General features: G+C 45.3%; 5 protein-coding genes, 1 long non-coding RNA gene and 1 other non-coding gene across 7 annotated transcripts; all 7 read right to left on the bottom strand.

Annotated features, from left to right (window-relative positions):
• Positions 1-1,040: 1,040 nt before the first annotated feature.
• On the bottom strand, positions 1,041-12,371 carry Themis2 (thymocyte selection associated family member 2). Its single transcript, XM_048350623.1, has 6 exons — positions 12,240-12,371; positions 8,460-8,600; positions 6,663-7,073; positions 4,610-5,682; positions 1,969-2,131; positions 1,041-1,599 (listed from the first exon to the last, which is right to left on the bottom strand). The coding sequence occupies exons 1-6, from the start codon at positions 12,340-12,342 to the stop codon at positions 1,454-1,456; spliced, it is 2,037 nt and encodes a 678-aa protein (XP_048206580.1). The 5' UTR covers positions 12,343-12,371; the 3' UTR covers positions 1,041-1,453.
• Positions 12,372-28,441: 16,070 nt separating this feature from the next.
• On the bottom strand, positions 28,442-48,463 carry Ppp1r8 (protein phosphatase 1 regulatory subunit 8). The gene is made up of 7 exons (XM_048350624.1): positions 48,335-48,463; positions 45,318-45,378; positions 39,540-39,693; positions 37,636-37,856; positions 33,713-33,857; positions 32,206-32,270; positions 28,442-29,752 (listed from the first exon to the last, which is right to left on the bottom strand). The coding sequence occupies exons 1-7, from the start codon at positions 48,388-48,390 to the stop codon at positions 29,399-29,401; spliced, it is 1,056 nt and encodes a 351-aa protein (XP_048206581.1). The 5' UTR covers positions 48,391-48,463; the 3' UTR covers positions 28,442-29,398.
• On the bottom strand, positions 42,629-42,792 carry LOC125355819. Its single transcript, XR_007211748.1, has one exon. It is a non-coding gene; the product is annotated as a small Cajal body-specific RNA 1 (non-coding RNA).
• A 6,542-nt stretch (positions 48,464-55,005) lies between the features above and the next one.
• Stx12 (syntaxin 12) lies at positions 55,006-85,924 on the bottom strand. Its single transcript, XM_048350626.1, has 9 exons — positions 85,711-85,924; positions 70,073-70,142; positions 66,713-66,812; positions 64,850-64,987; positions 63,120-63,163; positions 60,701-60,806; positions 58,782-58,854; positions 57,431-57,513; positions 55,006-55,689 (listed from the first exon to the last, which is right to left on the bottom strand). Exons 1-9 carry the CDS (start codon positions 85,805-85,807, stop codon positions 55,597-55,599), a joined length of 804 nt encoding a protein of 267 aa, XP_048206583.1. The 5' UTR covers positions 85,808-85,924; the 3' UTR covers positions 55,006-55,596.
• A 2,393-nt stretch (positions 85,925-88,317) lies between these two features.
• On the bottom strand, positions 88,318-88,850 carry LOC125354797 (SRA stem-loop-interacting RNA-binding protein, mitochondrial-like). Its single transcript, XM_048350629.1, has 2 exons — positions 88,615-88,850; positions 88,318-88,396 (listed from the first exon to the last, which is right to left on the bottom strand). The coding sequence occupies exons 1-2, from the start codon at positions 88,848-88,850 to the stop codon at positions 88,357-88,359; spliced, it is 276 nt and encodes a 91-aa protein (XP_048206586.1). The 3' UTR covers positions 88,318-88,356.
• Positions 88,851-92,272: 3,422 nt separating this feature from the next.
• On the bottom strand, positions 92,273-119,660 carry Fam76a (family with sequence similarity 76 member A). Its single transcript, XM_048350625.1, has 9 exons — positions 119,455-119,660; positions 118,158-118,222; positions 113,985-114,039; positions 112,876-113,028; positions 109,294-109,451; positions 104,976-105,062; positions 99,759-99,894; positions 95,702-95,803; positions 92,273-94,491 (listed from the first exon to the last, which is right to left on the bottom strand). Exons 1-9 carry the CDS (start codon positions 119,533-119,535, stop codon positions 94,405-94,407), a joined length of 924 nt encoding a protein of 307 aa, XP_048206582.1. The 5' UTR covers positions 119,536-119,660; the 3' UTR covers positions 92,273-94,404.
• LOC125354798 lies at positions 111,219-111,578 on the bottom strand. The gene is made up of 2 exons (XR_007211545.1): positions 111,542-111,578; positions 111,219-111,310 (listed from the first exon to the last, which is right to left on the bottom strand). It is a non-coding gene; the product is annotated as an uncharacterized LOC125354798 (long non-coding RNA).
• Positions 119,661-125,786: the final 6,126 nt, after the last annotated feature.

Here is a 125,786-nt window from a genome sequence, read left to right as displayed (position 1 = left end):
TTCTTCCCGCTCAAGGCTAGCACTCTGCCACTTGAGCCACAGCGCCGCTTCGGGCCGTTTTCTGTATATGTGGTGCTGGGGAATCGAACCTAGGGCCTCGTGTATCCAAGGCAGGCACTCTTGCCACTAGGCTATATCCCCAGCCCCCAATCAGGGTCTTAATTAGGCTGAGTCAGCTTTGAAGCCTCCATTTTCACATTTATAAAGAGAAACGTTTTTTCCTCAGATTTGTGATAAAGATTAAAATGGTTACTACTCAGGAAGCTGAGATCTGTGTATCCTAGATCCAAGTCAGCCTGGGCAGGAAAGTCTTGAGACTCCAAAGTCGATGAGAATCTCCAATTAACGAACAGGAAGCTGAATATGGTGCTGTGGCTCAAAGTAATAGAATGCTAACCTTGACAAAAAAGCTCAGGAACATCACTCAGATCCTTACTTAGTTCAAGGCACGGGGTGGGGGGGGTGGGGGGCTGGCTTTGAGCTGAAATCTTCCATTCTTGGCTAGGATTGTAGTCTGAACCTTTATTGTTGTTGATCATGGGGCTTAGGCACTGTCCCTGAGCTCTTCACCTCAAGGCTAGTGCTCTGCCACTTTAAGCCACAGCTCCACTTCTGGTTTTCTGGTGGTTAATTAGAGATAAGAGCCTCATGGACTTTCCTGCCTGGGCTGGCTTTGAACCACTATCCTCAGACCTCAGCATTCTGAGTAGCTAGGATTATAGGCATGAACCACTGGTGCCTGACTTAGCCCTAATCTTTAAAATCAGGCCTTTTACCTCCATTAAGAATTTGGATTCTAGAATTGGTTCTAGAATTTGGTTCTAGAGCACAGGCAGAACTTAATGATACTCATACAGAAGCTCAAATGTCATTTTTATTCTGTGGCTCTACAATGAAATAATCTTGGATAGTCATTTACAACTTCAACAATCTTAGCACCTTCTGATGAAACCTGCCAGTTTCCTGCTGCTGTGGGTCTCACTAGGGTTAAATTGGCTCCCTGAGCTCCAACATTACCTTTTTTTATTGTTATTTTTGCAGACCTAAACCCCTGAGACTGCTCTTGAAGCCAAATAGACCCAGTTATTCATGCAAGCCCCATTTCTGTGCTAGGTGTTCCTGAGATGAAGAAACAGTCCTGGTCTCCCGCATGAAACCTGGGCTGAAACAGGAGGCAAGGCTGAGGCTTGTGATGAGATTGAGCCAGCTTCAAGGTTGGTGGCCTCGGACTCTATCCACCAAACAAATAGCTGCTACCGCCAGCTTGTCCTGGACACCTGTCTGAGGCTGAGGGGTGACCTGTAGAGCCCAAACAAAACAGCCCCAAGGGGTAGGAACCTAGAGCCTGAAGGAAGCTGGAGTAGTAACCATTTCTGTTCAGTCTCGCTCTGATTTCTGGGTGACTGCCCCAGGTGTGTAGAGCAGCAGCCGAGATGCATGGTTTCTCTGGCACCTAGAGAGTTTTCCGAAAGTGCTCAACTATTTCTTCATAGTCGTGGGCATCCACATCTAGAAAAGAGTCTTGGTCGGGCGTGGGCCCACTCTTGAAAGTACAGTGCCCGCGTGGCATGCTTGAGGCCTTGGGTGCCATCATTACCACTGAAATAAAAAACATCAAGGCCTGTGAGGCTCTTTGGTGTTGGGCAAATTCTTTCCCTTCTGTGGTTTCCACGTCTGTGTGGGATAGTGGGTAGCCTAGGTGCTCTAATGCCTTTGACAGTGCAGAAACAATTTGTTCTCTCAGCTCCCAGCCATCTCATGGTCCTGGGGTATGGACAGGAGAGTGTGCTGCAACTGAATCCACGCGGGGCTCTGGAGCCCATTGGCAGAGGCCCAGGGCCTTTCCTCCTGACCTGCCCCACAGGCTTAGCCCTCAAAGGGTCCATATGCAGGGCTGGCTATCAGAGGCTAAGAGCAGCAGAGGGGCAGGGTGGGAAGAGAGAACAAAGGTACATGGAAGGGGCTCACCTCTGTCCTGGGGAGAGGGCTTGGTGGTGCCAAGGTTCTTCGTGGAGGTGAAGGCATCAATCTTGCTGTATACACTTGATTTGTCATTGAAAGAGTCCCGCAAGCTCTTTGCCTTGGGTTTGAGCAGTGCTGGAGTCTGCTGGTTTTCCAAGATTTCCAAAGACTGGGGGAAAAAAGCAGAAATTGACAAAGTCCCAGGAAATGTCCACAGAAGCCATGAACTGTAATTCATTGATTCCCCGGGCGCACCTTTCCCAGGGAGTTTTCAGTACTCAAAGTGGTTTTCCTAAAGCATGTGAGGTATTTGGAAGAAGAATAAAGTGTCAGTCGGGGGCAGGGTGAAGATGAGGCTAAGGGCTGCCCACAGTGTCCTGGTGAATGCCTTTAAATCTTGCCAAGGATGGGGGGAAAGATAAAGGGATAAATAGAGAAAGTCACAGAAGCTAGGCACCAGTGGCTCATGCCTGTAGTCCTAGCTACTCAGGAAGCTGAAATCTGAGAATTGCAGTTGAAAGCCAGTTTGGATAGGAAAAGTCCATGGGACTTAACTCCAATTAACCAACAAAAAGCCCGAAGTAGAACTGTGGCTCAAGTGGTAGAGCACCAGCATTGAACAGAAAAGCTAAGGAACAGTGCCTAGGCTCTGAGTTCAAGTACCAGCACAAGGACAAAAACTTTAAAAAGGCAGGGCTGAGTGCTATGGCTTACACTGTAATCCCAACTATTTGGGAGCAGAGATAGGACTGCAGTTCAATCTAGCCCAGGCAAAAAGTGAGACCACTCCCCACCCCAGCCAACAGCTGGATGTAGTAGTATGTGATGCCAACTACATGGGAAGCATAAGTAGGCTCTTAAGACCTTACTCAAAAAATAATGAAAGCAAAAGGCCAGTAGTATGGTTCAAGTGGTAGAGTACCTGCCCTACCCCCGATTTCAAATCCTAGCATTGAAAAAGGAAAATATTACAGGTACCTGTAGTTCATGCCTGTAATCCTAGCTAGTCAGGAGGCTGAGCTCTGAAGATCATAGTTTGAAGCCAGCCCAAGCAGGAATGTCTGAGACTAATTTTTTCCCCCCAGTCCTGGGGCTTGAACTCAGGGCCTGGGCACTGGCCCTGAGCTTCTTTTGCTCAAGGCTAGCACTCTACCACTTGAGCCACAGCGCCACTTCTGGCTTTTTCTATATATGTGGTGCTAAGGAATCCAACCCAGGGCTTCATGTATACGAGGCAAGCACTCTACCACTAAGCCATATTCCCAGCCCATGTCTGAGACTCCAGTAGATTACAAAAAAAGTCAGAAGTGGCATTGTGGTTCAGGTGGTAGAGCACTAGCCTTGAGAAAAAAGCTCAGGGGCAGCACTCAGGCTGTTTCAAGCCCCAAGATCAGTATATACACACACATTCTCTCTTTCTGTCTCACGCACGCACATGTACACACACACATCACAAAGCCTTAAAATGAAGTGAAAGGAAGAGGACTTCTACTGAACTCCTGCCATGTGCCACGTGTGTCTGCTCATGGAATCCCACGTGCCCCAGTCCCCAGCAAATTCTAATTTACTAGTAGAGTGTTTTGTCCATTCTGCCATTGAGGGAGGATCGGCTCTGTCCACTGTGCTCTGGAGAGCTCAGCAACACTTCCAGTAAGCAGGGATGTGATGCAAACAACAAGGCACACCCAAGAGTAGCAGCAGTAATGGCCCAAAATTACCCGCGTGAAGTGCAGGCCGGGACAGGGGGCTCCCAAATCCTGTGCTATGTTCCTTTTTTTTTTTTTTTTTTTTTTGCCAGTCCTGGGCCTTGGACTCAGGGCCTGAGCACTGTCCCTGGCTTCCTTTTTGCTCAAAGCTAGCACTCTGCCACTTGAGCCACAGCGCCACTTCTGGCCATTTTCTGTATATGTGGTGCTGGGGAATCGAACCCAGGGCCTCATGTATACGAGGCAAGCTCTCTTGCCACTAGGCCATATCCCCAGCCCCCTGTGCTATGTTCTTCCCAGTGCCTCCCTGGCCTGTGTGCCCCCCACCACCACCACATGCCCTCCCAGGGCAGAGGCCACTCAAGACTCATCTGTTAACTTTCTTTACCATTCTACTGCCTGCACATCACTGAATGCAAGTCTCCAGGGGGCCCCCAACAGTGTGCTTGCTACACTTCACAAAGCACAGTTCCAGCCCTGCCACCTACCTGTGCAATTCAGCCAAACTCCTGTGGGTCCTTTGATTGTTAGTTGTGGAGCTTGGATTCAAGGCCTGAGCACTGTCCCTGGCTTCTTTTTGCTCAAGACTAGCTAGCACTGTGCCACTTGAGCCACAGCACCAGTTTTGGCCATTTTCTATGTATGTGGTGTTGGGGAATCGAACCCAGGGCTTCATGTATACGAGGCAAGTGCTCTTGCCACTAGGCCATATTCCCAGCCCAAGTTTGTGACTCTTATCTCCAATAAGCTACTCAAAAAAACCCTGAAGTGGTGCTGTGGCTCAATTGGTAGAGAGCTAGCCTTAAGCACAAAGAGGCTCAGGGACAGTGCCTGAGCCCTGAGTTCAAGCCCCATAACAAGCCCACACACATGCACACACACATACACAGAGCTATGCAGGGCCCCACGGTGAGCCTACGTGAGTTCCCCCAGCATCTTACCTTTACCCCTCTCTCCTTGCTGCTCTGTTTCTTCTGCTCACGGAGGCTCTGGCTTTTGGGGGGCCTGGGTGGTGGGGCTTGGCTCTTACTAGCTGGTAGCTTGCGAAGACTGTAGTAGAAGGCGTCCGTCAGCTCTTCCACTGTCGCCACGGGCAGAGGCCCGGCCGGCTGGCCTGGCTGCCCCTCGGCCTCCACCACAGTCAGGTCCAGCCACCGGGGCGGGATCTCAAAGCACAGGCCGGGCTGGGAGTCCAGCCCCACCACCACGAAGGGCTCTGCGATCTTCTCCTCCAGCCGCAGGCCCCCGAAGGAGACCAGAGGGTCATCCAAGTGCTTGGGGTCCTTGGCCATCACCTTGACCTCACAGGGCAGCGGGAACTGGGCAGTGAGATCTGTTAGGCCGTAGCGCCGGCCATCGTTCAGCTCCTCCACGAAGCCGCCCGGGAGGTAGAGAGGCAGCAGAATCTGCTCCTGGTCCTCCTCGGCCTCTTCATCCTCTGCCTCCTCGGCCTCTGCGGCCTGCTCGCCCAGCCGCTGGCACACCAGCACGTCAATGTCCTGGCCCTGGACCCCACACACCTGGCTACACCCCAACACTTCCAGCCGGTCGCCCACAGCCAGGGAGGCGATTTCGGGGTTCTCCTCTGCACCCTCACAGTCTTTTGTGGCCACCACGCGGAGGGGCTGGCCTGGCTGGAAAGCAGCCAGGAGGTCGTAGGCGGTGGGGAACTCGCGCGGCCGCCGCCGCAGCTTGCCCTGGTAGGCGCCGGACACCATGAAGTGTCTGGGCACCTTCCGGCCCTTGCTGGAGGCCAGGAGCCGCCAGGGCGTGGAGGATGGGCCATAGATGCAGAGCCGCTGGCCTTTCCTCAAGGAGCTCACCCAGGGGCTGAGGAAGACGGGGGGGCCCTCGGGAACCTCCAGGATCTCCGTGAGCAGGGGGAAGGGGCCTCCCTGGGTCAGGACCTCGCTGAGCAGCAGGGGTTTGATGAAGTGGATGTGCTGGGAGGAGGCTGTGATGTCTTCCACGTCCACTTCCAGGGTGGACGGGATCCTGACCATGGTCCTGCGCACTGTGGGGACAAAGTCAGCCTAGGGGCGCAGCCTACGCCACAGCACTGTACACCCCACCCCAGCTAGAGCAGAGCTTGGCGCACTGGCCTGGTTCCTCTTCCTATCATCTGTTCTTTCCCACCAACATTTTCTTTTTACTTTTTTCCTTTTTTTTTTTTTTTTGCCAGTCCTGGGGCTTGAACTCAGGGCCTGGGCGCTGTCCCTGAACCTCTCTGTGCTCAAGGCTAGCACTCTACCACTTGAGCCACTGCACCACTTCTGGCTTTTTCTGTTTATGTGGTGCTGAGGAATCGAACCCAGGGCTTCATGCATGCTAGGCAAGCACTCTACTGCTAAGCCACATTCCCAGCCCTAACATTTCCTTTTTGTTTGTGCCTGTACTAGGGCTTGAACTCAGGCCTCACACTCTTTGCAGCCACAGCTCCACTTCTGGCTTTATGGTGATAGATTGGAGAGAGTCTCACAGACTTTCCTGCCTAAGCTGTCTTCAAACCCCAATCTTGGATCTCAGCCTCTTGAGTAGCTAAGGTTACAGGCATGAGCCCTTTGTGCCTGGCTTCTTTGCCACTTTTTTTTTCTTTTTTTTCTTTTTTTTGCCAATCCTGGCTTTAACTCTGGGCCTGGGCATTGTCCCTGAGCTTTTGTGCCACAGCTCTGCTTCTGGCTTTTTGGGTTTAACTGGAGATGAGTCTCAGACTTTTCTGTTCAGGCTGGCTTTGAACTGTGATCCTTCAGATCTCAGCCTCCTCTCCGGGAGGATGACAGGCGCTTGGCTCTTTGCCCCTTCTGTCAAGCAGATAAACCTTGCTCATGTTCATGCCCTTTCCTTCCACACTGAAGTCCCACTGGACTGGGCGTCTACATTCTGTTACATTCATCAACCCCCCCTGCCCAAACCATGCACAGCGAGGGAGATGCCTTCCATCAGAGCAGCCCCCAGGGGTCCGGTCCCCACGCCCACCCCACCCCTGCCACTCACTGTGCATGATGGCCTGGATTTCATACTGGGGTTTCAGGATCAAGGAGGGCCAGGGTAGGCTGGCGCAGATCAGCCTGCTGTCCCTCAGAGCAGGGTCCTCCAGGATCTGGTGCAGGGTTTGGGGGGCTCCAGACTCCAATTTCCAGAAAGGCCCCTTCTGGGACAGAGGCAGGTGCAAGACCACCTGCTGTGGCCCCACGTTGTAGACACAGCGCGCACAGCGGGTCCTGAGGTGCACCTCCATGGCCTCCAGCATGAGCGGTCGGTCCTCAGCCGCCACCCCGTCCTCCATGACCATGCCGTGAGGCAACAGGAAGTAAACAGGCAGCTGCCAGGGGCTCTGAGCTGGGGCAGGGACCATCTCCTCCAGCGTCTTGTAGCTCCTGAGGCTGACGACAGGGCTGAAGAGGCCTGGAGGTAAGAGGGAGAGGGTGAGGGTGGGCAGGAAGCCCAGCCAGAACCCCCAGCCCTCCACAGACCGCAGGAGGAGAGGCAGGGCACAGAATGTGGGAGTGGACAAGGGACACGGGGCGGGGGGATGGGGGGATGAAGGACATGCTTCCCAGCAGACACACGGATGACCTCCACACTCCCCCCCCCCCCCATCTGCCTCTAATTCTGCCTCCAATCTCTATTGCTGCCAGGTACCCACGCAGGGCTCACGCCTGTGATCCTAGCTACTCAGGAGGCTGAAGTGTGAGGATTGAGGTATGAAGCCAGCCCAGGCAGACAAATCCAAGAGGTTCTTATCTCCAATTAACCACCAAAAAAGCATTGGTCTAGGGATCTGTGTGTGTAGCTCAGTGGGGGAGCTTACCCCTATCATGTGAAAAGCCCTGGGGTTTACCCCCACCAGTCCAACTATAAATGAAATCACAGGGGCTGGGGATATGGCCTAGTGGCAAGAGAGCTTGCCTCGTATACATGAGGCCCTGGGTTCAATTCCCCAGCACCACATATAGAGAAAATGGCCAGAAGTGGCGCTGTGGCTCAAGTGGCAGAGTGCTAGCCTTGAGCAAAAGGAAGCCAGGGGCAGTGCTCAGGCCCTGAGTTCAAGGCTCAGGACTGGCCAAATAAATAAATAAATAAATGAAATCACAGTGCTGATCTGTATTCTTCGAGTATGTCCATGAGGAAGGTGTGGTTGCATACATTTATACTTCCAGATACTTCAGAGGCAGAGACCAGGATCTTTTTTTTTTTTTTTTTGCCAGTCCTGGAGCTTGGACTCAGGGCCTGAGCACTGTCCCTGAGCTTCTTTTGCTCAAGAGGAGCACTCTACCACATGAGCCACGGCACCACTTCTGGCATTTTTTGTGTATGTGGTGCTGAGGAATTGAACACCAGGGCTTCATGCATGCTAGGCAAGCACTGTACCACTAAGCCACATTCCCAGCCCCCAGCTGGGTTTCTGAGACACCAATTCCCCCATGCCATTCCCTGGAGCTGAGGTCTTTTCCTCCCGCTCAAGAGCTACCTCCTCCAGGACGCCTTCCCGACCCCTGACAGGCACAGTCTCCCTAAAGGGGAGACTACTTGGGCCCTTGCCGTCCTCTCGCTGCCACTCTAGAAGCTGCTGGCTCATCCTGAGCTCCACAGCATCCCCAGGACACGTGGGTGTGAACTGGGGGTCAATGAATGACCATGTGAGCAGACAGACTGGCATCTGGACTGAGTACTGAAATAGCAGCAGGTGCATCCAGAAGATGATGGGGAGGGCATGGCCTTGGGCTACCCCACGGTGGCCTGCAGTGTACTAGGCGGGGGGGGGGGGAGGGGGACAGGTACCTGCTTTACCTGGGAAGGTGGGATCGAGGTCCATGGTCTCACCCGTGGCCGGGTTCTCACAGATCACCTTTTGGAGGTGAACCTGGGTAACCTTGATCAGGTCCCCCGTGGACAGGCAGCACTCACTCCCCGAGATCTCGTAGATGGAGCCTACAGAGACATGGACTCAGTTTATTCTTTTGGCAATGGACAAGCACTAAGTGTTCTGCTTGGTCACAGCTTGGTGTACACTGTCTTCCTGCTCTGTGCCCTGCCTGCAGCCATCAGCCTCCACGTAGCCCGGGACTTGCCTGCCTCTGCCATTCCCTCTCTGCCTCTTTCCCACCTCTGCCTCCTGAATGGAACTCACAGCCCTACTTGGGGCAGACCACGGGTGCACGTAGTACTCAGCTCCTTCATCACACAACTGGGAAATCAGGCTCAGAGAGGGGCAGTGGCTCCCTGCCGGTCACACAGGGCCGGGGGGAGGGGGGACGGGATGGGACTCCAGGCCCTTCACACTCCCTGCCTTCTCTTTCAGATGAGTTGTGTTGCTTTTCCACAAAGCACAGGAGGGAAAAGAGGGTGCCAGCATGGGGAGACCTCCTGTGTCTGGGCACCACTCCCAAACTCAGCAGCCACTTTCCTGGCTCACAGAGCTGAAGCTGCTCACAGAACATGGAAGGAGCACAGGGAAGATTCCTCAGCAGGGCTGGGAGTGTGGCTTAGTGGTAGAGTGCTTGCCTAGTATACATGAAGCCCTGGGTTTGATTCTTCAGCACCACATATATAGAAAACGGCCAGAGGTGGCGCTGTGGCTCAAGTGGCACAGTGCTAGCCTTGAGCAAAAGGAAGCCAGGGACAGTGCTCAGTCTTGAGTTCAAGCCACAGGACTGGCAAAAAAAAAAAAAAAGGCCCACCACAGAGCCATGATGGAGAACAGGAAGTTGAACATGGCCGGGGGAAGGGAGGAGAGTTGGGCGGGGCAGGGGGGGGGGTTTGCGGTCATCTGACCCCACCACAGAAAGAGTCTCAGTAAGTCCTCTTCCCCCCAGCCCTGAGAAAGTGATGGAAACCTCCTCTGGAGGATGCATACAGGTTCATAAAGCTACTGGTAACTGGGACTTGAACTCAGGCCTGAGAGCTGTTCCTTAGCTTTTTCTGCTCAAGACTGGTACTCTACCACTTGAGCCACAGCTCCATTTCTGGTTTCTTGGTGGTAAATTGGAGAGAAGAGTTTCATGAACTTTTCTTCCTGGGCTGACATCAAACTGCAATCCTCAGGTCTTGGCCTTCTGAGTAGCTAGGATTACAGGCGTGAGCCACCTATGCCCAGCTTATAGAGCACAGTTTTATTAAAAAGGGGTATGGAGGGCTGGGAATATGGCCTAGTGGCAAGAGTGCTTGCCTCGTATACATGAAGCCCTGGGTTTGATTCCCTAGCACCACATATATAGAAAACGGCCAGAAGGGGCGCTGTGGCTCAAGTGGCAGAGTGCTAGCCTTGAGTAAAAATGAAGCCAGCGACAGTGCTCAGGCCCTGAGTCCAAGGCCCGTGTGTGTGTGTGTGTGTGTGTGTGTGTGTGTGTGTGCATATATATATATAATTTCCCAGCTGTACGATGAAGTTGGGTGTTGCACACACTGGAGGCCTGTCCTGGGAGGCTGAGTGATGCTGGAAGTTCCATTCAGGAGGCAACCATGGGAAAGAGGCGGAGAAGGGAGTCACAGGGGTGTTTGTGTCCCAGGATCATAGGAGGCCGATAGCTACAGTACATGCAAAAAATACACACATACACACACACACAATTTTTTTTTTTTTTTTTTTGCTAGTCCTGGGCTTGGACTCAGGGCCTGAGCACTGTCCCTGGCTTCTTTTTGCTCAAGGCTGCACTCTGCCACTTGAGCCACTTCTGGCCGTTTTCTGTATATGTGGTGCTGGGGAATTGAACCCAGGGCCTCATGTATAGGAGGCAAGCATTCTTGCCACTAGGCCATATCCCCAGCCCCACACAAATCTTTTGTGTGTGGAACTTTATGTATCTACCCCCTGGGCCAAGTGCCATTAGGCATCCTTGGCTTTAAGACCATGACTGCTCTGGAGCAATGAGCAGTTTCCCTTTCTTGAAAATGCTACTTTGCAGTTTCTCTTTCCTAAAAATTATATTGCCTCAGAGAGTTTGTTTAGGTTTACTCAGGATGATTATGTAAGGCCAGGCACTGGAATCCTAGCTACTCAAGAGGATCATGGTTTGAAACCAGCCCAGGCAAGAAAGCCTGTGAGACTCTTATCTCCAATTAATTACCAACAAGGCTGGGAATGAAGTTGTAGTTCAAGTGTTAGAGCACTAGCCTTAAGAAAAAGAAAAAAAAAGAAAGAAAGAAAAACCCATCAGGAACAGCACCCAGGTCCTGAGTTCAAACCCTACCACTCGCACCCCTCTCCAAAAAAAAAAAAAAAAAGATGATTGTATAAGGCCAGGTATAATTATGCACCCATAATTCCAGCCTCTCTGGGCACTGACGCAGGAGGAGATTGCAAGTTTGAGGTCATCTGGAACAACTAAGCAAGACTATTAAAGTATTTTAAAGCAAAATCTAGGGGATACAGATTAGTGGTAGAGCACTTGCCTGGGCTGCAAAAAGACCTTAAATTCAATCCCTAACATAACAAAGAAAAAAAATGGGATCAAGCCATGGTGTCTGCCTCCAAAATGGGCACCTAACGATGAGGCCAACCATTCTGGAGCACCCCGTCCCCCACCTGCCTCTATTGTCTGATCCTACCCTTCCACATCACCCCATCTATACACCCACACCCTGTCAGGTTCCGCTCTAGTGACATCACTCCAACTTCTGGACTTCCCACCACCGCAGATCAGCCAAGGGGGGAAACTCAGGTATTGTGACAGACAGGCAAGGGACTCTGGGAAGACAGACGGCCTTGGTCCTTTGTGAGGGTGAGAGCAAGCCCATCCCAGATGCCTGCCCCAGGAAGCCCTAGAGGCAGTCAGAACTTGAGCCCAGACCCATCAGACTCCCAAATGGACCTAGAGAGAGGTGGGGAGGATGTGTGGCCCTCCTTGTGTCTCCAACTTGATCTAGTGCTCACTTCGCCCTCAGAAAACTTGCGCTGCAACCTTTGGTGGCAAGCAAGACTTCCTCTAGCCAGGAAGGAGGATAGGGCAGGAAAGGGCCAGCACCCCCTCCCGGTCTCTCAGTTCCCTTTCTCCTCCACCTCCACCTCTCACACCCATAACCCACACTTCCTCTCTGAAGAGCAATTCCTACCACAGGGCAGCCCTGGCCTCTTTCTGCGCAGCCTCCCCCGCCCTTCCCCTGCCGGCCCCAGCCCCCTGTGCTTTCCAGCACTAATGAGCCATCCCTGCTTGACCCAGGGAGACTTGGAGGGAAGCCACCGGGCCGGGAAGGCTTCAGGTGAAGTACTGCCCCCTGGGCCAGGGTGGGCGGGCTGGCTGTGGGAGGACCCAAGGCAGGCAGTGTGGGGAGGCGAGCGTGGACACAGCCCACAAGTAGGGACAGTTCAGCGCTAAAGCGCTCCCCCAACATGCTCCAGACCCGGGGTTCGATCCCCACCACTGCCAATCAATAATCAAGCAAAGGCAACAACCGCGAGCGCCTCGGAGCCGGGCACAGTGGGAGCCCCAATGCCCCCCGTGGTTCCACGCGGGCTGAGCTCTGTTCCGCCCACCTGCCCTGCAGAACTTAGGGCCCCTCCACCACCCGAGCGCGGAGAAGTTGACTGTGGCCTCCGTTTCCCACACAGCCAGGGGAGCCGGGCACACTTACCCTCGAAGTAGACTCCGGAGCAGACCCGCAGCACGCGTGGGAGCGACGCAGGATCCAGGTCCCGCACGAAGTCCTGCAGCGCCACCGGCTCCCTGGTGCCCATGGTGCCCGCCGCTGGGTGCGCACACAGCAAATGACCTGCCGGCTGGAGCCCCGGGTCCACGCAGAGGCAGCCCGAGGCCACGCCCACAAGACTGTCCATCACAAGCCACACCCCTCCGGGCCACGCCCACCTCCCTGCCAGAGCGGCTGGCGAGCAGCGGAGGCCACGCCCCCACATAGACCCCACCCGGAAGAGGCCACGCCCCTCCCTTTAGGCCACCCAGGTCAGACCCCACAGGATGGCCTAAAGCTTCTCCATTGCTTCCACACAGGCTGATGACACAAGTTGTCTGTTTTGTGACCTTAGCAATCACTTTGGCTTTCCCTTTTCCTTTTGGTTGGTTGTGGGGCTTGGACTTAGGCGCTGTCCTTGAGCTTTTTCTCTCAAGGCTAGCACTCTACTACTTTGAGCCACAGTGCCACTTCCGGTTGCCCTGGCTGGCTTTGAATTGTGATCCTCAGGTGTCAGCCTCCTGAATGGCTAGGATTACAGGTGTGAGCCATGGGTAAATCAGCTCGCTTTCATTTTCTGAGCCTTGTTGTCCTTGTGAGGAAAACAGAATCTTTCTCCAAACTGGTGGCTTTCTCCTGTAATCCCAGCTACTCAAGAGAAAGAAATTGCCAGGTACCATGGTGCCCAGGACCTGCTTTCAAGACCCAGAATACACACACACACACACACACACACACACACACACACACACACGGGCTGTCTAGCGGAGCCAGTGTCTCATGCTTGTCATACTACTACTTAGGAGGCTGAAATCTGAGGATTGTGGTTCAAAGCCAGCTTGTGCCGCAAAGTCTGTGAGACTTATCTCCAATTAACCACCCAAAAGCCAGAAGTGGAGCTGTGGCTCAAGTGATAGAGCACTAGCCTTGAGCAAAAAAACTCACAGACAGTACCCAGGCCCTGAATTCAAACACCAGGACTGGCACAAAAATGAAACACAAGGGCTGGGGATATGGCCTACTGGCAAGAGTGCTTGCCTCGTATACATGAAGCCCTGGGTTCGATTCCCCAGCACCACATATGTAGAAAACGGCCAGAAGGGGCGCTGTGGCTCAAGTGGCAGAGTGCTAGCCTTGAGCAAAAGGAAGCCAGGGACAGTGCTCAGGCCCTGAGTCCAAGGCCCAGGACTGGCCAAAAAAAACCCAGATTTTTTGTTTTGTGTTTCTTTTTTTTTTTTTTTTTTTTTTTGCCAGTCCTGGGCCTTGGACTCAGGGCCTGAGCACTGTCCCTGGCTTCCTTTTGCTCAAGGCTAGCACTCTGCCACTTGAGCCACAGCGCCACTTCTGGCCGTTTTCTGTATATGTGGTGCTGGGGAATCGAACCCAGGGCCTCATGTATACGAGGCAAGCTCTCTTGCCACTAGGCCATATCCCCAGCCCCAAAACAAAAAAAAAAATCTTAGCTACATATATCAGCTACATTTTTTAACTTCAAAGCTATCTTGGTTTGAGCAAAGTGGAGTGACAGCCAGAGAGCAGGCAGATCCCGACTTTCTGTCTTCCAAGTCCCTAGAAATTGTGCTTAGCCTCTAGATTCAAAATAGTTTCACTCCTGACTTCACAACAGGGAGTTCATAGGGATCTTACTATTTTGGAGCCTCAGTCCTCACATCTGTAAAATGGATATAAAACCAGAATCCAGGGGCTGGGAATATGGCCTAATGGTAAAGTGCTCACCTTGTATACATGAAGCCCAGGGCTCAATTCCTTAGCACCACATATATAGAAAAAAGCCAGAAGTGGCGCTGTGGCTCAAGTGGTAGAGTGCTAGCCTTGAGCAAAAAGAAGCCAGGGACAGTGCTCAGGCCCTGAGTCCAAGCCCCAGGACTGGCAAAAACAAACAAACAAAAAAACCCAAATAAACAAAATAAAACCAGAATCCACTTAGGGCTGTGAAAAGTAAGACATGGTATAAATGCATGGCAGGTGGGTGTGTCCTTGGTGAGTAGTTAAACACCACTAGCTAGTCTTCACTGTAGCAAGGAGGACTGTAGCAAGTGGAGGAGGACTCATACCTTCAAAGTCTGTGATGTTGGCTCGTCTCCCGGAGTTGTTTAGAAGACTGTTCTTGCTTTGAATCCTACTTTCTCTTTTGCAGTATGGCGCTTGAACTAGGGACTTGTGCTTGCTGGGCAAGTGTGCTACCACTTGAGCCACACCCTCAGCTCAGCACTCTCGACTCAAGGGGTTTCCCTGGAGTGCCGTGACTACAGGTGTGACCCACAGTGCTGGCTCCCACACACAGCATTGGGAATGCGGTTGGCATCTTCCTCAGAAAGCTACGGCATCCTTGTCACACAGCGCACTCGCTGGGACGAGACTATTCGTGGGATCCGTCCACGCCCGCCTCACTTGGGCTGAAATCCCTCTAAGCTGAGCAGCTTTCGCCTCCTTTTGCTCCTGAGGCAGAAGCCATAGCACCAATCCATGCAGAATGGTGACCAGGCTTCAATCATGTTCATCCCAGCACCAAGGCTACAAGGCCTGGTCTCCCTGACGAGGCCCTGCTCCATCTCCTGCTGAAGGGCGGCGGGAGACCCAGGACCAACTAGCACACACACAAGAAAAAAGAAAAGAAGGGGCTGGGGATATGGCCTAGTGGCAAGAGTGCTCGCCTCGTATACGTGAAGCCCTGGGTTCAATTCCCCAGCACCACATATACAGAAAATGGCCAGAAGTGGCGCTGTGGCTCAAGTGGCAGAGTGCTAGCCTTGAGCAAAAAGAAGCCAGGGACAGTGCTCAGGCCCTGAGTCCAAGCCCCAGGACTGGCAAAAAAAAAAAAAAAAAGAGAGAGAGAGAGAGAAAAGCAAAAGAAGGTCATGCTCTGGAGCGCAGGCTGGCCTCCAGCTGGGGATCCTCCTGCCTCGGCCTCCCAAGATGCCAGCACACCAGCTCCGTTCTTTATTTATATCAACATTAGCCAGCTACTAGTGGCTTGTGCTCTTGGTGACTGGCAGGCAGTGTGGTGGGTCAGTATGCAGGGCCGCAAATCCTGCAGGAGCAGGACTGGCAGAGCCAGCCAGACTGCCCAGGCAGGGGACAGACAGACCCTTTCCCAGGGCTGGGGGGAGGAGCAGGGCCCTAAGTCAAGTGAAATCAGAGACTTGGGGCCCAGGGAAGTGGGTAAAAGGACAGAGGGCTTTTCAAATATTTTCTTCCCTTTTTTTTTTTTTTCCTTCAGTGCTGGTCATCAAATCGAGGGCCTCATACGTGCTAGGCCAGTTCCCCAGGTCTGAGCTAAGTGCTCAGCCGCAGAGGGCTTTTGCCACCCGTGCTCTCCTGACTGAGGCTGGGCAGCAGCCTTCTGGCCTCGTTCGAGGATGGAGTCGCATAGCCCTGATGCTCACCAGGAAGGAAGTGGGCCTCCTGCGGGGAGATGGGTGGCCTTTGCCTCCTAACACCACAAAAATGATTTCAGCTTTTAGAGAAGCAGCTTGGGGTTAGCAGTTGTTGTCTCCTTTAATTTTTAAAAATTGTTATTATTGGCTGGGCACAGGTGGCTCATGCTTTTAATCCTAGCTACTCAGGAGGCTGATTTCTAAAGAATGTGGTTCAAAGCACCTGGGCAGGAGAATCTGTGAGCCTTTTATCATTAACCACCAATTAACCACCAGAAAACCAAAAGTGCCGCTGTGGCTAAAGGTGGTAGAGTGCTAGCCTTGAGCAAAGGGCTCAGGAACAGCACTCAGGCCCTGCGTTTAAGCCCCACAACTGACCAAAAAAAAGTCACTACCACTTTGAACCACAGCTCCACTTCAGTTTTTTGGTGGTTAACTGGAGATAAGAGTCTCATGGACTTTCCTGCCTAAGCTGGCTTTGAACCACAAACTGACAAAATAAAAGAAAAAACTATCCTTCTTTGGTCTCACTGTGTGTGTGAATGCCTAGAGTCTTTTGTAACTTATCATGTCCCCATGTATGTAAGATCTAGCTTCTACATATGAGAGAAGAAAACATGAGCTGTTTGTATCTCTGAGCTAGGCTTATCTCTCCCTTAGCATTTGTTCTAGGTCCGTCCATTTCCCTGCAATTGACAGAACCTTATTCTTTCTAATGAATGTGTAAAACTCCATTATCCATTATGTGTGTATATTACATTTTTTATCCATTCATCTTTTGTAGGGCATCTGCACTGTTTCCATAACGTAGTTATGTACAATGTACTGTACAATGTACAGTACAGCAATGAACACGGATGTGCACATGACTTTACAGTATCTTGACTTATGATGTTCTGGGCAGATGCCCAGGAATGGTAAGGCTGGGTCAAAGAGAAAATTTATGTTTAGTTTTTTTTTTTTTTTTTTTTTTTTTTTTTTTTGGCCAGTCCTGGGTCTTGGACTCAGGGCCTAAGCACTGTCCCTGGCTTCTTCCCGCTCAAGGCTAGCACTCTGCCACTTGAGCCACAGTGCCGCTTCTGGCCGTTTTCTGTATATGTGGTGCTGGGGAATCGAACCTAGGGCCTCGTGTATCCGAGGCAGGCACTCTTGCCACTAGGCTATATCCCCAGCCCACTTATGTTTAGTTTTTTGAGGAACCTCCAGACTGCTATCCAGAGTGGTTAAATTAATTTACATTCCCACCAAATGCAATAGTGTTCCTTCCTTTTTCTCCACATCCCTACCAGCATTTGTTCCTGTTCAAATTCACAATTTTGACTTACTGGGGTGAGATGGAATCTTAGAGTTGTTTTAATTTGCTTTGTGGCCAGGAATGATGAACATTTCTTCATGTGTTTCTTTGCCATTCTTACCTTTTCTTCTGAGAAGTCTCTCCTTAGCTCCTTTGCCCATTTAATGATTGGTTTTAGCTTTGGGAAGGGTTACTTTCTTATTTTGTTTTGTTTTGTTTTTGCCAGTCCTGGGCCTTGAACTCAGGGCCTGAGCACTGTCCCTGGCTTCTTTTTTTTTTTTTTTTTTTTTTTTTTTTTGCCAGTCCTGGGCCTTGGACTCAGGGCCTGAGCACTGTCCCTGGCTTCTTTTTTTTTTTTTTTTTTTTTTTTTTTGCCAGTCCTGGGCCTTGGACTCAGGGCCTGAGCACTGTCCCTGGCTTCTTTTTTTTTGCCAGTCCTGGGCCTTGGACTCAGGGCCTGAGCACTGTCCCTGGCTTCTTCCCGCTCAAGGCTAGCACTCTGCCGCTTGAGCCACAGCACCGCTTCTGGCCGTTTTCTGTATATGTGGTGCTGGGGAATCGAACCTAGGGCCTCGTGTATCCGAGGCAGGCACTCTTGCCACTAGGCCATATCCCCAGCCCCCTGGCTTCTTTTTGCTCAAGGCACTCTACCACCTGAGCCACAGTGCCACTTCTGGCTTTTTCTATATATGTGGTGCTGAGGAATTGAATCCAGGGCTTCATGTATACGAGGCAAGCACTCTTGCCTCAGCCCCAAGGGTCAGTTTCTTGAACAACTTGTTTATTTTGGATATTAGGTCAGATTTACTGCTGGTCTAAAATGTTACCTTTTGGCCAGCACTTGTTGTAGGGAGAGGAGAGCAGCAGGATCTTAAGTTCAAGGCCAGCCTGAGCTACATGGGAAGATTCTGTCTCAAAGTAATAACTTTAAAAATAGAATTACTATGTTTGCCAAAAGAGTTAATTGTGGAATCTCAGCCTGGGGCTGGTGACTCACTCCTGTTATCCTAACTACTCAGGAATCTAAAGTTCTGAGCATCATGGTTCCATGGTTCAAAGCCACCCAGACAGAAAAGTCCATGACACTCAATCTCCAGTTAACCAGCTAGATGGAAGGCACTGCGCAGTGATAGAGCAACAGCCAGAAGTGAGAAAGCTGAGCAAAAACGAAGCCTCGAGACAAGCTCTTATACCTGGGAAAAAAAAAAAAAAAGAGGCTCAAGAGATCTATTTGCATATTGGTTCATAGCAGATATTTGTGTATAACATTCACAACAGCCAAAAGAAGAAGCAACCACCTCCTCCTCCTCGTCCTCCTCCTCCGGTTGGGTGGGGCTGACAAGTCTGGAGGGGCCGATGGGGGTGGGGAGGATGGTTCCAGTGAAGTCTTCCACACTCAGGAATCCATGCCGATCTCTCCCTCCCCAGTTTCTCCTCCTCTCCCTGCCTGAGGAACATCTGTGGAAACCGTGGTCTTGGCATCCGTATCAGAGCCTGTTACCTTTATACTATCTCCTCAATGCCATCCCCACGGAGAGCCAGAAGGGTTTCCGCTCTGTTGGGGTCCACCTCACAGCCCTGGATACCACCGAGGACTACACTGCGGTGGGCAGCAGCACTGGCATGCTCTGTCTCTACCAGCGGCACCTCAACCAGGTGAAAGAGCCCCGCTTTGAGGGAAAGATGGTGTCTGTCACCATGGGGATGCTGCCGCCTGCTCTGAGGACCTGGGGCAACTGTTCAACTTGTGTCTTCCTTGCTAGGGAGAAGTAAACAGTTCAGAGATTTCACGTCACTGGCTTTCACAAGCATAGCATCATGGTTCTGGCTCGGAGCCCCAATAGAAGGAAGTTATTCTTGGAACATGGCCTATTCTTCTCTGGATCTAGATCAGGGGATCTGCAACTCCCACTTGGTGTTAGCAGAGCTGTCCTCCATTGTGCAGCTGGGTTCCGGCCAGAGGCGTTGCGCCTCTCTACCTTGCAGAGAAGTCTACTCTTCAAACAGAAGAAATGTCTGTCAAGCAGACTGGAACCCAACCAAGAAAAAGCATGGGGAAATCTGGTGCCTGTTTTATACCAGGGCTGTGGAAGCCAAGTGATCTAACCTTGTATGTGTCCTGGTTTTGACTCTGGCTGTGGGAGGCTGATGTCTGTGGCACCGTCCACGCCACGTTGATCCAAAGGATGTCTTTGCTGGAGGAATCACACCTTCCTCGGACAGAGGGAGCTGTGGCTCACCCAAGAAACATCCGGGGCTCATCGCACGTTTCTTTCAAGAAGGCTGGGTGTTGAGTGGGAATGAGTACAGTATCTATCACCATCAACCAGGCCACAATCACTGGTTTGGGCAGATCTGGTGATATTGTGTCTGTTTCCTGAGAGGATCTTATTGTGTAGCCCAAGATGGCTCATCATCCTCTGCTTTAGCTTCCAGAATGCTAGAATTACAGGTATGCACTACCATGCATAGTTTTTCTGTTTTTTCTTTTTTTCTTCTTCTTCTTTTTTTGGCCAGTACTGGGGCTTGGACTCAGGGCCTGAGCACCGTCCCTGGCTTCTTTTTGCTCAAGGCTAGCTAGCACTCTGCCACTTGAGCCACAGCGCCACTTCTGGTCTTTTCTATATATGTGGTGCTGAGGAATTGAACCCAGGGCTTCATGTATACGAGGCGAGCACTTTACCACTAGGCCATTTCTCCAGCCCCAGTTTTTCTGTTTTTTTTTTGCTTGCTTTGCAGTACTGGGGATTAAATCAAAGACTTGTGCATGCTGTTCTATCACTGATCTATCCCTAGCTCCAAGCCCACATTTATTTATTTATTTATTTATTTATTTATTTATTTATTTATTTATTTATATTTTTGCCAGTCCTTGGACTCAGGGCCTGAGCACTGTCCCTGGCTTCTTTTTGCTCAAGGCTAGCACTCTACCACTTGAGCCACAGCGCCACTTCTGGCCATTTTCTATATATGTGGTGCTGGGGAATCGAACCTAGGGCTTCATGTATGTGAGGCAAGCACTTTTGCTACTAGGTCATATTCCCAGCCAAGCTCACATTTTAATGAGCAAAGAATCTTTTTTTTTTTCTCTTTTTGTCAGTCATGGGGTTTGAACTCAGGGCCTGGGCACTGTCCCTGAGCTCTTTTGCTCAAGATTAGCACTCTGCCACTTTGAGCCACAGCTCCATGTCACAGCTCCACTTCCAGTTTTCTGGTGGTTAATTGGAGATAAGAGTCTCACGACTAGAACAAATCAGGTTGAGCAAGATAAGCTAAGATCAGAGAGACAAATGGTGCAAGGTCTCCCTGATATGCGGATGTTAGATTTAAAAGGCAACGAGATATGAAGAAGTAAACAGGACTCAAGATGCCCCTAGACAATGAGACCAAACAAAGACAGTCTTGGGAGAAAAGCACCAAATAGTACGACCCAAGCACCTCATCATGGGTACATAAAATAATATACAGACTGAAAAGAACCCCAAAGATAAGGAAACAAAGGACTTCTTCCCTGTCATTTTTAGATGACTCTGTACTCTATTTCGTAAGTGGTGTATACACGTGCACATCTGAGGGAAGCTGGGAGGAGGGCACAGAATGAGTGGAAATTGGGAGAAAAAGTGCAGCAGAGAGGCCCATCAGCCGGACTGGACATTGATGAAAGCGAACTAAGCAACCCACCAGCGGTGATGGGAAGGAGGGAATGAGAAAAAGGGAACGGCTGATACTAAGCAAAAGGAAATAAATGTACATATCACCTAATCTGGAAGAAGTAGTTTTATTGTTAATGTTCATGGAGTTAAACCTTTCTCTTATGCAAAACTTGAGATATTTGTATTTTTCTTTACTCATAAGCTTTGTAGATTAGAACGATGCTTATCATTGTGAAGGTTAAAATGTGTTTGTGACTCTAGCTAAGTATAACTATACCACAGTACTGTGAAATTATGTAGTTACTTAATGTCAATAAAGAAATCTTTGAAGACAGGCACCGGTGGCTCACACCTGTAATCCTAGCTATTCAGGAGGATGAGATCTGAGGATCACAGTTCAAAACCAGCCTGAGTAGGAAAGTCTGTGAGACTCTTATTTCCAATTAACCACCAGAAAACAGGAAGTGGTGCTGTAGCTCAAGTGGCAGAGTGCTAGCCTTGAGCTGAAGAGCTCAGAGACAGTGCCCAGGCCCCAGGACCAAGAAAAAAAGAAAGCAATCTTGGAGGGGGTGGGGAGGAGAAGCAACTCAAGTATCCAAATGTCCATCAATGGATGATTTGATCATTAGAATGTGTGTACAGGGCTGGGAATGTGGCTTAGTGGTAGAGTGCTTGCCTTGCATGCATGAAGTCCTGGGTTTGATTCTTCAGCACCACATAAGCAGAAAAGGCTGGAAGTGGCGCTGTGGCTCAACAGGGAGAGTGCTAGCCTTGAGCAAAAAGAAGCCAAGCCACCTTCCCAGCCCCTCAAGTGGCTTTTTCTCTGTGGCCAGCAGCCCCAGCCCCAGCTAGCACAAAGGGAAGGAGAGAGGACAGGGAGGAGGGAGTGGGAGGTGGGGATTGGCACTGAATGGGGTTTGGCCATTGACCTAAAAGGTGGTGGTGGATTTGAATGATTTGCCTGAGTCCAGGCAGGAGGAAGGGGCGGGGCTCAGCCCCTGCACAGGTGGAGAGGCCTGGGGGCAGGAGAAGGGGGGGGGGGAGATGGACCGTGGGGGGTGTGATTGTTGGGGTCTGGGTTAGGGTGCTCATCCTTCCCTTCTGCACATGGCTGTCTCCAGCCCTGGAGGAGTCTGAGGGTGGGGTGTGCAGCCCTGATGTCCGATGTCAGCCCCGATAATGGGGACTGCAGCCTTCATCCTGCACCTTTCCCACAGGAACAGCAGGTAAGAGTCCCAGGCCAGGGGGCCGTCTCCCCGCAGGGCAGGCCCTGTGCTGCCACGGGGCCACGGCAGTGGCCATGTGCCGTGCCCTAGTTCTGCCTCAGTGGCGAGGTATCAGGACACGAGGGCGCTTGCTGGGAGGGAGAGGTTGCTGAGGACAAGCCAGACCCAGATCCACCCCAGAGGGGAGAGAGAGGAGTCTTCCCTACAGTTGGCTCCCTGTCAGGACCCGCCTCCCCTCCCCCCAGACTCAGGCTGTGTCTTTCTTCAAGCCTGACCTTGAGCTCCAGGTGTGCACACATCTGCCCTGATGTGGAACAGCACCAAGTGCCTTGTACTCAGCACCTCCTGCAGGCCCCCTTCCTTCCCTGTGCTCCCCTCTGTGGGGAACGGCACCTCTGGATACGCCGCCCCCCCTCCAAGGCCAGGGCCTCCTCTCCCCCCCCTCCCCATTTCACTTCGCATGTCCCCTCCCCCCCGCCCCCGGCTCCCATGTTTCCCCCGCCCTGGCCCCATGTGTGAGAGGGTCTCGCACTGATGCCTGGGCCAGCATTGTGTAACAGGGCTCGTCAAATGTCACCATCTCAGAGTTTACTCTTAGCTTCTCTGACTCCATTTTGTTTTTGTGACTCCATCTTCAAGGACTGCACCCCCACCCGTGAGACTAGTTCCTTATAGTTTGACATTTAAAGATATATGTCGCCACTGTTCCGTTTCTGTTCTGGGTGACAACCGTAGTAACGGGTTGTGGAAACGTCATGGTGGTGGGTCATGTTGCTCTCGCTCATGCTGACTTCCAGCACTGTTTCAGCTTCTGTAACTTCACGCTTGGCTTGCATCTGCAGGAAAGAACCATGAGGGATTTCCCACCCCTGAGCCAATATGGAGGGGGTGGGGTCTGCTTTAAGAGAGGCCATGATGCCATACTTGGCATTGCACTTTTTTGTTGTTCTTGTTTTCTTTATTTGCCAGTCCTGGGCCCTGGACTGAGGGCCTGAGCACTGTCCCTGGCTTCTTTTTGCTCAAGGCTAGCACTCTATCTCTTGAGCCACAGCGCCACTTCTGGCTTTTTTCTATATATGTGGTGCTGAGGAATCGAACCCAGGGCTTCATGTATACGAGGTGAGCACTTTACCACTAGACCATATTCCCAGCCCTTTGGCACTGCACTTTTTGGGCACCCGACTGCCCAGTGTAGTCCTGGCTGGTAAGACTTTCTCTCACCGTTTGAAGCCAACCTGGGCAGGAAAGTCCGTGAGACTCTTATCTGCAATTAACAACCAGAAAACCAGAAGTGGTGCTGTGGCTCAAAGTGGTAAAGCACTAGGCTTGTGCACAAAAGCTTACCCAGGCTCCGGGTTCAAGCCCTATGACCTCCCTCAAAAGAACCAGCTAGGATTAAAGGGATGCACATCACGCTTGGCCACAGCCTTCTCAGCCCCCACCAAGTATCCTCTTCCCCTCAATTCCTCAAGCACCTCTCACTTCCCTAGGCAGAGTACACGCGCCTGGGAGACTCCTCCCAATTCTGGTGCCTCCATAGCCTCTGTTTACCCTTCAAGTCCCAGCCTTAGCCAGGCCTGGTGTGTGTGCTTGTCCCAGATATTCCGGGGCCCGAGGCTTGAACCCATCTCTACAAGGCTGCTCTTCTCCAGGGCAGCCTTGCTGCTGACCAGGCTGGTCAGCAGTTTCCCAGGCTCACTCATTTGCTTTGCAAGCATTCACTGAGCTGCCACCGCGGGCCAGACCCTGTCGCACCACTGTGAGTGTGTGTGTGGATTTCTTTTTTTTTTTTTTTTGCTGGTCCTGGGGCTTGAATTCAGGGCCTGGATGCTGTTCCTGAGTCTCTTGGTGCTCAATGCTCTACCACTTGCACCACAGTGCTACTTTGGGTTTTCCTGAGTAGTTTATTGGAGATAAGCGTCTCACGTGCTTTCCTACCCAGGCTGGCTTTGAACTGTGATCCTCAGATCTCAGTCTTCTGAGTACCTAGGCTTACAGGCATGCGCCACCGGCGCTCGACATGTGATTCCTTCCTTCCTTTTTCATTTTTTGGCCTGTCCTGGGGCTTGAACTCAAGGTCTGAGCACTGCCCCTGGCCCTCTTTTGCTCTACCACTTGAGCCACAGCCACTGTCTCTGGCTTCTTTTTGCTCAAGGCTAGCACTGTACCAATTGAGCCTCAGCGCCACTTCTGGTCTTTTCTGTATAGGTGGTGCTGAGGAATCGAACCCAGGGCTTCATGCATGCTAGGCAAGCTCTCTACCACTAGGCCAACCCCAACAGAATGGTCTTTAATTCAAGCCTCAGCCTTCTGAATACTGAGAATAACAACATGAACTACCATGCCTAGATTATTTTGACCACTTAATATACTAGGCAATAAAATGGACTAAGTCATTTCTCAGAGTGGAAATTGAGTCAAAATGGGGTATGAAGAAGACAGACTACAAACAAGACATCATAAGTAAATGCCACTCACAGGAGACAGAGACTGCCATAAGGGCAACAATAACAACAAATACAACAATAACAATAAAAGCCCCCAAGTCCTTAGCCTGTTACCCATGAAGACATGTTTTCATCTGTCTCCATCCTTTAGCTGTCTCAACAGTTTCATCATGAGACATTAGGTTAGGCCACATGGCCAGAATGTTTACAGACTAGAATAAAACCTAACTAAAATTCATGGAGTTTGAAAGAGATGCATATAAAATCTTCATACTGGGGCTGGGAATATGGCCTAGTGGCAAGAGTGCTTGCCTCATATACATGAAGCTCTGGGTTCGATTCCTCAGTACCACAAATACAGAAAAACGGCCAGAAGTGGCGCTGTGGCTCAAATGGCAGAGTGCTAGCCTTGAGCACAAAAGAAGCCAGGGATAGTGCTCAGGCCCTGAGTTTAAGGCACAGGACTGGCAAACACACACACACACACACACACACACAAAAACAAAACAAAACAAAACAAAAAACCAAAACAAACTTCATATCATAAGATGTCTTTAGTAAGCCCAGAATCAACTTCGATAGCCTGCAGAATGGATCTGCTATAAAAAAACCAAACAAATAAAAAAACAACAACAAAAAAGAAGTCTTGGGGCTGGGAATATGGCCTAGTGGTAGAGTGCTTGCCTTGTTTACATGAAGCCCTGAGTTCGATTCCTCAGCTCCACATACATAGAAAAAAGCCAGAAATGGCGCTGTTGCTCAAGTGGAATGTTCTAGCCTTGAGTAGAAAGAAGCTGGGAACAGTGCTTAGGCCCTGAGTTCAAGCCCCAGAACTGGCAAAAAAAAAAAAAAAAAAGTCTCAGGATTGAAACAACACTTGTCTAGTACTTTGTATAACCTTGAAGGCCATGTTTACTATAACAATGACGCTCATCCTGGTTTAATGGCTCACACCTATAATCCTAGGCAGAGATAGGAGAGTCATGTCACGTTCAAGGTCAGCTAAGGCAGAAAGTTTTTGAGATGGGATCTGGCTGGAGGCAGGAACTGTCCTGTGGTGCTCATGGCTGACACATCAGAGCCAGGTGCAAACCAAGTGCCGTGTCAACATTTGCCTGCTGTGATCTTAGTGCTTGTGATCTGATCCTCAAGTTCTCCATCTGTAGCATGGCATTATAGCCAACCTTTCTCGGGGTTGTTGGAGGAACTGAGGGGACTGTAACACAAGTGCCTTCCAGAGTGCTTAACTGTGGCTTTCTTTTTCTTTTTTGCTAGGCCTGGGGCTTGAACTCAGGGCCTGAGCACTGTCCCTGAGCTTCTTTCTGCTCAAGGCTTAAGGCTAGCACTCTACCTCTTGAGCCACAGCGCCACTTCCAGCTTTTTCTGTTTATGTGGTGCTGAGGAATCGAACCCAAGGCTTCATGCATGCTAGGCAAGCACTCTACCACTAAGCCACATTCCCAGGCCCTGTGGCTTTTTGTTGTTGTTGTTGCTCAAACTCAGGACCTGGCACTCTCCAAGCTGTTTTGGCTCAAAGCTATCCCTTTACCACTTTGAGCTAGTGCCACTTCCGGTTTGTTTGTTGTTTTTTTTTTTTTTTTGTAGTTAACTGGAGATAAAGTCTCATGGGTTTTCCTGCTAGGGCTGCTGGCTTTGAACCACAATCTTTGGATCTCAACCTCCTGAGTAGCTAGAATTACAGGTGTGAGACACAGGCTCCATAGCTGAGCAGATTCTTTTCCTTTCTTAACTTTTCCTGCCCTGTAGCCAGCCTAGGGGCCCTGGCTGGTTAGCACCACAGTTCCAAGGGTGGACACAGGGCCACCTGCTGGTGGACTCTGGAACTGCACCTCTGTGCCAGAATTGCATACTTCAGGGAGTAAGCAATGAATGGATTTGGCCCCTCTGAGAGAACTCTGTAGGCACCAAAGGGCCGTCCCAGCACTATTCCATCTTTAATTCCTTAGCACACAAGGAGGGTTTCACAGTGCCATTTCTACACATGTAAACAATGTACTCCCCCTCCCTTCTGTCTCCTTCCCCACTTCCCTTCCTTAGAACATCTCATTCCTCCCCCAGCCACAGGCTGCCTTCCTACCTCACCCTCCCTGCCTCTCACCTCCTGTCCTCTCCCCAGGAAAACTGGTCCACACTCCAGGCATCAGGTACTGTTTCCATGGAATCTTCCCATCACGGACTTGCTATCCTCACTTCACCCATCCCGACATTACAGAGCAGACGGTGTGTGCGTCTGTCCCCTGTGTAGGTGGGCCTGGTGTGAGCAGGGGAATCCCATCTCCAGATGCCTAACACAGTGATGCTCACTCCATGACAAGTGTATGAACTGAGTCCCCACAAACAAGATGCCAGGGGTCCCGACTGTGTCTCCTGTGTGACCCAGAATTCCATGACATGCCTATAACAAGAAGTGTATTTTCAGCCAGCAATCATCAAACAGCTGACCGTGAACAGGGATCCCCACGGGCACCAGCTGGTCTGTGGAGTAGGGTTTCCCAGGCTTCCCCACTTCCAGTCCCTCTTTGGTACGTGGCTCGTGTCCAGAATGGGACAAGCTGTGTCCCTACGGCTTCCCACATGGAGGGGCTGACCTCCGGCCATCCAGAGCTGGACAGGGGCAAGGAGCAAGGGGGCGGCTCCTCCTGTGCTGCTGCTCCTTTGGGTGCTCTTTTTTTTTTTGCCAGTCCTGGGCCTTGAACTCAGAGCCTGAGCACTGTCCCTGGCTTCTTTTTGCTCAAGGCTAGCACTCTGCCACTTGAGCCACAGCACCACTTCCGGCTTTTTCCATATATGTGGTGCTGGGGAATTGAACCCAGGGCTTCATGTATACAAGGCAAGCACTCTACCACTAGGCCATATTCCCAGCCCCTGGGTGCTCATCTTTGAGGGGCTTTAGAGGGTGCCAGGTAAGCCAAGTGCACATACATGCCTCCCTCACCCTAGATATGAAATGCAACCAGTCCTGCTGCCCTTGACAGGGTCCTTGCAGTCTGTTCCACGAAGGCCTAAGATGCCAGCACTCATTCAAATCTGCAATGAAAATTCTCAAGCCAAAAATGATGGCATAATTCCTCCCTGGGAAGGATGTATTTTATCTAAACTACAAATAACACCTTACGTGTACTGCCAGTAAGTTGTCTGCCTCTTTTAAACTTCAAAACTATAATAATAAATTAAAACAAAAACCCAGCTACATTGCCAGGCACCAGTGGCTCATGCCTGTACTCCTTGGTACTCAGTGGCTGAGGTCTGAGGACTTAGTTTTGCAATCAGCCCAGGCAAGAAAGTCTGCGACTCTTATCTCCAATTAACCACCAAAAAGCCAAGTGACAAAGGTAGCAGTGGTACTCATTAGACACTATGTTGAAAAGGAGAAAAACTTGTGGGTAGGATGGGAGAGAAAAACTGTGAGGGGTGACACAGTCCATAAAGGTACATTGCCTGACTTCTGTGTCTGTAAGCCCTCTGGAGATCACCTTTATATTAGACAGTGCCCAGGCCCCAAGTTCAAGCCCCAGCCAGGATCAACACTGCTTGAGCCACACCCTCAGCTCAGCACTCTCGACTCAAGGGGTTTCCCTGGAGTGCCATGACTACAGGTGCGACCAACAGTGCTGGCTCCCACACACAGCATTGGGAATGCGGTTGGCATCTTCCTCAGAAAGCTACGGCATCCTTGTCACACAGTGCACTTGCTGGGACGAGACTATTCGTGGGATCCGTCCACGCCCGCCTCACTTGGGCTGAAATCCCTCTAAGCTGAGCAGCTTTCGCCTCCTTTTGCTCCTGAGGCAGAAGCCATAGCACCAATCCATGCAGAATGGTGACCAGGCTTCAATCATATTTGCCCCAGCACCAAGGCTACAAGGCCTGGTCTCCCTGACAAGGCCCTGCTCCATCTCCTGCTGAAGGGCGGCGGGAGCCTCTCAGGGCTTTGCTGTGAGGCCTCAGCCTGTGGGTTACAGTCTTGAATTCATTTCCACACTTCTCAGGGGCCATCTTTATTTGTGGTAGTAAGATGGGGACAGAGACCCGCTCCCAAGGTCAAGCTTCTGACAAACGTTCCCAATAGTGGCAGTGATGGTGGCGAGGGACTTAACACCGCACCCAAATGACAAAAGTTACGTTTAATTTACAATGTAATAAAGGTTACAGGTAAAAAGCTACACATAAAGCGTGAAAAGGCCTATTAGACAAATGTACAAATCTCTGTACAAAGCTCCTCCCTCGTCTCCCGTGTTAACCAGCACTGTTCCTGAAGCTCTGGGCGAGCAGAGCTCTCAGCCCAGGGGGAAAGAGCCTCCAAACCAACAGCTAAAACGTCCTCTTACAAGAAACCAGTTCCTTACAAGTAAAATCTTTTCCTTTGAAATTTGATCTGCCCCAACCTGCCTTCTTCATAGCACTCAAAAAAGCAAAATAATGCCTCAGAGAGTAGAGGATAGTACTCTGGAATTAAATTAAAAAATTAGGCAAGTGGAGTGCTTCAGGTTGGACAAGAAAAACAGATAAAGATCAAACAATACTGTAGGTTAAAAAGCCTAAACCTGTGCCAGGGCACAGACGAAGGGAAATCAGAATGTTCTTACTCCAACAGAAAGGACAAGAGAGAAAAGCCTAACTATTGGACCGCAAAACCACCGACCCCAGAAAACACTGAGTTTAAACCTTAGCTTAACTGATCAACCTGAAATCCATGGAAGCTCCTTTGCTACCTGGGACTTGCGAGGCCTGTCACCTCCGGGGTCCGGACTCCACCGGAAGGCATGTGACTCCACCCAAGAACCACCCGAGGGAGAGGAGAGGAGAGGAGGGCTAGGAGACCCAGCCAGGGCAGTCTACTTAAAAGCACCCACGAAACCTCTGTCTACACTAAAGCGTTCTCAAGACAGGTGTTTGTGGGCCTGTCCAGCCCCACCCGCAGACTCCACATTACATGGTTCAGGACCCCAGGAGACATTCTCAAAGACGATACTGCACACATGGAAAATTTCCTCCCCAGTTCATTAGTTCCGTCCCCCTTCCACCCCGTTCCCACCCGATCCTCCCCTTCTCTGCAACCACCACGATCAAATCAGCAAGGAAGGGGTGGGCTTCTTGCCCGGCCACGCCTCTTTTGCATATTTTTTCTTCTTGGGTTCGTTTACGGCTTCCGGATTATAGACGGCAGGGTTTGGTGTGGGGTTCATGTTCACTGCGGATGGCACAACAGGAGTCAAGTCCACGTCAGGGGCGAGGTTCGGGTACGGCATGGGCAAGCCCCCGATGAGCGCCGTCCCGTGGATGCCGTGTGGCTGGGAGCCTGCTTCGCTGTGCGTGGGGGGCAAGCCCCCATAGAGTCCTCCGCTGAAGGCAAAGTTCTGCATGCGTCTGCTGCCCGACTCCTCCAGGCCCAGGGAGCCGTGGCCCTCCACCCGCTTCTTCTGTAGGTTTGGAGACAAGAGAGGGGAGTCAGGAGGTGAAGCATTACAGAAGTCCGGTTTCTACTCCAGACCTAGGAAAATGGCCTTCGGGCCTGTTCTGTTTGCAAGAGCCCACAACATGCTCCTGAAACCTTAGAGCTTAGCAGACCTCACAATAGTCACCCAGCACAATGGTTCTCAACCAGCACCTCACATCCGATACAATGCTTCATCTATCTAATTTAAATGATTAGCTTTTAGCCTAAGGTCACATATGTGCCTCTCTTAACGTAGCACATGTAGGAAATGGGTGTCATTTCTTTTCTTTTTTTGGGGGGGGTTTACAGAAAAAATGGTAATTCCATGTTAGTTGCTCATCTGCTTTTTTTTTTTGTCAGTATGGGGGCGTGAACGCAGGGCCGAGTGCTTGCTCAGCCACTGGCACCCAGTCCCACGTGCTCAGGCAGTACTGTAAATGTTACCGAGTGCAATCTCATTACCAATCACCCTGCACAAAGCCAGCTCCCTCCTTAGGTCTCTCCACACTGAAGCCCAACTCAATGCATGGGCCACAGGCCATCCACGTGCCACGAGTGAACCCCTCCTCTTGAACTCAACATTGGCAGCCCTCTGCTTCGGCCTTACAAACAAACGTCTGAGAAATACAGGGGTGTCATCACACCCACCTAAGTGCCTAATTTTAAACACTTAATCTGTAATGAAGGAAGTAGTTTACTGCTGGCTAGGGCTGAGTAGGGGAGGACTGGACCCAAAGGGACACAAAGTAACTTCTGGAGGTAATGGGGCTCCTCTATATCTTGACTAGGGCTGTGCTCACACTGGTGTATACCTGTGTCAAAACTAAGCTAGCCAGGCTCGTGTGGCTCATGCTGTGCAAGAGGCTGAGGCCTAGGATGCTGGCCAGGAGCCAGCCTGGGAAGAAGATCAGAGTCACTCTTAGCACCAATTAACCAGCAAAAAGTTAGATCCAGGGACTGGGAATATGGCCTAGTGGCAAGAGTGCTTGCCTCCTATACATGAAGCCCTAGGTTTGATTCCCCAGCACCACATATATAGAAAAGGCCAGAAGTAGAGCTGTGGCTCATGTGGCAGAGTGCTAGCCTTGAGCAAAAAGAAGCCAGGGACAGTGCTCAGGCCCTGAGTTCAAGGTCCAGGATTGGCAAAAAAAAGCTAGATGCAGAGATGGGGCTCAAGTGGTAGAGTGCAGCCTTGAATTAAAAAAAAGCCAAATGAGGGCTCAAGGCCACTGCTGGCACACGTGTTCATGCATGCATGCACGCACGCACACAAACACACACACACACACACACACACACACACAATCCCTAAACAAAAACCCCAAATTCAAAATATTTACATGCTCATGGTTTATTTTATGTACATCAATAGAACATTATAAAAGAAGAATAAAGAGAGATAAGAGCTCAAAGTGAAATGTGTCAGGAATATAATGGAGTCCTGCAGGAAAAAAATTGAGCTCTACTCCATATTTATTTACTCGTTTTATGGTATTAGGGACTGACCCTCATTGGAGCTATGCACCTCAGCCCTTCCTCCCTCCCTCCCCCTCCTTTCTTTTTTCTTTTGCCAGTCGTGGAGCTTGAACTCAGGGCCCGAGCACTGTCCCTGCTTCTTATTGCTCAAGGCTAGCACTCTACCACTTGAGCCACAGTGCCACTTCTGGCTTTTTCCATATATGTGGTGCTGAGGAATTGAACCCAGGGCTTCATGTATATGAGGCAAGCACTCTACCACTAGGCCATATTTCCAGCCCCCTCCTCTTTTTTTTTTTTTTGTGCTAATACTGGGGCTTGAACTCAGGGCCTGGGTGCTTTCCCTGAGTTGCTTTGTTCAAGGCTAGAGTTCTACCACAGTGAGCTATAGTGCTACTTCCAGTCTTCTTATGGTTACTTGGAGATAAGAGTCTCACAAACTTTCCTGCCCAGGATGGCTTTGAACCGTGATCCTCAGATCTCAGCCTCCTGAGGAGCTCTAGGATTACAGGTGTGAGCCACCAGCACCCAGCTTTCTTTTACTGTCTTACACTGCATCAAAGCTAATGAAAGAGCCTCTTGGCTCCAGAATCCTTTACGGTAAAATACAGATGACCAGGAACTTTGACATACGTTTAGACTGATACACATGAGTTCACACCCATGGATTAAATCAACTAAGAGCTGAAAATATTTGGGGGAAAATTTGTACTTTTCTTCATTAATTTAGTTTTTCACCTGCAACATTTCTGTAATACTACAGGATTCTCTACACCCAGAGGAAGGTAAGAGCGATTCCACAAAATGAAAAGTGGTAGAGGAGCACAGGATGTGTTTCAGAGCTCAGCACTCATTTAATATTTATGGGCACAGCAGTGCTGAAGCAAGTCACGGCCTTGCTACACAGGCTACCACTGAGTCCCCAGATTATGTAAAATACACTTAGAATGTGTTTCTTACCTTTACTGGGACTACTGCTGTTTGTACCATGTTCCGGAAGCGACCAACCGATGGGTCCACATCCTCTGCAGAAAGAGATAAGGGTATAGGTTGGGTTGGCACTCTACTGGGAGGGGTAAGGGTAGTGGACTCACTACAAACAAAACAATTACAATAACATATTTAAGGGGAAAAACACAGAGGCAGACACTGGTGGCTCACACCTGTAGTCCTAGCTATTTAGGTGAATAAGAACTTCAGATCTCAGCCTCCTGAGTAGCTTATAGGTATAAGCTTACCAGCACCTGACACACGAGACTCTTATCTCCAATTAACCACAAAAAGCTGGAAGTAGAGCTGTGGCTCAAGTGGTAGCATGCTAGCCTCAGGGACAGAACCCAGGCCTTGAGTTGAAGTCCCAGGACCAACACGAGAGACAGAGAGAGAGATAGAGAGAGGGAGACAAAGAAACAGCTAACTCTGGAAGTGTTTACTGTAAACAAAGCACTGTTCTATTTAAGAGCCATACCTCTATTTTTTTTTTTTCTTTCCAGTCTGGGGCTTGAACTCAGGGCCCGGGGACTGATCCTGAGCTATTTTTTTTGTTCAAGGCTAGAGCTCTACCACTTGAGCCACAGCACAACTTCTGGCCTTTTCTGTGTATGTGGTGCTGAGGAATCGAACCCGGGGCTTTATGCATGCTAGGCAAGCACTCTACCACTAGGCCACATTCACAGCCCATTTCTACTGCTTTTTGCTGGCTCTTTTGGTTCACTGGAGGTAAGAGTCTCAGGACATTTCTGCTCAGGCTGGCTTTGAACCACAATCCTCAGATCTCTGCCTTCTGAGGAGCTAGGATTATAGGTGTCAGTCACCAACACCAGGCATCCCTCATTACTTAGAGAAGGAACACATTCTACTTCATCCACTATCAGAAAGTGAAGTTATAGCGGTTAGAACAAAAGGACCTATTATCTTTCAGAGTAATCCTTTAGTTCTTCTAAATCTAAGCTAAGGATCTGCTAATGACTTCTTTTTCTTTGTAACTTGGTACCTTTGGCTCTACTTATGGCCCATTCCATCCTGACCACAGTAGCTGGGTTTCCCCCTCTCCCCTCACGCATGCCTCTCCAGTATCCCCCGCATGCAGAGGACTAGGTTCTACGGCTACAGCACCCTCCTTCTCCTCTCCCCATGCTGGACTGCACAAGACATCTGCGGGAATTCTGCTTCAAACACAGACTGGTGGGGTCATTGTCCCTGCCAGTCTTCTATTACACAATCTTTTATTTTTTTGCCAGTCCTGGGGCTTGAACTCTGGGCTTGAGCATTGTCCGTGAGAATCTTTTGCTCAATCAAGGCTAGTGCTCTACCACTTGAGCTGAGGTGCGGCTTCTTGCTTTTTTTGAGTAGTTTATTGGAGATAAGAGTCTCACGGATTTTTCTGCCCAGGCTGGTTTCAAACCATGATCCTCAGATCTCAGCCTCCTGAGTAGCTAGGATTATAAAGAAACTAGCGAGACCTCACCTGGGTTGATGATTTCATCATCCTCACTGAACGTCACTCGGGAGTTCTTCCTCTTCCTCTTTGGTCTCTGAATGTCGAGATTTCCCTCCTCAATGGTCAGGGTTGAAATCCGCTTGTTGTGGGCAGTGTTGAACTCTGTCAGGTTCTAGGCCAGAAAAAAACAATAGTATACAGTGAATTTCAAGGAGAAAACATCACTAAATTAGGGGCATAAAAGCATCTGTGGCTTTCTCTGACCTCCAAAGGCAACAAGACTCCCTCTGCTTTCAGAAAAGATGAGTAATGTCCTAAGACCACCAATACGTAATACTAGTCTCATATGAAAAGAATGAGAGCATCCTCCTCAACTGACTCATGGAGTGCTAGAGGTGCACAGGTCATTTGCACAGATACCCTTGAGTTCTCTGTTGTTTTTTTTTTTAGTGAAGGCTATCAAGTTTTCATGATGATTAAAGAAATGTAACCGTGGGGCTGAGAGTGTGGCTTAGTGGTTGAGGGCTTGTCTACCATGCATGAAGCCCTGGGTTCGATTCCTCAGCACCACATGCACAGAAAAAGCTGGAAGTGGCGCTGTGGCTCAAGTGGCAGAATGCTAGCCTTGAACAAAAGAAGCTCAGGGACAGTGCTCAAATCCCGATTTCAAGCCCTAGGAATGGGGGTAAAAAAAAAAAGGGAGTGGGGAAAAAAAGAAATGCGACTTAAAAGAAGAGCAAAAATTTATATTAGGTAAATGGAACCTTAAAGTAACCACTGTGAGATGAAAAAGGACAAAGGCTGGGCACTGGTGGCTCATGTCTATATTGCTAGCTACTCAGGAGGCTGAGATTAGAGGATTGTGCTTAGAAGCCAGCCTAGGCAGAAAGTCTGTGAGACTCTTGTCTCCAATAAACTATTTAGAGAAGGCCAGAAGTGGTGCTGTGGCTCAAGTGGCAGAGCACTAGCCTTGAGCCAAAAGAGGCTCAGAGGGGCTGGGGATATAGCCTAGTGGCAAGAGTGCCTGCCTCGGATACACGAGGCCCTAGGTTCGGTTCCCCAGCACCACATATACAGAAAACGGCCAGAAGCGGCGCTGTGGCTCAAATGGCAGAGTGCTAGCCTTGAGCGGGAAGAAGCCAGGGACAGTGCTCAGGCCCTGAGTCCAAGGCCCAGGACTGGCCAAAAAAAAAAAAAAAAAAAAGAGGCTCGGAAACAGCACCCAGGCTCTGAGTTCAAGCCCCAGGATTGGCAAAAAAAAAAAAAAAAAAAAAAAGACAACTGACTGCTTCTCTCTTTAAAATTCTTAAGGACATTGCGGCCAGTGCACCTAATTTTTGGCATTAATATTTTGTCACTGCCCTTCCTGTGTCTGCCCCAGTTCTATTCATAAGCACCTATCTATCTTGATAATTAACCTGGCCTTATGCTGCCTGTGTATCCCAAGCCACTGGACTTCTTCCAACCTGCAATGCAGTTTGAGATGTTCTAACATTTTTTTTTTTGCCAGTCCTGGGCCTTGGATTCAGGGCCTGAGCACTGTCCCTCGCTTCCTTTTGCTCAAGGTTAGCACTCTGCCACCTGAGCCACAGCGCCCCTTCTGGCCGTTTTCCATATATGTGGTTTTGGGGAATCGAACCGAGAGCTTCATGTGTAGTAGGCAAGCGCTCTTGCCACTAGGCCATATTCCCAGCCCTGTTCTAACATTTTTGAATGAAGACTCAGAGAACCTAACACAGAACTAAAAGACAAGTGGCCTGGAGGAGGAAAAAAAAGCAATATGATGGCCAAAAAGATAGGAGACTGCTTCAGAACAAAATGACTTTTAAATCATAAGGCTCCTTTTGAGCTTGGTGGTTAAGTTGCCTTGCCGTGGTATACAGGAACAGTAAAGGGAGGTTATGGATTCACTTGGCATTTGGTCTATCTGATCAAAGTCACATCAATACAGTGACAGACAAGGGTTTAGCAAGCACAGGTCCATGAGTTCAATCCCGAGAACTGAAAGAGAATTTTTTTTTTTTTTTTTTTTTTTGGCCAGTCCTGGGGCCTGGACTCAGGGCCTGAGAACTGTGCCTGGCTTCTTTTTGCTCAAGGCTAGCACTCTGCCACTTGAGTCACAGCACCACTTCTGGCCATTTTCTGTATATGTGGTGCTGGGGAATTGAACCCAGGGCCTCATGCGTACGAGGCGAGCACTCTTGCCACTAGGCCATATTCCCAGCCCCATGAAAGAGAAATTTTTTTAAAAGACCTTGAGGCTAGGAATGTGGCTTAGCGGTTGAGTACTTGCCTAGTAGGCATAAAGCCCTGGGTTAGATTCCCCAGCACCACATATACAGAAAAAGCCAAAAGTGGTGCTGTGGCTCAAGAGGTAGAATGCAAGCCTTGAGCAAAAAGAAGCCAGGGACAGTGCTCAGGCCCTGAGTCCAGGCCCCATGACTGGCCAAAAAAAAAAAAAAAAAGACCTTGTCAGGAGCCAGTGGCTCATGCCTGTAATCCTAGCTACTCAGGAGGCTGAGATCTGAGGATGGTGGTTAGAAGCCAGCCCAGGCAAAAGAGTCTGTGAGACTCTTATCTCCAATAAACTACTCAGAGAAAGTTGTAGTTGCTGTTGTGGCTCAAGCACTAGTCTTGAGCAAAAGAGATCAGAAATAGTGTCCAGGCTCTGAGTTCAAGCCCCACAACTGATGGAAAAAGGAAAGAAAGAAAGAAAGACCTTTAGCACTTTATAAACATAAATTTTGTAAGAAAAGTAAATAAAAAAAAATTTTTTTTTTATTCCAGGGCCAAAAGCAGTCTTGCTCTACATTAGACTCTTGGGAAGCTTGAAAAATGAAAGTATCAGTTTTGTTAGGTCAGTGCTGGGTCTTATTATTATTATTTATTTTTTTTGCTAGTCCTGGGGCTCAAACTCAGTGCCTGAGCACTGTCCTTGAACTTTTTTTGCTCAAGGCTAGCACGCTACCACTTGATCCACAGTATCACTTCCAGCATTTTCTGTTTATGAGGTGCTGAGGAATCGAACCCCAAACACTCTACTGCTAAGCTACAATCCCAGCCCCCAAGCCAGTGCTGTTTAAAAGAACCTTCTATGGTGACAGAAATGTAGTGGTCCCGGGGTATTGAATGTTAACTTATTCCAGGACTTATGGTAGGTATCAAAACCTACAAACGCTTAAAGTCCTTCAAATAAAATGCATATCTTAGGCATATCCTCCTATATTTTGTCATTTCCAAAAAACTATACTGTATTGCTGAGAGTAATGATGAAAAAAGAAGGCTGTACATGTTTTGTACATATAAGGTTTTCTCCCTCACTAAAATCTTCTATTTGTTTTTAGTTGAATCTGAATACAGAATCTATAGACATAGAGTCAACTGTATTCTCAAAATGGTATCCACAAGCTACATGTGACTGACGATTCAATACTTTAAAAACGTGCTTAGTGGGGCTGGGAATATGGCCTAGTGGTAGAGTGCTTGCCTCGTATACATGAAGCCTTAGGTTTGATTCCTCAGCACCACATATATAGAAAAAGCCAGAAGTAGTGCTGTGGCTCAAGTGGTAGAATGCTAGCCTTGGAACAAAAAGAAGCTGGACAGTGCTCAGGCCCTGAGTTCAAGGCCCAGGACTGGCAACAACAACAAAAAAAGTGCTTAGGGACTACCACATTGGACAACACAACTTTTAAGCTGTCACAAAGACATAAAAATGTAAGCCCAAGTTTTGGCTTCTAAAAGCCATTAAGAAGCCTAGGATCCCTAGGAGGGGCTCCAGCGTCAGGGAGACTCAGCCACAGTTAGAACGACACACTGACAAGGGCTTATCAATGGGCTTAAGAGAGGATAGTGCTGCTAAATCACTGAACTTTAAGCTACATAAAACAGCTAAATACCGCCAGAACCAGAGTCCCAAAGACAAAACAAAGAGATAGACATGGAATTACATCAAGCTCTGTTTCCTCTTCTGGAAGCCCCAGTAAGCCCTTGAGTTCATCGTCCTCTCCACCCATCTTCTCATCTCCTTTCACAGCCGATGGCAATGTCTGAGGCTTCTCTCGCAGCGTGTATGCTCTTGTGGATGCGCCAAATGAGACTGTGGAATCGATGGGGATTTGCTGAGGTTTGTGAGGTTCCAGCCGAATGTGACCTAAGAAAGTGCCATGTGCTGGGAATAATCCAATCAAATCAGAAATATAAGAGAAAAAAGAAAAAAAAGTTTGAGAAGGGATAGATTATCTTTGAGTCTTACACTGTTAACTCCTCCCAGAATCAAATCTGCTTTTTTTGTTCGTTTTTAAGTCATAAAAAAATGACACCCAAGATTGTGGTTGGAAAACAAATTTGTGTGTGTGTGTGTGTGTGTGTGTGTGTGTGTGTGTGTATGACAGTACTGAGGACTGAACCCAGAACCATGCTGTGCATGCTTGGCAAGAGATCTACCCTTGAACTATAATCCCAGCCCCTGGCTTTTGAAACAGTATGTTCACTATGCAGGTCAAGCTGGCCTTGGACTGGGTATGTAGCCCAGGATGGCATCAAACTTAAGATCATCCTGCCATCACTTCCCAAATACTAGGATTACTAATATGTGCAACTTTTTAAAGATGAAAATGGCACTGAAGCCTCTTTAGATTTCTTCCTTTCCCCTGCTCTGCTCACAGCTGGCACTGTACCACTTCAGCCATACCATGGGCCAGTTTTCAGTAATGGAGATAGAGTCTCTGGGACTTTTATGTCCGAGCCGGCCTCAAACCATGATTCATGGATTTCAGCCTCCAGAGTAGCTCAGATTAGAGGCAGGAGCCATAGGCACCCAGCTCTTCAGGGTATTTCTTATACATCCTCAGATTTGTTACTTCCTTCCCATAATAAACACCACTGCCTTTTCTCTGCAGTCAGACAGGTTTGGTCACATTCTGTGTCTAGAGGAATGGCTCCAACCCAGCAGAAGCCACGGACCCCAAGACAAGAAATGGACAAGACCACACTCTACCCTCTTTCAGCTCTAACCTTGAGTACCACGAAAATTGCTAGCCTTGTGGCAGCCATGCTTATGTGTTCCCAGGTCAAGAAAAGAACTTGACCAATACAGGCACAATGTCAAAGACAAAACAAGCCAAAATCCTATTAGAGATTCTGAATGTTTTTCATTTCGCATGTTATTAAATGGAAAGCAAAGACCAGAGAGGTACTTGAAAACTGGGCTTACCAGAGCGCGGATATAGACAGTTTGGTAAGGTAGTATGTCTGTGTGTGTAGTTGGGGAGGTAAGTACATCTGTGTGTGTAGTGGAGGTGGGGTAGACAGCAGCAGAAGTCATAAAGGCCCAGGAAACAGAATTTTTTACATTCTGAATTTATATATGGGCAAAACAGACAAACTTCATGAAACTAAAATTGATATAATTCCTAGTTACAGCAAAATGAAGCTGAGATAAAGAACTTACTATATATAAGTATTGTTGAAGCTTTCAGCATTGCTATTCTACTACATTAGAGAAACTAGTCATAGCTTCTGCTTCAAGTGGGCCTCAATCTTTTATGGTTCTAATCACACTGGAGCATTAATAATTCCTAGTTCCGGAATAGCATTTTTGTTCTCTATATCTACTGTGCCTCCTGTAGAATGGTGTTTCTCAAAATGTTCTTCTGTCATTAATATGGTCTGTCATCAACTATTCAAGGAAGAAAAGAAATCACAGAAATAGAGAAGGGCTGATTTAAACAAAATAAAATAAACTTTTCCTTGGATGAGCAATAGAACGTGTTTTCCAAACTACGAACCAAAAGAGCATTTTCATATTACTCATAGGGAAAACAGGCATGTGAAATGGGAGGGGGATACTTACTACTGTTGAGATCTATCAGGAAAACTCTCTTCAGATGCTTGTGGTAGACCAAGGCAGCGTGGACTCGAGAGCAAGACTGGTGGTCAATGGTAAAGTCACACAAATCAGGGTTTCTCCCAAATAAGTAATATTTCTTCTCATCAATAATCAGTTTCTAAATAAATATTAAATTAATTATTTAAGTCTTATTGCAACAGAGCTACCAAAAACTTGCAAGCAAATAAGTATATAATCTTTTTTTCTTTATTGTCAAAGTGTGATACAGAGGGGTTACAGATTCATTAGAAAGGCAGTGAGTACATTTCTTGTTCTACTTGTTACCTCCTCCCTCATTTCCCTGTATATAGTCTTAAGTAGATAAAACTTCTTGCCCTGGAGAACAAAAGGAATCCCAGCCTTTTCTATATATGTGGTACTGAGGAATCAAACCTAGGAATTCATGTATATGAGGCGAGCACTCTTGCCAGTAGGCCATATTCCCAGCCCCAGTTTAGGAGTTTTTGTAGTGAACAATGGTCCCATACTCTTTCCTATATTCATGTTCCTAGGCAATCTTTTCTTTTCATTTGTTGCACATTATTTCCTAAAAAGCCAGTACCTAGTATCTTCTCTTTGGGCAAAGAGAAAAGCATTTTGGTCCATTAGTTCACCTACTGGCTGAACATGAATCAATCATCTCTTCTCTTACAATGCCATCAATGTCTTGAATGAGTCTAGCCAGTGCTCTAGCTTCTCCTTTATGGCAGATTTTTTAGGTTGGGACTTTTATGGAAGGACTATTAATGCTAAGTATTTTAAACACAACCTAATCTGACTCCTCAAAACAATTTTGTGAAGCAAGTATTACATCCACTGTTAAAGAGATTAGAGAGATAAGCTGGACTCCAGTGGCTTACACTGGTGATCCTAACTACTTAGGAGGCTGAAATCTGAGGAATGTGGTTCAAAGCCAGCCAAGGCAGGCAAGTCTGTGAGACTCTTATCTTCAACTAACCACCAAAAGCTAGAAGTGGAGCTATAGCTCAAATAGTAGTTGCTAGCAAAAAAGCTCATGGACAGTGCCCAGGCCCTGAGTTTAAACCCCAAAACTGGCACAAAATTTAAAGAGGTTAAAGAGGTTACTGACTTGAACTGCTAATACTTCAACAATGTACCATGGGTCTGGAAAAACTCAAAGTGAAGAGCTCCACAATTATTTCAGTTGCCATTATTAGTGGTCTAGCAATCTAGTTTGGCCATTTAAGAATCCTCATTTGAATATGCTGCCCTTTTCCTTGAAAAGGAAGAAAATCTCTAGTTCGCATTTCATACTCTATACCTCCTACAACACTTAAGATGCCAGGGGTGGTGACACATACTCACTCATGAGGCTGAGCAGGAGGTATATGTTAAAGCCATGAATATTTTAAGGAGTAAGTACTGTAGGTCATAGCCTTAATTAGCCTGTGTATGTAGGTTACTTGGAGAGATCTGTGCAGCAGTGTCCATCTGCTAGGCGGCAGAGCTTCTTCCAGGGACATACTACTCCATATAAGATTACTCCACTATAAGATACTCCACTATAAGATTAAACAACAGCTTGACAGCGAAATCATATGGTCATCCTCTGTATGCTTTAAGCTACCTTAAGGTTTAGGTTAAAAAATAGGACATTACGAAGGGGTAACATTGATCAAGGTGCACTGTATTCACAAGCTGCTTTGTTAAATGGTAACTCTTTTATACAACTATTTAAAATAATAAAATTAAAAAGGATATGACATTACAAACATGATGTGGTGGCACATGTCTATAATCCCAGTACTCAGGAAACTGAGGTAGAAGGTTCATGAGTTCAAGACCAGCCTGGTAGCCAGGCACCAGTGGCTTGTACCTGTACTCATGCCTAGCTATTTAGGAGGCTAAGATCTGAGGATCACAGTTTGAAGCCAACCAGCAGACAAATTTAATAGCCTCTTATCTCCAATCAACCATCAAAAAGCTAGAAATGGGGGGTGGGTCCAGTGGTAGAATACCAGCATTAAACAGAAAAGGTACACAGGCACGCACACAAGCACACATAAACACGTATGTATACACACACACACACACACACACACACACACACACACACACACAGCGCCTGGGAAGCCTAGTAAGATCCTGTCTCCTACCTTCCAACAAAACAATCAAACAACAGCAAAAAGGACATTGTTTTATGATTAAATGAGAGCCCTGGAATGACAACACCTTATTCTCTCCAGGAAACATTTACTCATGCCGAATCTTACTGCATTTTTCATATTTGCACATATAATTATGTTTTCACAAACTTAAATGTGCTTACAACAGTTCTCACAAGGGGTCACAAGAATAAGACCACCAGGTTCTTGCGTTCTTAAATAACAAGAACCAAATGGGGGCTGGGGATATAGCCTAGTGGCAAGAGTGCCTGCCTCGGATACACGAGGCCCTAGGTTCGATTCCCCAGCACCACATATACAGAAAACGGCCAGAAGCGGTGCTGTGGCTCAAGTGGCAGAGTGCTAGCCTTGAGCGGGAAGAAGCCAGGGACAGTGCTCAGGCCCTGAGTCCAAGGCCCAGGACTGGCCAAAAAAAAAAAAAAAAAAAAAAAAAAAAAGAACCAAATGGCTCTAGGGTACCAAAGACATATCAGTGATTGAAAGACTTGGTTTTAGTGAGAAGAGAAAGGACTCACAAGTTAAAGGTACATATTCACTATTTAATTTTTTTTTTTTTTCCAGTCCTGGGCCTTGGACTCAGGGCCTGAGCACTGTCCCTGGCTTCTTTTTGCTCAAGGCTAGCACTCTGCCACTTAAGCCACAGCACCACCTCTGGCCATTTTCTATATATGTGGTCCTGAGGAATCGAACCCAGGACTTCATGTATATGAGGCAAGCACTCTTGCCACTAGCCCATATTCACTATTAAAGGCATTCCAGCTGCAGAAATGTTATATATGGGATTTTAGTGGAAAATAGCACATGTCAGAACTAAAAAGATGTGTTAAGGAGTGAATGAAGTAACACACTGGTTTTTCTATAATCATTAAAGCCATATCTTTTTAAGGGAGTAGCTATGTCTACTTAAGTTGTGCCTATGAGTTATAACTCAGAGTGTGCCTTTACACCCTGGGCTTAACAGACTCATGGCTTATTTTAATGTTGCACTTCTTCTACCCAGCTATCACCACATATCACAAGCCTTGGACACAAGGTTAGGATATAGATAGCTCGGTGAGTATCAAGTGCTGATGAAGTTTAAATCCTCAAAAAAATATAAACAGCTCTGGGCTAGGGATGCATCTCAGTAGTAGAGCACTTGCCTAGCATGCATGAGGCCCTGGGTTTGATCCTCAGCACAGCAAAACAAATGCATAAACAAACATGTAGCTCAGGCTTGTTCCTGTCAACAAAAGTATAGAAAAACTAAGGATTTTAACTTGACAATTGTGTGGTAACCCATCACATCTAAGAGTGCTGAAAGACAGAGAATGTTATTAGCAAATGGAAAAAGCTAAGTGAGAGCACAAGGCCCTGAATTCAAGCTCCAGTATTGGCAGGTGCATGCACGCCTGCATACGCACGCATACATACATACACACACACACACACACACGTACTGAATAAGTGTTTTGAAAATATAAATTATTTCACAAAGGGATATGATGTTATCATTAAAGTTAGGCCTGCTGCTTGTTTCTTCCTGTCACAAACATTTACTAAATTCTAGAAACAAAACAGATTTCTAAATGTCTTCAAGCTTTATGCTATTCTATACGACAACAAAAATCTTACAGTTGTGGAAGTATCTATAGTAACATTGGCTTTACAGATACTTTTAGTTAAATTATTTCCTTGAACAATATTGATATTTTTGAGTCTGAAAGAATCTGCTGGGTGCCAGGGGTTCACATCTGTAATCCTAGTTACTAAGGAAGCAGAAATCCACAGGCTTGCAGTGTGAAAACACCCAATGCAGAAATTTCGTAAGACTCCATCTCCAAATTAACCAGTGTGGTTCAAGTAGTAAAATACAAATACAACGAGTACATTGAGCAAGGTTGAGGCTGAGTTCAAAGCAGAGTAACAGTAAATTAAATCAAATTACTCATGACAAAGGAGCTCTGAATGACAAGCTGGATACATGTTGAATTAGTCAAAGAATTTGTTACAACTCATGTATGCCTTCATACTTTGCAACATACTGGCCATCACAACATTATAAATGTGACAATAATACATTTACAACGCATCCTTTGGATATCACTAAGGCTTAGCATATAACTCAGTAGTATAGTTCTTACCTAGAGTATGGGAAGCCCCAGGTTCAGTCTTCAACAACACATGCACACAAATTCACTAGCTTTTCAAGCTAGTAATCATAGAATTGCAATGATTTATTATGTACATCAAACAAAAACAACTGTCCTCAATAATGGGGACTTAAACCTAATTTTAGTGGAGTAACCAGTGGGTTTAATCTCCATTTTTTGGAAACTAACAATGAAGATATTAAAAAAAAACACACCAAAAAACGTGACTTAATCAAAACTCATGTTGTCTTGAAATTCAATATGGTATACACTCTTCTGCTAAACTTTTATTTATAGTACCCAACTCAACTCTAGTTACATTATTTTTTGTGTGTGATTCTCTCATTGGTTGTTTTTTCCCCAGTCCTGGGGCTTGAACTCAGGGCCTGGGCACTATCGCTAAGCACTCTAGCATGTGAGCTACAGGCGCCACTTCTGGCTTTTTTACTTTATGTGGTACTGAGGAATGGAACCCAGGGCTTCATGCATGTTAGGCAAGCACTCTACCACTAAGACACAATCCCAGCCCCATTGGTTTTTTGGATGAAGTTTTACTAGCATTTCATGTTCCTTTTTGAGCAAGTAGCTAAGTTTAACATACTTTTTTGGAGGAGCTAGACCTTAATCTCATAAAAACACTTTCAAATTTCACTCAATCTGTATCATTCATTTTCTTCTTCTTCTTCTTTTTTTGGCCAGTCCTGGGGCTTGGACTCAGGGCCTGAGCACTGTCCCTGGCTTCTTCTTGCTCAAGGCTAGCACTCTGCCACTTGAGCCACAGCGCCACTTCTGGCCATTTTCTGTATATGTGGTGCTGGGGAATTGAACCCAGGGCCTCATGTATACTAGGCAAGCACTCTTGCCACTAGGCCATATCCCCAGCCCTTCTTCTTCTTCTTCTTTTTTTTTTTTTTGCCAGTCCTGGGCCTTGGACTCAGCCTGAGTACTGTCCCTGGCTTCTTTTTGCTCAAGGCTAGCACTCTGCTACTTGAGCCACAGCGCCACTTCTGGCGGATTTCTGTACATGTGGTGCTGGGGAATTGAACCACAGCTTCATGTATACAAAGCAAGCACTCTTGCCACTAGGCCATATCCCCAGCCCTCATTTTCTTCTTCAGTTGTTGCATACCTGGTTCATTCCACACAATTCCATGTACTCAGACAGGAGGAATTCACCAAATTAGAGGGCTTCCAGTTTGACTAAAAAGGCCCATAGGCCCATGACCTGTTAAAACTCTTCATTTGGAAGGTGAGAGAAAGGAAAAAAAAAAAAAAGCTGAGTGTCTGTAGGATATGAGCTTTGTTTAAATGTGTTATATCATCATGAGCTTTTAATAGGAAAACTCAGGATGAACAAAGTAGCATTGCCAGAAAACAAAGCACAGGAGAGGAGGTGGAAGAGTGAGTCACTGGCAAAATCTTTAGAATGGGGGGTAAAAAAGGGGAGACATTTACTTCCATACCTCAATTAGCTTGTCTCCTTTGACTACATCCAGATGTAAGCCAGGTGGAGGTTTACCTGCCCTGCAAAAGAAGAGTGAAAAAAGCACTTTTAGGATGAGTTCATAACTGTTATTTACAATCTTTGTTTCATTCAATATCACTGGTCTTCTATCAGCCTATAATTAGTCCATGTTCAAGCAGAAACATCCATCTACCTCACTATTATAGTTCCTTTCTACATTGACACTTCCCAAATGAATCAACTGCTCTAAAAAGAGATTTCAGAATATCTGAATTTAGAGCAGCACTGAAGAGACCTTCTTTTTTTTTTTTTTGGTTGATCGTGGGGATTGAACTCTGGGCCTGGGCGCTGTCTCTTGAGCTCTTCAGCTCAAGGCTAGTGCTCTACCACTAGAGCCAAAGCACCACTTCCAGTTCTAGTGGTTAACTGGAGATAAGCATCTCATGGGCTTTCCTGCCAAGGCTAGCTTTGAACCATGACCCTCAGATCCAAGTCTCCAGAGTAGTTAGGATTACAGGTGTGAGCCACCAGCGTCCAGCTAAGAGACCTATATTTTAACACTTGATATTCACTTTGAAGATAAAACAGCATAGAGTCTAAATACTATAGCCGGGAAAGGCCCACCATTAGGAGTCTGCTATTACCTTAATATGATAGAAAGTCAGAGTAAGTTAGCTGTTTTGGGCTAATCAAGATTAGTCTCAGGGGCTGGGAATATGGCCTAGTGGCAAGAGTGCTTGCCTCATATACATGAAGCCCTGGGTTCGATTCCCCAGCACCACATATATAAAAATGGCCAGAAGTGGCGCTGTGGCTCAAGTGGTAGAGTACTAGCCTTGAGCAAAAAGAAGCCAGGGACAGTGCTCAGGCCCTGAGTCCAAGCCCCAGGACTGGCCAAAAAAAAAAAAAAAAAAAAAAGATTAGTCTCAGCTGGGTACTGAAGGTTCAGTCCTGTAATCCTAGCTACTTCTGGAGGCTGAGATTTGAGAATTATAGTTCAAAGCTTGCACAGGCAGGAAAAGTCCACAAGACTCTTAGACCCAATTAATCACCAAAAGCCAGAAGCAGAGTGTGGCTCAAGTGGTAAAATGCTATTGAATGAAAAAGCTAACGGATACTGACACAAAAAAAGAAAAACAAAAAAAAATCTCATTACAGAATAAGAAGATATTGATCTGAGCTCTGAGATCAAATCTGCATGTATAATTAGGGAATGAGGACAACTCAAACCCATGCCCATGAAACAAAATACCAAATAAATATAGAGCATGTTACCTTTTTTTTTGGGGGGGGGGTGACAGTCATGGGGCTTGGACTTCTGGGCACTGTACCTGAGCTTCTTTTGCTCAAGGCTAGTACACTACTGAAGCCATAGCTTCATTTCTGGCTTTTTCAGAGCAGTTGGAGATAAAGAGTCTCAAGTACTTTCCAGCCCAGGTTTGCTTCAAACTGTGATCCCTCATAATTCAACCTCCTGAGTAGTCAGGATTACAGGTATGAACCACAGGCATCTGGCTGGAAGCATATTACTCTAGACTAGTCATCTAGCAGTATAATTAGTAAAACTTCTTTTTGCAATTCACTAGACCATGTGTCAAAGCACTTAACACAATGCGTGGTAACTACCAGATCCTGAGGAAAAAAGTAGGTGATCCCAAGGAGTCTTCTAGTTATATTTAATATGCTGTCCCAAATTTAAAAACCAATGCAGCCAGAGACCAAACGGGCAGAGAAGTCGGAGGCTGAAGCAAATGGAGGTTACAAAAATGCAAACAAGCCGGGTGACAGTGGCTGACACCTGTAATCCTAGCTACTCAGGAGGCTGAGATCTGAGGATCGCGTTTCAAAGCCAGCCTGGGCAGCAAAGTCTGTGAGATTCTTACCTCTAATTGGCCCCGAGAAAACCGAAGTGGCTCTGTAGCTCAAGTATTACAGCACTAGCCTTAAGCTGAAGAGTTCAGGGACAGCACCCAGGACCCAGAGTTCATGCCCCACGACCAAAAAAAAAAAAAGGACACACATTCACTGGCTTCCTTTGCTCGTTTGAACAGAGCTCCTACATTTGCACAAGAGAAATGTATCTAATTGAAATGCAACATCATCTCAACAATGATGTTCAAACCTTTTTATGGCAGTAGTAAAGGACAGTGAATTGGACAAAAGCCCAGTTTTGTCTGGGAAATAGGAAAAGGAGTTACATCAAAAATGCATTTCGGAATTCCTACTATGTATCGCTTCAAGCCTAGGAGTTGCAGATACACAGATGCATGCACCTATCTGTGCCCTTGCAGAGTTCAACATGGTGTGTGGGGGGGACAAGTAACATGTTGATGATACATTGTAAGGAGCTACGGGAGAAAAAGCTCCAACTCGGATGTGTCTCGTTTGCAAAATAACTCCCATTTATTCATCTTCTACCTACTCAAAAGACTTAAATTAGTCCATCACGCCCAAGAACTTTCCAAGGACCGAAAAGATCTCATTCCAACAATTCCTGCAATCTTTTGTGCCAAGCTTCGTGCTGGGCAGTGAGAACAAGGGGTCATGTTGGCGCCATCCCCGTCCTCAGGGAGCTCCCAGTCGCGGGGGGAGGGGGTGGGGAACGGAGTGGCACCCCACGCGGGACGGGACGCAGCACGACACGAGGAGGGATGCAGGGTTCCGAGGCGGGCCGGGCCGTGGGGGGCCGGGAACAGCTGCATCAGAGCTCCAGGTACTCAGTCAGGAGTTGGGGGTTAAGTTGGAGGCCGAGGTTGGGGGGCACCCCGGCAAGAGGCTGGGCGCCCACAGGACTTTGGGCCTCCCCACACAACCCGCGATTCCGGAGTAGTTCTGGGCCCGGGCTCCAGGCGCCGGTTCCTCCACACGTCGCCCGGCCCCGCACGGGGGACAGTTTTCCCTCAGTCATTTCAGGGTCTTTGAGCCATACGTTTGGGCACGAAAGGAGAGAGACGCCCTTCTAGCCTAGGTTAGCTCCAGCCGGGCCACTCCGAGCCCGGCATCCGCGCCACTCACCAGGTCGGGCAGTCGAACAGCGGGAGGCTAGAGCCGGAGTTCGCGGCTGCCGCCATCTTGCGTCTCCCCCTCCCATTTGGCGGGCCCGAAGCACGCCGGGAAACTGGGAGACCGGGGAGGGAAGAGGTGGTATCCCAGCAGCCCGTGCGCAGCCACGCCCACAAGCGCGCGCGCGCACGCCCGTACGCCCGTACGCGGGGCGGTGCTTCTATTGGGGCGGATTTTGAAGTCTGCGCCGGCTGCCGGGCGTTAGTAAAGATTGGTTCTCCTCCGGAGGGATGTGGCCGAGGGAAAGCGGGAGAAACGACAGCCTCCCCCTACTTCCTCCTGCGGAAATGGCATCAACCCCCTAGGCTTGCCACTGACATCCTGTCAGCCATCGAGGAAAACAGGAGGGCAAACCTCGAGACGATCACTCAAGCTCATTGTTTCTCCTCTCCAGATCCGGGAAGCTAGAGAAACACTGTCCTTTTTGATGGAAGTCTGGGCCTCGAGGGCTTCCATAGATGAGCCAGGGACTCTATCCTAGGTGTAACCTGCTACGCTTATGGAAAGTATGTAGACAAGCTGGATCCGAGAGCAGATCTGATCGGAAGGCAGGAGCTCAAAACTTCACTATGCATAACTCAAATGGTTAGTCAAGTGTAGAGCATTGAGATTGCGCCGTTGCCCCAGGCCACCGGCTGGGTACCGGGAACACTCAGGGCACAGCCCCTAGTTGCAATGTCTACGGAGTGCTTACTTATCTAGGCAGTATGTTTTTCCTGGAGCTTGAAAACTCAGGGCTTGGGCACTGTCCCTCAGCAATTTTGCTCAAGGCTAGAACTCCACCACTTAAGCCACACAGCTTCACTTCAGGCTTCTGGGTGGCTAATTGGAGAAAAGAGTCGCAGACTTTCCTGCCTGCCCGAGTTGGCTTCAAACTGCGGTCCTCAGATCTCAGCCTCCAGGGTAGCTAGGATTACAGGCATGAGTCACTGGTGCCAAGGTTCCCTTTTTCACTTTTACAGAAAATTTGGGATGATCATCTGCAGATAACTACTGTTCAACCAGAAAGAGGCAGTTAAGGAATTTCATGGTATCTTTTCTGGATTCCTGGCTTCTAGTCTTCTAGATCTTAAATAGAAAAAAATCAACCTATTTGAAGTTTTTGCCCGGGGTGAAGTCTCCAAGCCTACAGATTAAACTACAAACATATTATCAACTAAAGTTTTAAAATTATTACCTTCTAGGTAGGTTGGAAAAATTACCCTTTCTTCTGGCTCATGCTCCCAACAGAAATCATCCTGTAAGAGTGGTAACTAATCAGATCAGTTATCAAAACAAATCCTTTTCAGCCTTGAGATGAAGATTAAGTTGAAGAAGAAAAATCCTAATTCTACCCTTGATTTCAAGAAAACAGAAACTATCTTATGACTCCTTCATTTGTGCCTAACAGGGTATGAAGGGATAAAACAGTTTCTAAAGTGTTTCAAATGCAACACAAAAGATTGAGACAACCTTATCTACAGACATTGTATTATGTGAGCCTTTAAGGTTCCATGCCCTTTTCTGGCATGACGTAGCACTGAAGCCATTTCTGGCTAAAAATGGCCTGTAAAACCTTATGTAAGTTTTGACTTCCAATCTCTTAACCTCTGTGTAATCCTGTACTATTATCTATATATCCCCAAATCTAAAAGCTATTTCTTACCCTTCTAGTTCCTTACTTCTTGGCCATGTTCCCCATTTCTAGCACAATTTATATTCACACCGGCTCTGGTGGATTGACACCTTCATACTTATCTAAGCTCCCATAAAGCAAAATGTTTTTTGTTTTGTTTTTGTTGCCAGTCCTAGGGCGTGGACTCAGGGCCTGAGCACTGTCCCTAGTTTGTCCCTCGTTTGCTCAAGGCTAGCACTTTTACCTCTTGAGCTACAGTGCCACTTCCGGGTTTTTTCTATATATGTGGTGCCGAGGAATCGAACTCAGGGCTTCATGTATACGAGGCACTCTTGCCACTAGGCCATATTCCCAGCCCTAAAGCAAAATGTTTTGTTTGGGGGATGGGGATATGGCCTAGTGGCAAGAGAGCTTGCCTCGTATACATGAGGCCCTGGGTTTGATTCCCCAGTACCACATATACAGAAAACGGCCAGAAGTGGCGCTGTGGCTCAAGTGGCAGAGTGCTAGCCTTGAGCAAAAGGAAGCCAGGGACAGTGCTCAGGCCCTGAGTCCAAGGCCCAGGACTGGCCGAAAAAAAAAAAAATGTTTTGTTTGGGTACCAATGATGTCAATATAGAGACGCAAACTGGAAGGCAGCAGTGTAAGCCCCAAGTTTACCTTTTTAGATGACCACTGTTGACTAGCTGCATTCAGATTTAGGTACCTCAACAGATAAGGCAGTTTTTAAAGTCTTTCACTTTTTTTTTGGGGGGGGTGGTGGTGGTGGAGGGAACTGGTCCTGGGGCTTGAACTAAGGACCTAGTGGCTGTCCCTGAGCCTCTTGTGTTCCAAGTTAGCACTCTTATCACTTGAGCCACAGCACCACTTTCAGTTTTTGAGTAGTTAATTGTAGATAACTGTAGTTAATTATAGATCTCACGGTGATCCTCAGACCTCACCCTCCTGAGTATCTAGGATTATAGGCATGAGCCACCAGTGCCCCACCTTTGATACATTTTCTTAGAATTAGGAGCATATCAATGTCCAAAATACTTTCTCACGACCTCTTTGTTATGCTTTATAAGTGATCAAATGGAGACAATGAAAAAACATTGTCAGGATAGTATAAAGCAGGAGGCTTCAATTAGCAGGGTGGTAAATGAGAAGTGCACAGGGTGTTGACAGGATGTTCAAGAAAATTTCTCCACTGATACATGGAGACAATGTATAGTATCTAGGGGTGGTTTTGAAATTAGATCACTTGAGACTAAATCCCAGCTTTATCACTTGAAATGTGACCATAGGCAGGTTATTTACTGTGTCTCAGCTTCCTGATCTAGTAAGCGGAAACAAACAAAAAAACCCACATTTCCTAGGTGGCTTTGTGGATATAAAATAATGTAAAAGACATTCAACATAAGCTGGGGAGAAAGCAGTTGACTGCCAACCCTGGGGATCTGGGTAGAGATAGGTGAGTTGATGGGCTGGGAATGTGGCTTAGTGGTAGAGTGCTTGCCTAGCATGCACGAGGCCCTCTGTGTTAGATTCATTAATACCACATAAACAGAAAAAGCTGGAAGTGGCTCTGTGGCTTACATGGTAGAGTGCTAGCATTGAGCTAAAGAAGCTCAGAGACAGTGCCCAGGCCCTGAGTTCAAGCCCTAGGACTGGCAAAAAAAAAAAAAAAAAAAAGAGGTGAGTGGAGCTTTTGTGTACACCTGGTTGCCAGAAGCAAATGTTCCATTCCCATGACTGAAGAGAGATTGTGAATAAAAAGATAGGCTAAATGGAAAAGGTGCAAAGGGTTTTACTTCACACAGACTAAACGGTAGTTTAATTTCATTTTTGCCTATTGCTACAAGGCAGTGAAGAGTGTGGCTTGAGAGCTAGATTGTACAATGAAGTGGGTAAAATCACCGATTTCCATTCTTTAGACACACACACACACACACACACACACACACACACAGCTCTGAGAACAACAATCTAGCATTTGGTAGGTTCTTGTTAAAAAACATTTTCAGATAGTGCTCAGAGTGACATTTCTTCTTTACCCTATATAATACCCTACACCTTTATTTCATTTGAAGAGAGAATGCTAGATTTCCTAGTACTCCTAGAACATTCTTAAAAAAAGAAGCGGGAGCAGAGATGAGAAAAGGAAAGGAATACAAAGGTAAATATACAATTTGCCTGTTCATATTAAACCATTTGCATCTTTACTCAGAGATGTTACAGCTACAAAAGAGCTATTGAGAAAAACTGACACCTGTTGGTTTACCCAAATACTTCCAGCAAATGAATGACAAGACTAGGATTCACCAAGTGTTTAGCACCTCAATCTAGTTTATCACCTCCAAATCAATGGTTTTCACCCATGGTTGTACATACCTAGAGTTGAGCTCTAGAACTTCAAATTACCTAGAACTTAAAAAAAATCCTTATTGCAAAAATATATTCTAAGGGCTGGGGATATAGCCTAGTGGCAAGAGTGCCTGCCTCGGATACACGAGGCCCTAGGTTCGATTCCCCAGCACCACATATACAGAAAACGGCCAGAAGCGGCGCTGTGGCTCAAGTGGCAGAGTGCTAGCCTTGAGCGGGAAGAAGCCAGGGACAGTGCTCAGGCCCTGAGTCCAAGGCCCAGGACTGGCAAAAAAAAAAAAAAAAAAAAAAAAAAAAAAAAATATATATATATATATATATATATATTCTAAAGTAAGTGAATCTTGAAGTGGGGGAAGGATCAAAGTTGAGGGCTTTTAAAAGTTCCTAATGGGCTGGGAATATGGCTAGTGGCAAGAGTGCTTGCCTTGTATATATGAAGCCCTGGGTTCAATTCCCCAGCACCACATATATAGAAAACAGCCACAAGTGGTGCTGTGGCTCAAGTGGCAAAGTGCTAGCCTTGAGCAAAAAGAAGCCAGGGACAGCTGAGTCCAAGGCCCAGGACTGGCAAAAAAAAAAAAAAAAGTTCCTAATGTAAAGTCATAGTTAAGAACCACCATCCCAAACCACAATGGCCCCATAGATATCCAGGCACAGATAAGGAGGGTTCTGGGAGTAGGTTTATTAGGGGACCATTTAGTAGGACCCCAGTGGCAATGGTCACAAGTTCTAGGCCAAGTTCATTTATTTTTTTCCCCATGACCACCCATACAATCACCACAGGCCAATCACTCAACATTATAACTATATCTTCTTATTTTACCCAAATTCAAATAGGTTTTCACAGGTTTTTTGTTTGTTCTTTTTAGGCCAGTCCTGGAGCCTGGGACTCAGAGCCTGAGCACTGTCTCTGGCTTCTCTTTGCTCAAGGTTAGTACTCTACCTTTTGAGCCATAGTGCCACTTCTGGCTTTTACTGTATATGTGGTATTGAGGAATCGAACCCAGGGCTTTGTGCATACTAGGCAAGCACTCTATTACTAAGCCACATTCCCAGGCCTTAAGTACTTTCTTTACTGGAATGTTTTACAAATGTATCCAAGTCCATCTGTAATTTGGAGCTAAAATGGGAGTGACCATAGAGCCATAGAAGTTATCTCTGAAGCTTTTGCTTGGTTCACTGGGCAACTCCAACCCTTCTGTCTAGTTTTTATTTATTTATTTGGTGCCAATCATAGGGCTTGAACTCAGGACCCAAGTGCTCTCTCAGAGCTTTTTTTGTTCAACGCTAGTGGTGGTTAATTGGAGATAAGGGTTTCACAGACTTTACTGTGCAGGATGGCTTTGAACCTCAGTCCTCAGGCTCCTGAGTAGCTAGGATTATAGGTGTGAGCTATCAGCACCTGGATCTATCCAGTTTTTCAAGGAAACCAATCTTTACCTGGTCTTCAGTCTTCTTGAAAGTCTGTTTTTTAAATTTCCTGACAATACCTACCTCATGAGGATGTTAGTCACAAAAAATTACTACAAAGGATTTTTAAATGTTTATTTGTGTTAAGGAAGTAGGATGGTGTAAAAGTGGAAAGAAACATATGCATTTGAGCCCTTGTCTCCCTACTGTTCACATTAGTATAGATAAGGAGATTAAGTAACGTGAAAAGGAGTGGGAAAATGAATGTAAATGTATCTGAAGGAGCTAGATCCTCTAAGTCACTAAAGGATGGGCTGAAATTGTTGGCCTAATTCACATCCATGTAAGAGCCTCAATCAATTATGTTCCCTTTAACTGTGCTAGCCCTTGAAAAAGGGAAGTGGACAACATTTATATTACAAGACATCAATCTTTTATTGAAACTTTGTCTAAAACTATGCACGGAGAGAGTAACTTCTTGTTCATAAATTAGGATAAATCTAACACCACTAAACCAGTATTATTTACAAAAATGAACCTTTCTTTGCTTTATCACCAGGTTCACAAAACTAAGTCTTAAACCCAAATGTGGTCTGACTTTTAAAATCTTCCTGCTTTCAATTGCCCAGCAACTCTTATAGGGTCAGGAGCAGCTTTCTTTAGGACTACTCAACCACACTTAATTCACCAGGAATGGTAGGGCCACAGCGAACAAGATGACAAAAAGACCAAATCATCCTAAACAACTCCTATTTGTCTTTCAAAAGCATGCTATGTCTAATTTTCTCGGTCTGCGCAGACAGGTGGGAGATGGACCTCATCAAGTATAGCAATGCTAATTCAATTAACCTCCTAAAAAAGGGAGCATATCCAGGTGCTGGTGGCTCATGCCTATAATCCTAGCTACTCAGGAGGCTGAGATCTGAGGATGGTATTTCAAAGCCAACCCAGGCAGAAAAGTCCGTGAGACTCTTATCTCCAATAAACTACTCAGAAAAAGCTGGAAGTGGTGCTGTGGCTCAAGTTATAGAGTGCTAGCCTTGAGCACAAAGAGGCTCAGGGATAGCACCCAGGCCCTGAGTTCAAGCACTAGGACCTGAAAAAAGGGGGAGAAGGGGCAGCAGGATGGTTTAGTGTGTACAAGGATGAACTGCTGTGGAAGACAATAGCAGATAATATAGTCAACTTTAAGCCCAGATTATAACACAAATCCCAGCAACTGGCCAGCTCAAATAGATAAGATACTACTCATTTAATCTGAATCACATGTTCAATTTTTGTTACTTTCCAGGAAATGTAGTGCCAAAATCTTCCAAACAGATAGAGAATGGATGTCTTCGAAATTTAAATTAATATATTAAATAATAAAAATTGCTGCATTATTTACAGTTTCTGACAGACTCCAATAATGCCAGATGCTAGAAACAAATGCATCTCAGTTGCTAGTAAAAAGGCAAATTTTATATACACATAAAAAGACAATATTATGAGACTGTAGTGTCACCTGTCAGAAATAATATCTAGAATGGAGTTTTCAGTAAACACTTGAGAGAAAGGGCAATCAGAATACAAGAGAAAGCAAAATTCACATAAGTTAATTCCTAATTTGAGAAATCAATAAAATGTATACATAAATTGATAAATACTGTCTTCCATAGGTCACTAATTCCAAGTACTAGTTAGTAGTTAGTTTCTAAGTAAATGATTACAGGACATTCTGGTATATGCGGTCTTCTTGGGATCCGTTTGTTCTGGTAAGCCTCCGGCAAGCACTTGCCCTGGATAGCAACTCAGCAGAAGGCTCAGAGGCAACCACACTTCATTTAGAAACTTGCCAGATAATAATAGCCAAGACTGTGATAATCACTGACAGGACAAGCACCAGGATACACATCTTCTTGCGAGATTTTTTCTGAGGAAAGAAATATGTAGAGAAGACACTTGGGAAACAAGTAAAATGTTTTGTATCTGAGACTTCAAGAGTGCTTCATGAATGTAGTTCCCTTTAATTCACAATTCACTCTTTCCATACACAAATCAACACACAGATACCTTCCTCAAAAATCTCAGTAGTTGGGCTGGGGATATAGCCTAGTGGCAAGAGTGCCTGCCTCGGATACATGAGGCCCTACGTTCGATTCCCCAGCACCACATATACAGAAAACGGCCAGAAGCGGCGCTGTGGCTCAAGTGGCAGAGTGCTAGCCTTGAGAGGAAAGAAGCCAGGGACAGTGCTCAGGCCCTGAGTCCAAGGCCCAGGACTGGCCAAAAAAAAAAAAAAATCTCAGTAGTTACCAGTGCTAGGGAGCAGGATGAGTTTGTCGTCGTCTTTTTCTTTTTTTTCCCCTGTCGGTAGTGGGGCTTGAACTCTGGGCCTGGATGCTGTCCCTGAGCTCTCTGGCAAAAAGCTAGTGCTCTACCAGATTGAGCTATAGCGCCATGCTCTACCAGCTTGAGCTACAGCACCACTTCCAGTTTTCTGGTGGTTAATTGGAGATAAGAGTCTCACAGGCTTTCCTACCTGGGTGGGCTTTGAACCTCGATCCTCAGATCTCATCCTCCTAATTAGCTAGGATTACAGGTGTGAGCCACCAGTGCCCAGCTAGGGTGAGTTTTAATTGTTCCCAAATGCAACTTGGGAAGTCAGTAGGCATTATTTGCAAAAAATTATTTGTGCATATGTTTTTATCTTACTTATTTAGTACCAGTACTGGGGCTTGAACTCAGGGCCTGGGTGCTATCCTTTAGCTTTTTCACTCACGGCTGGTGTCCTACCACTTGTGCCACACCTCTAGTTCCATCACACAGTTTTTAAAAGGAAGTACTGGGCTGGGAATGTGGCTTAGTGGTAGAGTGCTTGCCTCGCATGCATGAAGCCCTGGGTTCAACAGAAAAAGCCAGAAGTGGTGCTGTGGTTCAAGAGGTAGTGAGCAAAAGAAGCTCAGGGGCAGTGCCCAGGCCTTGAGTTGAAGCCCCAGGAATGGCAATAAATAAGCAAAAAAATTAATTAAGTACTATTATTAAACATAAATTTCCCTAAGAGCATTTTCAGGTAAATTTTGGCTATTGTAGGAATACTGAAAATTATTGATATCTTTAGGAGCATGGAAAAATGACCAAAATGTTATTTACTTCTAAGAAACCATGCAATGCCAAATTGAGGACCTCATTCACAATATCTGAGATAAACGCCTAGAAAAGACATAAACAAGAGTTTTAACTAATATGTAGAGGAATTTCACTTTATAGGCAGTCCCGTACTAACTGAGCATTGTTTATTTACATATGAATGGCTATCACAGTTGATTCTGTGGCCATCCTTTATGGCAATGATCAACATACTGTATCTGGAGCCCACGTTACCTGCACTTCTCAACCATCGTAATGGCTAGGCTCTAAGCCTCATACTAGGTTTGGGCATCATGTTAACTCATGGAGTTAGCTTTGCAGCCGAGTCTTCTACATAAGTATATTCAAGATTTGATGGTTTTTGTAGATCTAACTACAAAGGGAAATACTATAACTGGGACTATAAATTATGACTCCCTGTCTCCAGCTTAAGTCCAAGCAAGAGGTTAAACGCATTTGCAGTATACCCTGATGGCCCATGACATCTGTAGCCCAGAGGGACTTTGTTGGATACCAGCTTTTACCTGGTAGTAAGCAGCTTGTTGTAATTGGTCAGTGGCTCTTTCGACATGCACTTCTGAACTTTCCACATTGGCTTCTATGCTATCTGCAAGAAAGACAGTGAACAACTTTAGCACATGCAGATGTTCTAAGACTGTAAGCCGAACAGATTTCTGATGTTGTGGGTCCTGGCTTCACTATCACCACCAAAACTGTCTGCCATGAAACCAAAGACACTCCTTTGCTAAGAGAATAGCACTATTGTCTGGAGATAAAAACTGAGGCATTAAGGGGCAAGGGATGACTCAGCACATAATCCACCACCTATAAATGGTCCATATAAAAATATTTATTTACGAACATATATATACACATAGAATGAAGATTCATCACAGAGAAAACAGGGCAGAAAGGAAACAAGAGGCCAATTCGAGGGAAGAGTATGAGAGTTTCTTGTAGTATTATTTTTGCAACTCCTTATAAATAAGGTTATTTTCATATTAAAAGCTTTTGTTTTTGTTTTGTTTTATTTTGTTTTTTGCCAGTCCTGGGGCTTGAACTTAGGGGGCTTGAGCACTGTCCCTGGCTTTGTTTTTTGCTCAAAGCTAGCACTCTACCACTTGAGCCACAGCGCCACTTCTGGCTTTTTCTATATATGTGGTGCTGAGGAATTGAACCCAGGGTTTCATGTATACAAGGTGAGCACTTTACCACTAGGCCATATCCCCAGCCCCATATTAAAAGCTTTTTAAGGGCTGGGAATGTGGCTTAGCGGTTCGATTCATCAGTACCACATAAACAGAAAAAGCCAGAAGTGGTGCTGTGGCTCAAGTTGGCAGAGGGCTAGCCTTGAGCAAAAGGAAGCCAGGGACAGTGCTCAGGCCCTGAGTTCAAAGCCCTAGGACTGGCAAAAAAAAAAAGGAAGGAAGGAAAGAAGGAAGGAAGGAAGGAAGGAAGGAAGGAAGGAAGGAAGGAAGGAAGGAAGATAAATTTGGCCAGGTACTCATGTCTGTAATCCTAGCTACACAGGAGAAGATCTGAGGATCAAGGTTTGAAGCCAGCCTAGCAGACAAATCCAGGGAACTTGCATCTCCAATTAACCACCAAAAAGCTGGAAGTGGAGCTGCAGCTGAAGGGGCAGTGCTTCAGCACTGAGTGAAAAGAGGAGTGAAAGCTTGAGGCTCTGAGTTTAAGCCCTAGTACCAGCTTGCACGCATGCGTGCACACACACATTCTCACACTCACACACACTCCAATTTAATAACTTTTTAAATGGTACTTCTAAACTTGATGTCTATAGCAGATGTGTTGCTAACTTCTTTGCACACCAATACTATCGTTCACCTTGAGGTGAAAGAGATAAGTAATACTTACCAATCAGATCACCTTGGTCATGGATCATCATGGCCAAATCTTTAAATATCTGATTGACATCCAAAATATCAGCCTAAGAAAGACAAAAAAAACAAAACAAACAACCCAAAAAACGATTACCCAACCTTAAGCAACATGTTAGAAGTTTCCCATCTTCTACTAACCTAAAAGTTGGCTATTGACATAGCACATGGTTTTGAAGCCTTATAAAGCAAACTTTCTCTATAAACAGGAAGTGACCTGTTATTACTGACTTAATACTATAATGCAGAAGGCACCAAAGCTACCCATTCAGCAATATTAATTGGACATGCTACATGAGAACCAGTGAAGACCATCCACTCTCAGACCATCAGAGAAATTGTGGTGTGAGAGCAGTATGTGGAGCCTAAGCCTACCTGGCTCTTCCAGCCTCAGCCTAGGAGTGTGTCCCAATGACAGAAGGCTGGGCATCAGGAGCTCATGTTTGTAATCCTAGCTACTCAAGAGGCTATCTGGGGATTGTGGTTCAAAGTTAGTTGGGGCAGAAAAGTCTATGAAACTCTTCTGTCCAATAAACTACCCCCCACAAAGCCTAAAGTGGAGCTCTGGAAACTAGCTTTGAGCAAAAGAAGTTCAGGGACAGCATCTAGGCCCTGCATTCGAGCCTCAGGACTGGCACCAAAAAAAAAAACAACTTCAGAAACTTTGGACTAGAGATTGAAATGGCTTACACAGAAGTGTGCAATGGGGGAACATAAGGAAGACATATTCACAAGTAAGCTTCTTTTTTCCCCAGGACTGAGTGAGGAACTGTGTGAGGAGCTGCTCAACTTATCATTACTAGAAAAATACACTATAAAGAGCTTATTGTTTAGGTATGGCAACTCCAGGGTGAAAGGTCAACAGCCTGTTTGGAGGCCTACTTTTCAGATTGGAGAAGGGAAAAACAACCAACTTGGGACTGAACTGCATGTTGTTTTCTGGGCTGTGATGGAAGTGAGTCCCCTGTTTGAGTTTTTACCATCTCCTGGTGGTGTAGAAGGACAATTAGCTGGCCTGTTAAACATGTGCTCCTACGGGGTGTGGCCACTTTTCTCTGGTATGGAAAGTGCATTGAGGCAGGACTCATTGATATCCATCAGAAGAGTCCGTTCCTGGTTCAGAGGATGACTAGAGTCACAACTTGGCAGGAGTTCTTCTGGATCTCAAACATTTACTAAGAGTCCACTATATTTGGAACTGTCTGCTAACTGCTGGGTCTGCTAAGACTGGGGTGAGAATGGAAGAAATAACACAGTAAGATAAATAAGAAGAACCAAGCATTGGTGGCTCACACCTGCAATCCTAGTTACTCAGGAGGCTGAGATCTGAGGATCGCAGTTCAAAGCCAGCATAGGCAGGAAAGTCAGTGAGACTCTTATGTCCAATTAACTACCAGAAAACTGGAAGTGGCACTATCGTTCAAGTGGTAGAGCGCTAGCCTTGAGATGAAGAGCTCAGGGGCAGCACCCAGGCCCAGAGTTCAAGCCCCATGACCAACCAAAAAAAGAAAAAAAAAAAAAAAAAAAAAGCAAGATTTTGGCCTGCTTTATAACCAGGCTGCTCAGATGAAGAGGGGGCTCTCCACAGAGCCCTGCTCAATCTAGATGTTGCCATTGGGTTTTAGGGACAAAATCCTAATAAGCAATATAATATTTGTTTGCTTTTCTGTTTTCCATGCATATTTCCCAAGGAGGCCATGTAAGAATTGGTGTGTGAGGAAAGGATTTGGGTATTTCTGGGAGCCAAGGCCAATATCACCATAGATATAGTTCCAACCTGCCATGACTAAATTGAGACAATCTGCAAACTATACAATGGCTCAATTCATGCTTTTTCCAGGGAAAATTCAGGCTAGACAGCTCAGGCCCACTGAGTCAACAAAAGACATGATGTACCTCCAGCTGCCGGATCGCTGTTTCCCTCTCTTTAATAAGTTCCAGATCCTGTTCAGTGATGGCTGCCTCGTCTTCCTGGCTCTGCATCTGGTTCCAGTCCTCATGGCTGCAGGGAGACAAGAACTCCAGCTGATTCCCCTCTGGAGGTGTGGAGAAACACATCTACATCTGTACCGTCAGTGGAACGGAGGCAAGGGCACCACTGCCAGGGCTCCAACTCTGCTATCACTACAGTGGCCCTGAGAAGCACATATTCCAAGCCACCAGCAAAGAGCTGACAATGCAGAGAGAACAAGTCTCAGCCTCTTGCAGGCAAAACTGAGAGGAAGCAGACTCATGGAAAATGGGGCTCTCTGCTCTTACCACTTAGGGGTTCACTCTGTAATTGTGCAAAGATTCCTAGACAAGCAAAGTAGCTACAGGTCTGATGGAACTCAGTGAATTTCACTGGTCCAGTCTCTCCTAAGGCATTCTCCCAAGGCAAGCTGTGTTGGTGCCTTGGGTACTGCATGGGTGGAAGAGAGCAGGCTACGTAACTTAGGAGTGCTGAGTAAGACAGAGTCCTCCAGGCCTGTGAGGTGCGCAGTGTAGTAGGGAAGGAGTATGTGTATGAATATATATCTATGATAGAACATCTTAAGTTCCAAACTAAAACTGTAAAAAATATCTATGAGATTAGCTTGAAGAAGTTAAGAAAGGAGATGTCTTCAAGAGGCAAACTATCTACTTTTCTTAATAGTTCCAGAAGGATACATTGATCCCATTTTTAAGGTGAGTAAACCCAGATTCCAAAATGTTGAAGAACTTACATCTGAATTGGACCTAAGATGACTGAGCCTTCTAATTGGTAGATTTGTGGATTTGTACTGATTTCTGTGAGTGAAGCTTCTTCCCCACACAGAGCTATTAGGGAATTTTAATTTTTTAATTCATTTTGAAAATAATCCTTTCATGGGTCAAACATTTTAGAAAAGCCCAGTTATAAGAGTGTGTGTGTGTGTGTGTGTGTGTGTGTGTGTGTGTGCATGTATGCATGTGTATGCTAGTCCTGGGACTTGAACTCGGGCTCAAGGTGCTGTTTCTGAACTTTTTCTCTCAAGTCTGGTTTTCTACCACTTGAGCCACAGCTCCGCTTCTGGCTTTTTGGTGGTTAATTGGACAGGAGTCTCAAGCTTTGAACTGCAATCCTCAGATCGCAGCCTATTTCATAGCTAGGATTACAGGCATGAACTCCTGGTACCCACTTATGGTTATACATTTTTTATTTTATTTTAAGAATAATAAACTACCTATCCCAGGTTTTCCTTTATTTTGTCCTCTTTATTACCTAGTTTGTTTTGTTTGTCAGTCATGGGGCTTGAACTCAGGGCCGGAGCAGTGTCCCTGAGATTTTTCTATTGCTTTATCACTTTGAGCCATAGCACCACTTTTGGTTTTCGGGTGGATAATTAGAGATAAGAATCTCAGACTTTCCTACCAGCACTGGCTTCATACTATGATCCTCAGGTCTCAAACCCGAGTAGCTAGGATTACAAGTGTGAGCCAGCAGTGCCCAGCTAGTGATTTTTTTTTTTTTTCCAGTCCTGGGGCTTGGGCCTCGGCACTGTCCCTGAGCTTCTTTTGCTCAAGGCTAGCACTCTACTACTTGAGCTGCAGTGCACTTCAGGCTTTTTCTGTTTCTGTGGTACTGTGGAATCGAACACAGGGCTTCATGCATGCTAGTCAAGCACTCTACCACTAAGCCACATTCCTAGCCATTTAATTTTTTTTTCTCTTCTTTATTGTCAAAGTGAAGTACAGAGGGGTTATAGTTTCATATGTAAGGTAGTGAGTACATTTCTTTTTTTTTTTTTTTGGCCAGTCCTGGGCCTTGGACTCTGGGCCTGAGCACTGTCCCTGGCTTCTTTTTGCTCAAGGCTAGCGCTCTGCCACTTGAGCCACAGCACCACTTCTGGCCATTTTCTGTATATGTGGTATTGGGGAATTGAACCCAGGGCCTCATGTATACGAGGCAAGCACTCTTGCCACTAGGCCACATCCCCAGCCCCATGAGTACATTTCTTACCCAACTTGTTACCACCTCCCTCATTTTTCCCCTGCCTCCCCCTCCCCATTTCCCTGAGTTGTACAGTTGGTTTACACCATATGGTTTTGTAACAGTCATTTTTTTTAACATAATAAATAAATAAAAGCTGGGTACTGCGGCTCACCTCTGTAATACTAGCTACTTAGGAGTAGAGAAAGAGATTGTGGCTCAAAGCTAGCTTGGGTAGAAAAGTCTGTGAGACTGTATCTCCAATTAAACAGCAAAAAGTCAGACTACAGGTGTACCTAATACTGGACAACCAATCAATCAATTAATCAACCAGTCAGATGCAATCTTCTATCAACTATCCAGTAGCTTAAGTATATTCTTTACCTGTCAAATGAGACGAGCTGTTCTTCTCTTTGCCTGTCTTCCGCCTAGAAAACAACGGCATTATTGCTGCTGATACCCAGAAACTTGTCACAGACACATAAAAAAAAAGTTTCCTTTATTTTAGCTATTATATAAAAAGGCCACATCCCTGGGCTCCAAAAGGATCTATAACATGACACAGAATCCTGGCAATCAGTCTCCATTAAGAAATGGATAGGGGCTGGGGATATAGCCTAGTGGCAAGAGTGCCTGCCTCGGATACACGAGGCCCTAGGTTCGATTCCCCAGCACCACATATACAGAAAACGGCCAGAAGCGGCGCTGTGGCTCAAGTGGCAGAGTGCTAGCCTTGAGCGGGAAGAAGCCAGGGACAGTGCTCAGGCCCTGAGTCCAAGGCCCAGGACTGGCCAAAAAAAAAAAAGAAATGGATAGGAGGGCTGGGAATGTGGCTTAGCGGAAGAGTGCTTGCCTAGCATGCATGAACACCTGGGTTCCATTCCTCAGCACCACATAAACAGAAAAAGCCAGAAGTGGCTCTGTAGCTCAGTGGTAGAGTGCTAGCCTTGAGCAAAAGAAGCTCAGGGGCAGTGTCCAAGCCCTGAGTTCAAGCCCCAGGACTGGCCAAAAAGAAAGAAAATAAATTAATATGAATGGGTACAAAGTAAATTTGCATTCCAGTTTGGGCCCAGTACCTAACCATACTGAACAGGATGGAGAGAACATGAGTAAAAAGAGGGATAAATAGCTGGGCCTCAGTGGCTCACATCTGTAATCCTAGCTACTCAGGAGGATGAGATCTGAGGATCATGGTTCAAACCCGGACCAGTCAGGAAAGTCCATGAGATCCATATCTTCAATTAAGCACCAAAAAGGCTGAAAGTGGAGCTGTAGCTCAAGTGGTAGAGCACCAGCTTTGAACAAAAAAGCTCAAGAACAGTGTCCAGGCCCTGAGTTTAAGCTCCAGGACCGCACTGAAAAAAAACAAACAACCATTTTAAAATATGAGGAAAGAAGATAAGGGAAAGGTAGACATAAATTTAGCAGAAGACTGTTTTCCTAAATGTTACATTTTTGTCATTAGCAACAAACAATGTACGCTGTTTTCTTTGTAGTGACAGGCATATTTATTTCAATAGTTGTCTACTAAATACTAATCTGAAAAGTTTTAAGCTAGAAGTTGGATTTTTTTTAATTCTAGAATTTGTTAATTCTTTTCAAAAAGAGAATCCTAATACAAATAACCTAGCCTGCCACATCTCTTTAAGTTTCCAACACAGGATCAATATAATGAAAATGAAATGATACACAATTCTACCACCCTTTTTTTTGGCTAATCCTGTGGCTTGAACTCGGGGCTTGAGCACTGTCCCTAAGCTTCCTTTGCTCAAGGCTAGCACTCTACCACTTGAGCCACAGCGCCACTTCTGGCTATTTCTGTTTAAGTGGTACTGAGGAATCGAACCCAGGGCACACCAGGCAAGCACTCTACCATTATGCCACATTCCCAGCCTGTACCTTCCATTTTTAAACTGTTATGCACATTCCTTTCTAGTCAACCGTATGCATACGTATTTCTTTACATGGGACATACCAACCTGACATCTTCACAGCAGCTAACATGTGTGTTTACTATTTGGTGTGATAATAACCAAGGCTAATGGTCAGGAAGAAAACAACTTAGGAACAAACACCCTGAAATGACAAAGGTCTTCTTTGGGGAATCAACTTACGGAAAGCCGCGATCCAGCTCTCGCTCTGGCAATACTCTCTTTTTCCTTTTCAGATACCCTTCTCTGCACAGCCTGGAAGTTGTTCAAGGCCATAGAGAAGTCATTCATGAGACGCTCCTTCTGAAGTTTCTGCTGGCGCTAAGGAAATCAAACAAGAGATTTCATATGTACCCATCATTTGCTTTTAGCTCTCATGAACAGCAAGTGATAGTCCTTAAATACTTCAAAGTTGGAAAATTATTACAAAAGAGGCTCTTCCTTAAATTAGTAAATTTGTCCTTTATTAGCCCATGTCTCTGGTTAATACTACAAACCAAGTCATGCGCATTCCGACAAGTCTGAGAACTGAGTACCATTTACTTTGTAATCTCTGAAGGAATTGCCATGTGGGATATTTGTTCTCTGAAGAAGCTAAAAGTGTGTACCTTTTTTTTTTTGGCCAGTCCTGGGGCTTGGTCTCAGGGTCTGAGCACTGTCCCTGGCTTCTTTTTGCTCAAGGCTAGCACTCTGCCACTTGAGTCTCAGTGCCACTTCTGGCCATTTTCTGTATATGTGGTGCTGGGGAATTGAACCCAGGGCTTCATGTATATGAGGTGAGCACTCTTGCCACTAGGCCATATCCCCAGCCCCAAAGTGTGTACCTTTGAACTCAGATTGGTCCTATATAGTCTTCTGGTAAAACCTTGACACCATATTCATTTATATGGAGTTCAGTTTCCCTGAAAACCACAATCATTTTCTTTTACATGTTGGTGTGTGTGTGTATGTGTGTGTGTTCTGGAACTTAAACTCAGTACTTAGCTCTTTCACTCATGGCTGGTCCTCTACCACTTGAGCCTTGCCTCTACTTCTGGCTTTTTGGTGGTTAATTGGAGATGAGTCTCCTGGATTTGACTGCCCATGTAGGCTTGGAACCAAACCACTATCCTCGGATCTCAGCCTCCTGTGTAGCTAACACTACAGGAATGAGCCACCAGGACTCAGCAGAGTTTTTGTTTTGTTTTGTTTTTGCAGTCCTGGGGATAGAAATCAGAGTCTGGGCCTATCTCTGAGCTTCTGTTCAAGGCTACCCCTCTATCACTTTCAGCCACAGCTCCACTTCCGGTTTTTGAGTGATTATTTGGAGATAAAGAGCCTCACCTGGACTTTTCTGCCCAGGTTGGCTTTTCAAACTGCAATCCTTAGATCTCAGCCTCTTGAGTAGCTAGGATTACAGGCTTGAGACTCCTGCACCCGGCAATCTCCAGGTTTTCTGGTTTAAAATGTCTGAGAACTCAGTAACTACTTTATCTCCATACTCTCTTTGCTTAGCTTGCTGTATCCACATCTTAAAAAAACACAAGCTCAAAAATCACTGAGAGCAGAACTAAGAGTGGAAAAAACTGAAAGGGGGGGTGCTCCTGACATCCTGAATAGTGGTGAGAAGATGGAAGATGGGCCTAAGGCAGATTAGATGAGAAAACACTGGAAAGACAAAAGTATACTCAGCACCACTGGAGAAAGAGAAAGGAATTATATTTCATCAGAGAATGTCTCTGGATCTATTTTGTGTTCTTAATGATTCAAGCTAATGGAAGGGAACAATAGCATGCATAATCCAAAAATAACCTCTGTTTGGTATTAGAATACATTAGATGAATTTTTTTTCTTGGTAGCAGATTTGGCTTTCTATTTATATTTTGCTTAGATTACTATTTAACTCTAAGTACTTAAAACATTTTGTCTGCACCAGACTCTTAGACTCCTTTTTTATTACTGTGAAAACGTTCAACAAATGTGTATTCCCCAAGTGCATAGCTAAGAGGAGGGCAGGGTAATGTGGGAAGGAGCTGGAGATACATTCATTTAACACAAGACACCCACCTGTTCTGAAGTAGACAAGGGAAGGGGCAAGGATCCTAATTCCTTCAGCAATTCATTTGTTTCCTTGGCGAGCTGATTTGTGGAGTGTTGTAACTGTTGCCTAAGAGAAAAAAGACAGGTTTCAGGATGCTCCAGGGCTATCCTAGTGAGTAATACTTTATTCTCAGAATGTCTCACAACATAGGTAATGAATGGTCATTCCAAAGGAATGGGTGCCTCAATGCCCATGTTCACAATGAATGTTCAGGACTATTACACAGGCAAACCCACTTGAAGGCCTTGTCACATTACTGAAGCAGCCACGGGGAGCAGAAAGAGGCTGTCTCCAGAACACCTGCTGAAGGAAGCACAGATCAGGCAGTTTAACACTCTGGGGAGACAAGAGAAGCCTGTCAGCAGTTCTGATAGAAGTCCTAGGTTCAATTCTTCAGCACCACATAAACAGAAAAAGCCAGAAGTGGTGCTGTGGCTCAAGTGGTTGAGCGTTAGCCTTGAGGTGAAGAGTTCAGGGACAGTGCCCAGCCCAGAGTTCAAGCCCCAAGACCAATAACAACAACAACAAAATACACATTAAAAAAAATGAGCCAGGGCTGGGGATATGGCCTAGTGGCAAGAGAGCTTGCCTCATATACATGAGGTCCTGGGTTCAATTCCCCAGCACCACATATACAGAAAACGGCCAGAAGTGGCGCTGTGGCTCAAGTGACAGAATGCTAGCCTTGAGCAAAAGGAAGCCAGGGACAGTGCCCAGGCCCTGAGTCCAAGGCCCAGGACTGGCAAAAACAAAAAAAAAATGAGCCACTGGTTCCCAGTGGCTCACACCTTTACTAACTAATCTGGAAGTGGAGATTCAGAGGATTATGATTCAAAGCCAGCTAAAGCAGAAAAAGTCTACTAGACTTAATCTCCAAAATAACCAGCAAAAAGCACAGCTGGGCCGGGCACTGTTGGCTCACACCTGTAATCCTAGTCATGCAGGAAGATAAGATCTGAAGATCATAGTTTGAAGCCAGCCTGAGCAGGAAAGTCCGGGAGACTCATCTCCAATAAACTACTCAGAAAAAGCCAGAAGTAACCTTGTGGCTCAAGTGGTACAGTGCCAGCTTTGAGCAAGAGGAGCTCAGGGACAGTGCCCAGGCCCAGAGTTCAAGCTCAGGACCAGCAAGGCTGAAGGTAGAGCTCTAAAGTGGTAGATGGTCAGCAGGGCAAGCAAAATGCCCTGAATTCAAATCCTAGAGTGCTGGCAAAACACCTGAGTCAGGAGTAGTAACTCAGTGGTAGAGCACTTGGGTACATGCATACCTTTAATCCCAGCCATGTGGAAGGCCTAGGTAGGAGAGTAACTATCTGTACCTAGCTCCAGACAAAACTATGACACTCTGTCTGAAAAATAACTAAAGCAAAAATGGGCTGGGGGTATGGCTTAAGTGGTAGAGCACTTGCCTAGCAATCATGAAGGTCCATCCTAGCTATTTAGGAGGCTGAAATCTGAGGATCACAGTTCAAAGCCAGCCAGGGCAGAAAAAGTCCATGAAACTCTTATCTCCACTAAATTACAGAATATCAGAAATGAAGCTGCAGCTGCTAGCCTTGAGCAAAAAAAATTCACAGACAGTACCCAGGCCCTGAATTTAAGCCCCATGACTGCAAACAAAAAAAAAAAAAAAAAAAAAGGAAGGAAGGAAGGAAGGAAAGAAGGGAGGGAGGGTGGGAGGGAAGGGAAGGGAAGGGAAGGGAGAGAAGGGGGGAAAAAGCCACACAAAAAGAAGAGAAAAGAAAGGAAATGAGATGACAGAGGACAGAATATGTAATATAGTGTGGAAATGCAAAGTAATAGATATACAAAAAGTTCTTTTCATCTGGTTGTCAGTGGATGGCGCCTGTAATCCTAACTTACCAGGAAGCTGAGATCTGAAATCACAATTTGAAGCCAGCATAGGCAGAAAAATCCATGAAATTCTTATCTCCCATTAACCAGCAAAAAGCCAGTAGTGGAAGTGGCTCAAGTGGTTTAGAGCACTAGCCTTAAACAAAAAAGCCAAGTGCAAAATCATGAGGCCTTGTGTTCTGGCGCAGGTACCAACACACCACACACACACAAGGTGTTTTCATTCATGGCTTTATCAAGTCTCTGGCCATCTCTGAAGTTTTTGGGGAGGACTGAAAGCCTCAATTCCTAAGCTGGAATCCTAGCTCTTCCAAAGACAGCATTAGGAGATGGCACTGGAAGGGTGGTGTCATCATAAATGGCATTAATGCCTTCCTAAGTGAGGGCCCAGAGAGTTGCTTCCTCTTCCCTCCATGGAGCACACAGAGAGACATCATCTGTGAAGTAGCCAGCCTTCACAGGGTACTACACACAATGGACCTGTCAGCCTCCAGAACTACAGATAAATAAATTCCTGCTGTTCACCAACTATCTAGTTATGGTCTTGTTATAGTAGCCTAAGTGGATTAAGACACCATGCTACTACTAGTGTTTCTCTACTCCAAAGAGGCCTCTAGGACTAGACAACAAACAAAAACAAGAGAGAGTGGCCAGGAGCCAGTGTCCCAGATAATACTAAAATGTTAAAGATATTTCACATCTCCCTGGGAAAGCTCACAGTAATATGTCACTTCTTCATTTCACAACATCTTAAGGATGAGAAGAATATTGGTTGGGACATTTTAAAGACAAGGAACAGAACTAAAAGCAGAAACAAAGTCAAGAAGAATGTGATTTATAGAAAAAGGAATCTTGGGGCTGGGAATATGGCCTAGTGGCAAGAGAGCTAGCCTCGTATACATGAAGCCCTGGGTTCGATTCCCCAGCACCACATATATAGAAAATGGCTGGAAGTGGCGCTATGGCTCAAGTGGCAGAGTGCTAGCCTTGAGCAAAAGGAAGCCAGGGACAGTGCTCAGGCCATGAGTTCAAAGCCCAGGCCTGGCAAAAAAAAGAAAAAGGAATCTTAAGTTAGACTACCAGTCCACTTATTTTCTCCCTCAGCCTTGCCTCTGATTATCCTATTTTTCTCACAGCATGTACAGTTGGAAATCAAACCAGATTAAGTCATCAAGAATCCTGTGCCAGCAAGGAGACTCATTTATACAGAGTTCTGGCCACATAGTTTAGCAGTGGTAGAAGCTCCTACCCAAACCTCCCTAAATTTTCTGCTCAAAGACCAAGAGAAGAAAGAAACAGCTCAGGATTTCCTAGTCCATTAATATACTTTGTTACTCCTAGTTCAAGCTACTGCCTCCCATCCCTTTTCTCCTGACTTCACAGGCCTGAAATCAAACAGGCCCCACAATAAGGACACCAAGTATGTCCTTGAAGAACCTAGCAAAACCCAATGTTGTTTGGAAGCTACTCACAGATTTTCCTGTAGCTTGCTTGAGTCCTGCTTAGTTCCTAGTTGGCTCATCAAATTCTTTATCTGAGCAGCTGAGGAGAGAAGGGGAAAAGAAGGTTCGTTTCAAAGATAAACACACTCATCAGGAGCATACCATTTAGCAGATACCTGGTCTCGCTACCTCTTGAATAAGTACATGCAACTAACAGAATTTATGCTATAATCGAAACATTGGCAAACACACTCCCATGAAAACCGACTGCAAAGTTCCCCTTCCTCCTAAAGAGTAACTACAGTACAGTAACTACAGTAAGAGGTGATGGCTTTTTAAAATAATGCCCCAAGAGGGCTGGGATGTAGCTCAGTGGCAAAGTGCTTGCCTACCAAGTGCAACATCCTGGGTTCTATCCCCAGTACCAAAAAAGAAAAGACAAAAAAACAATAATAATCCCCAAAGAATGTTCTAATTTTTTCAGATTTTCACTGGCAATTGTAAAAATACATTTTTTTTAAACATCTTTAGGGCCGAGGTGGTAACAAATGGGTAAAGGAACCTGCTTAGCATATGCAAGGCCTTAGGCTTAATCCACAACACATACAAAAATAAATAAATAAACCACCTTTAAAAGGGCCTAAACTCATAGCAATAAAACTTAAATCCTTGCCAGGTGCCAGCAGGTCACAATCCTAGCTACTCAAGAGGCTGAGATGTAAGGATCTCAGTTCAAAGCCAGCCCAGGACGCTGGGCTTACACCTGCAATCCTAGCTACTTGGAAAGTTGAGATCTGAGGATCACAGTTCAAAGCCAACCTGGGCAGGATATGTCCACAAGACTGATCTCCAATTAACCATAAATAGCCAGAAGTAGAACTGTGGTTCATGTGGTAGAGTGGTAGCCTTGAGAAAAAGAGGTCAGGTACAGTGTTCAGGCCCCAAGTTTAAGTCCCAGTACTAGCACACAAAAACAAACAATGACAAAAAAGCCAGCCCAGGAAAGATAGTTAATGAAACTCTTCTCTCCAATTTACCAGCAAAAAGTGAGAAGTGGAGCTGTGGTTCAAGAGGGAGAGCACTGGCCTTGAGCAAAAAAGCTAAGGGACAGTGCCTAGGCTCTGAGTTCAAACCTCAAGACCAGCAAACACACACAAAAATAATCCCACTAATATAAACTAATCTTTCTACTGCAAATACTTTTAGAAAACAATGTGTATGTATTAATAGTAAGTTCTCCACTGTTAACGTACTTCTCTATGTGTCAAACATATACATTAATTTAATTTTCTTATTAATTTTCACAGTAACATTAGAAGTTGCTCTATCTTCATTTTATAGATGAGGAAATACTTTTTTTGTGTGTTTGTGTACCAGTCTTGGGGCTTGAGCTCAGAGCCTGGGCACTGTCCCTGAGCTTTACTGCTCAAAGCTAGTGCTCTACCACTTGAGCCACAGCTCCACTTCCAGCTTTTTAGTGGTTAATTGGAGATAAATGTCCCACAGACTTTCCTGACTGGGCTGGCTTTGAGTTGCGATCCTCAGGTCTCAGCCTGCTGAGTAGTTAGGATTACAAGTGTGAGCCACTGGCATCCAGTATGCTTGCTTGCTTTTTAAGGATATCCATTCAAGGTTGTAATTTTAAGTACCTGCAGTATAGAACACATTTGTAGAGTTTTCACTGTACAAAGGAAATCTTCAAGTTTCAACAGAATTTCAAGATACAACAAAGCAAAATATGCCTTCTCCAGCCAGATAGTCTGCTTTGTGAGTGCTTTTCTTATTCTCCCTGGACTAGTGTCAAAGTTTCATTCATAGCCAGGCACCGGTGGCTCATGCCTATAATCCTGGCTACGCAGGACACTCAGATCTAGAGGACCTCAAGAAAACTCCACTATACTACATCTCCAAAATATCCAGAAAGGGAGCTGGGAATATGGCCTAGTGGTAAAGTACTCGCCTCATATACATGAAGCCCTGGGTTCGATTCCTCAGCACCACATATATAAAAAAAGCCAGAAGTGGTGCTATGGCTCAAGTGGTAGAGTGCTGGCCTTGAGCAAAAGGGAGCCAGAGACAGTGCTCAGGCCCTGAGTTCAAGCCCCAGCACTGGAAAAACAAAACAAAAAAAAAAATAATTCTGCCAGGTATGGTAACCCCTGCTACTTCAGAAAAGTGTGGCTCAAAACCAGCCCAGTAAAAAGTCAGCAAGACCTTCATCTCAACAAATAAGCCAGGTAGAGTGTGCCTGTGACTCTAGCTAAACAGGAGACTGTAGATAGGAGAATGACAGTCTGAGGCCAACCTCAGGCAAAAAAATTGAGACTCTTATCTGAAAAATAACTAAAGCAAAGAAGGACTGAGGGCATAGATAAGTTGGAGAGAAACTCTCATCTCCAAATTAAACAGCTAAAGGCTGGACTAGGGGTATGGCTCAAGTGGCAGAGCACCAGCTGTGAATGAGAAAGACAAGCAAGAGAATGAAGTCCTGAGTTCAAGGCCCAGTAACATGATGAACACACACACACACACACACACACACACAGAGGTGGTGATAAGTAGCAAAGAGAAATAAATTCAGGTAAAGGGTAAAATGACCAAGTGGGCAGAGAAACCTCTCTCTACCGTGAAACTGAGCAGAGAGCTACAGAAAATAAGAGCTCAGGCCACACAGCTATGTAGGGGAGCTGCCTTGCAGGCGGAGAGTGCAACTAGTACAAAGTCCCCAATGCAAGAGCACTTGGTGTGGCAAGGAGGGCAGGGTGACTGGAGCAGAGTGAGCAAGAGAGATAAAAGAAGTAGCAAAGGAGGCTGTGGGGAGCCAGATGATTGGGGGTCCTGTAAATAATTACAGGACTTAGATTTTAATTAAGTGGCAAGTCACTGATGGGTTTGAACAGCATCGTAACCAGAACTGAAACCCAGGGCTAATCTCAAGGACTATATTGTCTGTGTCACATTATGTTCTCTCAAAGGGCTGACTGAAAGGAAACAGAATGTGGACACACAGGGCAGGTCTTGGACTTCCCAGTGTTTCACCCTCCCCACCCTACTTATCTGACACCTCCCTAGCTTCATACCCTGCTCCAGATTGGCTGGTGTCCTTGCTCTAACCTGCTCCCATTCCCACCACCCTCCCCCTTCCAGCAACAGCCTCAGTATTTACTAGAGTCTAGTAGAGTGACAGGTATCCTGTGTGAACATAAATCATTACTGATTGAGTCACTCTCCTCCCTTTGACATTATGGCAGTCTCTTTTAAGGATGGCAGTCTCTTTTAAGAGGGAAGATATGAATTCAGGTAAGTTAGGTATAATGAGATCTGAAATCTAAGCCAGACTTAACCATGAGGGCATTAAGTCACTTCGTTTTGCTGGGTCTCTTTCATACTTGTAGGTTATATTTGGATTAGTACTTTCTATTTGTGTGAGGTTTTCATGTTCTGGCATTAAATCTTTACAGTTCTGTGAGCACTGTGATCTTCTAGTACTCCCACTCAGCTCAATTCTAAAATTCAATAATAATGAAACAGATCTACTCCCAGAAAGCTGTTGAGTAACAAAAGAACTGAAAAACTTGGTATCTACAGGCTTCCCATGTGATGTTAAACTTGCATTTGCAAGGTACAAGGGGCACTGGATTGAGATGTGTGCTAGAAGGCAGGCACTGCATTCTACTCATTTTCATATGTACAGATCCCCTTCCTTTCAGAAAAATACTCAAATATATCATGATATAAAAAGGCAGATCATCATCAACAACAAAATTTTCCTTCAATAGATCTCTTCTTAGTGACTGTATTTAAAAAGCAGTGCAGCCAGCCGGGCACCAGTGAATCACACCTGTAATCCTAGCTACTAAGGAGGTTGAGATCTGAGGATCAAGGTTCAAAGCCAGCCCAGGCAGGAAAGTCCATGAGACTCTTATCTCCAATTAACTACCAGAAAACTGGAAGTGGCTCGCTATGGCTCAAGTGGTAGAGTGCTAGCCTTGCAGGAGAAAAAAAAAAAAAAAAAAGCAGTGCAACCAAGTGTGGTGGTGCAATCCCAGCACTCAGAAGGGTGAGGTAGGAATTCAAGCTATATAGTAAGACTTTGTCTCAAAAAAAGGCCAGACACTGGTATCTCACACTTATAACCCCAGCTACTCAGGAAGCTGAGATCTAAGGATTGCAGTTTGAAGCCAGCCTGGACAGGAAAGTCCATGAGACTCTTATTTCCAATAAACTACTCAGAAAAGCCAGAAGTGGTGCTGTAGCTCAAGTGGTAAAGTGCTAGCTTTATGCAAAAGCAGCTCAGGGACCATGCCCAGGCTCTGAGTTCAAGCTCCAGAATTGGTACCTTTCTCCACCAAAAAAGTAGAGTATTCCTTAGAGACTTTAAAGGTATGTCAAAGAATGAGTCACCTATCAAAATCTTTTTTTTTTTTTGCCAGTCCTGGGCCTTGGATTCAGGGCCTGAGCACTGTTCCTGGCTTCTTTTTGCTCAAGGCTAGCACTCTGCCACTTGAGCCACAGGGACACCTCTGGTGCTATATATGTGGTGCTGGGAAATCGAACCCACGGCTCCATGTATATGAGGCAAACACTCTTGCCACTAGGCCATATTCCCAGCCCACCTATCAAAATCTTAAATACAGCAGATAACTATGGAACTTAAAAAAATAATCAATCATAGGGCTTGAACTCTGGGCCTGAGTGCTGTCCCTGAGCTCTTCAGCTCAAGGTTAGCACTCTACCACTGGAGCCACAGTGCCACTTCGTTTTCTGGTGGTTAACTGGAGAGAAGAGTCTCATGGACTTTCCTACCCAGGCTGGCTTTGAACCACAATCCTCAGATCTCAGCCTCCTGAGTAGCTAGGATTACAGGTGTGAGCCACCGGCGCCCAACTAACTATGGAACTTTTACATCAGTTCATAACCAGCTATTTTCTGTGTGTTCTTTGTGTGTGTGTGTGTGTGTGTGTGTGTGTGTGTGTGTGTGTGTGTATGTATGTATATATATATATATATGTATATGGTTTTTTTCTATTTGTACTTTGCTGACTCCTTTGCTGTAATAGCCTGAAGTTGTGGAATAGGGAGTTTGGGGTCTTTATAGGGTCATTTGCTAAGCATCAGTGTTCATATGAGCCTTCATTAATCATACCTTCCTGAATGTTAAGATATTTTCCTAAAAGTTTTCAGCAAGACTGAGTAGTCAGATCCTCTAAAATTCAAACTGTAAAGACACCGATAGTGTCCAAGTTTACCGGAATATGAAGAAAAAAAAACCTATTTCACACTGTCCCCCATAGCAGTGATTTTTTTTACAAATGACTTACACACACACACACACACACACACACACACACACACACACACACACACACCTGTAATCCAGGGATTGTCCAGAAGGGGAAGGGGGGAGAGAGAAAAAGAGGACAATAGAGGTAAACAATACTGAAATATATTATGTCTAAGAAATTGGAACAAAGCAACCTACTGATAATAGGAAGATAAGGAAAGGACAAAACAATTAGGGGGTTAATCTGATCCAGAAAGATTATATGTATGTGTCATATACCATGGTGAAACTCCTTTGCATAACTAATATATACTAATAAAAAATTATAGCCTGGCATTGATGGCTCACACTTGTAAGCCTAGCTACTCAGGAGGCTGAGATCTTAGGATCATAGTTCAAAGCCAGCCCAGGCAGGAAAGTCTGTGAGACTTTTTTTTTTTTTTTTTTTTTGCCAGTCTTTGGGCTTGAACTCAGGGCCTGGGCACTGTCTCTGGGCTTCTTTTGCTCAAGGCTAACACTCTACCACTTGAGCCACAGCGCCACTTCCAGCTTTTTCTGTTTATGTGGTGCTAAGGAATTCAACCCAGGGCTTCATGCATGCTAGGCAAGCACTCTACCGCTAAGCCACATTCCCAGCCCTGTGAGAGTCTTATCTCCAATTAATTACTAAAAAATTGGAAAAATAGCACTAAAGTCAAAGAGGTAGAGCACAAACCTTGAGCACAAAAGCTTCGGGATGGTGCCCAGGCCCTGAGTTCAAGTTCCAAGACTGGCTGGCACGCGCATGTGTGCGCACATGCACGCACATGCGCGCACACACAAAACCTTTATATACTTCAATAAACCTACAGTTCAAAAAGGATTGGAATCTCTAAACATATACATATTTTTACTTGAGTGTACTTAAAATATACACAAGTGAAGACTAGCTACAGCCTAAGTGGGAAAGCACCTGCCTAGAAGGCACAGGCCCTATGTTCAGTAGGGCCAGCCAGTACTGCCAAAATGATACTTTTGGGAAGTATTTTATCAAAATGAGTTGAATCTAAAAAGTTTTGTTCTCAACTTGGTTAATTAGAAAAATTCTTGGGCTGGGGATATGGCCTAGTGGCAAGAGAGCTTGCCTCCCATACATGAAGTCCTAGGTTTGATTCCCCAGCACCACATATACAGAAAACGGCCAGAAGTGGCGCTGTGGCTCAAGTGGCAGAGTGCTAGCCTTGAGCAAAAGGAAGCCAGGGACAGTGCTCAGGCCCTGAGTCCAAGACCCAGGACTGGCCAAAAAAAATAAATAAATAAAAATAAAAAAATTCTTTCCAAAACCTTCTAATAAATCAGAGTTCTAGACTGACCTGTGATTGGTGGGGATATGACTCAGGTAGAGTTCTTGTGTGGCAAGTATGAGATGCTAGGCTCCTTCCCTAGCACCATACAAATAAAAAAGGCCCTAATACATTGGCACATTACAACGTTCTGCAGGAGGATAACTGGGTATCTCCCATGAAATCCTATCATTTGACTACATCAAATGCAAAAACAAAGTCTTCAGTTTTGTGTAAGCAATTTTGTTATTTTTAAAACTAGGGTCTCAATTTCTTCTATCACTGACCTCTCATTTTTAAAAGCATGTTCTAGGTAAAATTCTTAAAAGGATATGAAGCAAATCAATTTATTGCACATTATAGCTAACATCGCCATCAGAACCACTCTAAATTGAACAGTCCTTATGTGTTTTTGAGCAACAATCAGCAGTATTGGAATCTCCAGGGAAGTTCAGTCCAAATCAAACTCCAATCATATTGAAAAACTAGAAGGGAGGGAAATGGGGAGAGGGGAAGGTGAGGGAAAAATGAGGGAGGTAACAAGTTGGATAAGAAATGTATGCACTGCCTTACATATGAAACTATAACCCCTATGTGCATCACTTTGACAATAAAGAAATGAAAAAAAGAAAAATAAATAAATACATCTGAAAAAAAAAGAAAAGCAACTACCAGCACAGATGGGAAAAAAAATACTCTTTCTTCATTTGATAGCTTCTACTAAAGCTCACTCTAGTCTATTATTATAATTAAAAAAACAACCAAATTGAGCGAAAAAATATTCCTTACACTAACACACACAAAAAAAAATCACTACTTATAGCAAATAAGAAAATGATGGCCTGTGTGATGATTGTGACATTGAAGTCTCATTACTCTGAAAACTAGGGATTTCATTTTCGGTTGCCAGTAACTGGACTTGAACTCAGAGCCTCACTCAGTCTTTTTTGCTCAAAGCTGGTGCTCTCACCACATCTTCATTTTCAGTTTTTTGTTGGTTAATTGGAGATAAGAGTCTCTTGGATTTGTTTGCCTGGGCTGGCTTTGAACTTTGATCCTCAGATCTCAGACTCTTTAGTAGCTAGGATTACAGGTGTGAGCCCTTGCTATAAAACTAGGTTTTACATTCTGGTTTTACAGAACTACAATGCAAATTACCTGACATCTACCTACCTATCCATCCATCCATTCTTTAGTGTTTGCCAGTTCCAGGGCTTGAACTCAGGGCCTGTGCATTGTCCCTGGCTTCTTTGTTCAAGGCTAGCACTTGAGCCACAGCACCACTTCTGGCTTTTTTTTTTTTTTTTTTTTCTGTATACGAGGTTCTGAGGAATCGGACCTAGGGCATCATGCAAGCACTCTACCACTAAGCCACATTCCTAGGCCCCCATCCCTCCATTCACTCACTCATTCATTCCTTGAGATTGTTGTTTCCTAATGTAGCCCAAGCTGGCCTCAAACCAGCTATTTAGCCCAGGCTAGCCTTGAATTTGCAAGTTCAGTTTCCTGCCTCAGTCTCCCCAGTGCTGGAATTTATCTTATTTAAAAAACATCAGGCACTTGTACTAGAATAGTAAAACGTGAAACTAAACTGAAACTAAATATCAAATATATCACCTTCCATTTCTCACACTAATTACAGGATATACCATGGGGAAAAGAACTTGCTCTGAATTAAGACTGCCTACATTTTATTCCTGATTCCCCCTCTTCCCAGTAGTGTGATCTTGAGCAAAAGGCCTGTTTCCTCACCTAAGAAATGGGAACAAAAGAAGCTTCATGTGGTTATTGTGAGGGTGAAGTAAGATAACATGATGCTAAGTTTAGAACACTATCTAACTCACAAAAGCACTCAATGAAGGCTAGCTATTATTATTATCAAGTTTGAGACCAAGATACACATACTCAGCAATGATCAAATCAATTAAGCACATACTGAATGCCAGTCTAGGCACTGCAGTGCCAGGCACTGTCGCTGTGGAGAAATGTCTTATGCGAGGTCTAGCTCCACAAAACAGCTATAGTGCCTAGCTATAGTGTCAAGGTCAAAGAGCTTGCATTAGTTAAAGAATACAGAATAGAAGTAGATACTAAGTTGTGAGGGAAAACTCACAAATTCAAAGAAAAAGAAACAAAAATGGTAACTAACATTTCCTTCCTCCTTCCCTCCCCTTCCTTTCTCTCCTTTTACTTTCTTCCTTCCCCTTCCTTTTCCTCCCCTCCACCCCCTTCATTCTGGCGCTTCATCACTATCCTTTGGCTTTTTCACTCTACCACTTGAGATACAACTCCACTTACGGCATTTCCCCCTTAACTTGAGAAAAGAGTCTTACAGATTTTCTGGCTTGGACTAACATTTCTCAAGCACTTAGTATGCAGGAGGCAGTTTTAAGCCCTTCTTTAGTCCTCACACTCCTATGGAGTAGATATTCTGTTTATTCTCATTTATAGATGAGTACACTGAGTATAGGTAAAAGTGTTTAGAAAACTAGTAAGCAGCAGACAGGAAGCTGGGTGCAGATGTCTCAAACCTACAATTCTAGCTACTTGGGAGATTGAGATCAGAAGGATCACAGTTCAAGGCAAGACCAAGCAAAACAGTTTGCCAGACCCCTTCTCAACCAAAAACTGGGCACAATGACAAGTGCCTGTCATACTAGCTATGTAGGAGGCTGAGATCAAGAGACCTGCAGTTCCAAGGCAGCCCAGGCAGAAAAGTCCACAAGACTACATCCCAGTGAGAGAAACTGGGCCTGGCCGTATGTGCCTGCCATCCCAGCTATGACAGGAAGCCTGAAAGAGGCAGATCACAGGCCAAATTAAACCCTATCTCACAAATAACCAGCCAGGCACCAGCGGCTCACGCCTTTAATCCTAGCTACTCAGGAGGCTGAGGTCTGAGGATCCCAGTTCAAAGCCAGCCACCACAGCCTGGGCAGAAAAATCTCTCTGGGACTGTTTTTTTTTGCCAGTCCTCGGGATTGGACTGAGGGCCTGAGCACTGTCCCTGTCTTCTTTTTGCTCAAGGCTCGCACTCTACTCTATCTCTTGAGTCACAGCACTACTTCTGGCTTTTTCTGTTTATGTGGCGCTGAGGAATCGAACCCAGGGCTTCATGCATGCAAGACAAGCACTCTACCACTAAGCCATATCTCCAGCCCCTCTGTGGGACTCTTATCTCCAATTAACCACTCAAAAACAGGAAGTGGTTCACTGTGGCTCAAAGTGGTAGGGCACTAGCCTTGAGTAAAAGAGCTCAGGGACAGTGCCCAGGCACTGAGTTCAAGCCCCATGATGGACAAACAAAACAAAATAAAATAAAACAAAACAGTATAGGGCTGGGAATATGGCCTAGTGGCAAGAATGCTTGCCTCGTATACCTGAAGCCCAGGGTTCGATTCCCCAGCACCACATATATAGAAAATGACCAGAAGTAGCACTGTGGCTCAAGTGGCAGAGTGCTAGCCTTGAGCAAGGAGAAGCCAAGGACAGTGCTCAGGCCCTGAGTTCAAGCCCCAGGACTAGCAAAAACAAAACAAAACAAAAAAACTACCAAAAATCCAGAAGTAAGGATACAGCTCAAGTAGTTGAGCTCTAGCCTTGAGCACAAAAGGTCAGGGACAGTACCCAGGCCCTGAGTTCAAACCACAGCACAAAAAAAAACAAAAACCAGTATCAAAAAGGGCTGGAGCTGTGGTTTAGCAGTAGAGCACCTGCTTTGTAAGTAGAAGACACTGAGTTAAAACTCCATTACCACCACCAAAAAAGCAGATTAAAAAAGCCAAATTCATGTAGTCTGACCCTAAGTCTGAACTCCTAACAACTAAATTACAATGGAATAGCAGGACTCAATAATTAATATCATTATTTTTTGAGTGCCTACTATGTCCCAAGCACTACCATAGGTCCTTTCAAACATGCCCTTTTAATTCCATTCACTTTATAGGCAGGGTAACAGAAAAAGGGGGGATGGGGGAGAACTTGTCCAAGATTAACTTACAGGAAGAGAACGGGATTCATTCCCAAATCTGCTGACCCTAAAATCAGATTTTATGGGGGTGGGGGGGGAGGTAGGATTATTGGAGATTAAACCTAGGACTTCTCACTTGGTGCTCTAATGGTTGAGTCACATTTTGTATTTTTATAGTTTTTGTTGTGTCAGTACTGTGGACTTGAACTCAGGGCCTCATAGCCTCACTTCACTTCTTCACTCAAGGCTGGCATTCTACCACTTGAGTCACCCTCCACTTGTTTTGTGGGGAACTGTAGATAAGACTTTCACAGTCTTTTGTAAGTAGGCTGGCTTTCAATCAAGATCCTCAAATCTCAAGCTTCCTGAGTATATCTCTAGTTTTGAGATAGGGTCTTACTTTTCCCAAGCTGGTCTTGACCTTGAAATCCTCCTGCCTCTGCCCTACAAGTGCTAGGATTACAGCGTGTACCACCATTCCTGGCTCCTGCTCATCTGACTTCACTTTACCTTTGGAAAGCAAAGGAAGAGCAAGCATAATCCATCTACTCAGGAGATGAAGATAGGAAGATCATAGTCTGATGCCAGCCCTGTCAAAAAGCTAGACATCATCTCAAAAATCAAGGTGGGGGGCTGGGAATATGGCCTAGTGGCAAGAGTGTTTGCTTCATATACATGAAGCCCTGGGTTCAATTCCCCAGCACACACACTCTTTAAATGCCAAAGAAGAATTAATTATAAAAGCAGGATATAATCACAATGCAAAAGATCTGTATCATCATATAGTGAGGTAGGGAGAGGAAAGATTATTAAAGGAGGAAGAGGATGAGCAAAAACTTAGGAGCAAAACACAGAATGAGTATGTCGAGCAAAATGGCCTAAGCAAGACACTGGTGGCTCACACTAGTGGCTGAGATCTGAGGATCACAGTTCAAAACCAGCCCGGGCAGCAAAGTCCATGAGACTCTTATCTCCAATTCACCACCAGAAAACCAGAAGAGGTGCTGTGGCTCAACTGGTAGAGTGCTAGCCTTAAGCTGAAGAGCTCAGGGACAGGGATAGTGCCCAGGCCCCAAGTTAAAGCACAAGTAAAAAAATAAGAGAAGTGGCTTACCTGTACCAAGGAGAGAAGAAAAAAAAAGTATGGCTAATTTGGGTTAAGAAGACAAATAGTGAAAGCAGAGTGATTCTTGCAGCAGATGACACAGAGCCACCACAGGCTTCACGAAGTGAATACAGCATGAATTTGAAAGGTATGAGACCATAATCAGACACAGGAGTATATAATTGGATGTTGAGATGATGGCTTAGCGGGGATGGCAATGAAACAAACAAAAAAGAGGATGAATATGAAAACAAAACCCCAGAGGACTTCATGAACACTTAAAAGTTTCAGTTTCTTTTTTTTTTTCAATACACAAAATGCACCAGTAAGCCACATAAGGAACACAAATGCTGTCCTTGGATTGTTTCACGGTTCGCTTCAAGGCTACTAGGTTTTCTCTACATCTGCCTCAGCAACAGCTCTCAGAGCCAATAACTGCAGATCCTGAGATCAACAGTGTGTACCAGGCAGTCAACCTTAAGTGTACCTATAATGACCTGCGCAGTGGGTTGCCTTATCTCAGGCTGATGTACTCAGCAATTCTTTTTTTTTTTTTTTTGGCCAGTCCTGGGCCTTGGACTCAGGGCCTGAGCACTGTCCCTGGCTTCTTCCCGCTCAAGGCTAGCACTCTGCCACTTGAGCCACAGCGCCGCTTCTGGCCGTTTTCTGTATATGTGGTGCTGGGGAATCGAACCTAGGGCCTCGTGTATCCGAGGCAGGCACTCTTGCCACTAGGCTATATCCCCAGCCCTGTACTCAGCAATTCTGAAGCCATGTCTATGGATGAACAGTTTAGAAAGAAAGAATATTCTCTCTGATCCTTCAGGGCTGTGTGGGCTGGTGGGTATGTGTCTACAAGCCTATATTCCAAAAGTGTGCTTGGGTATGCCAGCTGTGCCTTGGAGGAACACTTGCCTGATAACCAGGTAGGTTCAATGTCATCCTACTAATGTCAAATTCCCAATTCTTCACCAAATAATCCTAAGGGAAAATTTTCAACTCACGTTACCTAGGGTCATAGAGGATGGTAAGTACCATTTGATTATTAAGTGGAAGAAGCTGAAAGGATTGCAAACCGGTAGAAAGCTCTCATTCATTCAAATCAGTTGAATACAATTATTCACGTATCTGATCAACACTCTCTCAGAGCTGACCATTGGCCACCTCTCTGACCTCTCTCTCTCCTCTCCTGCTTCCCTTCTGCTCTTGCCCTCAACATGGGAGGGCTTTCTCTACTATTCACATAGCAACTTCCCTCATTCATTCAGTGTCCCCCTGATCATCTCCTCAGAGGCATTCCTTGACCAACTTACCTAAAATAGCACACCCATCCCTCCTGTCTCTTCCTGCTCTACCCACTTACCCTGCTTTATTTTCCTCTTATCACATGCTGAGATTTTTAGATGTGCATGTACATACCTATACAAGTGTACATGTATATAATTAGATATATCATATACTTATACATGTATACATAATTTCCAAATTTATTACATGTGTATGTAAATGCATACATATACAGTCTCTCCACAATATCTCCAATGTTATTTATATCTCCTCTATAGTACCAATCCCTTTCAACTTTATATTTTCTTTATGGACTCACTTTTGAGAGAATCCATGTCAGTTCCTACACTTACTACATAACCTGATATTTAAATAATAATAATACAGGGGCTGGGAATGTGGCTTAGTAGTAGAGTGCTTGCCTAGCATGCATGAAACCCTGGGTTCGATTCCTCAGCACCACATAAACAGAAAAGGCCAGAAGTGGTACTGTGACTCAAGTGGTAGAGTGCTAGCCTTGTGAAAAAAGAAGCTCAGGGACAGTGCCCAGGCCCTGAGTTCAAGCCCCAGGACTGGCACAAAAAAAAAAAAAAAAAGAAAAAAGAAAAAGATACAGGACATTCTATATATGGAAATTAAAATCAGATTTACCCTTAACAAGAAAATAATCAATCTTTTTTTTTCTTTTTGGCCAGTCCTGGGGACTGAGCACTGTTCCTGGCTTCTTTTTGCTCAAAGCTAGCACTCTACCACTTGGGCCACAGTGCCACTTTTGGCCTTTTCTGTTCATGTGGTGCTGAGGAATTGAACCCAGGGCTTGGTGCATGCTAGGCAAGCACTCCACCACTGAGCCATATTCCCAGTCTGAAAACAATCAATCTTGAACCAGAATTTTCTGATCTAACCTGTATCACAGCTCCCTCACAAAGAAAAATTAGGAAACAAACTACTATGTTTCATGATAAATTTTGGGTTTTTTTTTTTGTTTTGGAACTTAACAGGCCACATTTCCTCTTCCCACCTCCAAATCCCATAGGCTGTTTCCCTTCCCATTACAAACTCTACCTGTCAAGTTCTACAAGTTCTCTGTGTGTGTGTGGGGGGGGGGGGGGGTAGTCAGTGGTAGGGCTTGAACTCAGGGCCTAGGCACTATCCCTGAGCTCTTTTGCTCCAGGCTAGTGCTCTACCACTTTAAGCCACAGCTCCACTTCCTAGTTTTTTTTTTATGGTAACTATTTTATTATGAATGTGTTGTATGACAAAGAAAATAATTCCTTTAACACTGAAGGATTAGACTAAGTCAAGCTTGGCCCATTCAAGATACCACTCTATTTCTTTGCTTCCATTTAAGAGAAAATTCATGCTTCCTCCTCTCTTCTGAAAACAGGCTTTCATAGCTAGCATTTCTACTTCCTAGTTTTTGAGTGGTTAATTGGAAATAAGAGTCACAGGGATTTTTCTGCCCAGCTTGGCTCTGAACCATGATCCTCAGATCTGTCTCCCAAGTAGCTAGAATTTACAGGCATGAACCACTGGTGCCCAGCTACCAGTTCTATATTTAAATCTTTTAAAATGATAGGCTATTTTAAAAATGATAGATTATTCTTTAAAATATAGAACATAATTGTAATTCAGGACTAACTAGTTCTACCTGTTAACAGAATACAACCAAACTCACAAAACACAATAATGAAGGAGGAGGATTATGATCACCATGCTTTCCAAGAAAAGTTGCTCCTGCACAAGTCCTGTTTATAAGGCTCTGAGCTGATTTTCAAACTAAGTAACAGACTGTATCCGACTTATTCTGGTACAATCTCACTCAGGCCCTTAATGATGAGGAAGGAGTTTTCAAGACAAGCAATGGCATCCTGAATTCCACCACCAGCTCTACCAGTCTCTTATTTGCTAAGTGGTTGTGGCTGAGTCCTTGAACTTCTCTGTATATCTGGTTTGTCCAAATGAGTAGCTCGATGGAGAAGGAAAATAAATTAAAGTCTCATCTGTATTGACATCCAAAGCTACAAACAAATCTTTGCTACCAAAGACATAACTTAAAATTGGAATGCGTTCGGTGAGTTATCTTTATGGAAACAGAAGTCATCCCACCCTTCAAAATACCATTCACTGTGTCTGATTTCCCAATTGATTACAGGAACAAGTGGGTATGAAGTCATCCAAACACACGCACCCACCACTTCCCCTAATTGAAAGTTGTTGATTTCCGAGGAGCCAGTGGCTGAGCTGAAAATCAGCCTAAAACCTTCAATTCAAACTGTCCAAGTTGGAAAGCGAGGTGGGTGGAGGGGACAGGAAAAACTCGGCTGGCCACTGCACCAAGTCCAGGCACCCAGTGCCCGCGAGGTGACACGGTCATCCCCTCCCACCCGGGTTGTCAGATCTGCGGTGTGGGCCTCGACACCAAGGCCGGAACTCCTAAAGAAAACCGGGGCTTCACGAGAGGCTCGGGACTGTCGGGGGGCTGAGGCCCGACAGGACGCGGGGTGACAGCCGGCCGCCCCCGGGGTGGAAGCCCGTGACGGCCCCAGGCGTGGCCTTGTCCGCGGCCCCGGCCGGGCTCTGCGTGCCGGCAGCTTCGCCCAGGCCGGTCCCCAGTTCGCCCCCCACTCCCTCGCCGGGCCCCGCACTCCCTCGCCGGGTCCCCCACTCCCCGCCGGGTCCCCCCACCCCGGGGCTCACTGGCTTGGCTGATCCGCTGGATGTTGCCGCTGCATGTCTGAATGATGCTGTTGAAATCACGGAGCTGGGGCCCCGAGGGCCCCGGGTTCCGATACATGTCTAGGGGGCCGTAGGACGTGTCGGGGGAGCTGACACCGGCACGCCCTGCACCGCGCAGCAACCGGAAGCAGCCTCCAGCGGAGACCTACGAGCTGAGGAGGAAACCGGGAAGAGAAAGGGCGGGGGGGGGGGGGGGGGGAAAAGGAGCTGGGGCTGCGCGCGCACTGGCCCCACCCACACGTAGTGCGCAGGCATCCGTTCCGCCCCAGCTCGCCGTGCGCAGGCGCAGCTAGAATTGATGCTGGCCTGGTAGCTTAGATACCGGATTCCTTCGGGCCGAGCGGCGAGGGGCGGGCAGTGACGTCACACGCCGGGGGCTGCGATTGGACGCGCTGGGATGGCGGTGCAGTTACTCTCCCGGACGCTGTGACAGGCAGCTGGAATCTTCAATGTGTGTGTTCCCGAGGTTCTCAGCCCTTACATCCTATGCTGAGAATTCAGGCCCAAATACGAGAGACCTAAGCACACTGGAGACTCGAAATTCCTCACTTTGCTTCCGTCCTCAATGGCTTTGGTAGTATTTGAGGGTTCGCAAACCATTTTCCTATCTCCCTCCACTCTCTTTTTTTTTTTTTTTTTTCTTGGCAGTACTGGGGTTTGAACTCAGGGCTTTGGGATTGTTACGCAGGCCCTCTGCTTCCAACCTTTTCCAGCTCTCTCCAGCCCTGCCCACCCTTCTTCTAATCTAAGCTATACAGTAATAATAATCATATTTATTCAGCACGTACTGCTTGTGAATCCTAACTGCAATGTACTAGCTCACTGCAAAGCACTTTCACAGCAGGGGACAATGTTCTATCTATCTGTTTACCCTTAAAATAGATTAACAGTCGACTTTGAAGGTATTGTTGTAAAGTCCCCAGGCAAAGTATCACTTCTCTTTATACCAGGTGAGAAAATCAAGACCATAGATGGTTAGTTGTTTGTTGAAATTTTACTGTAAAATCCAAGCCTTGACACTATTATCTTGCTAATTCCCTACAGCTCATTCCTGCGTCCCCAAATTCTTTCTGTCTAAATTCCTCCCAAATAGTCTGTTCATCTTAAATCAAATTAGGATTTGTTGAAGAACTTAACTCCTAAAATTTAAAAACCATTCCCTTAAGCAATGCATGGAGGATTTCAATTTGTCAGCTTATTTAAGGTAGGAGGAAAGACATGGATAAGACTCTGGTTTGAAAGGATCCGATTGATGGGACATGAAGGACCACTGGCAGTTTTCTGTTTTCTGCCCCACCCAAATCAAGTGGTTTTGTAGTCTCAGAAATGCAAAGGGAAGAAACTTCGTGTGCAGAAGGGCCCCCAAACGTGTTAATGAACCTGTATTCAGTCTTAGAGGCTTTCAAAGCAAGATATCTCTCTTCTTCCTTGCTGCACATTTATGACAGCTTTGTTTTCCTTCTACTGAAAATGACAGGTGGATGCATTGTGCTCATATACTGACATGTTGAACTGAAACTCCTTTATAGAGCACTTGCCTTGTATGTGAGAGACTGCATTTCATCCCCAATACTGAAAAAAATCAAATCCAAACAAAACAATAAAAATCTAAATGGAGGGGCTGGGGATATGGCCTAGTGGTTAGAGTGCCTGCCTCGTATTCATGAGGCCCTGGGTTCGATTCCCCAGCACCACATATACAGAAAATGGCCAGAAGTGGCGCTGTGGCTCAAGTGGCAGAGTGCTAGCCTTGAGCAAAAAGAAGCCAGGGACAGTGCTCAGGCCCTGAGACCAAGCCCCAGGACTGGCCAAAAAAAAAAAAAAAAAAAAAAAGTGCATGACCCTGTAAACTAAAAAGCAAAATGACTAGGCATGCCTCAAATGGGAGAGTGCATGGCTGGGACATTAGTTCCATTTTCAGTAAAAGAAGCTCAGGTACAGTGTCCAGGCCTGAGTTCTAGCCTTGGGAATGGCAAAAAATAAAATAAAATAAGGGCTGGGGATATGGCCTAGTGGCAAGAGTGCCTGCCTCATATACCCGAGGCCCTAGGTTCGATTCCCCAGCACCACATATACAGAAAACGGCCAGAAGCGGCGCTGTGGCTCAAGTGGCAGAGTGCTAGCCTTGAGCGGGAAGAAGCCAGGGACAGTGCTCAGGCCCTGAGTCCAAGGCCCAGGACTGGCCAAAAATAAATAAATAAATAAAATAAAATAAAATAAAATTAGTTATAAAGGAGAGATTTCATTGTCACATTTACACAGATATTTACAATATCCAATCAATTTCACCCCTTTATGATTCTTCCTGCCCTCATCTTCCCTTCCCTTCCCAATACTGTGTGTGTATGTGTGTGTGTGTGTGTGTGTGTGTGTGTGTGTGTGTGTGTACTGGGGCTTGAACTAAAGGCTTCAAGCTGTCACTTGGCTTTCTCACTTAAGACTGGTGCTCTACCAGTTGAGCCAGGCCTCCAGGTTTGGCTTTTTTGGAGGTTAATTGGCGATCTCCTTTTTTGTTTTGTTTTGTTAATATTTGCTTTATTTAATGAATAATACTCAAATTTCTTCATCTGATGTTTGATGCGCTTGCAAATTTTTTGGTCTTTGAGCTTAAACATGGAGCTTTACTCCATCAATAGTATGATTTTCCGGGGCTGGGGATATAGCCTAGTGGCAAGAGTGCCTGCCTTGGATACACGAGGCCCTAGGTTCGATTCCCCAGCACCACATATACAGAAAACGGCCAGAAGCGGCGCTGTGGCTCAAGTGGCAGAGTGCTAGCCTTGAGCGGGAAGAAGCCAGGGACAGTGCTCAGGCCCTGAGTCCAAGGCCCAGGACTGGCCAAAAAAAAAAAAAGTATGGTTTTCCTGTTGTATTGCATTCTGAAGTTCTTCTTCTGAAGAAAAATGAATCCAACCCATACCTCTGTGAAAGCCAGTCTCTTTGTCAAAAGGTACACGGCACTTCCGTATATGACCAAACTGTACAAAGTGTTCTCTTAGCTCATTAGCCGCTGCAGTCCAAGGAATTTTTCTGACAGAAACAACCGGCCAATCAAGGCTGGAGCCCAGCGCCATGGCACCCTTCACCGCGGAGGCTGCCATCTTGAGGACGATGTCTCTTTGATTTGGCTGCCCAAGTAGGATTTGAACTGCAGTGCCCGGATCTCAGCCTCCTGTGTACCTAGGATTATAGGCATGAGCCACTGGCACTCGGTCCCAAAACAATTTTAATGGATTTCATTGTTCTATTTTCATCATTGCCAACAGTCTATTTTGACCATATTTATCTTTCCTCTCCCTTAGCCCCACTCCCTCCTGCTAGTTCCCACCACCCCCTACACATACAGAGCCTAAAACTGATTTATCTTTCCTCACCTCCAACCCTTATTGATCAACGGCTTTCAAGGTTCTTTATGCAGTTTGCATATATACTCCCAATGTACATCGACCTTATTCACATTCTTTTCCCCTTTCCTTTTCCTCTTCAGTAAAAGTATTTTTCTCCTAGGAATTGAAAATGTTTTCTTTTTCTGTTGAAAAGAAAAGTTTTCCATCTGTGTGTATCTCACAAAAATTAATCTGAGGGGCTGGGGATATGGCCTAGTGGCAAGAGTGCTTGCCTTGTATACATGAGGCCCTGGGTTCGATTCCCCAGCACCACATATACAGAAAATGGCCAGAAGTGGCGCTGTGGCTCAAGTGGCAGAGTGCTAGCCTTGAGCAAAAGGAAGCCAGGGACAGTGCTCAGGCCCTGAGTCCAAGCCCCAGGACTGGCCAAAAAAAAAAAATTTAATCTGAGCTTTGTATATACTAAATGCCCAATAAAAATTTATTAAAGTAATACATGAATAAAAAATATAATTTAAGTTGTCAGGTACAGGTAGCTCATGCCTGTAATCCAAGTTATACAGAAGGCTGAGATGTGAGGATCATGGTTCAAAGCCAGCCCAAGCAGGAAAGTGCTACCCTGAGTACAGAAGCTCAGAGATAGCACCTAGGTCCTTAGTTCAAGCCCAGGAATAGCATCAATAAATAATAATAATAAAGATAAAGATTCTTTGTTTACCAGTTTGGGGGCTTGATCTCTCTCTCTCTCTCTCTCTCTCTCTCTCTCTCTCTCTCTCTCTCTCTCTCTCTCTCTTTCTCTCTCTCCATCTCTCCCTACCTATCTAGAGAGAGACATACAGAGACAGAGACAGAGAGAATATGTATAAAAGCAGCACTGTGGTTATTTTTGTGGTACTGGGGATCAACCTAGGGCTTTGAGCGTGCCAGCAAACACTACTAACTGAGCCATGTCCTCAGAAACAATATTTTTAATAGGCTCGAAGCACACCAGGGCTATGTGTAAAAGGATTATCATCAGTTCTGAGCCATCAAGAGGATTCAGGATCCCGGTTTCCTTGGAAACTAAAATGTGAAGATAAACGTGGAATGTTGTACTTGGAAACCTCTTATCTGAAGCTTTGCACCTGTGTCAGAAATTAAGGATGTTTCTCCTTGTCCAAACAACTCACATTCTCCAAGAGTAGCTTTTTATTTTTCTTTTGCCAATCCTGGGGCTTGAACTCAAGGCCTGGGCATTATTCCTGTGCCTCTTTGTGCTCAACACTAACACTCTACCACTTGAGCCACTTCTGGCATTTTGAGTCATTTATTGGAGATAAGTCTCATGGACTTTCCTGCCTGGGCTAGCTTGGAACCGTGATCCTCAGATCTCAGTCTCCTCAATAGCTAGAATTACAGGCATGAGCCAGCAATGCCTGGCTGAAGAGTAGTATTCTGATAGTTCAACGATGATTTTTTTTTTTTAAGGGACAAAGCATTTATTTTGATTCATTACTTCAAAGGTTTCTGTTCTCCATTCCTGAGAACCATGCACTGGACACAACAGTGGGAAAATGGAGCAGAGAATTACCACACCTACTAGCAGCCAAGAAAGAGGCTGAGGGAGACACTGAAAATGACAGAGAGAAGGGAGGGAGGAAAGCGGAGGGAGACGTAGGAGGGGAGGGAGGGGGAGGGGGAGCAGAAGAGATTCCTGGTGGAGCCTTCAAGGACATACCCAAAATGACTTGTTTCCTCCACCCAGAAGTTGACAAGTGTTCCACAACAGCTCAGTCCACTGGGGACAAAGTTTTAAAAGCAGGAGATTTTTTTTTTGCCAGTCCTGGGGCTTGGGACTGAAGGCTTGAGTTCTGCCCCGACTTCTTTTTTCTCAAGGCTAGCACTCCACCACTTCAGCCACAGCGCCACTTCTGGCTTTATCTATATATGTGGTGCTGAGGAATTGAACTCAGGGCCTCATGCATATGAGGCAGGCATTCTACCACTAGGCCATATTCCTAGCCCCTGAAGCAGAATTTTTAAATACTTAGGATTTTATGTTTGGTTTGTGTTTTTTAAACCATTTTTTTGTCTTTTCTTTTTTGTTACTGGGGATCAAAACCAGGACATTGATCTTGCTAGGCAAGTGCTTTGCCACTGAGCTACATACATTCCAGCCCTAAATACTAAGGACTTTAGACAAGGGTTCATAGCACTAAGTCCTTTTGTTAATTAACAAAAATAGTCCTCTCAGGCTTGTCCCCATCAAGGTGAGATTAGCAATTTGGTACAGATAAAGAAACTGGTATTCTTAGAGATTGTGGGTACTTGTCCAATGGTATACAACTGTTAAGTAGCAGAGTCAGGATTCCTATGTATCCTATATGCAACAATCCAGACCTAATTATATGCCCAGGAGATGGACATATAGTTGCCCCAAAGCCAAGTATTGTTCATAGCAACAGTTTTTTGGAACTCAATTTTTTTATTGAATTATAACTGATATGCAATGAAATGCAGATATGAAGTGTTCCATTCAATGAATTTTGGTGCTTGTGTCCACTCATGTGGACCAGTAACACTAAGACACATAACTTTTTTTTCCTTCATTCTTCCCTTCCTTTCCTCATTCCTTCCTTTTTGTGCTGGTACTAGGGCTTGAACCTAGGGCTTAGGTGCCACTCCTTAGCTTTTTCATTCAAGGCTTGCTCTACCACTTTTGCCACAGCTCCATTTCTCGTCTTTTGGTAGTTAACTGGAAAGAAATCTTACAGACTTCATGTCAGGCTGGTTTTGAACTGTGATCTCAGCCTCCTGAATAGCTAGGAGCCACCTCTACCACTTAGAGCCACAGCACTGCTTCCAGTGTTCTTGTCATTAATTGGAGATAAGTGTCATAGACTTTCTTGCCAGGGCTGGCTTTGAACTGTGATCCTCAGATCTCAGCAGGAATTACAAGCATGAGTCATCAGTGCCCCACCAGGCTAACTCTTGATAGTTTTGAAGCGAGTTTACAAGCAAGATTAACTGTTTTCAGGATTGAAGAGGATAATGAGATGTCTACTGGTGATCAGGCTAGAAATAAACACAAGGTTGGGGGTATAGCTCAGTAGTAGAACCACTGTCTTGTATGCACAGTCTCGGGTTCAAGACCCCAACACACACTTGCACACCACAAAACACAATTAACTTCAATCACACTTGAGTCAATATGAATTTTTATTAACACACATTTGCCAAAGTCTGTACAAACCAAAACATTCCTGTTTTAAAAGGTCCATTATTACAAACATACAAAGAAATGAAAGGCGTTACCAAAGTTAGCTACTCAATTTCATGGTAAAACAGTGTCATGATTTTTAAAAATCAAAGTTTAAAGACTTGAGATTTCTTCTTTCCCTTTTAAGAATGTATGGAAAGTTAAAAACGTGTGGATTTACTTTATATTAAATGTCAAGACCTTAAAAAAAGATTTAGTATAAAAACTATGTATGCATTTTTATATCATCAAACCTTACGTATTTGAATTTTTCAGTCTTTAAAAATAAAAAATAAGGGAACAAAACCATGACTGTCATTTCTTTCACAAACCTTTCTCTATAACCAAATACATCTGAAAGACACCTGACATTTAGCTTTAGCTAAAAGTCTCTGGTTCAAAAAGTTACAAAACTATTTCATACTGTTTTACTTGCTGGGATGCAAACTGATAAAAAAGCAACATGGTCCATTGTATCTTGGATAAAAAGGAAGCCACCCACTCTTCATCTGTCCAGCTAGATACATGGCCCTTTTTCCCAGAACGATATCACAAATTGCAGAATATTTGCTTTTAACAAGTTAAATTTACTGTTACAATTTTGAGAAACTAAGGAACAAATGTCCACTGTCCTTGTAATGATTACCCTTAATTCATGTTGGGGTAACTGGTTTTGTTCTGTTTCGTGGCCCATACTACACAACCCCAATTTCCTTCACAAGCATCACAGAGAGTAACCTGAAGAATATGGCTAGAAATGCAAATCTATCTTTTTTCCTGAAGAAGTCAACCCCGTGCCCACTGGGTCAGAAGAGAGGGCACATGCGCCCTGGTAGAGGCCGCGCTGCTCCTGAGAAGCACCTATTTTTCATACTTTCATTAAAAGCAGGGGTGCACAGGCCAGAGTGAGCAAGGGGTAAGAAGAGGTACAGTGATAGTCTCCCAATCAGACTCACAGTCCAGACTTGAGCAGCTCATCCTGACCCCCCACCATATTCGAGAATTCAAATATTATCCAGTTTTGAATATGCAAATGTAAAAAATATTTTCTAACTGCTCAATAACTGATAAAAGCAAGTAAAGGGTATTTTTTTTTAAAGAAGTGGCAGTGTGAGAATTTGGAATCAATCACATAAAAGAGTAGGGAAAGGGGTGAGGAAGTGTCCAGTAGAACCTGGACAACCTTTCTTTCTGCCCTTACTTAAAAAGACAGACTCTTCAAACCTTTGCAACGTCCTCAAGTATCTCCTTAAATGCTCCTCTAAGAAACTCTCCAAAAGGCACTTAGCTCTGTACTTCTGCATCAAATATTTCACCTTAGCAATCAGTTAAGACCGTAAGGTATCAAGAAACCATCTTTTACTATAAGCTAGAGAATAGGACTTTTTTTTTTTATTTTCAAGAGACATCACTTTTACAAGGACTAGCTCGGCTACCATTATTCCTTTATCAAGAAAAAGTTTCTTTTTTTAAAAAATAAATAAAACTCTGGATATACATAGTACAAAGTTCATACATAATATACCTGGAAAAAAAAACCCCGAGGATACCCTGAAGCAAAAGCTTTATTGAGAGAGAAGGCCTCTCTCATTGTACCAAGTCTTAAGGTGGCAGTTTTTAAAGTTCAGAGAGTGGCAGTGATACACAATGAATGCAAACAATTTGCCCACGGGTATAGCAGGACCCAAGGATGGACAAAAAACATCACTCTGCACAAACACAGAGCAGTGACCACCACACACACACACAAAAAAAACACCCCAAAGTAGTATCAAAATAAAAAAGAGTGGTAAGGAGGAATGGAGGGACAGACAGAGAAAAGAGAGGAAAAGGACAAGGCGGAAGTAGGTAAGAAGGAAAAGAGTGAACTTGAAACCCCAAACACTCAAGCATGCAGTCATAACACAGCACAAATAGGATGTTTCCATTCAGCTCATGACAGTCGTACAAAGAAGGATAGCTGTAATAAAATAGAGATTTCTTAAGAAAGCTTGCAATTCCAGAGAACAGCCAGGTCTCCAACCCAGGACGACTCCATCTACTGTTGCTGGGGAGCCTCTTGATGGTCTGTCATGGAGAGGTTATAGCTCCTGACTTCTCAGATTTCTTGCTCTTAGACAAGGCAGCTGCCTGCTTCAGGAGCTCTCTGTTTTTAGCCTGATAGGTTAAAAAAAAATCAGTATTAATAGTAGGATAGGTTTTTCCATGCAGATGTGAAAGCAAATGATGCGGAAGATTAGGAACAAAGTCCTAAGTCTAGATATTTGTGGGGTTTTTTTTTGTTTTTTTGTTTTGACCAGTCCTGGGGCTTGGACTCAGGGTCTGAGCACTGTCCCTGGCTTCTTTTTGCTCAAGGCTAGCACTCTGCCACTTGAGCCACAGCGCCGCTTCTGGCCATTTTCTGTATATGTGGTGCTGGGGAATTGAACCCAGGGCTTCATGTATACGAGGTGAGCACTCTTGCCACTAGGCCATATCCCCAGCCCCCTAAGTCTAGATATTTGGTTCAGGAAAAACAGTATTTTCTACAAGCTAGTTGATGAGCCTCATTCTCTTGAAACTCATTGAAATAAAAGGATGCTTTCTAGCCAGGTACCAGTGGCTCACTCCTGTAATCCTAGCTATGCATAAAGCTGAGATCCAAGGATCACAGTTCAAAGCTAGCTCAGGTAGGAAAGTGAGACTCTTATCTCCAATTAACCAGAAAAGGGCTGGAATTAGAGCAGTGCCAGCCTTGAGCAAAAAAAGCTAAATGACAGGGAAAGACTAAGTTCAAGCCCTAATAATGCCCCATATAACACATAAGAAAAATAGTAAAAGGATGTTTTATGTAATATAAACCAACCATGTTGTACCTTTAATGAGTTCAGTAAACAGAATCTATAATTTAGACACCTGGAATCATACCTGGTATATTAAAAAAATCAAGGAACTCAATTTATTAATTCTACTGGTTGGATTTTTTTTTTTTTTTTGCCTGTACTGGGGCTTGAACACAGGGCATGGGTACTGTCCCTTAGCTTTTTTGCTTAAGGCTAGCACTCTACCACTGGAGCCACAGCTCCACTTTCAGCTTTTTAGTAATTAACTGGAGATGAGTCTCACAGACCTTCCTACCCTGGCTGGCTTTGAACCATGATCCTTACATCTCAGCCACCTGAATAGGACTAGAGGGGTGAGCCACTAGCATTTGGCTAAGTCCATGGTTCTTGAGAGAAAAAGACCAGACTATATAGTAGAGTAAAATAACAATAAGAGATCCAAAAGGGATATTTCATGTGATTTGTCAATACACTGAGGAAAAAGAAACATGAAATGATTATTTTAGATGCAATCAGCCAAGTACACACCATGGAAGTAGAGTTACCTGTAATTGCTCTGTGACTTCTTTGTGTGTTTTCTCCATTTGGTTCATTTTGGCCCTCATCTGAGATTCCTGGTATTGAAAATCAGCCTTCAACTCTGTAATCTGAGGGGAAAAGACAAAACAACAACAGAAACACAAGAAATTTTTGTGTGAAGAAAGACGTTTTGGTATCAGAGATAAATGGTCACCCAGGAGACAGAAATCCAAGGCTTTCCTACAGATCCCTATCTACATCAAAGCCAGCAAGATCACACAAAACATTCCAGTACATGTCTTTGTTTCTTCTTTCTTTTGTGGTACAGGTGGCTGAACCCAAGGTCTTGTAAATGCGACATAAGCACTTTACTATTTGGGCCACATCTGCAGTCCTTTTGTTTATATTTTGTTTTTGACATAAGAGTATCACTAACTTTGTCTGAGCTGACATAAAACTCAAGATTTTCTAGCCTCTAGTTTCTGGGTAACTGAGATTATAAGCATGTCACTACCTCCAGCCTTCTTTTTTAAAAATTTTTTTAAAGAGACTCTCTGTTTTGTTTTGGGCCAGTACTAGGGCTTAAACTCCAGGCTTCTAGTTCGTACTCATAGCTGATGAGTTATCACATGAACCATGACCACAGACAAACTTTTTTCTGGCTAATCAGAGATGGAGTCTTTTTTTATTTTTTTTGGCCAGTCCTGGGCCTTGGACTCGGGGCCTGAGCACCATCCCGGGCTTCTTCCCGCTCAAGGCTAGCGCTCTGCCACCTGAGCCACAGCGCCCCTGCTGGCCGATTTCCATATATGTGGTGCTGGGGAATCGAACCGAGAGCTTCATGTGTAGGAGGCAAGCACTCTTGCCACTAGGCCATATTCCCAGCCCAGAGATGGGGTCTTGAAAACACTTTTACCTAGACTGGCTTTGAACTATGATCCTCTAGGTCTCAGCTTCTTGAGCAGGTAGAATTTCAGGCATGAGCCATGGGTGACCAGCTTCACTTTGGTCTAGTGCTCCACTACTTGAACTATAGCATTACTACCAGTTTTTGAGTGGTTAACTGATGTTAAGAGTCTCATGGGGACTTTTCTGCCTGGGCTGGCTTTGAACCACGATCCTCAAATCTCAGCCTCTTGAGTAGCTAGGATTACAGGCACAAGCCACTGGTATTCAGCTTTTTTGTTTTTTAAGTTTCACTGTTGCTAAGAGCTATCAACTCAGGTCTAAAATCCTGAGATCTGAAGACTGAGCTTCAAAGCCAGTCAGGAAAGTCTGTGAGATTCTTATCTCCAACTAATCACCAAAAAGCAGGAAGTAGGGCTGTAGCTCAAAGTGGCAGAACGTTGGCCTTGAGCACAAAAGCTGAAGAACAGAGTACAGACTGAGTTCAAGCCCTAGGATGGGTACAAAACAAACAAATAAACCAAGGATAGTTTGAGGAGCCATGAGATCAACAGTTGCTGCCAACTACGGAACTTTTGCCATGTTCCACCAAAGCCCACTGTATTTCTTTTTTTTTTTTTTTTTTTTTTTTGGCCAGTCCTGGGGCTTGGACTCAGAGCCTGAGCACTGTCTCTGGATTCTTTTTTTGCTCAAGGCTAGCACTCTGCCACTTGAGCCACAGCGCCACTTCTGGCCATTTTCTGTATATGTGGTGCTGGGGAATTGAACCCAGGGCCTCATTTATATGAGGCAGGCACTCTTGCCACTAGGCCATATCCCCAGCCTCCCACTGTATTTCTTAGACATTTTTCAAAGGGTTCCTTAGCTCAATCTTTTTGTTACTGTTGTTGTTGGTCCTGAGCCTTGAACTCCGGGCCTGGGCTCTGTCCCTAAGCTCCTTTTGCTTAAGGCTAGCATTCTACCACTTGAGCTACAGCACTATTTCTGGATTTTTCAGTGATTAATTAGAGATAAGAATCTCACAGGGGCTGGGAATATGGCCTAGTGGCAAGAGTGCTTGCCTCCTATACATGAAGCTCTCAGTTGATTCCCCAGCACCACATATATGGAAAACGGCCAGAAGGGGCGCTGTGGCTCAGATGGCAGAGTGCTAGCCTTGAGCGGGAAGAAGCCAGGGACAGTGCTCAGGCCTTGAGTCCAAGGCCCAGGACTGGCAAGAAAAAAAAAAAAAAAAAAAAAAAAAGAATCTCACAGAACTTTCCTACAGGGTTGGCTTTTGAAACACAATCCTCAGATCTCAGCCTCCTGGGTAGCTCAGATTACAGGTATTAGCCACCAGTGCTCAGCTTCCTCGTTCATGACAACCCTTTAAAGGTAGTACATCTGTTTCATATAGATGGAAAAACAGAGGTTTCGAAATGGTTAAGTGGCAGAGAGCAAACATCCAAAGGGTTAACAAGTAGCAAAGCTAGAGTTCAAATTCAAGGCTCACTCCCACTTCTATTCAAGGAACAGAGAGGAGTGACCTCTAATCAGAGAGGTGATGTGTGATCTGAGTTTTGAGGTACAGTAGCCGCAGGCGTATAAGGCATCTGAGTGAAAGGAACAGTCTGGGCACAGGCAGAGAGATGGAAGATAACAGATTATTTGGCTAGAGATAGGTAGGCATGATGCCTATCAAATCATGTCTCACATCAGAGAATATGACCTTAGTCTAAAAGTATAGGACAAAACAGCTTTTTGGCCTGGCTTTATTCAAAGCTTTAATTCAAAGTAGTAGAAGTGTCATTCTGATCAGGTCTGTGAGGAGAATATACTTGGGTCCATTTTCATCTGTCAGTCACACACTAAAGTGGATAGAATATGGGTCTTCCTACAAATCTCCACTTAGTGGAAGGATGAAACCGCACAGGGACAGAAAGACTTGGGTCCAGTTCTTGTTCTGTCTTTTCCTGCTAAGTTAGTTAGACACACTATTTAACCTGTTACGGTCTGTTTCTTCATCTGTACACAAGGTAGGACTTAAGTGAAAAGAATGTGTGTTGGGCTGGGAATATGGCCTAGTGGCAAGAGTGCTTGCCTCCTACACATGAAGCTCTCAGTTCGATTCCCCAGCACCACATATATGGAAAACGGCCAGAAGGGGCGCTGTGGCTCAGGTGGCAGAGTGCTAGCCTTGAGCGGGAAGAAGCCAGGGATGGTAAGAATGTGTGTTAACAACTTGACATTACAAGCTAGGTGCGGCTGTGTAGATCTGCATGCCCAGCACTTGTGAGGCTGGAGCAGGAGGACTGTTTGAGGCCAGGAGGCTGAAGGCAGCCTAAACAATATAAGCAACCTCACCTCAAAAAAGAAGCTGTAGAAGAATTTAACATTGCACATATCATTAGTCATTTAGAATCAACCATGGAATTCTGAACTTGGTACGAGACAACATAGTCTCGGGAAAAGCAGAGATGGGGGAGGGCATTGGAATCCTAAAAGGAAAAATGTTGGAGGCTTTCTTTATCTAGTATATGTGACAATTTTTACCTCAAAGGTCTGTCATAAGGAGAAATGAGTTAACATAAGTGAGGCACTGAGAACATAGCAAGTCTCAAGGTAAGCACCCAAGAAAAATTAGCTATTGTGGGCACTGGTGACTCAGGCCTATAATCCTAGTACTCAAGAGGCTGTGATCTAAAGACTGAGGTTTGTAGCCAGCTCCAACAGGAAAGCTCATGAGACTCTAATATCCAATTAACCACAAAAAAGCCAAAAGTGGAGCTGTGGCTCAAGTGGTACAGCACTAGCCTTGAATAAAAATGCTAAGGGACAGCACCCAGGCCTTGTGTTCAAGTCCCAGTACTGACACACACACAAAAAAAAGGAAATAAGAAAAAGCTGCAACTGTTATTAAGACAAAATGAGATATTCTCTGAGAACCTGAAAGTAGAAATAATAAACATGAAGTAGAATAAGATTGTAAGAAGCTCCCTTCAAGATGGAGGACAATTCTTGGACCACAGGAAAATAAATCTTGGCTGAGGTGGACTGAACAATGTAATGCCATCCCATGAATCAGGTTACCATGAGAAACTCTGAAAGCATCGTGTATCCAACCACATCAAACAGGTCAAACAGCTACCATCCTGTCTAGGGCCATACAATCTTAATTTTGGATCTTTCTGGCCATACCTTCTTCTCCTTCTCTAAGATCATCTGATCCTTTTGATGTAACATCTTCTTCAGAGTTGCCACCTCTTCCTTCAGCTGGGCAATGATGACAAAGTGGTCAGTGCCTGGTGAGTCCAGAGCCAGGTCTGGGGAGAAGCTGAGCAAGAAAATGGGAGGGGAAAAATCATAACTTAAGATGGATACATTTTCCCTACCTGACAATATACTTTAGACTATATGACTGAGAACTCTTTAAGGATAGGAATAAACTATTTGAATTCCCAGCATCCAGCATGTCGGTCCATCCTTACAAAATTCAACGGTATTTGCTGAACTCAAATTGCATCAAGAAGATGGAAGCCAGAATATGATACCAAAACAAACCACAACTAGCAGCACCGTCTCTCACATTCATGACTAAAACAGATGCCCTATCCCAAGAGTCATGAACACTGTTTCAGGTCCATTTAAAATCTCCATGTTTTATTGCTGAAACAGCCATGACTGTGATTAGCTTTCTTAGAATTCTAGAATTCCGGATAATCCTCAGTTGTAAGCATAGGAGACTCTGCCCTATGATGAAATACAGCCAGTTCCTTTTCTACAAAAATGGGGCTTATGGGAAGGAAACCAGCTTCACCTATGCTACAACAGTCATTTCCATTGTCAGGAATTGTATCACCTGGGCATGGTGGCACACACCCATAAACCCAGCATTCAGGAGATGAAGGCAGGAGGATTATGAGTTTGAGGCTAGCCTGGTATATATAGTGAGCTCTAGGCTAGCCTGGGCTATACAATAAGAACCTATGTCATAAAAAGAAAAAAAAAAGAATCATGTGACAGGACAGGAGCAAAGCAGGGGAGACTTCAGAACCACACCACAACCAGGGTTTCCAACAGTCAGTACAGCACCTGAGCACTCCATTTTGTCCAAGTGCCCAATGGAATCCACATCCTTTTTGCAGAGTCCTATTTCAGGACTCTGTAAACTCCAGAAATTATACAAAAAAAAAAACCACACATCTGCTTTCACTTCACATACAGTGAACAGTTTATGGGGCTGGGAATATGGCCTAGTGGTAAAGTGCTCGCCTTGTGTACATGAAGCCCTGGGTTCGATTTCTCAGCACCACATATATAGAAAAAAAGCCAGAAGTGGCGCTGTGGCTCAAGAGGTAGAGTGCTAGCCTTGAGCAAAAAGAAGCCAGGGACAGTGCTCAGGCCCTGAGTCCATGCCCCAGGACTGGCAACAAAAACAAAACAAGGGCTGGGGATATGGCCTAGTGGCAAGAGAGCTTGCCTCGTATACATGAGGCCCTGGGTTCGATTCCCCAGCACCACATATACAGAAAACGGCCAGAAGTGGTGCTGTGGCTCAAGTGGCAGAGTGCTAGCCTTGAGCAAAAGGAAGCCAGGGACAGAGCTCAGGCCCTGAGTCCAAGGCCCAGAACTGGCCAAAAAAACAAACAAACAAACAAAAAAACCAAATAAACAGTGAACAGTTTACCTTGAAAGGACCCACAGCTTTCAGGGATTGGTTAGAGGTGCCTCAAATCCAAAACAAGGGGTCACTGCTATTCCTCTAGAGAATCCCCAAAGGAAGCCTTTTTTTTCCTCTCAGGAAAGCCTTTTCTTCCCCAGTTTTAAGAGCAAGACTTATTGAAGCAGACCAAGTGCAAAATCAAAAGTAAATTCTCAAAGGAAATGGACTGTGGGAAGCTTGACAAAGTAGTCAAGAGGCTCTCAGGACAATCTAAAGAAAACAACCAGCCTAAGTCCTTTTCCAAAGGCTTAGGAAAGCCTTAGGGAGACTGAGTGCCCCTGTGTCAACAGAGCAACACCTTGTGGTTCTTCCTGTGGTTGGATCTTCCCTCTATCTTAAACCACATCTGACAACCAGCATTTCTCTATGCAGGAAGAGACCCCAAGTAGCAAGCCTGACCACTGGACATACTACCTCACAGTTACCAATGCAAACTTTTCTATGGCTAGAATTGGAAGATATGCTATATTGACAAGATTATTGCCACTCGCACCCTGCCCCCCCATTCATCTGCATGAAGCATAAGAATGTAGAGGAAGAATGAATGCTTTCACTATTGACAAATGTGAAGAATTATTAGATAACAAAAACAAGTAGATATAGAATAATGAAACAAAGCTCCACCACATCTGAAGATGCCCTTCTAGCTGTAGTCTTACATCTGTTCTAATACTCATTGATGACCTGTTCCTTCAACTTAAGTGTGGTGAGGCTTGAACTCAGGGCCTGGGTGCTGTCCCTGAGGTTTTGTTTTTCCCCCCCTCAAGGCTAGTGCTCTACCACTTTGAGCCACAGTGCCATTTCCAGTTTTCTGGTGGTTAAATGGAGATAAAAAGAGTCTCACGGACCTCTCTACCCGAGCTGACCTTGAACCGTGACTCTCAGATCTCAGCCTCCAGAATAGTTAGTATTACAGACATGAGCCATTGGCACCTGGCTCAATCTAAGTCTTATTTAAACCTGTAACTACAGCAATGAATGAAACAAGAGAAATGAGACAGTATAAGTGATTTTCTACTGCCAAAAAGCTAATGCTCTGTTCCACCTGCTTCTTGAGAAAAGTCTTCTTCAAAGAATGCTTGATAAAACCAGTTCTATCTTGTATTAGAACCTAATCTCTCTGGGCCTTAACTCCTAGTTCAATAACAACTGTTAGAAATGAAAAAAAAGACAGCTAAGTTAGTCAGGTAGAAAAGCTAGTCTCTTTCTAAATACCTCCAATGATAGGGAACTCACTACTTTCCCTGGGAAACTTTTTTGTTAAAGTAACTTTTTGTAAAAAGTTGTTAATTTAAGAACCATCTTTTATGCTCAGGAACAGTTCAGGAGAATAAATGAAGCTACAAGGAAACGTGGGCCCTTTAGAAATGACAAGCCACGGGGCTGGGGATATGGCCTAGTGGCAAGAGTGCTTGCCTCGTGTACATGAGGCCCTGGGTTCAATTCCCCAGCACCACATATACAGAAAACGGCCAGAAGTGGCGCTGTGGCTCAAGTGGCAGAGTGCTAGCCTTGAGCAAAAAAGAAGCCAGGGACAGTGCTCAGGCCCTGAGTCCAAGGCCCAGGACTGGCCAAAAAAAAAAAAAAAAGAAATGACAAGCCACGAGTGTGATGGGTGCTGCTCACTGCTGAGACTGCTTTTATATTGCCAATGGAAAAAATAAACAAAAAGCACTAAAAACTAGCCGGTACATTTTCTCAAGGAATGAAAATCACACCTAACTCCCATTTTCTTCAAGCTGAAAAGTTTTTGTTACAATCTCAACAAACAAATTAGAAAATACTGACAGATAGGCAAGGGATTCTGTAGAATACTAAAACTCAAAAGACTAAGTTATCTTATCGATATTAAGCCATTAGAGAAAGCTAAGATAATGTGCTGTCTACAATAAGGAAGACTAATGGATAAAGATTAAGAGGAGAAATAATCAAATATGCCTCCATGCTACTGAGTAGAGAATGTGATAATATGGAAAGATAGATGAAAAACTTATGGAATACATGGGAAAAAAATCTAGCATTAAAAAAAGCACGCATTTAAAAGAATATAGGTTTTTTTCCAGTGTTGGGGCTCAAATCCAGAGTCTCACATAGACTAGGCAAACATTGTATCACTAAACTATAATCTAGCCCCAAAGTCTGTGAATGGTTTACAAGTAGGGTTAGGAAAATGGACTGTGATTAATTGAAGTCTATGAGGCAGCCGAACACTAGTGGCTCACACCTGTAATTCTAGGCAGACAAATACAAGGGACTCTTATCTTCAATTAATCAGCACAAAACCAGAAGTAGAGTTGTGGTTCAAATGGCAGAGTGTCAGCCTTGACAGAAAAAGCTAAGCAAGAGCATGAGACCGTGAGTTCAAGCCCTAGTACCAACACACACACACACACACACACGCACACACACACACACACCCACACCCAACCCCCCCCAAAATCCTATGAGGCAGCTAAAATAAATATTTCAGATACAAGACTATATAAGCCAGGCACCCTGGCTCACATCTGTAATCCTAGCTACTCAGGAGCCTGAGATCTGAAGGCTGCAGTTCAAAATCAGCCCAGGAAGGAAAGTACAAGAGACATCTCCAATTAACTACCAAAAAACTGGAAATGGAGCTGTAGCCTAAATGGTAGAGTGTTAGCCTTGAGCAAAAGGTCAGCGACAGTGCCTGCGCCCTGGGTTCAAGCCACAGGACTAGCAGGTGCGTCCCTTATACACACGCATACACACGCAAACACACACACACAACTTAGTATATGTTAACATGTATCCATCAAGTATATAGGTTTACAGTAACAAAAGGCCACCAAAAAAAATCAGAGCACTGTCAGAATGCTTTTTTCAAAATGCACTAAAAATAGAGAAAAATTCTCAAGAAGTAAAATGGACAGCAAAATATATCTTGTGCTACAAATATTTAGAAATGCAAGTGAATGGAATGTTCTACTTCAGGAACATCCAAATGGAACAAAAGTATTGAAGTGCATCTCATTTTCTCTGATTCAGCATTTGCACTGGGCTGATTTTCTGGAGGCTACAGACTCCAGAATAACCATCACATTCAGAGAAACACTTCTTCAACCCCATCTCAGCTTCTCCAACCAATCCATGCCTCGCATAGAGGCAACCACAGATATAGATCAACATGAAGCAAATGTTTAGCACTTGACTTCTTAGAATCAGGATGGGAAAATTATTTAGGACTTCATTCATTTATGTATGTATGTATTTATTTATTTATTTTTTGGCCAGTCCTGGGCCTTGGACTCAGGGCCTGAGCACTGTCCCTGGCTTCTTCCTGCTCAAGGCTAGCACTTTGCCACCTGAGCCACAGCGCCCCTGCTGGCCGTTTTCCATATATGTGGTGCTGGGGAATCGAACTGAGAGCTTCATGTGTAGGAGGCAAGCGCTCTTGCCACTAGGCCATATTCCCAGCCCTTATTTAAGACTTCAGAATTGAACTACTATTAAATCCACAGACAAGTTTTTATATTTTAGTGACAAGCTTCAATTGATAAAGTTACTAGTACTGCTTCTATACATCAGCCATCAAGTGGGTAGAGCAGCAGCAACAAAAGGCTAGTGACAGCTGCAGACTAGCTCCCAGCACACTCTAAACACAACTCCTGTTTCAAGAACTGTGTATGCATTGCAATATATGTGCACACATATTCCAGCTGGCTCACCTGTCTCCATTAGCTGTGATTGACTCAAACTTGGATTTTTTCTTTGGGATTTCATTTTGAATTGAAGATGTAGAAAGTGTTTTCTGGCTTTTAATGGCAAAAATAGAGAGACACACATTAGAAATCAAAGATTAAGAAAACAGCACAATGAAAGTCTGTCAAATAGGCCCATACAAGACAGTAGTTCTTTTCTTTTCTTTCTTTTTTTTTTTAACCAGTCCTGGGCCTTGAACTCAGTGCCTGAGCACTGTCCCTGGCTTCTTTGTGCTCAAGGCTAGCACTCTGCCACTTGAGCCACAGTGCCACTTCTGGCCATTTTCTATATATGTGGTGCTGAGGAATGGAACCCAGGGCTTCATGTACACAAGGTAAGCACTCTTGTCACTAGGCCATATTCCCAGCCCCAAGACAGTAGTTCTTCTGTGTAAGAGCTTATTAGTTTTGATTATTTAATAGGTACTGAATGCATGGATAGCTAGTCTCCATAGGACCAAAAAACATCATCAGCTTAAATTAAAATATCACAAGAACAGAACTGGTAAGACTTCCATAATTAGTATCATTTGTCTTACTTGTAAAAGCACCTAAACATTACAGTCACTGTCTCACATGCATCTTTCACCTTATGATTCTGGATTGTTCCTACTTTGTAGAAACTGAGTCCTGAAGATTATAACTGATACACAGCTAGGAGTAAAGCTGTGACTAGAAACCAGGTTGATGTACTTGAACTCCTGGTCTTCCTCCCTGTATTTATGAACCTACTAATACTGCAGCCCCACAATAAAAACCAGTGTCAGTGTCAGTAAGCTCATCCAAAACTGGTCCTAAAACAAAACCTAAAAGACTAGCTCTGATATATATTAAATGTTTTTTGGCAGTAATGGGGTTTGAACTAAGGATCGGATCTAGTGCTTGCTAGACAAGCCCTGTATCACCAAGCTATGCCTCCAGCCATTTGTACGTTGGTTATTTCTAAGATAGGGTCTTGCTTCCTACCCAGAACCATGAATCTGAATTAAACTCTGGGCAGGGCTGTAGGAATTCATACTTTTAAAGTAGTCTCTACTCCTCACAAGTTTTACCTGCTACCAAAGACAAAGTTCAAATCTCTCCTCTGAGTTTTAGACTAATAAAACTCTTCTTGGCATTTCAAACTCAGCTTTTAAAAGTGAACTTCTGTCTTTTCCCTTTTGGGAAGAAACTCAAGAGCTATATGTTTGGGGCTAGGGATATGGCCTAGTGGCAAGAGCGCGTGCCTCGTATATATGAGGCCCTGGGTTCAATTCCCCAGTACCACATATACAGAAAACGGCCAGAGGTAGCGCTGTGGCTCAAGTGGCAGAGTGCTAGCCTTGAGCAAAAAGAAGCCAGGGACAGTGCTCAGGCCCTGAGTCCAAGCCCCAGGACTGGCAAAAAAAAAAAGAGCTATATGTTTATTTATTTATTCAGAGGTGCTGGGGACCAAATTCAAGGCATCAGAAATTACCGTCCAAGCAACATCCCCCCAAATCATCTTTTTTTTTTTTTGTAGTGCTAGGGTTTAAACTTAGGGCTTTTGCTTGCTTGCCTCTATAGCCCCGTTTTGCTGTTTTTTTTTTTAGGGTATGAAACTTGGACTTGAACTTGGCACCTGATGCTCAGCTAGTGTTCCGCCAACTGTACCATGCCTCCAACCCCAGGCCCTAGTGATTTTTTGTCAGTCCTGGGGCTTGAACTCAGTGCCTGAGCACTGTCCCTGGCTTCTTTTTGCTCAAGGCTAACACTCTATCACTTGAGCCACAGTGCCACTTCGGCCTTTTCTGTTTATGTGGTGCTGAAGAATAGAACCCAGGGCTTCATGCATGCAATGCAAGCACTCTATTACTTAGCCACATTCCCAGACCTGCCCCTAGTGATTTTTGAGATAAGGTCTTGCTGCCTGTCTAGGCATGTGCTTGGCCCACAATCCACCTATTTTAAGCTTCCAATTATTTTTGGGATGACAGGCAAGTGCCACATTTGGTTTCCCTGTGCGGAGATGGAGTCTTGAGGACTTTTCTGCCTGGACTGATCTGGACACAAGATCTTCCCAGTCTTGCCGGGCACCAGTGGCTCATGCCTGTAATCCCAGCTACTCAGGAGGCTGAGATCTGAGGATCGAGGTTCAAAGCCAGCCCAGGCAGGAAAGCCCCTGAGACTTTTATCTCCAAATTATACACCAGAAAACTGTAAGTGGCATTGTGGCTCAAGTGGTAGAGCACTAGCCTTGAGCAGAAGAGCTCAGGGACAGCACTCAGGCCCACAGTTCAAACCCTAGTGCTGACAAAAACAAAAAAAGATCTTCCCAGTCTTGGCCTCCCACATAGCCTGGAAGACAGTCATATGCCGCTGCACTCTGATTTTTATTTTATTTATTTATTTTGCCAGTCCTGGGGCTTCAACTTAGGGCTTGGGCCCTGTCTCTGAGCTTCTTTTGCTCAAGGCTAGCACTTTACCACTTGAGCCACAGCATCACTTCCGGCTTTTTCTGTTTATGTGGTACTGAGGTATTGAACCCAGGGTTTCATGCATACTACTCAAGCACTCTACTACTAAGCCACATTCCTAGCAACTTGCTACTTTAAAAAGTTCAAGGGGCCTCTTGAACTTTTCTACTAGGGCTGGCCTTGAAGCACCATTCTCCCATTTTCAGCCTCCAAAGTATCTAGGTTTATAGGCATATACCACCAGCAATGAGCTCCAAAAAAGCTTTATTAGCCCCTCACCCCTTTTTATTTATTCCAATATAATAACCACTAGTCAGGGTTAATTATTCTTTAGCACTTTTTTTTTTTTTTTTTTTTTGCCAGTCCTGGGGCTTGAACTCAGGGCCTGGGTGCTGTCCCTGAGCTTCTTTTTGCTCAAGGAACCACAGAGCCACTTCCAGCCGTTTCTGTTTATGTGGAACTGAGGAATCGAACACAGGGCCTCATGCATGCTAGGCAAACACCTTACCACTAAGCCACATTCCCAGCCAGGGTTAATTAATTTTTAATACAGATTTAGTCCTTTCCTCACACAAACCCCTTCAGTGGCTTTGCACTAACTCCAGGATGAAGGTCACATTGCTGAGCAGGTCTGCACCCTTTCCTCCCTTTCCTTAGCTTCCAACCACAAGCTCCAGCAGCGTAAAAGGACTTAGAATTCTCCCAGGTTCTGCTTGGACTCATGCTCACCAGTTCTTTGCAAATGCCCTCAGGCTAGGATGCCTCTGCCTAGTCTTTATTTGATGATTCCAATTCTTCCCGATAGTTACACACCAGCTCTCCTCTAAGCCTGCTTCACCTGACTTCCAAGGTAGTTAATTATTACTGTCTCTCATACCTGAATCTTGACACATTTCTACTGTGGTGCTTGTTGCATTAGACTGCAATGATTTGATTACAACTCTGTCTTCTCTACCAGCAGCATAGTCTTGGAGAGTGGCATGACTCTTTTATTCATCTTTGTACTCCTAACAGAGACACTGGCTCATAAAAGCACTTAATAATGTTTACTGAATAAATAATATACACTGGAAATAATGTCAAAAAATAACTAAAATGTGCTGAGTACTTTCTACATGGCAGTTATAAAACAAATCACTATGCATGTACTATGTAATTTATCTTCACGACAGCCCCATGAGGTAATACTACTATTTTCTTCATTTACAGAAAGGAAAAAAAAATGGTCCAAGATTCCCACAGAGAACTTGGCAGGACCAAGATTAAATCTGATGGAAGCCTAAGGGGTATCTTTTGAGTGGATCCTACACTGGCAAACTATTCCATATAACAATATCTATCAAACGCCTGAATAAATACACATATAAAAAAACTGTACCCCGCCCCCCAGAAAGGGAAATGTCCTAGAGAAATACCCTCACCAAAGCTGAGAACACAACATGTGAAGTAGCTTTTATTTTGCTCAAGGCTAGCTTGAGCTACAGCTCTACTTCTGGCTGTTGGTGGTTAACTGGAGGTTAGAATCTCAAGGACTTTCCTACTTGAGCTGGCTTGGAACTGTGATCCTCAGATCTCAGCTTCCTGAGAAGCTAAGGATTACAGGAGTAAGCCACCAGCACCTGGAAGTTCCACAGAACTTTAAGACCCAGTATAGTACCAGGAAATCCCAACACCTTAATGAAATCTCCCTGGCCCTTAAAGGAGATACAGAAATTATAAAATAGGGCAGGCTAGATACTTTCCACAGGGTAGTAATATAGAGAAAAGAGGGAAGCTTCTATGAGATGTATTTTCCAGGACTGCCAGTGTGAGGAGCAGGGCTTATCTAGCTGGCCAGGCACTGGGGTCACCTGTTGTAGTGGCCACCACCACTCAGGCGGCTGTACTGCTCCTTCTCCTGATGGCTGCTGCGAGAAGAGCTGCTCAGGTGTTTCCTCTGCTCTTTGGTCTTCTGCAGGACACGTTTGTATGAAAGTGTGCACAGCCAGCACAGCAATTTCCCATCTACCTGCAAGACCAGAGAAAGGATAAAGAGAAGGAAATGGGAGGGTAGTGGCTGAGGATTTGAGTGCTGGGAGAACTCAGGTTCTAGATGGGCCACTTGTGAGTGTGAGCTGTGTAACCTTGGCTAAGTTATGGGGGGCTGCTCCCAGGATCAAGTGTCATAATGTACATAAAGCACTAGGCCTGCAGCCAAACACACAGACATTGTTTAATAAGTACAGCCTTGGGGTTGAATGTGTGGCTCAAGTCATAGTGCGCTTACCTAGCAGGTAGAAGCTGAGTTCAAACCCCAGTAAGACAAAAAATGAAAAGGAGAGAAAGAAGAAACAAGCACAGTAATTGATCTTTTTGTTTTGTTTTTCTTCAACCTAGCAATCAGACAAAAGCAAAGTTCCCATAAGGATTTCAAAAGGTACAAATATTTCCATGGTGCTTGCTCATTAAGGAAAACTCAGAGGGAGAAGACAAGATAGAATAGGCATTATCTCACGTGTGTGTGTGTGTGTGTGTGTGTGTGTGTGTTAAAAACATTAAAAAAAAATCTACTCTCTCATCTGGGGGCATGGCTCAGCTGATAAGAGCACCTGACTAGCAAGCACAGGCCCAGAGTTCAAACCTGAGTTCTGCTGGAAAATAATATCTACTCTCTGGGAAATTCTCAAGAATATAATAATTACATTGAGCTGGGCATAGTAGTGCATGACTATAATGGCAAAAAAAAAAAAATAATACACTGGGCGCTGGTGGCTCACGACTGTAATCCTACCTACTCAGGAAGCTAAGATTTGAGGATCAGTTTCAAAACCAGCCTGGGCAGGAAAGTCCGTGAGACTCTTATCTCCCATTAATCACCAGAGAACCAGAAGTGGCACTGTGGCTCAAAGTGGTAGAGTGGTAGCCTTGAACAGAAGAGCTCAGGGACAGCATCCAAGCCCAGAGTTCAAGCCCCATGACCAACAAAAAAAATAATACATTGGACGAGCATGGTGATACACACCGATAAGCCCAGCACATAGGAAGCTGAGGCAGAACATTGTAAGTTTGAAGACAGCCTAAGCTATATAAGCCCCATTTCAAACAAATGAAAGAATACAATACACAGTTAACTAGTCACCATGTTGCATAATAGGTCCTTTGTACTTATGCTTCCTAACTAAAGTCTTATATCCCCAAATCCTTCCATATTTGTTTAATACCTTTCGTATGCCTTACAAAATGGTATATTGGAAAAAATGTCACCAAGGAGAGACCAAGACAAGTAGCTGCCAGAATCCCGTCCCTGATGATGACATAGCATGGCACAATTATAAAGCCAATTCCTTGAAAAAGACAGCTCTGAGACAGGGAGCAGGGCACAAGGTTTCTACAACTCTCTGAACCTGGGTACCTTCCTGCAGCAATCAGACTGTCAAACCATTCACAGGCAGGCCAAGCAAAGTGGTAGGGAAGAAGAACTGGCTGGAATTGCTTTGGTTAAGGAGTGGAGATTGTGCTGATTCTTTATGTACATCCTAGTCCTCATATTAGATACTGTGCTCCATCTCTTTTTTCCCCTTGGGGATAGAACCTAGGCCTTGAGCCTTCAAGACAAGTGTTTTACCATTTGAACCAGGACCCCAGCCCTTGTGTACTATCTTGAACATGGCTAAATTATATCATCTAAAATATTTTTTGCTTTGTTTTGGGCAGTACTAAGGATTTAACTCAAGGCCTCACACTTTCTAGGCTCTCCTACTTCCCTCATGCCCCCAATCCTTTTTGCTTTGTTTTGCAGATATGGTCTCATGCTTTAGCTTCAGATCATAAGCCTCTTTCTTCCAATTTTCAAGTAGCTCAGATTACAAATTCATGCCACCACACCACCTGGCTTATTTTGTTTTTATTTTTATTTATTTTTGCCAGTCCTGGGCCTTGGACTCAGGGCCTGAGCACTGTCCCTGCCTTCTTTTTGCTCAAGGCTAGCACTCTGCCACTTGAGCCACAGCGTCATTTCTGGCCGTTTTCTATATATATGGTGCTGGGGAATCGAACCCAGGGCTTCATGTATACGAGGCAAACACTCTTGCCACTGGGCCATATTCCCAGCCCCATCACCTGGTTTATTTTTTAGATTAAAAACTCAGTAACTTTTTTTTTTTTTTTTTTTTGCCAGTGCTGGGGTGTGGACTCAAGGCCTGAGCACTGTCCCTGGCTTCTTTTTGCTCAAGGCTAGCACTCTGCCACTTGAGCCACAGCGCCCTTTCTGGCTTTTTCTATGTATGTGGTGCTGAGGAATCGAACCTAGGGCTTCATGCATACAAGGCAAGCACTCTTCCACTAGGCCATATTCCCAGCCCTAAAAACTCAGTAACCTTTGCCTGGGCTAGCCTCAAACTGTGATCCTCCAATCTCTACCTCCGAAGTAGTAGGGATTATGCATGCACCATCACACCTGGCACCTGCCTTGGCAGCTAAACACTCTTGCTCCCACACTCAAACCTGTCAGCAAGCCCATCAGTGTGAACCTACCTATCCATTTCTTCTAATTGTACTACTTCCATCCTCATAAAGCCATTCTTGTCTCCTACTGCAAGCACTTCCCAGATGATCACCCCATTTCCTATCATGGGGTCTTAACGGTTGTTGCACATAGCAAACTAAGAAGACTTCTTCAATATAAATCCAATTATATCTTCCCTCCAAAAAATCCAAGGTGTTCTCATCGTATCTAGTATAAAACACTGACTTTGTGCTATACAGCCTGTGTGACCTCAATGCAGCACCAGCCTACTTCTACAATTTCCTTTCCATTCTCCTCCCTTTGTTCTGTCTGCCTTCTTTCTGTTCTACCCCTGTGCCAAGTTCACTCCTGCCTCAGGATCTTTGCAAGGCTGGTCCCTCTTACTAGAATCTTTGCCCTCCAGAGCTTCTAATCACTGTAGTATTAATTCAAACTTTTTTTTTTTTTTGCCAGTCCTGGGGCTTGGACTCAGGGCCTGAGCACTGTCCCTGGCTTGTTTTTGCTCAAGGCTAGCACTCTGCCACTTGAGCCACAGCGCTACTTCCAGCTTTTTCTATTTATGTGGTGCTGAGGAATAAAACCCAGGGCTTCATGTATACGAAGTGAGCACTTTACCACTAGGCCATATTCCCAGCCCGTTTTGTTCTTATAATAGGTAACACTGTAAAAGACTCTCTCATGTATTACATGTTTGTCTATGCCCATGGGAATGTGAGCTCTTGTGAGACTCTTATTTCCCATTAACACACCCTGCCCTCCCTGCAAAAAAAAAAAAAAAAAAAAAAGCCAGAAATGGGGCTGTGGCTCGAGTGGTAGAAATGCTGGTCTTGAGACAAAAGCTCAGGGATAGCACCCAAACCCCGAGATCAAGCCTTAGGACAAACATACTCACACATACAAGGAAAAACAAGAAGATGCAGAGCCTTACCTTCTTTCTATCGTCTTTCCTGTCAAACGCACACTGCTGCTTGCACTGTTCACAAGAATATGGTGGTCCATACTTCTTCTCCGAATTTGTGCAGCGCTGGCATTTATTGCCAATAAATGCTGCAATTATGTTGCAATACTGACAAGGTTTGGGCTTAAAGGGGAGGAAAAGAAGAATGCAGTAAGTATGTTATAAAATACTCTTTAAAATAGTAGTTCCTACTAGTTTATGAGTCAAAGAAAAAAATGTGTTCCTGTATTCCCAATATCATAAATTTGCTTCTATACTGATCAAATGAAGCCCAATTCTTAACACTATAAAAATGCGTTTTTCTGAAAAGGACTATTGATTTTTAAATAAATAAATGAACAAATAACAAAAGCTCTTGGTGTGTATGATGAGACTGTTCTGAGAAATGCAACAGGCACCTGAGCTATGGGGAAATAAGCAGGTGCTTTCAAATCTCTAGTCCTGACATTAAGAGAATTGTTGTACCAGATGCTGGTGGCTCACACCTGTAATCCTAGCTACTCAGGAGGCTGAGACCTGAGGATCACAGTTCAAAGCTAGCCCAGGTAGAAAAGTCCATGCCTCTTAACTCTAACCATAAAAAAGCCAGAAGTGGAGCTGTGGCTCAAAAGTGATAGTGTACTAGCCTTGAACAAAAAGAACTTAGCACTGAGTTCAAGCCCCAGGACTGGTGCCAAAAAAAAAAGTTTCCCAATGTTGAAAGGGGTGACACTGATCAAGATATATTAATTCCAATGACAACTCCTGAAGCCGGGCACCAAGAAAAAGAAAAAAAGAAAGAACAAAAAAAGGGAGAGGAAAAATTGTCAACTGTTACCAAGAAGTCAAGTCACTGGATCCATCTTTCCCCTTATCTATACCAATCTCTAAAGCCACACAAGGAAAATTATTTTCCTAGTAGTGACTTTATAGTCACACACAGAAACTCCACAGTTGTACCTTTCAAGTTCAAACTCTGAAACACTCATACATTAACATAACTATAGTTCTTCTAATAAAAATGTTCTCATAATCCAGAGAAGATAAAAAGTTCAACAGATCTAAGTACTCACTGTTAGGATCAGAGAAATCCTACTTACCGTTCCATATAGCTGTACATTCTGAGCACATTTCTTGCATATCGTATTGGTTTTACTGTTAAGAAAAGACACACAAGGCTTTTCTTAGAACCTCTGAAAACTCGTTCTTCCTGAAGCCAAAGAACTGGGCTCATTGCTAAGGAAGGCAAAATACAGTCTGAACACGTGGTTGACTGATATTTGAGTATCTACAAAGAATTCTTTTAATTACGTGCTTATTAGTTTAGTTTTGTATTAGAGAATTATGTCTTTTTGCTTTTTTTTTATTTAGTGGTAATAGGATTTAAACACAGGGCCTAATGTTTGCTTGGCTGACAACCACTTGAGCCATACCTCCAGCCCTGCTTTTTGCTGGTTTTCTAGAAGATAAAGTCTATTGAATTTTTCTGACAGGGCTAGTCTCAAACCAAGATCTTCTAGATATCAGCCTTTAGAGTAGATAGGATTATAGGTGTGAACCATTGGTGCCCAGTATGAGAATGAGATATTTCTGATTTTGACATCTATTATGTATCCTATGAAAAATTCCCAGCTATAAAGAAGATTCTCAAAATACAATGTTAGACTGAAATGGACACTAGAAAAGGAAGTCTCTTCAATTTAGATGAATGACTGAGAAATGTAAGGTAAGGAAGAAAATATGTGTTTTGAGTATAAACTCAGAGACGATCCACATTGATCCTACTCTACCCAACTCTCCTAAGTAAAAGTATATAAAAATCATGTTCAAATGAAGTCTGTCCCTTCACATGAGGAGTTACAAAAGAAAGTTTGATGTACAAGAGCATTTTACATAATATTCTAAAAGAAAAAAGATACAAAAATCTAATCAATTTCTGTGAAGGTGACTAAAGTTAAAGGAGACAAAAGAAGCTAAGCATTGGTAGCACACACCTGCAATCCTAACTACTCAACAGGCTGTGTGCAATATGAGGAATTCTGTGTGAAGCCAGCTTGGGCAGAAAAGTCCAAGAGACTCAATCTCCAATTAACCAGCAAAAGGCTGTGCTGGAGATGTAGTCCAAGTGACAGTGTCAACCAATTAAGAAAGCCAAGCAAGCACAAGGCTGATTTCAAGCCTTGGTACCACCAAAACACACACCCACACTTTAGAGTAGAAAACATTTAAAAGAAATATTCAAGCCAGGAGTTGGTGGCTCACGTCTGTAATCCTAGCTACTCAGGAGGCTGAGATCTGAGGATATCAGTTCAAAGGCAGTCTGAGCAGGAAAATTATCTCCAATTAACCACCAGAAAACCAGAAGTGGCACTGTAGTTCAAGTGGTGGAGCATTAGCCTTGAGCTGAAGAACTCAGGGACAGTACCCAGGTACAGAGTTCAAGCCCCACAATGGACAAAAGAAAATAAAGAAAGAAACATACAAAGTATTTTCTAGGACAATTTTCTGACACTTTAAAAGAGCATATCCAGGGGTTGCGGATATGGCCTAGTGGCAAGAGTGCTTGCCTCATATACATGAAGGCCTGGGTTCAATTCCCCAGCACCACATATACAGAAAATGGCCAGACGTGGCGCTGCGGCTCAAGTGGCAGAGTGCTAGCCTTGAGCAAAAAGAAGCCAGGGACAGTCTTCAGGCCCTGAGTCCAAGGCCCAGGACTGGCCAAAAAAAAAAAAAAAAAAAGAGCATATCCAAGGCCCTAGGTTCAATCTCCAGCACCACAAAACAAATGCACAAAATCTGATTTCTAGCCAGGCAGGGTAGAACACATATGTAATCCCAGCATTTATGAGGGGCAGGAAAGAGGATGGTGAGTTTGAGGTCTGCCTGAGCTACACAATTAGACCCTATTTAAAAAATTAAAAAAAAAAAAAAGAGTAAGTCACCCAATGAACCTTAAAGGCAAGTATGTTTCAAACGTGGCTACTCTTAACAAATCCTTTATCAAGACTGTTACATTTCCAAAAAGTATCTTCTTTAGTCTCATGAATTCTTCAAGCTCTGTATTATGCACACTGGAGCAAGAGGTTTTACTGCTGTGGGGTCAATTTCTTAAGAGTCAAAAAGATCTGAGTTTAAACTCTACTACCAGGAAAAAAATATATATAGCCACAATATAAAATCACCAAGTTTGAAAAAATAAGTACCTTAAAAACTCAGGGCCTGAGTATTGTCCCTGGTTTCTTTTTGCTCAAAGCTAGCACTTGAGCCACAGTGCCACTTCTGGCCATTTTCTATATATGTGGTGCTGGGGAATCGAACTCTTGCCACTAGGCCATATTCCCAGCCTACCTTTAAAATTTAAGCAATATTCCTCTTAAGAGAGGTACACAAAGGTCAATGCTGAAGTGCCTCTGACCATACAAAATAATCAAAATGAATTCCAGGAAAAGGAAACAAGTGTTTTTCTTTCTGGCTGTTTTTGTTTTTGTCTTTTGTTTTTGTTTATCTGTCTTTGGAAGGATAGGGAGTGGCACAGAAATGGAAGGACAAAGGGTGAACAGCAGCAGTGGTACTCACTAGACACTATGTTGAAAATGAATGATCCAACTTGTCAGTAAGGAGAGGAAAAACTGGGGGAGAGGGAAGAAAGATGTGGGAAAAAGGTAACACTGTCCAAAAAGAAATGTACTCTTGGACTGAGATGTAGCTCAGTGGCAAAGCACTTGTCTAGCAAGTGCAAAGTCCTAGGTTTAATCCCCAGTACCAAAAAAATGTATGCGTATAGTTAAAAAAAAAAAAGTGCCCCATGGACTGGGAATGTGGCTTAGTGATATAGAGTGTTTGCCTACCATGCATGAAGGCCAGAGTTAGATTCCTTAGTACCACATAAACAGAAAAAGCCAGAAGTGGCGCTGTGGGCCGTAGCTCAAGAGATAAGAGTGCCAGCCTTGAGCAAAAAGAAGCCAGAGACAGTGCTGACTCAGGCCTTGAGTCTCAAGCCTCAGAACTGGCAAAAAAAAAAAAAAAAAGCATCCTTTATCTGACTTAAATAACTGGAAACCCCTCTTTACCTCACCTTTATAATAACAATTTTTTAAAAACTAAAAAAAAAATCTATTTTAAAAGTAATGAAACTAGGATCAAATCTTTGTTGTTTTACTAGTCCTATTTTCATTTGTAAAAAGCCAATTGTCCATTAAGTGAAAGGAAGTGGATAATTAAAAAAAAAAAGATTAAGCAACAGCCAGATGCTAGTGGCTCATGCCTGTAATCTTAGCTATTCAGGAGGCTGAGCTATGAGGAATGCAGTTCAATGCCAGCCCAGGCAGCAAAATGCATGAGACTCTTATCTTCAATAAACTACCAAAAAAGCCAGAAGTGTAGCTGTGGCTCAAGTGGTAGAGCACTAGTATGGAGCAAAGGAAGCTCAAGGACAGCACTTAGACTCTGAGTTCAAGCCTCAGGACAGGTACAAAACTTAAGCAATAGGGGATTGTAGCATCAGTGGTAGAGCATGTGCTTAAGCATGCATGAGGCTCTGTATTCAATTTCCAGCACTAAAATAATAAAAAGTAAAAATGTAGGTAACCTGCCAGGCACTGGTGGCTCACATCTATAATCCTAGTTACTCAGGAGGTTGATCTGAGAATTGTAGCTCAAAGCCAGCTCAGACAAATCCAAAAGACTCTTCTTTTGATTAACCAGCAAAAAGCCTGAAATAGAGATATGGGTTCAAGTCACAGGGCCACAGACAAGGGTGGTAAAAACTTAGTGACTGTACACGGCCCTCTGTTCAAGGTACAGTACCAGTAAAAGAAAAAAAATATAGTCAGGCACTAGTAGCTCACTCTTATAACTCTAGCTATTTGGGAGGCTGAAATCTGAGGATTGTGGCTCAAAGCTATCCAGGGCAGTAAAGTCCTGTGACTCTTAACTCCAATTAACCAACAAAAGTCAAGAAATGGAACTGTGGTTCAAGAGGTAGAGCATCAGCCTTGAGCAAAAGAGCTAAGAGATAGCACTGGTGGCCCTGAGTTCAAGCCCCAGGGCAACCCCCCCCCCCCAAAAAAAAAGGCAATCAATAGGTTTTATCTAGAAAATGGTATGTGGATTATACACTTTTCAATATAAACAGGAAACTGCAGAATGCGTGTAATGTAATTGACTATATGTTTATTACAATGCAATTGATTACACATCTGTACATGAAATGTAAACACAGCTCAAGAGGAAAAGGCTATTAACAGCTCTCATGGTGAACCAAACTCTACCTCTCCTGCTGGTACTCAGTCCTGCAGTAGGTACACTTCACAACAGGGTGTGCAATCCGACATTCCTGAAATGAAATGAGGATATAATTTTTAAAGGAACTCATAAATGAAAAAGCCTTCCCTAAGAAACAGAAGACGTAGGTATTGCAGTAATTCCTGCATAGTTAGTATGCTTGAGTGAGTCCTTAACTTTCGGGGCCTTAATTCTCCCTCTCTATAATATCTGCATCAATGCCCAGCTGTTGATGTGGACCGAAGAATTTGTAGGGAACTAGTCATAAATTGTAAAACAAACATATGTATGAATAAGCACCAGACTGGGAATTGGAAGCCCTTGATTCCAATGTTGGTTCTGTCACTGTGTGGTATTGTACAGGTTTACTTGTGAAATCAAAGTGCAAGATTAAATTCAATTTTATCTATATGAAATTTGTCATTGTACATATACACACGCATATATTTTAAAAATTATAATAGTCTTTTTTTAAGATCCAAAAGATTGCTCACTCGTGTTCTTTCAGACCTGGTAAACAAGAATGGCATAAGGAAAGTCATGGCCGTTCAAGGCCAACAGTGACAATTAGGAGAAATCAAAGACACAAACTGGATTATCTGAGGGCATCTCAACCTCAGTCTTCGGTGACTTTTAACTGTTGCCTTCCAACATTTGTGTTCAGTTAAATAGGTAAAGTGGGAGGAAGCAACTTCAAAGAAAGACAATTTGGAAAAACGGGCAAAAACTAATTAGAGTGAAGACCTAAGGCCAACTGGATGCTACAAAGTCACCTGTTTGATTCATGTGCTTACTGGTATGTATGCATACGTGTATGTGTGTGTGTGTGTTTAAAAAGCTTTGCCACCTCCGATTGAGACGAGCTAAAAAGTGCCCGTGAAGCGTCCAAGTTTGTGGTACTCAGTACCCAATCGCGGAATTAAGTCCCACGAGGGCAAAGGGTGCTTGTGTGGGGTCTTGGTCTGCAACCGAGGTAAGCCCAGCAGATCCCCCGATGGCCGTTCAGGAGCAACCGAGGGACACGCTGTCCCCTCCCTCGACCTCACGGGGTCCCAGAACCAACCGCGGTTGCTAAGCACCGTGCCACGCCGGCTGCGAGGGCCCGGGGGCTCCCCCACGTGCCTCTCCGGCCTCCAGCCCAGAGGGTGCGGTGCCTCAGCCAGGCGGGCCGGCCACACCCTGCCCGAGGGACCCTGCCGGGCGTCCCCCCTCAGAACGGCGAGTTCCGGGCCGCGCCGCGCCGCCGGCGCCCCCAGCTCCCGGCCGCCGCCCCAGCCCGCGCACCTTGCACAGCTGCTGCCCCTGAGACAGCGCCTCGAAGGGGAAGCGCTGGTGGCACTTGGTGCAGGCGTAGAGCGCCGCCATGTCTGGCCCCGGCCGTGGTCGCCGCCTCGCCGGCGCGGCCCGCCGACTTAGCTGACAGTCGGAGACACAATCTGGGGGCGGCGGCGGCGAGCTGAGGCGGGCGGGCGGGTCCGGGCGGGCCGGGGCGAACCCGGGCGGGCACGACGACTACGCTGGGTGTCCGTCCACTGGTTCTGTCCGACGTCGATCAAGCGAGAAGGGGCGGGACGCGGGGCCTGGGCCGACCCGATTCGGCCTGGGCCGGAGTACCTCACAGTTACGCTCGCGGCCGCGATTATGTAAAGCCGAGTCACGCGGGGGCGCCGCCCTCCGAGTCTCGGGACGTCGTCGGCAGCGCTCGGGCTCCACCCCGCGGCGTGCCCGTTCCCGCCTTCGCCCCGCCCCTCCTGGGCCACGGGGGCGGCCGCGACTTCTCGCGATATCTCCATGGAGTTGTGATGTGTTCGGTTGCCATGGAGCTTCCCGCGAGCCGCTCCGCGGGCGGGCCTGGGCCTGGGGTGAGGCTTTGTTGAACGGGATCCCGGCCACCGCCCTGAAAAAGGTGGAGGGGGGGAGTGAGGGGGGGAAGAAATCCCCCGTCATCCGAGCAGCCCTGTGAGACCCCCCTGAAAATCGAGGGGCCTTTAGAGAAAAATGGAGCCCCATAGAGAGCACCCCGGTGTTGCGGGAGGATGCTCGACGGCCCCTTGGGGCGGGATGACGGATGCTCGGAGGCTCCCCTGCCCCAGACGCCCCCCTCACGGGTGGAATCACCCCCGACCCGCTTCCTGCTGTGTGTCCTCTGGTGGCCCTCACCAGGCCCCCCGAGCAACCACCTGGGTCCCCTGGCAGGAGCGGGCGGCTGCGGAGGGCAAGGCCCGCCCTCCTGGCAGGACTGACTGACAGCCGGCTCTCGGGCCTGGCCCGGCTTCCAGCTGGGCCCCCCTCGCCGACTGCTGCGCCGCAGTCGTGGCAGTCCCAGCTCTTCCTGTGGCTGGGCAATTAAATGCAGCCCACTGCTCATCCGGTTCCCCCAGAGATGTGTATTATTAAAATATGTAGGGGCTGGGAATGTGGCCTAGTGGTAGAGTGCTTGCCTTGTGTACATGAAGCCCTGGGTTCTATTCCTCAGCACCACATATACAGAAAAAGCCAGAAGTGGCGCTGTGGCTCAAGTGGTAGAGTGCTAGCCTTGAGCAAAAAGAAGCCAAGGACCGTGCTCAGGCCCTGAGTTCAAGCCCCAGTACTGCTCCCCCCACAAAAAAAAAAAAAAAAGCCATGTTTAGTCTCTGTTGTGGTTCTTGGTGGTGGTGGTGGTTTTCCTTTTTTGTTCTTTCCTTTTCTGTCTTTGAAGGGGGGCTCGGAAATGAACAGTGCAATTTGTGGGCAGGGATAGGAGAGGAAACCAGGGCAAAGTAAAGGAAGACATACCTTGTCAAAAAATAATTGTACTCATTACCTAAATTATGAAATGTTAACATCTCTGTACAGCACTTTAATATGAAATATTAGAAATAAAAATATTTAGCCTCTGACGAAGCAAAAGGAAGGAGATGTACATATTACCCAACCAGGAAGAAATTGTTTTATTGTTAATGTTTGTAGAGTTCATAAGCTTTGTAGATTAGAATGAGGATGGCCATCATTGGGAAGGTAAAACTGTGAAATTTATGTAGTTAATTTCCATAAAGGGAAAAATATTTAGTGTCTGGAGTTAGAAAACAAAGATTCAAAGTCACGTTCCATATCTACCTACCTATGCAGTCTTGCACCATAGCATTGGTCACAACCACCTTTTCCTCAATTGTACCCTTAGGTTATTAAAAGGATAACAGTTCCCAGTGTAGGTAGATCAAGGTCAGAGGCCAGGCCAGCCCTGCAAAAACACTTGAACTCTGTGTGTGTGTGTGTGTGTGTGTGTGTGTGTGTGTGTGTGTTGGTACCCAGGCTTGGATTTGGGACCTGGAGTCTCTCCCTTTAGCTTTTTCACTCAAGGCTAGCACTCTACCACTTGTACACAGTGGAGCTGTTCATGGCTTTGAACCTGGATCCTCAGATCTCATATCTCCTGAGTAGTTAGGATTACAGGTGTGAAAGCCCTGGTGCCTGACAGGGCTTACTCTGAAGTGTCCAAAATATTTTAGGTACACATGGTGACTACACTGCCTTAAAATGGTTGGTTTTGTTTTACTGGTGTGAAGGTTTTTATCTTGAGTGCCCACTGAATAGGAAGAAAGCACTTGGAATTCAGGACTCCTGAATGTGCGGTTTAGGAGGATCATTACGTCACTTGATTTGGAATTGCTGCAGGGGCAGCAAGACCAAAGTGCCAAGGGGTTTCTATGAGAGGTGTAAGAAGACAAGGGAAAGGAAGAATGGGTTTCCCATCTGCTTAGTTTCATCAAATAATTTGTGCACTTACACAATATCAGCATTAGTTACCACTGAGAAATTGAGGATTCATTAGACACTTCGCCACTCTTATCACTTGAGCCACAGTGCCATTTCCAGCTTTTTCTGTTTACATGGTGCTAAGAAATCCAACCCAGGGCTTCGTGCATGCTAGGCAAGCATTCTATCACTAAGCCACATTCCCACCCCCAAGCCTTGACTTTTAATGGTTATAGGGTCTTGATTCTCACATCCTGTCTTATGTCTCTGCCATGACCAGCCTACTTCTAGGCAGTACTATTACAGGCACTTGCCACAATGTCCAATTTCCTTCCATAGAAGCAGAGTCTCAAGAACTTTTCTACTCTGCCTGGCCTTGAACCAAGATCCTCCCATTCTTAGCTTCCGATATATCTAGGATTACAGGCTCAAGCTATCTAAAGTGCCTTACTAGAAATTGTTTTTCAAAGAAGAGGGGAGATAAAGTAATTGAAGGTTGAATTTGATCACAGTATGTTATATACATGTATGGGAATATCATGAAACTCCTCTGTACAATTAATGTAACTAGTTATATAATTTATAGTAATATAGTTCATAAAAAAAGAAAACTAAAAAATAAGATCTAAAGAATTTCAAGAAGGGCTGGGGATATGGCCTAGTGGCAAGAGTGCCTGCCTCATATACATGAGGCCCTGGGTTCGATTCCCCAGCACCACATATACAGAAAACGGCCAGAAGTGGCGCTGTGGCTCAAGTGGCAGAGTGCTAGCCTTGAGCAAAAAGAAGCCAGGGACAGTGCTCAGGCCCTGAGTCCAAGCCCCAGGACTGGCCAAAAAAAAAAAGAATTTCAAGAAAAAGGGATTGATTTTGTATTCCATGAATTTTAACAGCAAAGTGTTTGAGAAAAGAAGCAAGCTATCTGGTTTTGATTTTTTTTTGTTTTGTTTTGGTTTTTTGGCCAGGCCTGGGGCTTGGACTCATGTCCTGAGCACTGTCCCTGGCTTCTTTTTGCTCAAGGCTAGCACTCTGCCACTTGAGCCACAGCGCCACTTCTGGCCATTTTCTGTATATGTGGTGCTGGGGAATCGAACCCAGGGCCTCATGTATATGAGGCAGGCACTCTTGCCATTAGGCCATATCCCCAGCCCCAGCTATCTGGTTTTAAATCCCAGCTCTACCACCTAGAAGCTGCATGGCTTTGGGCACATTAAAACTAAGAAATAAGGAGCTGGGAATGTGGCTTAGTGGTAGAATGCTTGCTTGTCTAGCATGCATGAAGTCCTAGGCTCAATTCCTCAGCACCAAATGCACAGAAAAAACCAGAAGTGGCGCTGTGGCTCAAGTGGTAGAGTGCTAGCCTTGAGCAAAAAGAAGCCGGGGACAGTGCTCAAGCTCCTAAGTCTAAGCCCTAGGACTGGCAAAAAGAAAGAAAGAAAAATCAGGTGGTGGTGGCTCACACCTACAATCCTAGCTACTCAGGAGGCTGAGATCTTGAGGATCCCAGTTCAAACCAGCCCCAGGGAGGAAAGTCCCTGAGACCCTTATTTCCAATGAACTACTCCCCCCAAAAAGCAGGAAGTGGAGCTTGGCTCAAGTGGTAGAGCACTAACCTTGAGCAAGAAAGCTCAGGGACAGTGCCAAGGCCTTGAGTTCAAGCCCTAAAACCACCACAAAAAGTAAAAATAAAGTAAAATATAAAGAAACAGTATGCAGGGCTGGGGATATAGCCTAGTGGCAAGAGTGCCTGCCTCGGATACACGAGGCCCTAGGTTCGATTCCCCAGCACCACATATACAGAAAACGGCCAGAAGCGGCGCTGTGGCTCAAGTGGCAGAGTGCTAGCCTTGAGCGGGAAGAAGCCAGGGACAGTGCTCAGGCCCTGAGTCCAAGGCCCAGGACTGGCCAAAAAAAAAAAAGAAAAAAAAAAAAAAAGAAACAGTATGCAGAACTAACAGTAGAAGCATTATTAGTTACCTGTACTGTAACTAATATGCATTCCTGTAATAAAGAACAATTATTTTTGTAGGGAGATGCTGAAGCCTTGGGTGGTGTGAACCCAGCCTCCCTTCTCACACTATATAGCCTGCACACGGGTGTGAGTTGCTATGTTCTTATGGCCTCTAGCCTCTACCGTAGTGCCAATGTTATAGTTTCTTATTGTCTTTCCTAGATTATAGCATCATAGTCTCTACTGACAATGCTAACTGGGTCATCTCTTTACCTATCCTCTTTGCCCAGGGCAGGGCTAACTGGTCATTTTTACCTATCATGTCTGAAGCCCTGGGTTCAATTATCAGCAGTGGCAAGGAGAAAACATTGTTGATGCATTCATTCAGTAAATTGTTATTGAGTAATTACTATGTGACAGGCTCTGGGTAGGGACATAATAAAACAGACATGACTTCCCCCTTGTCAAACCAATCGCCCAGTGGCAATAGCCACCAAAAAAGCAAAGACGGGCCAGGCTGCGTGCCTCATACCTGCAGTCCCCGTTATTTGAGAAATGGATGTAGGAGGATCTCAGTCCAGGACCAGCCTGGGAAAAAGCAGGATATCTTGTCTGGAGGCTGAGCTCTGGAGATCATGATTCGAAGCCAGCTGGGGACAGGAAAATCCGTGAGACTGATCTCCAATAAACTACACAGAAAAAGCCAGAAGTGGCACTGTGGCCCAAGTGATAGAACGCTAGCCTTGAGTAAAAGAAGGTCAGAGACAGAGCCTAGACACAGCGTTCAAGCCCAGGACTAGAAAAGAAAAAAGTTGAGTTTGGCCCAAGTGGTCCAGTGCCTGCCAAGCAAGGGTGAGGCCTTGAGTTTAAAACCCCAGTATAGGGGGAGTGGGAGTGAGGGAGGGACTGCAACGAATTGAAAGTCAGACTGCAAGGAGAGAGAAAAGAACAGAACAGAATTAGGATATGGAGAAGGTAGAGAATCAAAGAAGTTCAGGGAAAGAACTTTTTGAGGAAGTACCAAGACCTGAAGGTTAAGATAGTCTTAGCCATAGGACTTAGCCAAGAATGTTCTGTACTGACAGAAAGGGTAACAAAACCCTGAGACAGAATAGAACTTGGCATGATCAAGAAACAGAGAAAAGGCCAGTTGTAGCCAGGGCTTAGTGGCACAGAGAGTTAGTGGATAGAGAGTAGCGATGTGGGCTGGCTAGCCAGGCCCGATGTGTGCAGCCGGCAGACCCTGATAATGGATTTCTTTCATGTACTGCATAGCAAGTACACTGGGAAAGAAGCCATCGGCAGTGTTGGAGCAGGCACGTAACGTGACTGGATTGATATTTTCAAACATTAATCCTTGGCTGGCAGCAGGAAGAGAATAAACTGCTGGAGGCCGAAGTTCATACAAATCATTCAGGGGGCTGCTGTAGTCATCCCAGTGGGGGGAAAGGCTGCAGTGGAAAGAAGTGGATGGATTCAGGTGTATTTTGGAAGTAGAATCAACAGGATGTAGAATGGATTGGACTCAGGAAGTGGTGAGGGAAAGAAGACATTGTGTGTGTGGTGTATGGCAGTATTTCCAGTCAAAGGGAAGCCTAGGCTAGATTTCAGCCACAAAACCAAGTATTTTGACAAGTTTCAGACACCTGTGGGCACAGGCAGATACATCATAGAGACAGTGGCTTCTATTCTAACTATCTCCCGAGTGAAGGCCTGGACTCATGCCTGTAATCCTAGCTCCTCAGGAGGCTGAGATCTGAAGATCCCAGTTCAAAGCTAGCCTGGACAAACAAATCCAAGAGACTTTTATCTCCAGTTAACCAGCAAAAAGCTGGAAGTAGAGGTATGTCTCAAGTGGTAGAACACCAACCTTGTAGTGGAAAAAACTAAGCAAGAGCACAAGGCCTTGAATTCAAACCCCAGAATTGGC

This window comes from Perognathus longimembris, chromosome 7 (assembly GCF_023159225.1).
Source record: "Perognathus longimembris pacificus isolate PPM17 chromosome 7, ASM2315922v1, whole genome shotgun sequence".
NCBI classification, from domain to species: Eukaryota; Metazoa; Chordata; class Mammalia; order Rodentia; family Heteromyidae; genus Perognathus; species Perognathus longimembris.
This window is presented reverse-complemented; position numbering and strand designations above follow the sequence as displayed.

Coding starts and splice junctions, on each gene's coding strand:
- Themis2 (XM_048350623.1), bottom strand. CDS start 12,342: ATGGGCACCAGGGAGCCGGTGGCGCTGCAGGACTTCGTGCGGGACCTG. Junction 8,601..12,239: donor CTCCGGAGTCTACTTCGAGG/GTAAGTGTGCCC, acceptor ATGTCTCTGTAG/GCTCCATCTACGAGATCTCG. Junction 1,600..1,968: donor GCCCTCTCCCCAGGACAGAG/GTGAGCCCCTTC, acceptor TTTTTATTTCAG/TGGTAATGATGGCACCCAAG.
- Ppp1r8 (XM_048350624.1), bottom strand. CDS start 48,390: ATGGCGGCAGCCGCGAACTCCGGCTCTAGCCTCCCGCTGTTCGACTGC. Junction 32,271..33,712: donor TGATGAAATCATCAACCCAG/GTGAGGTCTCGC, acceptor CTCTTTCTGCAG/AGGATGTGGACCCATCGGTT. Junction 29,753..32,205: donor CAGCAGTAGTCCCAGTAAAG/GTAAGAAACACA, acceptor CCAAACCTACAG/AAGAAGCGGGTGGAGGGCCA.
- Stx12 (XM_048350626.1), bottom strand. CDS start 85,807: ATGTATCGGAACCCGGGGCCCTCGGGGCCCCAGCTCCGTGATTTCAAC. Junction 63,164..64,849: donor GAGCTGGATCGCGGCTTTCC/GTAAGTTGATTC, acceptor GTTGTTTTCTAG/GCGGAAGACAGGCAAAGAGA. Junction 58,855..60,700: donor CAGCGATCCGGCAGCTGGAG/GTACATCATGTC, acceptor TGTCTTTCTTAG/GCTGATATTTTGGATGTCAA.
- LOC125354797 (XM_048350629.1), bottom strand. CDS start 88,850: ATGGCAGCCTCCGCGGTGAAGGGTGCCATGGCGCTGGGCTCCAGCCTT. Junction 88,397..88,614: donor CTTCAGAATGCAATACAACA/GGAAAACCATAC, acceptor ATCCCCAGCCCC/GGAAAATCATACTATTGATG.
- Fam76a (XM_048350625.1), bottom strand. CDS start 119,535: ATGGCGGCGCTCTACGCCTGCACCAAGTGCCACCAGCGCTTCCCCTTC. Junction 109,452..112,875: donor GGAAAGACGATAGAAAGAAG/GTAAGGCTCTGC, acceptor CTGGTCTTGCAG/GTAGATGGGAAATTGCTGTG. Junction 94,492..95,701: donor AAGTCACAGAGCAATTACAG/GTAACTCTACTT, acceptor TTAACCTATCAG/GCTAAAAACAGAGAGCTCCT.